This window comes from Anas platyrhynchos, chromosome 3 (genome assembly GCF_047663525.1).
Source record: "Anas platyrhynchos isolate ZD024472 breed Pekin duck chromosome 3, IASCAAS_PekinDuck_T2T, whole genome shotgun sequence".
NCBI lineage: Eukaryota > Metazoa > Chordata > Aves > Anseriformes > Anatidae > Anas > Anas platyrhynchos.
This window is the reverse complement of record NC_092589.1, coordinates 111,465,151-111,609,329: the sequence shown is the minus strand read 5'-3', so window position 1 is coordinate 111,609,329 and position 144,179 is coordinate 111,465,151. Positions and strand designations below refer to the sequence as shown.

Below are 144,179 nucleotides of genomic sequence, written 5' to 3'. Positions count from 1 at the left end.
CATCTGAATTGTCCTATATGAAAAATAGGTTTTCCTTTCCAATTGTTTATCCTCTGATTAATTAATAAATATTGGGAAAAATATCATTTCCCTCCTTATTTCAAATTAGGTTTATTCCAAGAGTCTTTTTTCTTATTTCATGAGAATTCCTTTTGAATGTCATAGTAGATCCTCTGTGGACTGGGTTCATTTCTGTAACAATGGAAATGTCATAGTGGATAAAACTAAGTACATCAGATTCAGCAAACAAGCTTCAGTATTGTGGAAGTCATCTTTTATTGTTGTTTAAGGAAGAAGCATAATAAATATTCCTCCTGTATATGAATAAAAATATAAAAATATTGTAGAGGATAATAATGGTCTTTTCTTCTAGCTAACTTTCCTAACTTTTTCAAAATCTAATTTATTCTTTGGGCACTACAAAAATCTGACAGTGAGTTCTTGAGCTGAAATGCATGAGAAAAGCACTTCCTTACATTTCCCTTAGACTAGTAGCATGACAATTTCATCAGATGGTCCCTGTTTCTTCAAACATGGTCAACAGTAAACAAAGCAGTTCATCTTCTCTGTGCTATTTATTATCTTATATAATTTTGTTCTTTGGTCATTTTTTTTTCTCCCCAAAGATCCATAATCCTAGCGTAACACATCTTCACAAAGGTGTCTTCATAATGCCTTTGATCTTTGTTGATCTTCTTTGTTTCAACAATTTTTTTCTGTTGGAAAAGGCTGGACAAAACTGCATAGAGTATTCAGGACACGAGGCGATCCTGGCTTTATACAGAGGAAAAATTATGTCTACCATTCTGTTTTTGATGCTTTCTTTGTTGTTCGTGCTGTCTTCACCTTTCACTGAGCACCTTGTAAAGAGATAACTACAGCTCTAAGATGTCTTTCCAAAATAGCAATACCTCATTTATGAATCTATGGCAATGTACAAATTGTTAGGACTGTGCTTCCTTGCATCTATTACTTTTCATTTATCAGCACTGAATTTTGTCTCTCATTTTACCTCATTTTTACTCAAAATCACATCTACTTACACTTTTGGTGTCAATTTTATTTTGTCACCTTGAAGAATTCTGTAGTATCACCAAAGTTAGTCACCTCATTAAACACCTCTTATTCCAAATAATTTATAAATGTGATGAACTTTACAAATCTTAACAAGAGCCTCTCTGTCTGTACTGACGATCTTTTTTGTGAAGTGAAAACTGCAAATCTTTCCCTATATTTTGCTTCCATCTTCTCACCTACCATTATGCTTTCCTTGATAACTTCTATCAGTCTTGGACACAGCTGGCAAAAACTACATTCAGGATTCCAGGTGCTGTTTTGGAATTTTAGCAATTCTAGCTTTATAGGATACTCACACTCATTTTCTGGTCTAAACTTCCTTTTTTTCTTTTTTCTTTTAATCTTAGCTTAATATGTCAAGTAAATTGTCTTGTAGTTGGATGAACCAATCCAAAGTTAAAAAGAATCATACAAAAATAAGCCCTATGTTTAGAAAATCAGCCTTTTCCTTCATCATATAATACCAATTTGAAATGAAAAGGAGTATTTTAACCAGTTGAATCACAGCCTATTGACTCCTGCCCTTCCTTACAGCTACCCCATTTCAGCAATTCACATTTTCACTAAGCATATTGAGGATATGGAGAGGCATTAAAACTTAGTGGTGTGACAATGTTGTGGAGGTGTATTAACTTAGCCAGCTTTCATGCTGACTTTGCAGTGATAAAAATGAGATGAACCAGTGGGTAAAAAAATACATAGAGATATAATAACCAGTCTGCTTCTTTCCTACTCATCTCTGGCTTCATGATGCTGAAAATCTCACTGCTTCAGCCTGGGGAAAGAAATCTTTCCATAATCCTACAAGAGTTTACAATCTACCATACAAATCAAAGTAATATGGTAATCAGCAGATAAGCACAATAACACATGTGGCGTTAAATGAAGTCTCTTGTTCTCTCATGGGGAGGAAGAGAGAGACTTATTTGTTCAATATACCATTATAAAATTATCTAGTTTTAGGAAGAAAAAAAAAAAAAAAAAAACACAACAGAGAGCACATTTTAAATTCTTATCTTTTTGCTTTTTTTTTTTTTGTGAAACTTATTGATGAATAATTTAAAACTGTGTCTTAGTTATTCTCCTCTCTCTATAAAAATGTAATCTGACTTAATTATGTGTCATCACAGTAATAATAGTAAAAGAAATCCACTCCAGGGATGAGTAGAGCATATAGTTTTATGGAAAGTCCAAAAGACATTATTTTAATTTATACAAAATGAGTTTTAGCACTTGAAATACTTTTATTCATAAAATTGTTTCCAAGCATTTCACAGGCCTCCTACCAACAAGGAAAGTTTCACAGCAGAGGAATACAAAGGATGGTGGCAGCCTTGGTTAAAGGATGGCTAGCTGGTCACGAGGATTTTATGCATATTCATGAACCTAAGGTTGGCAAGGAATATTTTAAGCACCAGAAATAGAGGATATGGAAAACTTCTATTAACCCAAGACAAATCTATTTAGTTGACCCCTATCCATGTCACGTCAACAAAGCTATGCTGCACAATTAATTATTAACAAAATTAGCAACAGTTTGTGCTGATGTTTCTTCAATAAGTAAGGACCATTTTACATGAGATCACACCAAGATGGTATTTAAAGCCACCTCCTGGCTAAAACTAGATATTATGTTACTGAGAGAGATGAACATCCACAGAAAATGAATCCAGAAGCAGTCTTGCTCTATGTGCACATTTTTTCCCAAGTAAAAATTCCAAAGCATCTCTGTAAAGGGGAATATTCATATTTGCATCCTAGTTATACTACCTTTATGTCCAGGTCACGTATGCCTAGGGAGGCTACTGTGTTTTTGAATGTAAAAGGGGCTCACAACCTGGTAACTAAGATGGCCATTCTGTGGAACAAATGAAGTTTAATAAATCAAATAACAGCCCAGCTCACTAACTGGAATTGTTTCTCTCCTTAGAAAGCTGAAACAAACAGTCTCATTTTCTAGCATGGGACATCCATCTATTCTAAGATAAAATGTCCAAAATATAGGTTAAAATTTCAGAAACTAATGTGGGAAAAGTGACATATATTATATATTATTTTTACAATAATATTTATTATTGCTCAGATTTCCCTAGAACTACCACCATTTGTTTCCACATATGGGGTAATTTAAAAGACAAGTTGGTGGAAAGCATCATTCAATGTTATTTTTTTTTCTTGTTAGTGCTTTTACAATATAAATTTTTATGAAACACCATTTACTCAATAGGACTAGAGTTATTGTAAAGGGGCCACAATTTTTCGCATCAAAATCACTCCAAGAAAATTCAAATGGACCAAGCAAAAAATTGAAGTTCAGTTTTCAAAAATGAACAATGATGTCGGGCAGTCAATTAAAAACCCTTTCAAATGCCTTTTTTTTTTTAAAAAAAAAAAAAAAAAAAAAAAAGAAAAAAAAAGATTTTGGGCAATCAATTAAAAAATCCGTCACATGTCTTGTGTCTAAAGAGAACAAATGATCAGAACCTTCTGAAGGCCAAACCAACAAGCCAGTGCAATGAGTGCTCAGCTGCATACACAGCACAGAAGGACCTAGCCTCTCTAATCACACTGGGACAGATGCTTTGCACCAGCCCTCTTTCCTCAAGTGTCTTTTGAAAACCTAAGCTGTGTCACTTACACTTGCCAGCCACGGCTTTCTTGTTTTCTTGTTCTCATTTCAGAGAAAAGATAGATTATTGCCATTCTTTTGTTATAATTAAATAATTTATGTACTAGGCTGTACTAGGCTCTCTGTTCATGTCACTGTCTCATTAATGGCCTTCATATTGTTTCTTCTTGTAATATATGCAACTTGGAAATATTATTGTAATACAGATTAAAAACTGTTTTCATCCAAGCATATAGTCTCACAATCAATGATCCTTTTGGAGCTGATTTCAGTTCAAATTATGGCTTTAGAGAAAAACTCATAGAGGTTTTCATGATGTTGAAGCTAGTGCTATCAGGTTTCAGCATATTCGGACAGAATGTAGGAACAAAGGAGATTGTATGTCACCAAGTATGGCACCAAATCACCAAGTTGTAGTGGTTGGGTAGTTGTTTTTCTTTCCTTTTTTTTTTTTTTTTCCATAAAGTTTATAAAAGTTTTTTTTTTTTTTTTTTTATGTTAATAAAAGCTGTCTTTTTAAAAAGTGAAAGGGCAGAATGAATGTAACTAACTTTGCTAAATACAACTTGGTTTTAATGCCTATCACAAGGGGAACAAAGCAGAAATAAAAATGGCATAAAACAATGGGTCTCAGAAAAGAGACTTAAAAAAAGAAAAAGCTCAACAAAAACAAAACCATGACAGTCTGAAAGAGCTGCTGTAGCAGAAGGAAATAATTCACTGAAGAATTGATGCTGAAAAGAAGCAGAAATGAGTGGGTTGAATCGATGGGCGTCATCTCTCCTTTTAGCAATGCAGAGGTCAGCAGAAGTAAATTGAGTGCAGATTGTAATGTCAGAGGCATGCACAGAAAAATGTCTAGAATCCACAGTTGTCTTCTGCAGGACCACAATCCTCATACTTTCTCTAGAAGAGACTGATCTACTTTCAGCTTTGACTCCCCATTTATTTTTTGACTGGTTTGATTTTTTGACATGAATGTGAAAGTGAGCCTAGTTGGAAGCCAAACTTTGTCTGAAGTGTTCACAAAATACAAGATTTCTGAGGGGAAAAAAATGATATTTTCTGTTAGGATTTAGTTTTTCTCCCTCAATCCCTATCCTACTGCTGTAAGTCGGCTGTCAGTAGGCTGCTAGATAAGTAGGATTTTGGACACCTAATTTAGATACTTAACCTTAAGCAACAAGAACCCTCTTTATAAACCTTCACAGGCATACATTTTTCTCTAGACTTCTAAAATGACACAGTGAACTCCCACATAATCCAAAGTGAAATCATATAGCCAAGACTAGCAATGCAAGCATTGGCTGTATGTTGCCTGGTATGCTGGTATGTTTTCTGAAAAAATAAATAAATAAATAAATAAATAAAAATTCATCACAATAAAGAACTAGCTGTCATTTCATGTGTTTAAAAGCATGCAGAAATCTATATAAACTTTGTATTTGATGACTTCTCTACAAAAATAATTCAGCTTAAGAAATTACCATGAAAAATCATGAATTTAGCAGCACAACTCCAGTTTACTACATATGACAGCATTCATAAAGAGTTTAGCAGCATCTTTCTAGAGCTTCAGGAATTTCGGGGCAAAATGAATGTAGGCCACCAAGTGTTAAGGCTAATTGCATGTACCAGACATTCCTAAACTCTCTGCTAATAGGATCACTATTGTTAAAGTTGTTTTAAGGAATTAATGTGGTTTCTCAGATCCTCACAAGGAATCTACCAAGGCTCATTACTAGTTAATGGGAGACTAATGTTGTGGAAAAAGGAGAGACTTAACAGAATTTATTAGCTTGCATGAGACATCTCTGAGATATAAGGAGAATACAAAGGGGTTAAAGACTGCTGCAAACTCTCCTACAGAGATAACTAGTTATACAAAAGGGTAAGTGCTAAAAAGCTTTCAAGCACTGCCTCACCTGACAAGGTTGGGAAAGTACGTATTATCTGAAAGGCAGAGCATACTTTTGAGAAGTAAGAAGGAGGATTCTTTTTTGGCTTGCAAATGCCTACCTATCAGACAGGAGGGGATTTACATGGGAGTGTTCATTTGTCTGCTGCTGAGACAGACTCACTGGGAACGATTTTAATAGACAGCAAAAGGATAGTTAGAGTTGCATGAGTTCATCCTTTTTGCATTACAGAAGCTGTCACATCCTTGTCTCTCCTCCTCCTCTTAAAATAATAAATATTAAAATAATTCTGAAGATAATTCATCATCATCTTCACTAGGAGCTGTTGGATGCATGCTAGTTTTAAAAGTCAGCATACTTTTCAAATGTGGCTGCCTACAGGATCATTAACTTCAGATCAGCAGCCCCCTGGGAACAAGGTTGTGGGCTCCGAGTCCTGTGTTTGGGATATTAAAATATACAAGAAGTTCTCTGTGATGAAATGAACCTTTTAGGTCACACACCATATACACCTGCTTTTCTGGTGCTCTGTTTCAGTGCCAGGTTATCACTATGGAAATTTGCTACTGTTTTAAAGGTTTGGGTTACCACAGAAAGGATGAATTAAAAAGTACAAAGTTTCAGAAGGCATAAGTACAGCATGAGTACATGGAACAAGTCTGGAAGTGACACACTGTGACCTTGGGTGCATGACTTGATTTGGATGCGTGTTTTAACTTTATCTTCTCTGTATATATAACAATATCAAATATAGGAACACTTCTTATGATAAAATGTCTGGATAGATGAATGGATGCATTCTTGGTAAGTTCACCTTATCAAATTTTGACTTTCTGTGTAAGCAGAAGAAGACATCACCTTACTGAGATTCCTATCTATAGAGGAATTTACCTTCCTATACTGGGAGCATTAAAAAATTCAACTTTATCATACAATCATTTAAGTTGGAAGGAATCTCTTGAAATCACCTAGTCCAACCCCTCTGGTCAAATAGGATCAGCAACAGCAAGTTGCCCAGTACTTTGTCCAACTGTTTTGACTCTACAGGGACAGAGACTCCACAACTTCTCTGAGTAACCTGCTGCATTGCTTGACCACACTCATAGTCAAAGGGTATTTTCTCATGTTCAGATTGAATTTCACCTGTTTTATTTTATCTCCATTTCCTCCTGTCACATCACTGGGTACTAACTGAAAAGAGTCTGTCTCTCCCTTCATTCCCTTCCATCAGGTGTTTCGACACATTGATAAGATCTCCCCTGAGCCTTCTCTTCGCCAGGATAAACAGTGCCATCTCTCTCAGCCTCTGGAAGGTATTCCAGTCTCTTAAAAATCTTCGTGACCCTGTGCTGGATGTGCCACAATACATCTACATCTCTCTTGTACTCGGAAGCCCAGAACTGGACACAGTACCTCAGGTGTGCCCTCACCAATGCTGAGTAGAGGGAAAGGATCACATCCCTTGACCTCCTAGAAATATTTTGCCTAATACAGCCCAGGAAACCCTTGGCCTTTTTTGCTGTGAGGGTGCATTGCTGGCTCATGTTCATCTTGCTATCCACCAGGTCTTTCTCAGCAAGCTGCTTTCCAGCCACTCAGCATGTACTGGTGCATGGGATTAATCCTCCACAAATGCAGAGCCTTGCATTACCCTTTGTTGAACTTCATAAGATTCCCCTCTGTCCATTTCTCCAGCCTGTCAAGGTGTCTTTGAATGGTGGCATGACCATCTGGTGTATCAACCAGTCCCCTCAGTTTGATTATCTGCAAACTTGCTGAAGGTATGCTCCATCTGTCTGCCATTTGCCCAGTAAGGATATGTGAGATGAATTCCATCCTATGTGTTTACAGGATCCATTACAGTGTGACTGTGAACTTAATGTGAATTTATAAAGTTTTAAGTTAACTTAATAAGATAATAAGAACAACTATGTTCTGTAAACCTTCTTTACCTCTCAGAAATTATTGAAGTTACCATCAGAGTAGAGGAGTGATAGTCAAACATCAAGAAAAGCAGAATAAAAATTTGGTTGTTAGTAAATGATAATTCCTATAGAAAAGAAAGCCCAGGTCTTGACCACAAGAAACTCAGGAAATGGAAAACAGGTTAATAAGAAGTATGAATCTAAGATAGATTAGTTAAGTCTCACAATTCTTGTATACATAACTGCTCAAAACTGAAGTGGTTAAATTTGTCTTAGCTTAATTCATTTTTAGTATGTACTAAATTAAACAAAATTAAGGTCTTCTTTACTTCTAACAGGGCTATCTACACAGGGATTTAACGTAGCCTAAGTGTGATCTTTAACATTTAATTTGGATTGACTTTACTAAATGTCCCAATGCAGAAGAGTCCTATTAGTGGCAAAAATTAAAACCAGACAACAGACAATGGATGCTAGCCAGGTAATGGTAAAAAGTAATTAAAAGAAGACAAAGACTCTTTCCAGAAGGAATTATGAGAATCCACAGATTCTGGCCAAGAGGTGATCAAAGCAGTTACCAACATACAGGAAAAGAGCCAGCAACAGATGAAGGGTAATCATAAAACAGATCAAATACTGTCAGTTAGAGACTGGCATTGCAGAAGATCTGGAGCACATGAAAAGACACAGAATTACTGTTTTTAAATGCCCAGATGGAACTGGGGAAAAAATAAAAATGGAGAGAGGAAAAACAGCTAGCCTATTACACAAAGAAATGGAAAAGTTTTAATAAAACAGAAGAATCTCTAAATTCTAAAAAATTCAAGATAGTAGACATAGTTAATGAGCCTTTAGAAATGCAGAGACTCCAAAATTATAAGTTGGAAGACCAATAACCTTTCAGAATTCCAGAAATAATTACTATGGAGTCTTTCACCTTTATTTCAGGACACAACAAAAAGACTGTGGGACTTGTATTGTGTCTGCTCAGGTAATATTATTATCTGTAAGGGAAACAGTGACTGATCCACATAGTGCTTGCCACCTATTCCTAGTAATACATTCTGCAGAAAACTGAGCAAGATTCCAAAGTAAAGGAAATTCTTATCTGAAGTAATCATATAGCAGCTCAGGTGGACACTGACTTTTTCTAGAATGCTTCTCTGCACCTATACAGAAAGACTCATTACCAAACAAAATCACATCTTTACCTGCTCTCCAAATGGGGCATGGTGACTGAAAAGTAAAGCTACAGCTTCACGGGTGAGCTTTGCTATGAACTCATGCTGTCCCTTACTGCATACAGCCTGGGAGGAGATGGATCGGCCAGCTAACACACTAAGTAGCCTCTTTCGATGATGCTCATCACATCATTCTGTGTACTAAGGACTTCTGAAAATATAATCTTTTCAACCCTTGCAGCCAAATGGAACAACCCTTTGGGGGAATTGTCCTTTACCCCACTTTTTTGCAAAATACTTTTTAATAAGACTCTGATACTTTTTCCCCACAAATTTCCGAAGCATAACAGAGCTGAATCAAGCACAGGTTTCCATAAAGCACCCCCATCTCTCTTATTTTACATGCTCAGGCCAAAAGCAGGAGATGAACAGAGGCAAGTTTCAGCCTGGAGACTCCATGGTAGTACAGCATAGAAAGCCCTAAGAAATTCAAGCTTTAGTATGGCAGTGGAGCCTACACTGGTAAGTCGAAGAGTACAGGAGATCAAACATGAAGAAAAATGAACATAAGTGAATTCTCAGTGTTTGCGTTAGAATTACCCCAGAGCAGTGCAGCACAGACGGAATCTGATAAAAGCCTCTCTCTCCATGAAGGTTATACATCAGTTTTGCCTACACTGTTGGCTTAGCTGAAAGCTTGTTTTGCCATTTATGAGACATAGATTATATGTAGTATAGCCACCACAAGAGTGCTAGAAGGAATAGAGTTTGTAACCACAGTTATGCCAATACCTGCTCTTACAGCCCTCATCTCTTACCCTGGTAAAATTTCACACTTTATAAAGTAGGAACTAAATCTAGCCATATGCGATTTATTCTTGCCTAAATTAATTTACAACCAAAAGACTTATTTATTTCCTGCCCTTGGTATAATCTGATTGGCTTTTGTGACAGCTGTAAAAGGAAAGCTGCTAAGAGAGACAATCACATCCGACAAAAAAAAAAAAAAAAAAAAAAAAAAAAAAAAAAAAAAGTTAATGAAATCAGGCTTTCTAAAGGGAAGTGATTTTGACAGATTAAAAATTATAGTTTTGTATGGATACTACCCAAGTTGTCAGCCCTTCTTCCCACAGTAACAGCAGGCTCTGTTAAATTTGAGGAACACTCTGTCTGTTCATCATGTTATGTAAAATCAACCTCTAGCCATATCCGGGTGATTTCCTATGGTGAAAGACTCAGAAACAGAAGGTAAAAATTCCCCATTTGGCATCTTAATCTTCTATTAATGATGCAACCTGTACTGTACCATCTGAAAAACATGAATCAACACTGAGCCCACCCTTCCACAAATAGAACTCTTTACCTCATAATGTGGTGATCTTTCTCTTCCTAATTGCTTCTTACAGATTTTTAAAAGGCACTTTAGTCCTTAAGTGTAAAATTTGCATTCAAACTACTGTACAAAGAAATACTAACAATGATTTTGAAGTAATTCCTTCTAACAAAGAGCACAGACTTCTGATCACACACCATCAGAGAAGATGGAAGTGTACATGAAGCATTTTTCTTATCTCATTAGCAGCCATTAGAAACCCACAGGGGGAACATAATGACCAGTGGAAAAAGGGCAGAGCAGACTTCAGTGAACAAAACGGATGTTTAGTGCATATAGATATTATCCAACACTAGCATCAAACTAGTGAGTTTGGCCATTTAGGGCATCTCCTAGGAAACCATCAGATAACATTAAAAGATATTGACTAACATAAAAAGAGCTGCAGGGGAAACGGTGTATATTTGATAGAAATGGGATGTGCATCTAAATGCAGCAATTCTAATTTCTGCCGAGGAAAAAAAAAAAAAAATGGATGATTTTGCTAGATGCATATTGTGGCTTTGGTTAAAAGGCTTAAAATTTGCTGTACATTTCTGTATCTTGACATTGCAGTCTTTAACTAAGCAGCACGTAAAATGCCCTGCAAAAGCACATCTCAAAGAGAAAGCATATAAAAAGATATCTCTTAAATACATTGCAACTTGTACAGCACATAACCTTGTTTTGTTATTCTTGTTAGTTATTATTTTCTTTTTCCTGCCAGTGTTTTCTGGCTGAGTTTTCCACATAGTCTGTAAAACTGGCAATGGTATTGGACACTTCATTTTCTTTAACATCCTTTGAGAAAACCTTCTTTTCCACATTACCCCAGAAAACATTTTAACTGACCAAGACCAACTGGTACTATGTCTGTCACTCCATGTAAAGTATTCTTACACATATTTACAACAATTAACCTCTGCATTTTGCCCAGGAAGACATTTGATTCAATAATATATTTTCATTTCCTTTATCCAGTGTTGTGGCTGATCAACAATGCTTATTGGCTGACAGTTTCTTTTTAGAGTGCTAAGGATAACTTTTCCACTGTGATTACTGATTTGCCCTCTCTACAATCAGCATGCGGAAAGGTTAGTTCAGAATTTGGCTAATGAGAACTTTGTTGATCTGTTCATGTTGGCTGCTACGCCTTTTGGGCATGACCAATCAGAGCATGAAGTGTCGGGAGATTTGCTGTCTCTCTCTAGCTTTGGCGAGTGACTTCCTGCGGTCTACCAGACCAGCATCAATATTCTATGCCCAGCTCTCTTTATCTGTGGCAAGGGATAGAGGCACATATTCACCTCTAGATAAATCCCCAACTGTTCATGCACATTGTGTTCTTTCTTCAGTTTGGTACATTTGCTTAATGTGTTCAGGTCAAGTTGTATCAACAGTTTAGCTGAATTCATAAAACTATGGGGAAGGCTATAATTTAAATTCAGGAATAGAACATGTAGAAGGGAAACACTTCATGAACACTAGCATTTATTTTTTTTTCTGAATTTAGACTAATCTAATATACACACAGGTCCCTACAGCACAGCTGTAGCACATTAATAATGGCAGTTTTAAAGGCAACTAGTCCAGCCCATACATGCCATGGAGTTAAAGCTTTCCAGAGAGTTGGGGGGAATTAAAGAGAAGATAATGGATCTATTTCTTAAAAGATCCACCCTTTTAATCCTATAAACTACATGGCTATCCCAGCTTTCCATAGCTTCTGTTTAATACTCTTGTATATACCCCATGTTTTTCTGGGAAACTATGCATGTTAGTGTGCAGAGTATCAGCATGGCACCAACACACTGCTTAAGTGGGATACACCAACTCTGCTTTGGGAAGTGATAGTCATCAGAGATTTTTGAAAGGACAAAGGTCTATCGTCTTCTAATTTGACCTAAGAGACTCTGTTTACATAACAGACAAGCTACCAGAAAGAAAAAGAAAAAAAAAAAAAAAAAAAAAAACAACTCTCTGAACTATAAACCTAGCTGAACTTCTTTTGATGTTTGCATTTTATTTTTCAGATGGAGCACTGCCAAATAACAGCTGCATAGACAGTTAAGCTTGATCATTTATAGAACTGCAAAGGGTTTGATTGATCAGCTTAGATGTCAGCAATTTTGTAATATGCTTGGGCACCAAAGGAGCAGAGCAGGTTGGGAAATGCAAAGGGGAAAAATATTGTGTATTCTGATTGTGTCCTTCACACAAAATTACAAACATTTTCAGCAACAAAGTAATTCACTTCATCCAATAGACTGCCTGCAAGTTCAGGACAATAAAACTGAAGAACATCTTTAACTGACAATTTAAGTTCAAATCATTTTTGACTGGCAAGGTGTGGTATCATCCAGAAGAATTGATGCTATGGTAGTAGCTTCAAATTACGGGGTTATAGTGTGTCTACTCAACATGCAGCTCTTATCAGGGGAGATAAGGGGAGTGATAGGAAAGAAATGGATAGCAATAAATGCTTTCTGTAAGCTCTACAGTTAATTAAGGATAAGAATTTGTATACATATTTATATTTGAGTAGAACTCAGAATAAAAATTAAAATGGAAGATCTTGACCGACACTAAGTACATATTGTAATTCTCCTTTCAGCACCATTTTCCTATTCAGTCCTCCCTATGTTGTCTTTTTTTTTCTTTTTTTTTTTTTTTAAGAGAGGTCTGTGGAAAAAAATGCATCTCCCTGTCAGCAAAGGAAATCCGAAACAATGTGGTTTTCTGAAAATGGTGGTTTACTGAAATTATATGTTTGTGTTAAGCCAACCCATTCCACCCCCTACCCCAAAATAATTCAAGGCAGGTTGTTGTGTCAGCAGTTGTCACTCTTTGTTAGTAAGCGTTAGGGCTGAGATAACCACTAATGTCCTTCTCTCAGCTGATGGGTATAAAGGGCATTAAAAGCATAGACAAAAACTGTGTGTTTTGAAACTAAAAAAGTAAAACCATCTCCTAGGCTTTCACTTAACAGTAGAACTGTTATCACATTTTGTAATGGGCTTCTCACCCCAACAGATCTAAACAATATTCCAATATCTGCAACCTAGAAATCCACCCAATTCTAAGAGTTCATTAAATATTACAATAAATAAAGTAAAACAAACTACATTGAAAAATCCCAAGTAGTTTAAGGGAGATTGGTCTACTAATACCAGAATGCACATCTAACAAGTTAGAAGCATTTGAGATTAAAAATCCCTGACTCAAAATGGATGGGTGAACAGTTAGACCTAAGTGGATCCTGGTTAGTCCTCCTAGAAACTATCTTTTAACATTTTCAAGAAGAGGCTTTGTGGACTAAAATCCTAAGAACTAAACATACAGCCCCTAGAATTACTGCTTCATATCACAAAACTGGCCTTAACAGATAATCTTGTCTCACTGGGATTTCATATCAACACAAATAGACCCAGCTATCCCCACTGGATCAGCAGGAATGCCAGACTGATACAAACAGGAATCCATTCTGTCTTGCAACCTGAGAGCACTGATATTGGCTCTTCCCCAATTACTATAAGAACGATTGTATTGCTTCTCCAAATGATGTGTCTGTTTTGTCAGAGAGAAGGAAAGTTTCACAATGACTGTCTCAAGATTCAATATTAGAACTATCTGTCACTTCTATTTAACTGAATATCCCTTAAAAAGGGACCCATATAGATGTTGATTAATTAGCTTAATGCTCTTATACTACCCAGTGTTTTGTTCTTAATCCTTCTTTTGTGCACTCTTTAATTACGCAGTTGCTATTTTAGAAAATGTACTTCTTTCCTTTAGTACACAGTTTCTTGTGTCTGTGCAAAATACTGTGGTTGAAGGACTGCTCTATAGAAATCCCTAATCACGTTTAACAGTTTAATGCTGCACAGTAACAAGGTTGTGTTAAAGCAATTGACCCTTTGGATCAGCTGATTCCATGAAAATTAGAACAGCACTTCTTCACTCCTCCCTCCCACACGTCTCACTGAAGTACAGCCACCTCAAATGCAGGCACCTATTCTGGATAGTTGGGTCCCTTCTACAGTGAATAACAAGAAATAGGCACAATTTATCTTACAATAGTTATCTCAGGATAGGGTCAATTGCCCTCTGCGTTGCCTGCATCTCTCCATTGACTTTACAAAAAGCTTAAAAGAATTCGCTTAGAGAAGACATCTAACTTTTAGATGGATAATGTTAATCGAGATGAATCCTTGCTAGATGTCAGTATATGATTGCTGCAATGCTGGCTGTCATATCAGAAATGCCACCTCCATGTCCATTGTTATAGATGACTCTGACTGTAAAGCACAGATCAAAAGATACAGTAGATTGGGATGAGTTTCTTTTGTAATGCGGATTCGCCTGAAATATATTGTGATTGCTTTATCTATACAAGTAGTCTTAGAAATGCACTTGTGCACTGTTAACAGGAACAGAATGTTCCTTAAAAATACATCTATTCAGTGTTCAGCATCTTCTTCACTCTGTTCCAGAACTTGGCATTTTTATTGTATTAATGTTTTAACCATGATATTTTAATGTTTTGTCCCGGATATTTCTTCTCATAAACAAACTACCAGCCAAATACTTCCTGGCTTATTGTACCAGTGTTTGACTATGTCTGGCTTTCAATCACAGCTTCACCATTTCTCTGAAACCACCCTTGGTCTTCTGGGTAGCATAAGCCCTGTGGCAGGCTAACCTATTCAGAGAAAAGGTAGACAAACTGTCGGAGCAACGCTCGAAGAAAGCAAAACCTGCCACACAGCTGAGAGCTGTGAAGTTGCCAGGAGGCTGGGGAGTGGATGCGAAGAAACTCCCCGCCTTCCACACCGCGCTGTGCTTAGGTCTCTGGATTTTTAAACCTTCAGACTTCCAGGCACTCTCCTCAGTTTAAATAGCAAATGGGAATCAATTTAACTGTCAGCTGGAGAAAGCATTCAATATGTGAGACAAATGGGAATCTGGATTAGGGCCTGGGGGTAGGAGGCAGTTGACTGAGACAACTTCAGAAGACAACTGCATAAATAATGCCAAGCTTTTTCCCTACCATATTTCTAGGCTTCCCAAAGAAGTTGTCAAGATGAGTTTGACAGTAATCACAAGGCTGGGCCTACACAGGTCTGCCAAGGAGTGAAAAACTGAGAGACGTAACACTTGAGAACACTGGAAGAGGACAACCCTGCCACATTTAAGTGGTCTAATAGGTCTGTCCCACAGCTGGCTCATGCCTAAGGAAAATCCTGCTCTGCAGTAATCTGGGCTCCATGTACCAGATTCTGATTGCTGTAAGTCCCTCCAGCTTCAGCGAGACCTCCACAATAGCCGAGCCCCAGCAGTACAGCAGGAATACAGAAACTGTCAGAAGGCCCAATTTGATGGCCAGCACTTCATCCTCTGACACAACCTAGTTGTAAGTTATACAGGAATTTCATAGTGTTTAATAGTAATGTGCACAAGGTAAAAACTTTAAAGTCATTAACAGTATAATTTATTAGTTAAGTTGTGCCAATGCCTATCAATCAGACTTTAAGGTTGGTTCCAGAGAGGTTTTTGATCTTCCTCATATTACTTTGCTTTTCTTCTTCCATGGCAGCATTAGCAGGCGACAGTTACATTATATATCTACTCAGTGCTCTGGTGAGAGACCATTATGTTCACAGATCATTACTGACATCCTGACATTTGTCATCTCCTTTCATAGCAGTTAAATCTTGCTTTATCTGTAAATGTCACCACGTCATTTATTCATGAAAAGGGGTCACATTCCCAAAATAGTACACTCAGCTTTTAAAAGCAAAGTTGGTTTTATTCACTGTGGTAATCCTTGGACAAACTTCACTGCTGCTAAGTACTTACTTTTTTTCCTGTGTAGTTGTTTACATCTCCACTTACAGATTTCAGGTTTACTTTTTTTGACAATAAAATCCTAACAGGAAGCAAAATGACCTAGATGAAAAAAAAATAATAATAAAAAAAAAGTGTTTATTCTTTCAGATTCCTATATTTAATCCACGTGGATTTATCAGCATGGAATGTACTGTTGCAAAGTATAATTTTAATTTGACATCATACTGGCTGAAAACCCACTGGTTGACTATTTTTACTAAGGCTTTGGTATGTAGTTCTCAGCTGGACTGTATTTCAACCTCACAGAAATGTAGTTTAAATAATCCTTGATAATAATACTTTTTCTTTCTCCTCTTCAAAGGTCTTAGACGTTTAATTAATAAAAGTCTAGGCCCACCCTGTGAGATGTATGGATATTATCATCTGAAAAGTAGGGAAAAGCAACAGAAGGTGAGGCAAGCAGGACACAGGAAGGACTCTTACCATGTTTTTTGGAAGAATTAGTCCTACATGCTGCTTTTGAATTTAGAAGGGAAGAGGCTCCTTCTTGCATAGTTTATGTTCCAACATTCTTGCTGGTAGTGTATGCCTTCCTTTATCAGATAAGCTTATATCTTGTTTCCCTTTTCCACTTTTTCAGACTCGAACATTTTAGGGGGTTGTTGAATCACTAAGGTTGGTAAAGACCTCCAAGATCACCTGGCCCAACCATCCCCCTACCACCAATATCACCCACTAAGCCATGTCCCTAAGCAAAAATGTTGCTCAATCATATCTTAAGGTTGTTGTGTTTTCTTGATATTTGTGGATTTCCCTTTTAAGTTCTTGTTCACTTTTCCATTGAACCCATCTTAACAACCAGGCATGTAATCTGGAACTCCACCTTGTTCATTGTAGCATTAATATTATTTCTTAAAAAAAAAAATAGGGGTGGGGGGTGGGGGAGGAAGGCTGTGGCCAGATTTTAAGGCCAGATTCTAAGGTAAGATAAATTATCACAGTTGGGATCCAGATCCTTGGATCAGAGTAGCACCAAGGCATATATATGCATATATCTATATATATAGATAGATATATGCATATACACATCTGCTCTTATATATGAGTATTTATATATGCATATATATATAGCTTATCTAGTGATCTGCCATCTTGAGCTTTTCTACACTGATAAAAAAGTAGCAGTTCACTTCTCTACAGTAATTTCCAAATCATTTTACAAGCTGTATGAAGTATATACAGCAATTACTTTTCACACCACTCACAGCAGCTGCTTTATGAGCTCAGCAATGCTACACAATAGCTGAAGGTAGAAAACAATAAAAACTGAGGCCTGAGTTTACCAGGGGGCTAAAAGGGCTGCAGCTTCTCCATTAATGTTGCCCCCTGAAGCATATAATCAACAGCTGGATCCATTTCTGAAACTGTCACTTCTCTTTGAAAACAAAGAGAATAAGTTAAGTAAACTGAATGGTATTATAGAATTGCAGAATCATTCAGGTTGGGAGGGACCTCTGGAGGTTATCCTGTCCAACTGGCCACTGAAGGACGAGCCACAGTAGAGCAGGTGCCTGGCCTTTGCCCAGCTGAGTTTTGAGTGCCTATAGAGAGCACCAACAACCTCTGTTCCAGTTTTTTACAGCACCCGTAGTCAGGAAATTATTCCCAGTATCTAAACTGGAAGTCCAGTGCTCCAGCTTTTGATTTTTGCTTATCATATTACCAGGCATCCCAGAGCATACCCCAGAGTCTTTTCTGGGGCCTGAGCAGGCCCGTCTCCCTCAGCCTCTCTTTGCTCTTCAGCCTACCTTGTGCTCCAGCTTCCTGACCAGCTTGGTGTTCTCTGCTGGAGTTTGTCAATGTCTTTCTTGTACTGGGGCAATCCAAAATGCAGGTGTGGATGCAGTCTGGATTGCAGTCTTACATGTGACAAATGATTCTCTCAGGGGGAGAATCATTTCTCTCAACCCTTGCCTGCACTGCTGAGGTGTAAGCCTGGTCCTCCAGGTGTCACTGGTGAAACTCCTGTGCATTTCCTCCAAGTGCTTCAGGTTGCCATAGTTTCTGCTTCAAGTTTTCAGTGTCTCTTTTTCTGCCAATTTTCCTGCCACTTTTTTTCCCCAGCATGTCTTTACAACTTCCAGTTATGTGATTTTTGAGACCAGCTGGAACATAAATGCTCAGAGCTGAAGAATAAATAAAATGGTTGCTTTCAAAAAGTTAGCAGACTAAATTCTATTCTCTGCCAGCTATCTGTTGAAGTCAGGGTCATTACATCTACTTAAACCAGCTGAGAATTTCATCAAGTATTTGACCACAGCTTCAGATCACACCAGGTGAGAGACCAGTGTTCCTGTGGAAATCTGTAGTATTCCAATTATGCTGAGTCTTAAATTTAGACACACACTTACTTTTTAACAGTATTGAGCAAATTGCATTTTCCAAAAAAAAATAAAATAAAATAACCTCTCTTCCCTACTGAAGCCTGACTCCTGACATTTGTCTCTAGAGTACTTTTCGCCAAGGAACCAACAAAGGAGGTCATATAATAAACCCTTTTTAATAAAAAAGGGTTTATTTGTATAAATAAATTTGTAACTATTATATTTGAAAAACTTCACTATCGATATATGGAAAAAAAAGGTGTTACTGTATATTTTTATGGGATTTATGAAGAATAAAATATGTCTATAAAACTTTCTGAATATAACCTTGCCGGATGTTCTAAGGAACCCCTATTTAATGCTGGGGTAGGCTTCAGGGGAAACCTCTTCCTTTTAGCATCTCCACTGAGAATATTCTGCATGAAAAGAGATTTAATCTCAAGAAGCACGTGCAATTTTTTCCTCTTGAGATTAAGGGTAACGTTATTTTAAGGTTTCACTTCAATAAGGCAGAGTAAGTAGTGATAATCAAAAGGAGAGGAATTAGAGCTCTGAAAGTTTATTTTGCTGTTGGTGTACTTCGTCGTGAGAAAAACATAATGGATGTAATTCTGGTTTCATGCAAGCCACTGGGAGTTTTGTCACAGGCTTGAGCAATGTCAGGAACTGACACCATTTCTCAGACTGACAGTAAATTTTTTACATACCATGTAATACTCTTGGTGTGAACTAAAAGATCCCACAATTAGCTTCATTTTAGTTTGCATGAAGCCATATTTTTTCCTCTCTTTTGCTGTCTTCTGCTAGATTTTTGTAGCTTTCTTAAATATACTGCAAAGTGACTATGTGCAGGAAATATTTTTGTTTGAAGCATATTACTAATATCTCTTTGTGTGTGTACGTGTGTGCAAATATGCATACACTCACATACACAGAATCTTTTATCAAACATTAAAATGATATTGTGGATATTAAAAGAATTCTGTTTTCTCTACTCACCATGAAGCCTATTTTCTCCTGATAACTACAGCAAACTCTATTGACCTCTGGAGACTCGCACTTATATTGCATATTGCCTGTTAAAACGATTGGAAAAACATCTCCCCACTTAAGCGGACGCTGCACTGGTTCATCTGAGATTTTGTTCCTGAATCCTTAAAATGAATTTTGAGATCAAATGCTGACAAGCCAAGTAATATATTTCTTACAGCCAGATTAAACTAGTAAAAATGATCCTCCCCCCCTTCCTCTACACAGTGCCTTTAAAAAAAAAAAAAAAAAAAAAAAAAAAAGCTTTTATTTTCTCTCAGCACCTTTAATCTCTATTACTTTCAGAAATATCCTTCTTTATGTACTCATGCAAATCAAAATCATTGGCTTCAAACCTTCATCTGCTTTCCCAGTGTTATGCCTAGCTTATAGAGTGTTTTTATTACTAGTTTCATCTACCCCACTGATCAATTGTTTGACCAAGCACCTCTCCAGCTTACAGTCTGAAAATGTTTGTTTAAATCAAATGCTGACCAGTGACAGGGCTGCTTGTTGAACAGTAGTGCCTATCATGTACGAAAATTGAATCACAATAAGGGATGCTGAAGCAGGGATAATCCACTTTTCTACTGGCATTTGGCTTACAGCTATGGCTCATATTTCATGCAAAAACATGGCTCACAATGAAACTGAGAGAGTGGTAAGTGACAAATGGTGGAAAGACCACCTTCTGAATTCAAGAATTGGTAGATTTTTATTTCTTTTTATATGGCCTGGTTCACAAAGACACTTGTACATGCTGCTGGCATTCTGGACCATGATTGCACACTGGAATAGTCAAGGAGACAGTGTAGGAAATTAGGGGAATATGTCACAACACATAACAAATGACAGGTGGTCTCCTGCTGCATTGCAGGCATTCAATAGTGGGTCTACATGGTGAGGCTCAGCACGGTTATAGCTTAAAGTGAGGTGTCTGTATGTGGGTAAGAATGTCCTGGGATCATCTGAAACATCCAGATGTCTCTGTAGACACCACAGAGCAGTTAGCCCCCCCAGATGTGGCTCACACCTGGGAGAGTTATCAAGCACTGGGATGCCAGAGCCAACCCCCTGGCTCTGCCAACAAGGAAGATATCTCAGGTCTGCCACTTGGCATCTCTGTGAGACTTGTATGCAGAACCTGAGCACACTCCTGAGCACAGGCCTGTAGCTCTTCCTCTGCCTTCTCAGTCATGAAAGGATTTGGCCTTCAATTACAAGGGCTAAGGAAACTGGGTTATCCCCAACCTTTGGGAGAACAAGCAGATAGTTCCTATGTTCCAAGAATATCTGGATATCTGGCAAGGAGTCTGCCTCTATGATCTAGTCATGTGCATGAAGCCAAAAGGGTAGAAGCCAAGACATACTTACAAATCAGCAGGAGGAAAATCTTATGATGTCTTCTCCTTAGACTATCCAGTTGTCTGTCATTGTGAAAATTTAATGGATTCACTTAAGTCTTACTGTCATGTCCTTAAATCACTGCAAAACAGTTTTAGTAGGACTCAATAAAATCAGATATCACTTAACAAACGAGGCTCTAAAGAGACCATAGCTGCATGAATGGCTATTTTCTGTATCACTCTGGAAACTGATTTCCCAAGCAGCAAGCAGAGTACATATGTGATCCTGCTGTGCACTGCCAGTGGTAGAACTTTGGTTCTGTATGGCAGGGTTTCCCCCAGTTTGTAACAACTGGGACAAATTAGATGACAAGCGGCCTTGGAGAGGCTTTCCTGAATTATTCTACAGAATTTACACTTATATTTTGTTCAAGTGACACACTTGTTTTGTAAGTGTTTTGCTGATTCCCCAACTGTACCATAGACAGAAATCATTTTGGTCCACTATTGCTGCCAGTGGAAGACACAGAAATAGTTCTATTGGTCTATAAAAGACATGAATTTCTGAAATGCTTCAGAAACAGCCCAGTTTTCCCCAGAAGAAATGTGCTCCAGGCATATCCCACCACTGAGTGAAACTCAATTTCCTTTTTCCCTCTATACAGAATATACAGTAGCATCAAAGGGACCCATTCCAGCTCAAAGAGGAAAAATTATATCTATATGTATATTAGAGAACTATACGGATAAAAGCCAGACTTTATACAAATGTAACACCTGTGGCTCACTCTCCCAGCTGAAGAGAGTGTGCATATGCTGAGGACTTTTGACCAGACACATACAGAGATAAAAGCATGAACAGCAAGCCTGTATGGTATTGTATTAGAAGTTTTCTGTCTTAGTGCAATATGTTCAAGTAAAGAGAAGGCATTCCAAAATATATTTTATCTATTAAATAGACTTATGTAGGTAGGCTCCCATGGGTAAGTTTTATTCCACCTTCTGAGATGTGCTATGGTCTTTATGCTAAATTTTGAATAGAAGGAATCTGATGTGGAATAAAAGATTTGAATAGTCCTAAGAATAGCAGAAGGGTGATGGGAACAGCCATAAAGGTGACAAAAGGATTACTGGGTAATTTGCTTCACCACACCTTTTACAAGAATATTTCTTAAACAATCCCCGTATACTCCTACTACCCCATGAAAAGGTAGCTGTCATTTTCCACAGTGCTTTACAAATGTGGCAGAATAAGAAAAGAACAGATATGCAATTATAACGTACTGTATTTCAAGATGCTTTAACACAGGTAAATGCATGCCATAACTTACTGAATCCTAAATAAATCCCTTTTCTGATCCTCTGAGGATTACTGAAAATCCAAATAAACCATCTGGCTATTACACATTCATTTGCCTAGCAAGTATTTTGGATGCCCTCCCATTAATATGTCATTTGAAAGAATATTTAGTTCAGTGGGAGATGAAGCGTCACCACACAGGTCATGCCTAAATCAACAGAACAGCTTGTCTCTCTCATAGCCAATCTACATATAATTGATTTTCAGCATCCACATTCAGTGAAGAAAACTGTTTCTTTGAGAGATTTGAGTGCCACATTTCACAGCTCCCTACACACAGCTTTGGGTATTGTCCCTCTTCCGCTGCTAAAGCATCAGTGAAAAATTTTATACTACAGCATTTCCAGATGATGTTCTTCTCCTTATTGCAGCTGGGCAAAAAGTCATAAAACAAAGTTAGGAAAGTGATAACTGAATTTATTAAAACCTGCTTTCAAGCTCTTCTTTTACATTGACTGTCACCCACACAGCATGATGTTCAGTGTTAGTGAAAGGTGTTAAGCAGACTCAGTTTACTCTTCTTCCTCTGCACTTTCTTGGTTCTGGGAACAAAGAAATTACCACATAAGTTGAACATATGAACAGACTTTTAACATTATCACCAGTCTGATGTAATTTCCATAATAGCAAATTGCCATATGATACCAGCCTAGGCCACAGAACTAGAGCTGAATTCCACAACATCAGTGTGTAATTTGGATTCCAGTCTGGTTATAAATCTTAGCACGTAGCTACTTCATTGCTAACAAGGAATCACACCACCTTGGTACAAACACCCACAAAACTGTGAAGTGTCTGAAACAGACTGGGTAGAAACTTGTGGGGTTTTTTTTTGGATTTTTGAAGCTCTCCCACAGATAACGATGCAGATACATGTGCAGATCCTTGGAAACCGCCCTTTTGTGAAATTGTCCTTCTGAGAAAGGAAGGTTGCATAGCTGTGATACTGCACCATGCTTGGGGAGAAGGGGCTCCTGCTTAATGTGAATTAGGGAGGCATCACTAGAGCGCTTTTCCTTTGCCATTTTGCTAAACCCACACTTGAATCTAATCCAACTGCTAATGATGGCAATGGAAATCCTTCCTGTTTTTTTCAGCAACAACGGGACTATGTGACAAGTACTTTTCTTCCAAAGACCAAATGTTCTTGAAGAGCTTTGTAGTTGTTAATTTATATTCTTATTATATTCGCTTTGGCATAGGAACTGCATGGTTGAGTCTGGGGGGTAACACAGGAGGCAGGCACAAATGTCAGAATTCTTGAGCCATAGGAGATGAAAATGACAAAAATGTAATCTTAGCTACAAATTAGCAAGCCAGAAAGAAACTAAAAATGTTCATTTGTTCTTATCCTGTTATCCAACATTTCAATGAAGCAGTGACAGTCAGTACAGATTATTTTTTTTAATTCTTGGGAGATAATTATTATTTTACCTGAAGAATCCATGAGTCATCTGAAAGAAGCATTGGCAGAAGGAAGCAAGCTTTATGCTGTAAAATGCATTGCTACCAATGAATATATAATTTGTGCTTCAAGCCCACAGATAGTAAAAATACAAGTAAAACTCCAGGAAGAAAAAAAAAAAAAAAAGAAAAAAAAAAACTGCTATGAAATGTAAGATGGTTCTTCTTGTGAGTACCATTAATGGACTATCAAATCAAATTATGAAATATATTTCTCAGTTTAATATTCATTTTTCTTCCCTTCTTTTCTTCTTTATTCTTCTAGACACATTCATCATTTGCCAGGTCCTGCACTAGGGGCACAACAACCCCATGCAATGCTACGGGCTGAGGGAAGAGTAGCTGGAAAGCTGCCTGGTGGAAAGGGCCCTGGGCTTGTTGGTCAATAGCTGGCTGAATATGAGCCAGCAGTGTGCTCAGGTGGCCAAGAAGGCCAAGGGCAACCTGGCCTGCATCAGAAATAGCATGGCCAGCAGGTCCAGGGAGGTGCTCACCCCCCTGTACTCTGCTCTGGTGAGGCTGCACCTCGAGTGCTGTGTTCAGTTTTGGGCCCCTCACTACAAGGACATAGAGGTGGTGGAGTGTGTCCAAAGAAGGTCAACGAAGCTGGTGAAGGGTCAGAAAACAAGACACATGAGCAGTGGCTGAGGTAATAAGGGTTGTTTAGTCTGGAGAAAATAAGGCTGATGGGAGACCTCATTGCTTGGTCCAGCAAGCAGGAAGGAGGTTGCAGAAAGGAGGGTGTGTTGGTCTCTTTTCTCAGGTAATAGGACAAGTGATAGGACATGAGGAAACAGCCTCAAGTTGTGTAAGGAGAGGTTTAGATTGGACATTAAGAATAATTTATTCACAGAAAGGGTGGTCAAGCTTTGGAATGGGCTGCCCAGGGAGGTGATAAAGTCCCTGTCCCTGGAGGTGTTTAAGAGATGTGTGGATGTGATACTAAGGGACATGGTTTGGTGATGGGACTTGGTAGATCAGGTTGATGGTTGGACTTGATGATCTTAAAGGTCTTTTCAAACTTAGAGGATTCTATGGTTTTATGATCTTGCCATTTTCTGGTAAAATGTATTTAAGAATTTGGTAGATCCTGGCTTTGCGGCCATTCTCACATAAAATGATTTCCAGATGCAGAAGGAGAGCATGTTTAATGGATTTTTCCATGGGACATTAAAGAGGGCTGACTCACACCACACGAGGCATACATCAGTACATTGCAACATTTGGATTAGCACATCCAGATCTGAATCCTGCATTATGTACCCTGGACAGGTGATGAGCATTTGCAAAATATGTGGGTTTTCCAGCCTGCTCAGTTCCCTAATACAATATCTGAAGTCATTACAGTATTTATGTATATGTTAAATAAAAGCAAAATACTGATTACAGTAAGACTCTGTAACTAAAACAAAACCATCACTGAAAATGACAGGTTATAAAAATCATAATATTGGGTTAAAATAATTTAAATTTAAATTGCATTATATTTCTATGTTGCCCTCTCTGTCTGTCTTTCCCTGTCTCCATCCCACCCTCCTAAACATGTATAACAAGTCTAGTTCTTAGTTTTACATTTATGTTTCTCAAAACTTTGACATTATATTTCCCCTCTCCTTTTTTTTTTTTTTATTTCCTTGAGAAAATAAACATCACCGGACTTAATGATATTGGCACCTTAATATTAAAATAATTCAATATATTTCATAATACACAGTAAAGAAAGCCCAAGAGATGGCAACTTTACAGAGAAGGAACTTAACAAACAGACAATTTCCTTCTATCTTTTCAAGATACTCATGCATTTTTCTCTTCCTTACTCTAGCTCCTTTTACCCTGCTCAAAAGTCTCTCTAAGCTCCTGGTTGACCCTACTATGTCAAGAGTACACACTGTACTGCACACTTTGTTGTTGCTTTCTCTTCCTTGCATCAAGGAAAGAGTTGTTCTTCTTTGATCCTTCTGTTAGCTGCATGACTTCTAGTTCCATCTGTACTGTCTGCTGTTTATAAAATAATGTGTTGTGTTTTTTTTTTCCTAGTTCCTGACAAATAACCTTATTTTGATATTTTGTTCTTTATGCTGAATGCTCATATGCCATATATCTTTCATAACCAGGGGATGGTTGGTTGTTTAGGTTGTAATTGAACGCCTAGCTTGAGACCAAAGGGTGAAATCTTATGTTGTTGAGGGCAATTTATCTGCATGAGTCCCATTACTGTGAATGGAAGGTAGGAGGCTAAATCCCAATACAGCTCACAAGAAATATATAGCTGACTCTCCATTCTTCAAAAATAATACACTGGATGGGTTATTAATTGCATAGTCCAGTTTACTGTGACTAAAAGACAGACCTGTTTAATTTGGAGGTTCCCATATGTGGGTTTAAAATTAAAATGGCAGTTTGCTGAAGATTATACAAAAGTTCAACAGTACATCAAAAATAAATATTCCTTGATAGTTTTATTGTTCATTTCTACTTAGAAGTAAGAACTTAAGTATTTGTACTGTTTGGATTGTTTGTCTGAATAGTGACAAATTCTTCATGCTGTGGTAGAAACTGGCACACTGAAGAATACCAAGGACAAAATATCCAAGAACTTTTTTGTTGATTTACAGTGACCAACGAGGCAAGCTTCAAAGAATGAAAAAATTAACCATGTATTTCTAAGGTGATTGCTTTTTATAGTCATTAATTATTGACTTGTCTATTTGCCATTTATGCATAGCCCTACCATAATGCTTACCTTTATTTGTATCTGTTTATTTTATCAACTCAGTTTTTCAGTAAATTACATTCGGTTTTTCTCCTCTATTTTGTATTCCAAGAGTCACATCCCTATGCCAGATCATTAAGCTGTATGATCCATTCTTAATCCAACTGCTACATGGAGACACAGTACCAGCAAGAGTGCTGTCACATCCAGAGGATGCAACAGGTTGAAAAACTGACCTTTCAGTCACACTATGTAGCACAATGAGGCCCAAAACACTTAAATTGGGAGGGAGAAGCTACAGAGAAGAGCAGAACCGATAAGTAATTCATGAGGATCCATATAAAACAGGAGTCTGTTCTACTAAGCAAGTGGCAAGTTTTCAAGAGCCATGACTAGCTACAGAGTATATTTCTGTGTATGCAAATACTTCATAATTACATCCTATTAAATAATGATAACGAATATGCTACATGATCTCTGCTTTTGGCTGAACCAAATAGCTTTTCCCGTTCTTGTGCAACATATGGTTTCTGATGCTTGGACTATCACCTGAACTCTTCATAACATATTTTCTGTTTTAATTTTTTGTGATGCTAAGCAAAACCACTGAGTTACTCATCACAAGTGATGACCGACACTCCATCTGCAATGCAAATGTATGGGGATACCTATGAAAAAAGAGCTTTTTCACAGCTTCATGAGCAAGCTAAGAAGCGACTGAACAACTGGAGACATACAATAACAGAAGGCATGGGCAGCAGCCAGGACAGCATCTCCAGGCACTCCATATGTGGACTCTCTGTTGCCTACAGCAAATAAACTTCTGAAGCCAGCAGTGGTAGGAAAGCTGACAGAACGAATTAAAAAGTGGCAGTGGGGAGCCAAATACTGCTGTAACACAGGTACCAGGGAACTCCCCGAACTCTGGGTAGGACAGGCAGTAAGAGGGTTGCCAGTGGCAGAGAAAAGCGGTAGAGGACAGGGATGCACACACAAAAGCTACTTTCAAGGTCAAACAAGGCAGGAGTAGAGGACAGCTGTAATTACTACAACTGCCATTTCCAGGAAGCCACAAAGGAACAGTGTCCTTTGAGGTATGATAGAAATCTGAATTCCTGCATGGAAGTAGATCTGGAACAGAGATTTGCCATGAATGTATGAGGCTGACTTACAGCAAACACTCAGGAGTTGTCAAAGAACTGCCAGAAAACACGTGAAAGGTGAAATCCCCAAAGAGTGAATGACAAATGGAAATGAGGCTCCAACCGGACAAAATGCAAATGTGTTAAATTTGCCCAAAGATTCCTGAAACTCAAGTTAGGTGACATTGCTCATTTTCCATTCAGGAAATGCAAATGTTCTGAGCATGCTCCAGTCTTGTACAAATATTAAAAACTGATAGAAGAGGTGCTAATGCGTGACAGTCATGAATCATTATCAAAAATTCCAGCAACGCAGAAGCAGCAAAATGCCTTGTTGTGCACCAGAAATGGCTTCCTGCATGTAGTTTTCCTATACGTCACTCTTAACACCATTGTCTATTTTCTCATGTTTTATTATTTACCCTGTGAAGTGCAAATTTCTTCTTCTGTTCTGAAAGTCTTGTCACACGTATACAGACAGTGTAAGATAAAGTGATAGCTTTCTACACAGTTCTATTATAAGAACTTGAACATCAGCCCAAATTACCTGTCATCAGCTGTTCAAGTCTTCTTTCCATTACTGACAAAACAAATGAACAGCTGCTTGCTCCACAAACCTGTGTACTGAAAAAAAAGGCACACTAATAAAAATGGCTGTAAACAGCAAGCAAAAAATATATATAAAAGTTCTAGGCATAATACCAAGTGGGTTAAGGCCGCCTGCATTTCCAGCTAGACAAACAGCAGAGAGGCTCCTATGTGATGCTGTGCTATAAAATGGTTGCACTTACAAAAGCACTTCAGCAGCAGCTGCTGTATAAAGATGTAAAGGAAAAACTTCAGTTTTTGTGGATATAAGCCTGTGGTGTTTTTTGTTTTTGTTTTTCTAAGTAGTGGAAAAAAGAAAAAACTACACAAGTATCATGAAAATCACATAATCATTAGGTCATGAGTTTCTATTTATTTAGGTTCATTTATACGTTCTTCAAAGTTCATTAAGTTTTGAAAAAAATATCGTTGTATAGTTTTATTTCTTTTCTGTGTGCAATGTCAAGAAGTAAATGGCAAATGTGCTTTTCTAGCCAAGGAAATTTGTTGGTTAAAAAACTTAATATGCCCTTTCTCTCCTTCCCTTTCTAGTTTTCTCTTTCCAAATCTATTTTGAGAAAGAAAAAGAGAGAAGAGAGAAAAATTAAGTGGAAGTGTGGAAGTGTCAGGCAAATTATATATATATATATATATACATACAGTTTATATATACATATACATATATATATATATATAATATATTTATTTTATATATATATAATATTATATTATATAGATATGTAATATATATATATTTCCCAAAGTCGAACAAACCAAATTGGAAATAAAGCATAATAGAACTTTTTGATCCAAAATCAAATTAAAATGATTTTAACCAAATGGATGTCAGTGGGAGAGGAAATTCTACATAATTATTCTTCTCTTTCCCTCTTTATCATCTTCCCCATTTTTCAACTTCCTTTTTGTCTTAGTTAATAATTTCTCCCAAGCCTCTTTGGAACTTGCAGGAACACTGATAAATGTACAGTGCTTCTTTTCTGCTTTAGAAAAGATTTTGAAATTCATAGTTTTTACAGCCAGAATGAATAATTCTAAGTATTCAGGCTGTTGCTTGGTGCTTCCCAAGCCACAGAATCTCACCGGGAATTTAACCAAGCTCATCTCTTCACTTTACGTGGTAGTGTATCATCTAGATACGCACTTACGGCAATGAGAAGACTCTATATCCTGAGATAAGCTTTTACAGTCACCAGCTGTAACAGTCACACAGCTACCTCCATTGTAAATAAAGTACACTTTAATTTCTGCACTGATGTTATGCTAGTTTAAGCTTTCAGCTGTTGGATGTTGTCTTTTTTCTTTTTTTCTTTTCTTTTTTTTTTTTTTTTTTTTTGGTAGATTAAAGAACCTCCAACTATCAAATACTTTTTTAAATTTTTTTCTTTTTTTTCCCCCCCCGGTTGTAATGACAGGTTACAACCTCTCAACCTTTCTGGACATACAAATTGATCGTGCTTCTTTAGTTCCACACTAGAAAGCACCTTTTCCAAAGCTTGAAATGCTTCTATAGATCTTTTCCAAACTCTTTTCAAATTGTCAATACTCTTTTTGTACAGCATTGGGTTGCTTTCATCAAATTTCAGTTTCACTAAGTTTCCCCACAGTTGATGGAGGGAAATTCAGCACCTTATGGCGATGTTTCACCTCACCCTAAGATAGGCATTTCAGCTAAGTCAGATGAAGTACATTGGAAGGTGCCTATTTTGTCTGATGACTAAAAAGAATGAAGTTCTAACACAGGCATCTTAATTTTTGGTTATCTTTAGTGAGACACATGAATCCCACTCAGTGTGGGCATCAGGGGACAATCTGACTGTCTAAACATAGATGTTCTGTGTGATTTGAGACACTTCGGGTATCCCACCTGGCTGCTCCGGACAGGCACCAAGCGACCATGGATGCTGTGTCACATCTGCCAGCCACACACGCTGTCAGTGAAACTGTAAAATGTCTAGATATGTTCCATCAGGACAATCAGTCTATGAAATTATTTTGTGATCTCACCAAGACACAGGATCATTTGGGAAAATCACACACACACAGACACAAACACATACACACAAAACAACTTACTTTCCATAATGTCACATTGACTGGCATCGATTATATTTAAAATCTAAGTGCAATTTGTCTAAGATTTTTTTTCCACGTAATGCTCCACAGACAAGTAATATTCTTGACTGAGAATTATCTGAAAATTCAAAAATATTTGGTGTTGCTGTTTAGCACTCTTCCTCAGAAGTGAGAGAAAATAAAATATTTAATTCTTCTTTTAGAAAACAGACATATTATTTAATCCTGCATTTTTTTTCTACCAGGGTGCACATATTTTTATAATACTCTAAGCATTTTACTCCTGCTTAAAGAATTTTTTGTTATCTTTCCCCTATTAAGCATAGATTTTCAACTGATCCCTTTAGTTTTCTTTATCAGTTCTCTGCATTATCTAACACTGATTTTATTCATTGCTATTAGGCACCATTTTTTTCCATTATTTTTTTATCACTGACTTCACCTCCCTCTTAGCCAGGATTGCTATTTAACTGAAGAAAATACCTTTTGTCAGTGCAAAATTCTGTTTCTTCAGATATCCAACACAATTTCAAAAATACTTTCACTTATCAACTATAGTTCTTTTCTTAAATAATTTTCCATTCAGGTTTAGCGCTAGTAGGCTTCCTTTTGGCTTGCCCATTTTATAATTGGGGAATGAGGAAACTTGAACTAAGTTGTGTGTGTCAATGTTGTATTTTTTTTTCTAAGCAGATCCTGAATCTTGTAATAAACCACAAATGTTTGACTTGTGGAGAATGGAAAAAATCTTTTTTAATTCTAAATTTTCTAATTAGAATTTTAATTCTAAATTAACATGAAAATCTTCTGGCTCCTTGAATAGTGTTTTTCAGGGCTGCTAAATAAGATAAAGTAAGGATACTCTAAGATTCTGTGCTCATTCATGGGACCCATCTAACTAATTCCAGCTTTCTTAGACATCTGTGTTTGGATAGGATGAGTGGCACCCTAGAGATATTTATCATTCCCTGTCAATTCCAGGAGTCTAGCCAATGACTTATACTAGGTGCCAAACTTGCAGATGATTAAAGTTACATAAGAATCCATCTTGTGTTGGGTGGGATCTCTCTAAATTATCTCCTTTTTAAAGAGCCACAAGTAATTCCTTATCTATTTATTTACTAGGTATCAGAGCACAGTCATGTTGAATGGATTGGTGATCAATGAGACTGACACTGTGAAGTGATCAGTGAACACAGCATGGGTGGCCATTAACATTAATTTAGACATCTAATGCATTTGTAGAAATCTGGGATTAGATGCCTGAATTACAGTCTGAATCCCTCTAGATGCCAGATGCCAGAAACTCTGAGAAATTATTAAATTAGGGATACATTTTAAAATATGTAAACAGACCCATGAGAATGTCTGCTGTTATTGGTTGAAACAGAGAAAATTACATGGAAATAAAAGAGATGTTCATCCAGTAAAAAGAGAAACCATGGGATCAAAACCTAAAACCAATCTGAAACCAAGCAGCAGAGCACTGTGCAAACGTGTTCACATTGTATCACATAGCTACTTCTACTTCATTGCATCACTACCCCAAAAGGAGGACAACAATGAAAAAACATTAAGATAAAAAATCACATTACTGTCTTTCAAACTACCTCAGATATTAAGCCTTCTAGCTTGCTTAGAATTACTGTGTCCCTGTTAATAACTTCTTAATCCTACAATGTCCAGAAATGTTTCAGGAGCCATCAAATAGGGTAGGTGAAAAGTAAAAGAGAACTAGTAATATTATATTCACATTTTGCAAAATCCTTTAAATCTTTGTTGTTGTTGTTGTTGTTGTTGTTTTTCCTTTTGGTTTTCTTCTCTTCTTCTACTAATTTTTTTTGCCTAGGACTATAGCTGGAAAAGTTTTCCAAAAAGGCACTCAGGTTGAATTTTTTTGTTGTTTTTAAATTTTCAAAAACTGAGCAATTCTCAGCTTATGCTGCAGCTTTACCCTCAAAGTGACAATGGAGCAATTCATGCTTGTTGTGTTAAAACAGTGGTTGTGATTAAGAAGACTTGTAAGTACAGTATATAGAACTGTCTTGGGAACAATACTCAGTTGAAGAATCTGTGATAAAGGATATGACCATGTCCCTGAAGCTCATCAATAAAACATTCCTGTCCTTGATTCAAGTTTTCCTTAAAAAACTTTTAAAAAGTTTTTTCAACCATGTTATTTAGTGGCATACATGTAAGCTGGCAAGAAGTAGAAGCTGTTATTTTTATTTTTATTTTTACAGCTCTGAGTAGAGCATTGAGAACATGCAAAGGAAATTACACACCTTGCACAAAAGCAGTTGAAGCAATAATTGGTAGATTTCGGTTCTTTGGATCTTCCACAGTGACAACACCTCCTCTTGGCTACAGGCAGGAGAAAGTCATTGTGGGTTAGAGCAATACGACTGTACAGTTGCTCAGTGGAGTAATTAATCATTATGGCAGGGACACTTTACATAGATAACAAATTTTGCAAGTTATAGTTACAAACCTGCCAACTGCCCTGTTTTTGACACCTCAAGTTAGAAATGGATCTTCAGAATAGAATGTAAAATTGAGCAATGTCTGAACATCCACTTTGTGATTAATTAAGAATTAGCAATATTTATTGTTCTCTCTGTTTATATGTATTTCCGTTACCATGGCATTATTAGCAGCTTTCTTGAGGATTATAGCCCCACTATGCTAATGAAATGACAGAACAAAAGACAGTCCCTAGGTATTAAGAAGAGCTCAACACTGCTATCCTTTGGGCCAGATAAATTGAAGGACTGCAGTAAAGGTAACGAAGCCTGGGGAACAACATCTATTGAGAACGTGTCCATAAATGTCACAGGGCAGGGATCTTTTAACAATAGTGCCACGACTGTACACAGCGAACCCTACAGTTGACTTGTTTTGAAAATGTGGTCCCTGTATTGATAATCAATATGTTCCATTGTGACAGAGCAGACATATAAATGAATGCTTTCAGTTTAGATTGGATTAAAGGAGGCTGCGGTAGCGAGTGGGCTGTGCAGCAAATGCTGCTGCTTTTCTAATTGAGCTACTTGCTTTTGAAAGAATCAAAGATCTCCCTGGTGGACATAACAAGGGGTGTGCTAGAAGGATAAGGTTAAAAGAAAGGAGGCTAGAGGAGTTCAAGGCACTGTTTATTACCCTGAACATTTCTGAATAAAGGGAGTGTTAGCTTTTCAGTGAAGAGAATGCAGCAGTCTCACTCTTGACTGTACTGATTTGTAAGAGTGTCTCTCCCCTTAATCTTATTCTTTTCTCTTTAATCTGTATGTTTCAGAAACCTTATCTCTTCTCTGACCCTACCTTTTGAGTTAATCCCTAGTGTCCCACGCCTCCATGCCTGTCTAGGTCTATTCAGTCCTAAAAAGACGCTCATCATTTCCAGTGGCTCCACAGGGAACAGGAATGTACAGCATTCATCCAAAGGTCTTTCCATTGCCACTTCAAAAACCCTGTGTTTTGTATCCACAACAAAATGGTTACCACTGACGTGTTGGGCCTCCTGTGCTTCCTAAAAAAATTTTTGAGGTGGGGAGAAAGAAAGAGAGAGGAAAACAGAAAGAAAGAAAGAAAGAAAGGAATTTTATTTTATTTTATTTTATTTTATTTTATTTTATTTTATTTTATTTTATTTTATTTTATTTTATTTTATATTTTATTTTATTTTATTTTACTTTATATTTTATTTTATTTTATTTTATTTTATTTTATTTTATTTTATTTTTTGCATTAGTGAACTGAGAAATTAAAATCAATTTAAGCTTCATTTATAGGAACATGTTTCCAACAAAACTGGAAAAAATGGATGCAAAATACAATAAAGTTCTGGAGATTAAGGTTTCTTGCACTGAGGGTACAAGAGACACTGTTAAATAACCAGGGGCTATGGTTACAGTCTCATTTCAAAAAAAAAAAAGTGTGGGAAGTAGGCAGAAGTATTGTGAAATGTCACAATAACCTAAGAGAAGAACGATGGGCAGGAAATAATCAAAGAAGTTCTCTTCGAAACTGAATCAGACAGGATTTTAGTTCAAGACTTGAACTAGACTCATGCTAGAATTTTATTTGGTTCACAGGAGAATTTGCTTATGTTCCTTAGCTAGTCTTTTTCAGACGCAAATTAACAAGGGGTTGGTTCTTCCCATTTTGTGCCTTTTTCTTCAGTTTTATAAGAAAGACTTTGCAGGACCAAACAGCAGAATGGATTACCAGGGCAGCAGACAGTCTGAATTTTTCTTAGAAGCTAGTATCTTCTCAAAATGTTCTTTCAAAGAACTAACCAGGGCTCTTTATTTCCCTAAAAAATGCATAACATTAACATAATCACATTTTTTTCTGTAGCAGATTCATACAGGAACTGGGGAGTTTCAGTTCTAGGCCCATCAGACACAACTGTATAGTTGTTTTTCTACTTGCATATGAAGGACATCTAATGTCTTTGATACCATTATAAAGGAATGACAGAGATTCTTCTTGTGCAATTTCAAGCAATAACTGCAGCTGTTCTTTTTCTGGCCAGTGCAATGTCACATTCCCATTAGCTGTGTGATTTCTGGCACGTTGCATTGCATTGAAAGGTGCTTTATTTTCACTTACAATCAAGTGGTCATCAGTTTTAGCATGCAACTTGAAAAACTGAACACAGAAACAACCCTTTTGCTAACATACTTGTCTTATTATGAGAGATGACAGACAGCACAATATGGAAGATTGAGATTTAGAAACGTGAATACAGAAGGGAAAAGGAATTTTTCATAGTTGATTGCAATCTTATTTGTATCATACCACTTTTTTTTTTTTTTCTTTTTTTTAAAAAAAGCTTTCTGTCTTGTCCTGATCTCTATTTCCTCCTTGTCTTCCCATTTATACATTGCTTTCCTGAAGACGTTCTGGAGAACAAAGATACAAGTGCAGTTCATCAGACTGAATACAGTGTAAAAAACAAAATAAAAAAAAAAAACAACAGCAAAAATATTTTGCTCTTTTGAACTTTCAAACTTCCTTTTCTTATGCAAATGAACAAACAAAAAATCCTTTGCCTGGCTTTGTTTCACAAATCTGTGGAACATATTAGTGGCAAAGAGCATAACCTTGCCTTATATTCTCTGAATAGGACTGTTGGACTGAAGTGGGCACAGTGGTTTACCATACTAATCGATTTTCAGGATGTATGAAGGCAGAGAGGGCATTTGTAAATATGCTGGCAGAACATAACCTTTCCACAAAGACACCCATCAGTGAAATACAGCACAGATCCAGAACATGTCAAGGAGATGAGCTGTGGAGCAAATAATGCCATCTGTACTACTCATGATGTTCTTGGACCAAAGTAACAAAAAGATGCAAATGAATCCTACATTTATGTTCACAGAACACAGCCATGATTGATAATAACCTACCAATATCAGTGCGATTTTTTAATACAGTGGAATATAAACAATTTTTAAAGAAAAACTTTCATGTGCATAATCAGAAAATTAATAGCAGAATAACTCGGTATCTAACCTTTCATTATGCAATGTATCACCAATGAAAGAGACAATAAATACTTATAGATGTGTTCAGCAAATTCTTCATTTAAAAGTTTGTTGTGTTCACCACTTGTAGATGAAGATTTTTCCAGGAAATACATCACAAAAGGCATTTTTTTATCTCATCAAAATTATTTGGGGTATCTGGCAATTATCTCTCAGGTACTAAAATTGCTGACAGAATCCAGTTCTACATTTTCAAAAGGAAAACCACTAAAAATTGAAGAATGTCCATGACACACTTTATTCTGAATAAAGGCATAAAAGATTAATGAGGGTGACTCTATACACACTCTTTGCACTGAAAATGAAAAGTTAAAACTCTAAGTCTGTGTGGGTCTCCATGCCAGGACCACAAAAAGCAAGAGATTCATTTTGAATTTCTACGGTGAAGTAATTTGAAGCATTAAAATAAAATAGCCAGTTACTAACTTCAGAAGATGACAACTTATAAAGCAGCTACTGAGTACTGTCAGTGTTTTCATTTCAAAATACATTGTCCATTTTTTGACCTCCATAAAGGCATTAAGATAAAATTAATGTAGTCCATGTTACTCATACATAGTCATAGCTACCTCCTACTTAAATTATTAGGAATCTTTCTATTGACCTGAAAGAAAAAAAGGTTAGCCCCGTACTCCAGGCAATTACTATCCTGAACAATTACCAAAATAAATTCTAGTAGTTATTGCTTCAAAATGAAATTAATCAAGTCTTTCTGATAATCTCAGAATTTGGACTCTCTCCAGTTTTGTTGTTGTTGTTGTTGTTGTTGTTTTGTTTTTTTCCATAGGTTCAGCAATATCATAAAATAAAAACTTCTCCTGCCTTGATTCTAGTGGGGATTAAGAAAGTTGTATGTAAATTAATATTTTCCATTCACTTTATGTCACTTTTTTTTTTTTCAGGTTGACCAGATTCTGATTATTGAGAAGAAATGAAAAAGAATGAAGTCAAAGACAGTTATGGGAGATAAATAAGACAAAAGACTAAATAATTACACTAGCGACTCCAAGGTTTTTCTAAAGTGGAAGTGCTCACCTATAAATGCATCCACCATCACCAGACAAACACTATACTAAGCATATTTATATCTTACAATGTTGTTTTTAGTTTGTTACAGTCACTGCTTTGATGTTCAAAATGTGCTTCTCCAAATCATCTTCTTCCTTCTACTTCTCCTTGTTCTCCTCTCCTTGTACTACTTCCTCTTAGAAATTGTGGAAATAAGTGTGCATGCCTAGGAAAGTAGCAATTAATAAATAGAGATATTTCTGGAAATTCATTTCCTTATATAAGTATCTCCATGATGTACCTTTTTAATAAGCAACAATACTAACAAAAATTGAAATAAATGGTTATAGATAAGCAAACAAAAGAGATGTTAATACAGCTGAATTTGAAAACAAAGGAACTCAGCAAAACGTTTGCATTAACATTTCCAGCTATAGTATGAGCTAAAGCTTTGGTCGAATATTTATATCCCTGTGAGGCACAAAAAGAATTTCCATGCTTTAAAGTCTAGACAGATAGCTTCTGAATGAAAAAAAAAGACTCATAGTAAAATTTACAACTGTCTTAGGAAACCTGTACTCCAACTTGCAGTATGAGGGAGTCACCATCAAGAAAAAGAACTCCTGTATTTAGTTAGTATATAAAAGCATGCAAAAGCAAGAGGTGTGTTTCAAAGAAATTTCAGCTTAGGCCTTTCTTTACAAAAGCATCAAAACATGGGAATCCCTCAAAAACCCTTTTGCCAAATTAGTTTAAGATTTTCTTTATTTAGTTTAATTTTCTTTAAAATGCTGTGTTTACAATCTTAAAAATGAAGGAAAAAAGCTTATTACTTAATGGAAGCAATCAGCATTTTTTCCTTTTAAGAGCAGCCAGACAAAACAAACAAACAAACAAAAACAACCAAGGCTAATTCTGTTTTTATAGATCACCCACAAGGACATTCTTTACAGCATTTGTCAAAAATTAGAAGCATTTGAAACAAACAAACAAAACAAAAAAAAATAGCCTCTGTGATGCAGAAGGCTCTCTCATATTCTCTTAAAATTACATCACAAAAACCTTTTGAGGTAGGAGGAATATTGGTTGAGGCAGAACCAAGGATGTCCATTCCCATGCCTGCACCTTTGTGAAGGCCACAAAAGAAAAGAAGAAAGACAGGCACTCTTTCAAACCAGTAAGCACTTTAACAACATAATGAAATGAGGCACTCGTGGCTGTATTTTATCCATTACTATATCCATTCTCTTCCCATTACCAAGGAAAAGCCCAGTAACCCAGTTACATCTTCTAGGATGTACAAGCCACCATGACATTGGGATGACTTGCTTATTTCTCATCCCTAACTGCAGTGACAACACAGCTGACTAGGCTATATAGATGCTAACTACTAGACAGCTGAAATCAGATGGTTTGAACCCCAGTTTGTGCATATACCTCACCAGCACAGCATTCTTCTCACTGGTATATCCTCCACAGTTTGACATGAGACCAAAATTCAATTCTGTTTTGGTATGCTCAGGGTATATATGGTATTATTTGCAAGCAAGAATTCTCATTCTGTTTGTTTTGCTGGATACTGTGAAACAAGTATACATTATCTCAATGAACAGTGTTTTCAAAGATGCAGAGTCATTAGCATTCAGCAGGGATGGTATGGAATTGCAAACGGAGATCACAGAAATAGAAAAATATGACAGCAGCTTGAAGATTGAGTATGGAAGGAAATTATTCTTTCTTTTTTTTTTGACTTAAAAAGATTGATAATTTGTCCTGACAATTCTGATTACAGTCTTCCACCAACCGGCACTAATTAATTATAGCATCTTTAAAAGGAATCACTCATTCCTTTTCAGATTCAGATGTGTAAATGATGACGCCAAGAGACACTTTTCTGGTCACCTAGAACAGTTTCCCACAGAAGAAGCCAGACTTTATTCCTGTGTGAATTCTTGATTCAGATCAAACGATGTATCTCAACAGGAAGATATCTTTTAGAAAACAAAACCCAATCCTGATTTTAAATTTCCCACTGATGGAGAAACCCTTGGTAAAACGTATTAAAGACAAACAAGGCTTTTTTTTCAAAGATGTGTTCACATTTCCAGTCTTAGTTTGCCTAACTTCAAGTCCTAGAAAAAGGCTCAAGTTATATTTTGCTGTTCAGATGGAAGAATATGCTACTATAGCTTTGCTAACCAAGCAGACATTGATTGGATGTTATCTACACATTCCCTAATCTTCTCTTTGATAAACTAAATACACAGAACTAATTTAGTCCTTCGGTATAACATGTTTTTCCGTTCATTAATCATTCTCATGGCTCTTCTCTAAATCTTCTCCCATTTTATAACATTCTTCATTGGATATCAAAAATGATCCCAATACAGAGGGGTCACTGCAGAACCCAACAATATAGTAATTTAATCTCTCTATAACTTCTCATATCCTCTTGTGAATTCATGTAGTGGTCTCATTAACCTTTTTGCCACAATGTTATCTTTAGCAGCTCATTTTCATCAGATTAACCCCCATGACCTATAAGTCCTTTTCATGCTTCCTGCTCCCAAGAACACATTTCCAATCCTGTATGTATAACTGACTTTTTTTTTTCTTCTTTTTTCTTCTTTTTTTTTTTTTCCTGCCACTGTGACTACATATCTGATGATACTGGAAAATAACATGTCTGTGCCACCATCCCAAGAATCAAGGTGCCTACATTTTAGTAGCCTATCTTCTTATTTACCTCTTAATGTATATTTTTCTCAGTCACCAGTACAATTCCATATTTTCCAGAACATAATAAATGAATACATTTCTGGTGAATAATGGATCCTACTAGGGCTTCTCAAAGAATATGGCTGCTTTCTAATAGCCCCAATTTACAACAATATTTCAAAGCCTGGAAATTACTTTTTTTTTTTTTCCTTTTAATCCATTGAATGATTTTGCACCATTCTTCCTACCTCTACAGATATATTTCTGTAACAAATCAAATGCCTTGGAAATGTCTAACTATACTAAATAAAAAGATGTCTCAATCATACTTGTAACCTCATAAAAAGTATCAAGCTAGATTAACAAATCCTATTAACATAAACCAGTGTTCATTGGCATCAATTAAAGTAACCTCCTTTAACTCTTTATTAATTGAGCTGCATTAACCATTTCAATATTTTTCCTAAGATCAATGTTGGGGAAATAGGCCCATAATTATTACTGTTATCCTCTGTACCTTTCAAAAATATTGATGCATTCATTTTCTTCCAAACCTCTTTTGTTTTTTCAAACTAAGCTTTCCAAGGCCAATGGAAAGCAAGCAAAAGCAGTCCAGAGAGGGATCCAGACAGCTCTTTCAAAAAATCTGCAGTAGCAATGGTTAAAAGGAGCTGAATAAAAAGTATGTAACTTATGTTTTGTATAAATGAGCTTCCTGTTGAAAAAAAAATAATTGTTGTTACAGAATGATATGATACTAATATAATATGATACAAATGAGCAATTCCATTTTTTTCCCAGATACAGTAGAAATATTTATATAAGTCATCATAACCAACGGCATGCATTCAGTCAGTATTATATGTGAAGGAAGAAAAAGGAGCATATTTTGGTCTTAATTTGTGCGGGAATCTAACAATAAGGGCTGTTTTTCACCTCTGCCTAACACAAATGGAAAGATGAGAAAAGTTTATGACCCCGCGTCTACCTCACATGTCCAGATAGCAGTATATTTCCCATTAATTTCAACAAGGATTACAAAAACACATGTGGGGGTGACTATATCAGTAAGTAGCAAAATTGTTGTCTGACTACTATGCATAAATTTCAGAACACAGGTGATTCAGCTTGCATTAGTTACCCAGCCTGCAACCCACAACACTCACACTCATTTAACCAAAAGAAATAGAAAACTATCAGCTGGCACAAATCCTTCTCCATTAGGGCTGGAGCTAGTCTATCTATTCTCGCTTACTGCTTCCGAGTCACTATCAGATTCTGTTACTGTGGAAGAATTTTAATGACTGTTTATTTGCTGCTGGGTTGCAGACACCACTAGTAGCATTACTTTCTGCAAGTTTTCTAATTGCTGAAAGTTGTAGGAACTTGTATGTTGATTAGTAGAACTGAATTGACAGCTAGATATATGTTGCAACTACCTCGCCTTCGCCTTCCTGATTCCCTTAACACAGTGCTTATAAGCATGGGGATGAGCACTGCCATGTTGTAGCTGTTCCTCCACTGTGTAGCTGTTCCTCTTAGACTGGGGCTACAACCATTCTTGGGAACGCTGTCTCAGCTGCCCAGTCTACCGAAGGGATACAAAACTATTTCTCTCTTGCCTACCGACACTTTCTTTTCAGCTCAAGATGCAGAGACTTCTGGTTTTAAGTTCCAAAATGTTCCTGGGCTAAATCTCAAACGACAACTAAAATGGCAGCTGTCACCCTGTTACCATGACAGCAGAGTCTGAGGCAGTGGTTCCTGTGCTAACGATGGGGGAGCAAAGCATGATTAAGCCACTTGGAGCTTTTGCTAACACCAAGCCACCCTTTGTAGAATTACGGACCACAGCTGTCTGCCACCAGCACTGCCTCCGAACACGGAGGCTGCCCAGCATCTCTCCCCATAATGGGTGATTTCTACCCTGAGGAAGGGCTCTGTTCTAAGCCTTCTGTTGTGCAGGATACCTCAATAAAGTAAGGGGTGATATCTGAGAACTAAGGAATTAAGACATGTGCACCTTGGCATAGAACATGCAGCGCGTTCCAGGGCTTTCCTGCATAACTATGCCTTTTCTAATAAATACAGAGAAACTGAGTTGTTCTGAAAAGAAAATATCTGACCCCATAGAACTGGGCCAAAAAGAAATTTGGGTTTAAAGGTAGCTTCTACTGCTATGAGCGGGCCCTGTAAATTCATTGCGGTTTTGTAAATGGACTCATACCATCCAGACCACATTGGAAACAACTCATCACCATGTTTTATAAGGCCTGAAACAGGACTTACAGTATCAGAACATGGGGAGAAAGCAGACTATTAATTTTTATTTTTTTTTGGCTATGCTCCCATAGCTGCAGAAACACTATATAGAAAACTGTCCTGCAAGTCTAACTTGCTCTTCAGACCTCCAAATATAAAGATATTGGACACGTTGTCCTAACATAATGCCATATGCAAATTCACAAATATGTCAAATTACAATCTGAAGTAGTAATTTTTTTCTGTGTTGATGAGATAAGGATTCCAGTTCAAATACAATCAGAAAAAATAAATATAATTCAATATAACCTTGAAAGCTGACACCAAGTAGTTACGTGGTAAATTGAAATAAATTATGTGAAAAATGAAAGAAGAAATTCAGCAGAAAAAGTCCATACAGATATCCTATATTTCAGTCACAGAAATCTAGACTTGTTTAAGTCATTTGCCAAGGACTAACTCTCAGCTATTGTCCCCATTTCAGAGATCAGAAAATTGCTGCAGAGCAGTTAAGCTATTTGCACTAAACTATAGAGGAAAGAAATTTCTAGCAATGTTTTTCGCGTTCCTATTCCTGCACTTCAGCAAAATCTTCCTAAGCTATTTGATCTTCATTATAAGTATAAAAAGCATTACATCATATTTATACACAGTATCTTATTACTAGCATGTAGAGTAAAAACTATATATTTATGGTTATTTTATATCTGTAATATAAATGATATTAATATGATGTCTTCAGTGATATACACAGTGAACAAAAATGATGATTATGTATGGCTGCTTAATATATAAGTTATAAATGAAAGCCACACTACAGGAACATCTTGAATATTTTTAAAATCACGTGAACTAAAAGAAGGAAACACTATGCGGTTCCTGTCTGCTTTGCATTTCTATTCATCTGTTCAGTCAATCCTATTTCCACTTCTTTTTTTTAGGGACAGAATGACATAGATTGAATTCATCAGAAATCACAAACACACACAAAAACAACACAGAACCGAACTCACGATCCCAAAAGGAAATCCATGCCTAACATCACTTCCTTACAGATACTGCAGAAACTAGTTTAGCTGATTCCTACAGTCATGTTAAAGTGGTCTCTTCTGAAACACAGATAGGGAACTACACAAAAGGTAACAGTTAAGAATCTTGCAATGATACAATGTCATGTTCAAAATAAACACCAACTATTTAAATTTGCAATCCTCCACAATGAGGCTGGACCAGTTGCATGTCAGATACATCAGTGGGTGAGATGAGATAGGCAGGAACATGTAAGCAGGTATTGTGCAAACTGAGAATGGGGCAAGATGGAGAGTGAGTACAATACAAGGAGACTTTTCAACACTATCAAGAACCTCACCCTAGACCCCTTTTCCTCACTGCAGTGGCATCAGGAGAGCAGATGACAAAGTGATAATGGAATAAGGAGACATATCACAAACCTCAGGAAGCTGGGGCAGGAATCTGCATTATAGTCAGGATGTTGTGATTGCTGGTATGAAACACCAAGATATGTGCCAGACTTTATCAAGTGAAGGGTAACATTCAAACTGGCATAAAAGGAAACTGTCCTTTATTTTCATTTTTCAGGGACCCACCACACATCCATTTTACTGATACACATAGAGACACCCACACATACACACACCAAGTCATATTATAATGAAGGAAATTCAAGCAATATAGCAATATCAAACATTTGAAGGTTACAAATATGTCACTGTATGCTTTGACCAACATATAGTATGATTAGTTTTCTTGGTATCAACAATAAATGAGATATAAAATAGTGATTCACAGTTCTTTATGAATTGGATGGATGGCAATAGAATGAGTTCTGGGAACAAACAAGTCTGCAAAGTGGGCAAACTGAGGCAGTAAGTCAGGAAAGTTTGACTATACTGGTGATACAAAATGGATTTAGCCCTGTAAAACAATCTTAGGCTTCTGTTGTGTCACCACATTGGTTACATGTCATTAGATCAAGCAGTCTTAAACTGACACCATGCCAAAATCCTATTTCAAAAGTCATCTTGTAGAAGTCATTTTAAAACTTGCTAGAGAAAAACCGTGTTCTAGCCTAGAAAGATATTTAGGAAGACAGGAGAAGTGGGCTGTAGCCAGTTTCTGGCTGCTAGTAACTTCCTATCTTGCACAGACAGATTATTTTTCATACACCCATGAATAATTCCTACATAATTCAGATTTCCAACAAAAAGCTAGTAAAAACAGTGGTGTGTCAAGCACAATGCTGTGCATAAAATGAAACATCTTGAGAATTAGAATGCAAATTGTGATTAATTTTTGTAAAAGATTGGGCTAATGTAATATAGTCTTAAACATAATGATGTAACTGGAACAAAACCTAGCCAATTCTTCATGGTGATGTCCTGGACATCAGTAAGAGGTTCTTCACCGAGAGGGTAGTTGCACACTGGAACAGGCTCCCAAGGGGTGTAGTGACTGCACCAAGCCTGTCTGAATTTAAGAAGTGATTGGACTGTGCACTTAGTGCACTTAGTCACATGGTCTAAAATTTTGGGTAGACCTGTGCGGTGCCAGGAGTTGGACGTCATGATCCTTATGCGTCCCTTCCACCTCAGGATATTCTATGATCCTATGATTCTCTTTGCCAATAAATGCATTTCCAAGCACCAAGTCCTCAATGCCTGCTTGCATTGGTATCATCATTACACATGGTTGCCACACTGGGTTTCATCTAGCATAGGTATCTAGTAAGAGAAAGGAAATGCTGTTCCTGGAAGTGTCTTTCTATATTCTGTTGAGGATAGAGGAACATTTGAAGAGCATACTTAGACTAGATAACGATTTTTATTTTTTTTTGATCACAATGAGTGTGATGGATCTTACATAGGGGTCTGGCCCAAGCTAGAATTTTTCTTCTTTCTGAGGTCAAAAACAAGTTTAAATATGAACAGTGCTTTCTTCCTCTTCCCTTATTCTACCACTATACAAAGAGGGGATTATCAAAACATTTCATTGGTTCCCGAGTACAAGAGGACTCTAGGTACACAGGCAACCAAAGAGTAGAATGCCGATTTTTTTTTTTTCTTTCAGTCTTCACTTGATACAGTGGCTGTGATTAGATGTCTAACACAATTAGCATCAACGACAAAAGGGTAAGAACCTGGAATAGAAAAGGAAAAGTACAGGTTTAATTCCACTTTGAGAACCTGGATGTTTTTAAACTGGCTGGTCCTGATGAAATTCACCTGAGAGTACTTAGAAAACTGGCTGAAGTGATCTCAGAGCCCTTAGCAATTACTTTGAGAACTGAATGAGGGCAGGTAAAGTTTCAGACAACAGAAAAAGGTGGTCATAGTCATTATCTTTAAAAAAATGAAAACAAGTGTAGATCAGTCAATCTAATTTCAATTACCAAAAAAATACTGTTTCAAATATTCAAACATCTGAATGGTAACAAGGGAATAAAAATCAGCCAACATGGATTTGTCAAGAACAAATCACATCAAAGCAACCCAGTTTCCTCCTAGGACATGGTGACAGGCCTGTGTAGTGTATTGAAAAGAAAAATACCTTTACTTTGGTAAAGTTTTTGACAATGTATTCTACGACATTTTTCTATGCAATCCAGGTTCTTCTGAAACTACCATAAGGTATGGACACAACTGATTGAGATGCTATGCATAAAAAGGATCTGTTAAGCTGGAAGGATGTACCTGTGAGGTCCACTGGGGACTAATTTGAAGTCTACGTCTATGGACAACTTTCAGTAATAAACTGCATGATGGAGTAGAGAATATATTTGCTACTATATTCAAAGTTGGGAGACACTGAAAAAGCTTCTGGATGACAAGGCTGGAATTCAAACCGATTATTACAAAATGGATAAATGGTCTGAAGAGACTGGGGCACAATTTAATAAGGGCAAAAAAATCAAAACTTCTCCACTTAGGTGACAGTAACCATATCCACAATTATAGGATGAGGAATAGCAGTTCTGCTGAAAAAGGGTTCATGGGCTATAGTGAATTATAAATTGAGTGTGAATGAGCAATGGAAACAAGAGAATCACGTAGAAGACATCGGAGCTAAACTTTCTATTTCACTCATCTCAAGTGCTTTGTCTAGGTTTCAAATATCATCAATAAAGATGCTGACCAACTAAAGAGAAAAGAATAATCAGAAGGTTTTAAACCATGACCTTTGAGGACAAATCAAAATAAGTTGGCTTGTTTAGTTAGATAAGTGGCATTTGAAGAGCATTTTGATGGTCTTCAAATATGTGAAAAGGTTACTGCATACAGGACAGGAGCAAATTCTGTTCCTTATCAAATAGAAAAGGAACAAATCACCCTTGCCTAAAATGCAGCAATGGAGAAAGAATGGTAAATATTGTTAAACATTTGAATAAATTGTTTAGGGAAAAGATGGACTTTTCTAAAGTGGAGATTTTTAAGACTCAGTAAGCTGAACATCTGTCACAGATGGTTTAGGCAGAGTTGACCATGCCTTGGGGCAAGAGAATGTACTGGATAACCTTTCAAGATCTTTTCCAGAGATGTGATTTTTCTGTGATTTGTTATGTTTGACTCCTATGATAACACAAACACATGGGAAATGAGAAGGGAATTTTTCCAGTAATTTATATGGAAGATCAGGTTTACTTATATGAATGTACTACCTCTGAAAAATAGTTCTCGATGCGACTGCCTCTACCACTTTGTCACACTATGTATTTTAAAATGTCTCAAAAACAGACTCTGTTGAAGTCAAGAAAGAGGGCACTAGAGTTCCTAGATGAAGTGACAAAACTTGCCATAGGCACATGTAAAAGAGAGAAAGCACCACAGAAGACCCAGAAGAGTACTCTAAATTGCCTTAATGGGTTGAGGAAGAAATGTATCTCAAATCAGATTTGTTGCATGTATGTATGTGCCAGTAGCTGTCAGTATCTCAAAAAGAGAGGGAGGAGGAAGTAACAGCTCCAGTTGCTCTTGACATGATTTCATGTAACTCGCTGGGTCTCTGACCTTTCAGCATTGGTGGAAATTGAAGTGAAAATGTAACACTAAGGGGGAAAAAATCATGCAAATAATAACCTTTAAAACCACGAGTCTTTTTTTTGTTTGTTTGTTTGTTTTGTTTTAGGGAGAGAAATCTGATGATCCAATTATGCAAGTCATTAGGAAAACAATGCTGAAATTTTGTGGCTAATGGGACTTTAAGTTATATTGACAATGAAAACCAATTATACTTTCAAAACTTTTTTTCTCTATCTGCAATTGCATTATTTTAATGAAATGGCATGTTAAACCTCAAGTAGCCAAATGAATGTTAATTATGGAAACAGTTGAGTTAACAAGAGAACCCCTCTTTCCATGACCCCGTAATTTCACAAGTCTGAACAGAAGCATGAAGTCATTCATTTTGCTTCTAAATTATTTGATGTTGTAAATATAGCAGTCTTCAAACTCTTCAGAAATGCTGCTGTATAATAAAATTTATATTAATTTTCTTAAGAAGTACTGAGGAACTAGAGCTGAGCCACAGGATGAAAGCAATTCCAAGACTTGGGAATATTTAGATAACGACCCAATTCTTCCAGGTCAGAAACAATTCTAGTTTAACACATTAAAACTTTTCTGCTTTAATTGATTTTCTACTATCTATTTATCTTTCTAATTGGATACTAAGGTGCCAGGTAAAAAATCTGTGAAATTCAACCTGTTCATGTAAGCAATTTCAATAAGTGAGAAGGCTGATGGGAAATTTTACAAGGTTACTGAATAATTAATAGAAGTCACAAAATAAAAACAAGTTTTTGACAGTTGCTAGTGTCATCAAGCTGACTGCAGAATAAACCTGTGATTCCCTAAAAGATTTTACCTGCTGCAATAATCCATTTGAAGCTTTGTGGAGCTGAATGTACAGAGAATTAAAAAATCATAGTATAGTAGAAGTGTGTGGGTTGAAGGAAACCTCCAGAGATGATCTGGTCTAGCCTTAGTCTGAATTATCCAGGTCTCTGTCAACCCAGCTCTTGAATATTTCCATCAAGAGGGATTTCACTACTTCTCTGGGCAACCCACCCCAGTATTAAATTGTTCTCATGATGAAGAATTCATCTCTTTATAGGATTTTTTCTAAAGCAACTTGTGCCTCTTCCTCCTTGTGCTTTTACCATACATCCTTGTGAAGTGAGTGCCTTCATCTTCTCTTCCATAGTTACATTTCAGGTATTGGCAGGCTGTGAGTAAATCCCCCTGGAGCTTTCTCTTCTCTTGGCTAAACAAACCCTATTCCTTCAGCCTTTCTTCATATGTCAAACTCATCAGCCCTCTATTCCCCTTGCTGATCTGTTTGTTGTTTTTTGTTTTTTCTTTTTCTTTTTTTTGTTGTCTCTTCTCTTTTGAACTGGGGAGACCCATGATGGCTAAGGCGTGGCCTAGCAAGTGCCAAGAGGAACAGCCACCTCCCTTGATCTTCAGGCTATGCTCTAGTTATACAGCTCAAAACAGAGTTTACCTTCATTGCTGCAAGTGAATGCGTTATAAAAGCATAACAACCTTGCTTTGATCAAGAGCTGACTGCCTGAATACAATGAGCTGCAGCTAGCAAAAAAGTTCTGCGTAAACAAGAGCTGAGTGTGGTGAGGCTTGATAGGCGCACGGATCAGCAAATGGCAGCACAGTACCTGAAACCGCTGGAAAGGTATTCCATGATATCATCCTGGACTGGTTTTATTGGTAGCCTGTGCCAACATCTGGATATAGACCCTGGCCCAGAACCTGGAGAAACATCAGCTGCCCTCAGCCTGTCCTGCTGCTTCTGCCCCAGGTGCAGGACTTCCACATATCTACAGAAAGCCTGTCAGGAGGGAGATGGGTTTAAGTGGTCTGACTGCTCTTTTCTTAACCTAACAATCTGCAAGAATCTAAAAACCTTGCCAATTTGCCTTCAGCAGTTGTATCACATATGAGTGAAAGAAGAGGTGTAGGCTTCCCTTCAGTGCAATTGAAATTCATTTCTCCTTGCCAAACAAAAACTTTCCTCTTAAAATGTGCATAGGACTGCAACAGTATCAGATAGCTTATAGTCTACTGTTTGGCATGTGATTTTGGCTGTGAAATCAGTCATTTGGCTTCACAAATATTTTTAGGGCTAAATTTATTTGGAGGGAAAATAGGAGTGAACATAAGATACAGAACATAAGAGTATCACAGAGTATCCATGCATTAGAAAAAATCGTTTCCATCTTGGTCACAAAGCTGTTCTATGAATGTGGACAAATTATTCACATTTTTGTGTGGCTTTTCTCCTCATCGCTCTTGAGCTGTTTATTCATACTAAAGTGCTTTGGAGCTGGCATTATCTTTGAACAAAAATAAGAGATAGTACAGATGCAATGAGCGTCACTTGGTTCTGAAGTACAAATGACAAAGCGTAAGTGGACCCAGACACCCCACAGAGGTCAGAAAATCTTCTTCCTTAATTTTTAAGAAAGCTATACAGAGAAACAAGTATTCTACCAACACATTAATACTGAAAAATATATAGGCTCATAGATAATTCATCTGGAAAGTGACCTCCAGAGGTCACCTAGTGCAACCCTCCTTCCCTCCCTCCTTATTGCTCCGTTTGTGGCTAACCGCTCTCCTGCATTAAAATACAGGTTTCTTACTGCACTAATTAATGTTTGCACTTGTTCTGAAAGTTTTAGCACATCAGAGACTTAGAAAATCTAAAAAGCGAATGAAAACTTATTAGATCCCTGTGCCCAAGCCTTCTTGCAATGTGCTTCTTTCAGTTGCTGTAAGAGGCTTGCTTGTGGTTCGCCTTCCACATGAGAAAAGGCACTTCTGAAAGTGGCTGGAGTGAATCCCATTTGCAGAGCCAGATTTTGAGACACTTGGTAGGTCACATGCATTTTAGATGTTCCTACTAATTAATCTAACTCCAAAATTTATCATAAACATCTTGCTTGGCATACTGGATATTGCTGTCCCCTTGTGCAGATGACACCTCATTTCTGATGTGAGAAAGCATCAGCCAAGACAACACATAAAAAGTGAGGCTTGCTGAAAGTGGAGGGATTTACTGAAATGATAAGGATTTGCCACCTGCAACAACCCAAGGGAAGACCAAGAAGCAAAACAAACCAAACTATACGTGACAGATATTAGTCATGTCTTGTAACGCCCAGCTGGAGGAAGGTGGTCAGATGTTACGGTGATCAGGACAGGATCTGAAGCAGTATTGAGGGGAATGGGAACAAAGCCTGAACACACTCAGAGAACCCACTAAACACCTCACTTGAAATAATAAGAATAAAAGCCAGAGACTGACCGAACAGCCCAGATTAAAAGGGCCACCTCTCTGGTGTCCGTGCTTAGGAAGGCTTTATTGTACAGATGTATTAAGTCTAGATTTTCTAATCAGATTTTTCTGAAGGTGGGGTTTCCTGATGTACCAGGAAAGGAGATGTGTGTCTCCAACAACGTTTGCAATTCATCACAAAGAAATGTCTTGCTATTAATATGTTTTTTTTGCACATATATTTCTCACTGAATGCAGCACATCAGGGATCCTCATTTCTGCCATACTCTACTAACCTGCCATTTCTTATTCGCGGCCAAATAAAATACATATTAAAGTAGTTTGTTTTTCTTATTGAAATACACCCCTAAATCATCCTTAACCTTTATTTTACATATACAAAGACTCCACTTCACTCCAGCTTAGAATATTGACCTAGCTTTCATAGCAAGACCTATTTAAAATTCATCCATTTTGATGGGGAAAAAAAAATAGTGACAGCTGCTTTTAATATTCTTTTTAAGAACACCTATAACAACAGCCAGAGAATCAGGGTAATTTTGTTAGCCAAGAGCAGCAGATAGGGTTGCTTGTTTCAGTCTCATCAGTTTCATCTTTGATTTTAATAAGATATTTTGAAATGGTTGATTTCCCCTGGAGAGTTTGCAGTAATTCAACCTGGTCTAATGAAGTCCTAGCTGTCCTCAATTTCTATTGAAAACAAAAGAATTCAGAGATCTCCTGAAAACTTCCAGTGCCCAGGACTCTAAATTAATATTTTTGTGTCATGTATTTACTGAGATCCAAACCCTAGACTCCTTGCACAAGAAGATAGCCCAGGAGAAGAGTAACATAGGCATTGTATGCAAGAAATGAGATGAAAACAATATTGCCTTCCTCCAAGAGTAAAGTCAACTTAAATTTCCATTGTATGCGCAAAAGCCAAATTAATTAACTACTGCCTTAAAATAATTTGATTGTTTTTCTGGGCTCTTAAAAACCTCACTAAGAAAATTTAAAAGAACTAACGAAACAGGAAAAAAGCCCAGAACTTCTAAATTTGCCAGCAGTTTTACATCAAGCAGTGTGACAGGATATGTAAGTTCAGTGCTACTGACACCAGCTCAAGCGCTACAATTTGTGATAATTTAACTGTACAGTAAATTTAAGCCCCACGGCCCAGCCAGTGGCAGAATGAGCCCTTAAAAGAACTGCTTATGACTGGGTGGGAGAGAAAGGAAAGTATCTCCTGGCAATAAACACTGATCATGTTGAATCCTCAACGATTCATGGGGCCAAAATGGGACTATGGGGCCAAACTTTCTACAACCTGGTTTCTGTGGTTTGTGCCTGCCCTTACCTGCTGTAAACATGAAAGATAGAAGCAGCTTTGCCCCAAAAGAGCAAAATTTAACAGAGAGTAAACGTATTTATTCTTTCATTAATAACAGTATCCTGCCTACAGACTCAAGAGGGCTGTAGCTGCTTTTTTCAGCACATCTGTCGACCAGCAATAGCTGTGCTTCTACATTTAGCAACACTGCTAATAATGGTGTTTTAGTCAAATAATGTTTTTTATTAACAAGTAACAGTTCCCTGCATTGCAGAGGGCACAGTGCAGAGACAGGCATGAGCCAGAAAAAAAAGGGTTAGGAGTGGCTACCCTGGCATTGTCAATTGAGAAATATGGGATGCCAGGTAAGAGATGGCAAGGGTGCCAGAACAGCCCCAGTCTGCATTCCACCTTCCAGCTACTCCTTTTGAGGTGTTTCTGTGCTACAGAGCAGTAACACAAATGCCATCTGGAGCACAATAAAGGGATGCATAGGCAATGTTGTGAAATAAGTAATGACTGATTGCACTATTATTTTTTCTTCTGCAATTTGTTTTAACTCCTTTCTGAAGATAAAGATCTGAGCTGTATTCATAAAATGTTTTTAAACTCAGACCATGCATGTAGAAACTCATTGGCAGCTACCAGTTAAGTCCAGTAAACTTTCAAAGGAAGTGGCTTACAGTCTGAAACTAATTTCTATTCCCAAACCACAACAGCACATACAGCATTCAGAATAATACTATTAGCAGACAAATTTAAAGATGCTGCTCAAGCAATATTCCAGCTTTATTGCTACTGCATAGCTACCTTCAAATGAAGGACTTCAATGCAATCATTGCAGTTTAGTGCACTTCTTCCCTCACCTCTGCCTTTTCTCATCTGAGCAGCACCTCAGTTCAGTGCTGAAAGCTTGGCAGTTAATTTACAGAAAGCTTTCTGTGACCTGCATGGGCACTACAGCCTCCACGTAAGACAACAGGCAGCATGCCCATCTGTCTGTGCTGCAGGAAGAAATCTGCCACTTAAGGCTACAGGACCATCCTCCTCTAACTGCTATATTCGATCCTCTCTATAAAGCCTGGTCAATAACCAATCTTTCACGGTATTGACAGCACAGAAAGGTACTATAGCAGTAGGCACAGTTACATATCTCAGCCTCGGGGTTGGTGGGTGTTCAGGTAAGATGGGTAGAGACGACTATCTCCTTCTCAAGAGATCCTTCTTCCTCTAATCTAACGGAGGCAGAGCTTGGTCTTGTCAGGGGAACTATTTCCTGCCCTTGGAGAAGTGCACTGGGCTGTGTAGATTTACCACAAGGTGACATGAAGATCCCATTTCTTCTTCCACCACTGGGGCAGAGGCTGCTGTTGGGGACTCAGCTCACCTGCAGTCACTTCTGCCAGGGCTGCAGCAAAGAGACTGTGTCAGTAGCTTGAATTCCCCAGGGAGATGTAGAAAGCAGAACGTAGAGGAGGCACAGAGGATTTGCACAGCAGAAAGTAGGTCCTTCTTCTATAGGATGGGAAATATCAGTGTATAGCATCAGAACGAGTAGTGTTTGACACTAGCCCTGGCAGAGTTCAGCATGGCTTTTATATGGTACTATGTCTCATGTTGCTTATGCTTAAGAGTAATGATGTTGTGATGACCTGGGTGTACAACTGTGCAAAACCACAGCAGGACTGTGTGGGCTACAGTGGGTCACAGTGAAACCAAGTAGGACTTTATGACCAGCAGACATCACCTCCATTTCCCAATACATTCAGATCTTTAGACTTAAAAGTGCTCATCTGCTATGCTAGAAACACAGACTATCCCAGGGAATAACCACTATTTCTTCCTCTCTGCTTTTTCCTGCTCCAGGCTAAAAATTAAAATAAAATAAAATAAATAAAATAAAATAAAATAAAATAAAATAAAATAAAATAAAATAAAATAAAATAAAATAAAATAAAATGAAAAGTCAAATTTGCAGAAAAAATGTATGTGAGTTTCAGGCACATATTCAATTTGTGGCATATAGATTGCATGTATAAAATGCAACTTTATTACACTTCTGTACATGGGAATACACGCAAAGGAAAAGAGGAACTTAAAATAACCTTATAGGTAAAAGAAGAGTTTTCATTCTGTTTGTCTATACAGAAACACAGAACTAAATGTCTGCGTGTAGGAAAGGCTTGTTTCTTTCCCAACCAGGAGAGAAGTCTGCCTGCAAGTCCACAGGGTTAAAGCAGAACCCTTGTGCCAGGTGGAGAGGATACAAATTTTATATACTGCAGCGCCATCTAGCCCAAAGAAATAAAATACCACGCTGGCCAACAGTTGCTGAAGGACACTTTCTAGTGCTAAATGTTAAGCTCATAAATAATTTCTGGCCCTGGATGAAACTTAGCTTGTGGCTTATTGTATGACATTTTAATCATTTTTATTCTACAGCATAAATGTAGCTGAGCAATATATAAGCTCCTCTGGGAGTTATCTGCTATATAAAATAACTGACATACGCTATTTTCATTATTTCTCATCCAAACTGAACCTTGAGATAAATTGAAATAATTAAATAAATGAAAACCGAGGGCATGTGCATTTTTGTGGATGTTTTGGCAGAAAACTGAGAACTTTAATAACACAAGAGAGGAAAATAAAAATAATTCTAATAATGAAAGACAGATCTTGCCAGTTTAGCCAGCATGGAATTTTATTAGAAGGGCAAAAAAATCTATAGTGTATTACATTATTTCTTTTTATTTCTAGAAATGTCAAACGAATTCCTTAGCTATTCCATACAAAGTTCAATTCACTCCCACCAGTTTGAACTTATATAAATTAAATATCTGGTTTTGGATACAAGAGAGTTTAAATCCATCAAGGGGAAAAAGAAAAAAAAAAAAAAAAAAGAGAGAGAGAGAGAGAGAGAGAGAGAGAGAGAAAGACTTTCAAAATCTAGCTTGTTTCTTCATGCTGATGTTCAGTGTAGTCAACTCAAAATGTGATCACAGGTCCCCTAAAATGTAAGTTTCAAAGACAGCATTGCTCATACCGTTCCACTGTTTTTCCTTCCGAGTACACATTCTGAAATTTTTAAAGGATTTCTAGGTATGTTTATAGCAAGGAAGAATTAATTTTAATATGAAGTAAGGGCACGTCTGCCTTTGAAATTTATTACAGAATAAGTCATTTTCTCTACTCATTATGTAGGGAACCTACATAAGTACTTTAGATTCCCCTGTATACACATCAGTTTTACTAGGACAGATCTGTTTCTTTATAGAATATACGTGAGTCCCAAGATTAGCTGAGGTATTTAATTTTTTCATTTATATGAGAACAAAATTTTCATAATTACAATATTTTAGCTTCAGGCATGACTTCCCACACAAAGGATAACCTAAATCCGAAATCTAGGTGAGTATCTCTCTATAGCAGTGTTACTCAGCTGGCCCTGAGAAAGCCAGCTCAGGAGTCACAGAATCACAGAATTTCTAGGTTGGAAGAGACCTCAAGATCATCGAGTCCAACCTCTGACCTAGCACTAACAGTCCCCACTAAACCATATCCCTAAGCTTTACATCTAAACGTCTTTTAAAGACCTCCAGGGATGGTGACTCCACCACTTCCCTGGGCAGCCTGTTCCAGTGTCTAACAACCCTTTCGGTAAAGAAGTTCTTCCTAACATCCAACCTAAAACTCCCCTGGCGCAACTTAAGCCCATTCCCCCTTGTCCTGTCACCAGTCACGTGGGAGAACAGGCCAACCCCCACCTCTCTACAACCTCCTTTAAGTTAACTGTAGAGAGCGATAAGGTCGCCCCTGAGCCTCCTCTTCTCCAGGCTGAACAAGCCCAGCTCCCTCAGCCGCTCCTCGTAGGACTTGTTCTCCAGGCCCCTCACCAGCTTCGTCGCCCTTCTCTGGACCCGCTCAAGCACCTCGATGTCCTTCTTGTAGCGAGGGGCCCAAAACTGAACACAGTACTCGAGGTGCGGCCTCACCAGAGCCGAGTACAGGGGGACGATCACCTCCCTAGCCCTGCTGGTCACACTGTTTCTGATACAAGCCAGGATGCCATTATAGATCCAGTAAGAGCATTCTTTGAGAGTCTAATACAGCCCATTATTCAACTAATTACACAGAAAAATCAGAGCTTGTATATCACCACAAAACACTGCACTGTGACATAAAGACACACTCAAACTCTTAAGTTACTGGATAAAACCTTCTCCTCCAAGAAAAAATACCCGTGTTTATTGCTGAATGAGAAGCTGTCTGTAACCACACCCATGTGGATTTTAAATATTGTGTATATTTATTTATTTATTTATTTATTTATTTATAATAATATGAAAAAAATGCTGGCACACAAGTAGCCAGTACATTTAAAAAGATCAGTCAGAAGGGGAAGAAATGCTGTGAAGACTTGCAGCCACAAAGAAAACCAAATATGTATCAGCAGAAGAGTTGAGATTTCCTTGATAGTCAAAATACTGATAAGCACATACGGTAAGTAAGTACATGCACAGAATCCCACACTGACTGGAGGCTATGCTCACCCACAAGAGCTGGTGCTCACCCACAAGTGGAGCTTCTCTTAGCACGAGTTCTGAACCAGGAACAGTGATGTGATGTTTCACAACTATCCAAAAACATTTGTAAGCTTTTCTTTTTCAGCCAGTGTATGTACTCTCATATTTAAGGTTTTTCATTACATATATCTGGCAATCAACAGGTTACTTCTCCCATTTTGTGATACTGTCCTCACTAAATAATTTCAGCTAATTAAAAAATGACTACATTTACTAACAAGCAATCAATCTTTCCTGATGGTTAGCTTCTCTCTCTTTTGAAGTAGAAGCTGCTAAGATTCATGTCTGTGTACACACATATATGTGCATGTGTATATTTATATCGACTTGCAAAGAAAATCCATAGTCAAAACAAGTCATATAAATCTTCTCATATAATGTGCTGTATTACTGTTCCTTTGATTCCCTCCAGCAAAAGTATGATTTTCTTGTAAATTGTAGTATGTGCACCAGTTAAGAGGTGCAAGTTGATCTTTTTTTTGTTGTTGTTGTTATTGTTAATTACAATAATATATTAAAAAACACATTGAAAAGGGTCGTATGCTTCCATCAAAAGGTATGAAGTTTACATACTGTGGATTACAAAGTCTTTATATTAACACTTCTTAATTAATAGTTCTGCATTTTTACATAATACCACTGTATCATTAAATGTGTATATAACATTATGTTGGAAAGGAAAGGAAGGAGGAGTTCTATTTTGCATATATTCAATGTCTAATTAGGTTTCATGTTTGGGCTTTTGACCCTGCTTTCAGCTGGGAGCCTGAATTAGTGATTGAATTTCTGTTCGGCTGGTGACCCTACTTGCAGTGTCACAGCCTGCGCTAGGAGAATCGGTTCTTTGGGAACCCTTGGCTCACGGTACTGTGTTCTCCTTGTACTGACTACGACTCCCTGGGAGACTCAATTAGGGTAGGATCAAGTTAATCTTTCTTGCACCAAACTCACTCTTAAATTTCAGAGGCCTAATGAGGCAGGCCTTCAAAAACAAGTTTCATATCAATGAGATGAAGTAGATGATCTTAAAGGCTTTCCGGGCATGGAAGTCATGTATGTAATTTGGTACATAAAACAAAACTGGCAGATTCTCCCTCTGGAGTCCTTCAGAAGCATCTGCTTTGCCTGCTGACCACACAGGGAATTTTGATGTTCACCTTGGGAAGCCTTACTGGTGAGACACACAACATGAATTAGCAAGTCAGATGCTTGTGGGTGGTGGGCTTGAGCCTAGGTTTGTTCCGTCCTATTTTAATTCATATCTCTTATAGGCTACCAGCGTACACATTTCACAAATTTTGACATTATTTACTCATTGAAAAAACAGGAATAAATAGGTGGAAAAGAGAGAAGAGATATGAGGCCTGAATTTAAATGACTGTCATGTATAAAAAATCAAACTTACATTCCCAATGGCATCACCTCTGAATTTTGCCCTTAGAATTTACATTTTATCATCCTCATCAAGATCCCCAAAATGCTTCCCTTTCCTTCCCTTCCAAAACAACTCTAAGCCTTGCAGCATAAAATATAGTATAGCCACCCAGGCACCAAGCATAATAAAATCTAGTAACAATAACTCAAATATGTGTCTCCTTGTCTGAGTCACTTTAGAGACATCCAGAAACATAAATATATGTTTTCCCTGAAAGGTAACAGCTTTCTTCCTTTTAATCTGAAATAAAATTCTGTCCCCATCTCCCAGGGAACTAAAGGTGACAATAAGAGCTTGACAATGTTCAGGAGATGTGCTTTTCACATTAACATTGCCAACAGCTGCACCATAAATACTGGGTATACGGAAAGTGCATTCAATCATTATAGGAGGTGCAATTTAAAATGTGAAATTCACTCAAATAAATCAGAAGGAAAGAGTAAAGGGATCAAAGTCTCCAAAACCTGAAATGTACCACTTCTGTGTTCCAGCTTTATTTGCAAGGAATTCTAAAATCTACTGGAACAAAATATTCCCCTTAATGTTCTGTAAACTGCTTATGAAATACCAAGCTTTGTTCCGTTCATCTTCCCTTTTCCTGTGCTACCCCCTTGCCAGACGTCAAAGAGCTCATGCCAGATGTCTGCGAATTCATGGCTTATGAAGGGCAGGACTGGATGAGTGAAGAAAAATCATGCACAAAAGACAAATATACTACCATCCCCCAACCTCCTCTCCTTTACCGTCCCCACCACATAGTTAAACATGTTCCACACAGAGCTGGGAGCCAATATGAGCATCTTGTAATTATTTGAGATATTGCACATGCTGCTAGACCTCCTGCTTTCAGCCCTGGAGGTCCCCAGTTCTGTTTCTGAGGATACTTGATATAATGGCATCGATTGCATGCTCTCTGCTAGGTTTGCTCTGCGTGTTGGAGACACTAAGGAAGGGGCTACAAAGATGCTGACAGTAGTCCTTGCCGAAGAAACCCTGCCAGTGAAATAATGCTCGTGCCCTGCTGTCATATGCAGAGTGCCCCAAAATCTGGGAGGGGGGCAGGAACTGCAGCAGTGAGTCAGGTTAATGTTCTTTCTATCCTTACAACCCCAGATACCTGGTGAAAGAATATAAAGAGAAGAGCAAGCATAGGATGGAAAAACCTTCCAAAAAAGAAGTCAGTGAAAATAGACTCCTTAACCAGTCTCTATCCAGGACACATGTTTAACAGACCACCATGAGCACAGCTGACATTTCTGAGGTAGACCTAGTGACTATTTCAGGAGCAGATGGGAAATGCCATATTCCTCAGTGGACTGTTAACAAGAAAACAGCCTGAGATAATATAAAAATTATTATTCACTCTCTAAATTTCATAAAAGGAATCTGATTTGTACCACAGATACTAAAAAATCTTCTATCAATTTATCAGTTCTCCATATAAGACTTTTTGCTTCAGTATCCACATTCTTGAACGTTTCATACAAGATAATTGAGGTAATTTCCTAATATCTCCTTTTAACAAAATTAGTTCCATTAAAAAGTGAAGATAAAGATGGGGGGGAGAGAGGAAGATACAGAAACTGCTATAAAACGTAACTGATTGATTGATAGTCTCTTTAATAGACTGATCTAATGTGTCTAATGTGTCTGTGTCTAATCCTAGACTCATTTGAAATAAAAAAAAAAATGTATTGCCAAAGGATAGACCATTTTTATAAGCCAGAAACTTCAAGACTAACAACAGTTTTCATAGACACATCTTAAAGGCTGTCCTTATCAATTACTAGCATGGCCAGTTCAAACAAAGAGGATGAGAAACACATAAAGTACAGAATAAAAACTCCCAACCTCCAGTAGTCACCTAATATCAGGAAAATCTATTCTGGAGTCATTGCTCCATTCTCTCTGTACTTGTGAAAGATAACTTCAAGCTACATATTTACAAATCTAGTACCAGTCCTCTTTCCTCAAACCACAGTACCAGACTTGGTTAGAAAAGTCACCCTGACATTTTTCTGGGATCACTGTAAAACAAGGCTAAGAATTAAGGCTGGACAAAAACACACTACAGATGGCCCCAGAAAGGAGTCCATGGGGATGTGCATTTGTAAATAAAAGCGGAGTATGAGGAATTTTTAATTCTGAATCACCCATTCAGTTTTTCCTTTTATTGCAAATAGTGTACTTTTGAATCAAAATACACAAACTGCCTCTGTGTCCTGACATTCTCTTTCAGTCTCTCAGGGCTGCTGGAAAGGAATGGTCTTTTGATTTATTTTGCCCTTCAGAGCCTATTACTCTTATCCATCTAAAGTACATATGTTCCTTCTACACTGTATACAGAAATGTCTCTCGTTTCCAAACAATATGCATTTTTTTAATGACACCCTAGTCTTTACAACATTTTCTATTTCTGAAGCAATTCTAAATGAATGAAATGAAAAATGGGCATATATAGAAAATTTAGGGTGCTTTCAACATAGCATACAAACCACTGTATCGTAAATGACTATTTTATAAAATGATGCAGTCCTGGTTGATTTCAATTGCAGTTAAAAGTAAAATAAAGCCATTTCCTGGTTGATTTCAGTTGGAATTGGAGATAGTTTTTCAATATGACCCTTGGCAGTTCTTAAAAAAGTGGGGGAAAGAGGCAGATAAGGTACTGAATGAAATAAATGTATCCAATCTGAACCCAGTTACTTCAGAAGTTGATAGCATATTGGAAAGGCAATGCACAACCGGCAAGCTCAGCCATAAGAAACTTAATGATGGATGAAAATGAAAAACGTCAGGATGCCTATTTATCTGTGAGAATTAGAATCCTTTAAACAAGTTATGAGTGAAAGAGCTGTAGCTAAACCGGATTTTAAGCCAATTAGAAATGAATGAAAAATCTAATTTAAATGGACATCATCTTTTACTAATATTAGAAAAACAATACTTTCTACATTTTATTGGAGGTGATAAATTTATTGTGACACCTGAACAGGACAGCTATTTCATACTACAAGACAGTTTCTTCTGCTTAACAAATAGCCAAAACTATCCTTCAGTTTTGAATTTTATTTCCTGGCAGTGAATCACTCATAACGGTGAATTATTTTTATTACTTTTACCTATAATAGATGGGTTAAAAACAAGCTTTTATTGGCATAATCAGCAATAACAACAAAAGTTTGCACTGTACTGCATCATTATATCATTATGTGTAGAGAAATTTTGTCTAACAATTCAAAATTTAAGCTGTTCATCTGCAAGATGTAAAGTTATAGGGAAGCTGGATTCTGGTCCCATCTGTATGTATACAGATGTATAAAATGTATACACCTTTACATACATAGCATTATAATTGGTCTGGTCTACTACATCTAGCTTCCCAACATGTTTGTCTACATTAGTTGGTCAATATATTGTGCATGACAATTTTATGCATTACATCAGCAAATATTATCCTTTAAAAAAACATAGGTGAGAAAAACTTCGGGCTGTGAACTCCCTTTTCTCCCTTCCTACACACACAGAGACTGAAGCAGAGAGAAGCAGAAGAACCTGCAAGGTCGAAGATATTATCACAGCCAGCCTCCTGGTCTGCCCACAGGGGTGGCTGCCCCCTTCCCAGGCTGGCAAGAAGATGCGTGGTGAGCAAACAGGAAAGTTTCGGAACCAGCAGGGCTTTACTCTGCAGCCACTATGGGCAACAGTGGAGAAATGAGTCCTTAAATCTTTTCTTATCTGAAGACTGGAGCTCCCTACAGAACACCAAATAGGGTGGTAGCAGGCAATTTTTGCTCATATTCCTCCTGTGGAGGGATAGATAGAAGATGCTCATAAGGACCAGGAATGGGACATGCTGTCCTACCATCTAATGCAGTTCAAACCTACTGATTTCAAGTGGGGGTTCTGTGACACAAATGACATCAGGGATATGCCCTTCTGTAACCTCATTAATATGCTACTTCCCTGGGAAGTTGTAGATCACAAGCAAAAATGACACCAGACTATGAGGAATGATAATACTAATCCACAAATAAATAAGGTACTTAGTACTGCTGTGGTCTGTGGTACGTCATTACACTGAATTGTTTTAAGGTCAAACAGATACTGTAAGAGTATTTAAAAAATGGATACATATGAATTGGATATGACCATATTTTTTGCAGAGAGCTATTATAACAAGCATCATTTTTCTTTCCTCCATTAACTCTGATCTGCTGCAGTTTTAATGTACACAGAAAGACTTAGATTATGCTGTGTTCAGTATCTGCAGTATCGCCTAACAGAAAAACAGGTGAATCTGGTTGACAGTAGATAAGAAAATCATTATTTTTCTTAAATATGTATACCGAAGCACAAAGTCATGAAACTGAGAAAATTAAAAATTTTAGCATGAACAATTTATGCTGTCACCCAAAGCAAATTTTTGTATTTCCAACTCTGAATAATTACTAAACTTTTCCTCGGAAATTTAAGAGATACGTGTTTTTATTCTGAAAAGAAATACAAAAGCAAAAGCTTACAACAATACTGCCACTTGAGTGACTGCTTTTCCCGTCCACAGTATAAGCTTATTTTAACACTGAATGGAAATCTTCAATTGGAATGCCACAATGTGTTACTTTAATTCCACATATGTAGCTCTTCACCATCCTTACTTTTCTAGTATTGCATTATTTATTTATTTATTTTTATTTTGCTGAGGACATCTAATCCAATGCTAGGAGCACTTGCCTGGTATAATTGCAAATACTACTAGTCCTTGAAGAAGCTCTACAGAGTAGACAAATAGAGTAAAAGAAAAAAAATAAACAAATTGAAAATCTCCCAGCAAGTCCTTTTTCCCTGACAGCAACTGTTTCCCTAATCCAGATTTTGGGAATGAGATGTTGTAGCAACAGATGTTCCCATATACAGAGTCTTAATATGCTGAACATTTATAACTTTGAAAAAAAGGCCTTGGAAAGATTGCTGCTTATACAGCTTTCATTATCAGTGTCCAAGTCAGGTAGTTTTCAGTAGATTCCTTCCCACAACAATAGGGAAGCAGGGCTGGTCTGAGGGATGTGGACAACCACTGGAGGCCCAGGTCACGGAGCACAACAGGGCTTGGAGGCACAGTTGGGCGTAAAAGAGGGGGAAAGTGAGAGAAAAGGCAGGCCAAAATCTTGCCTTTATTGATGGTTTTCAAGGTCATAATGGTGGCTCTGCCAAAAAATAGGGAAAAATGCATCAAAAACTTTCTTCTGTGGAGCTCTGTGAAAGAGCAGAAGGAAGGAAACTGCTCAGAGTTAGAGATCAAGATCCTCACTGCAGAGAAAGGTGATGTTTTTCAACCCATCTAAACGATTCAGGCTCCTATGAACATTTCAAAATGGAACAAAAAATATCAAGAGATGAAGAGAAAAAGTGAAAACTCTGGGAGATATAAAGAAGGTCCCTGGATGTGTTACCCTGATTCATGTGTCGTGCCTTACCACGTGCCATAGGCTGCCTTGCCAGCTTCTGAGAGAATTCCTTCTAGTGACTATTACATGCAGAGCCACAATCCAGGTGTTTTTAGAAGAGCCTGGGGCATTTAGCTGATGCAAAACTTCCTTACAGGTAATTTCACTCTCTGCTAGTTGGCACCTCACAGAAAGGGGCACACAGAAGTTCTTGCAATGCCTTATAAGTGGTAGAGTAAGCTATGGTTGGGTGAAAAGCCACTTGTCTTCATTGCGAACTACAGACCACCACATAAACATCCACACCTCTTCACCTCATTATGAATTTGAAACTCTTCTAGGATCAAAGCTGGAGACAGGACCCTGCACAACCAGGAGAAGGACCATTGGAGAATGGCTTTGCAATTTCCCTTCCTGAGCACCACTGACAGCACATATGTTGCTATTGAGCTGTATTTCTAACAACATCAAGAGTTTTAAACCATCCTCCTCATCACCAGTTCTGTTACACTGAGCACTGCAGAATACACTTAGCATATGCAAAGCTAATTAAAAGAAAATTCTAATTATTACCTTTCTCCTTCTGAATCCATACAGCATCATAGATTGAGAATTAATTGAAAAATAAAATTAATTATGCATTAGTATTTGTCTGAGGTTATCAGCAGACAATCTATGTAAAATATGGTATCTGGTTAAATATAGGTCACCTATTAATTAATAACATTATGACCAAACTAATGGATGGAGGTCTTAGTAATCCATAATAATGGCATTAAGGAGAGCCATGACTTGCATCTAAAATATATTAATGTGCAATTTGAAGAAATAATTGTATCAGAGTAGCATCCGTTTACTCTCATCAAGCCCAAGCCTTGTCAAAAACACAGGTTATTCTCTCTTAAAGACAACATATCACTGGTTACATTCTCTTATTGATGCATAAATATCTACACTCCCAGTCTGGCACCTTTTGAGGAGAGACCATGCCCAGTTTTATTGCTCAAGTTCTATTAATTATGTTTATTTATAGAAGACAGGACAAAAATATTTAAAAAGCAGTGAGTGCACTCCTGTTCACATTCTTTGGTGTTGAGAATGATGTCAATGTAATCAGCATTTTTAATTATGTCCTTGAAATACAAGAAGTTTGCAAATCTCTTAGATGTTAAAAACAGAAGAAGAAAAAGAAAAAGAGGCAAGGGGTCATTTGAAATAAGAATCCATTCCTTAGAAGGAAGCCCTAATTTACAGACAGTCCTGATTACTGTTGGTTTACCAAGACCTTGCTGAAACAGAAATGATTTATTTGTGGCATGACCTTGACAAAAATACTCCCTTCTGCAAGGAGAAAATTGAAAAGTAATAGCTGCCAATGACACATTAGTATTGAAACTCAAATCTGTGTATGCAGATTCCTGTCGTTGCTTTTTTTTTTTTCTTCTCTGAAGTGGTAAGAGAATGTCTCTTGAATTTCATTCATTTAAGATTCAAACCTCTCAGGTACCGAGCAGTGCTGGAAGATGCTGAGTACTATGAATTTTTCCCACCATCACCACAATCATCCCCTTTGGGAGATAACGAAGCTTTGGCCCAGCTTCCTGCAAAATCACATCTTTAGTAATTAGTTACTTGATCCAGCTCACTATGAAGTCGATGCAAACCTTACTCTTGATTTCATTAGAATTGTACTGAGCTCTCAATAAGCTATGTGAGTTTCACCTGCATAAAGACTGTGGGGTTTGAGTTTAGATTAATTCGCATCTTTTGAGGGGCCAGATTTTGCAAATTAAAAAAAATCTCTCAGTTTTGCTGAAATCAATGCAGTTCAAAGGAGGTGCTAAGCTGTAAGTTCAACACCCCATCTGTACCCTGCCTTTTGCAGTAGCCATAAAATTATTCTAGGAGAATGGATTATGGCAGTCTTGTGCAAGCAGATATGCTTAATGACTCTTTTAGCTAATCTGCACAATTGCCTCAGTACGTAGGACATGGTTCTTAAAAATACTTGCCAGTGTGCACAGCAAATGCTTTAAAAGTTAAAAATCTCTAATTAAATACATGAAATAGGGCTTTGGGGGAAACAAAAAGCCCAGCATACAATTAGCATCCTGTAAAGTCTGAGGTAGAGCAAGATCATCATATTGTGCCCCCAGGTAGCTCACATATCTCTACCATTTTACACATCTCATATTAATAGGCCAACTGAGTGAGAAATGGAGTAACAGTAGCCAAATCACAGATAAAACTCCAGGAGAATTTCTGACAGATTGCAACATAATTCCACTCTTTTTGTTTATTTGTTTGTTTGTATTTTAGTTGCCAGACTCTTTCACAGATCCATTTTTTAATGCAGCAATTTATTATTTGTTCCTTTAATGGTTTCATAAAATATTTACAATGGTCTGTTTAAATAAAGGAATGACATCATGCATAAAAAATGAAAAATAATGCATCTGTAATAAGCCAGAGGTTACATTTAATGAAACAATGCCCATAAATGAAATTTCATTGTGAGTGCTGATGATGCTCATTTCAGATGAATACACTTTGTATTTATTAGTTTTAAGCGTGTTCATCCTCAGCTTCTGTAATCAGAATTACAATATCCACTCAGATGAGAAAAGTAATTAAATCATTAAGACATTCTTTCTTAGGGCTGGGTGATTCTATGGATACGCAACAGTTGGTTGGCTCCAGCCCTAAGCCCCTAGTGCAATAGATTAATTGTTTTCTCATTATTTTCCAGGGGGTAACTATCCTCATAACAATATGCAAGTACAGTCTAAGTAAAGGCTATGAGCCTTGTGTGCACAGCAGCAACATGTGTATATATCCTTGGGCTATTGGCACAAAAGGCAGCAGATGTCATGTATGAAAAGCAATGGAAAATTACTTGCCACATCATGACTCACGAATGGCTAAGAGATGGCTATAGGACACCGTTAAGGTTTGGCAGATATTTGACCTTCACTCCATTTGTTTAACCTATATTCAGTAGATTAGATGCAATGTTGTACATATAGAATTCACTTGCATATATAAACTTTAATAGAACCCCTTCCACAGAAGAATAAAGTATGAAATCTCTTTTCAAATATTCAATTGTTGTGTCCTTATGTGCTGAAAGTTTCCCAGCAATGGTCATGGAAAAGCTAAGACTTACAGTCCATTTTGGTTAGTACAAATATTATAAATGCATCTAAGGTCACAATGGGCCTCCTGCAGAATGACCATGACTATTGAGAATATTCTGATGTGGCCCCCCCATGGCATCAGCCCAGTGCCACAATATAGGAAAGTTTCAAACTCCCCATTCTTCCCTGTCTCCTACATCTCAGTCCCATGTATTTTGCATTCCCAGTGTAGAAACTATAAAAATCACATTGCCAAGGTAGGAAGCGGATGATACTACCAGCATGGTGAGGTTATGGGAGCTGATGGAGGAGTTAAAAACTTTCTAGCATTATTTATAAGTCTACTCTTATTTTGGTGCTTCAATAAGTCTGTAGAGAAGGAATTTCCAGAAAACACACTCCCATAGTTAAGATCGTAAGTATTATTTCCAGATGTCCCTGATTCACTTATGGACTTGTAAAGCCCCTACCACTGGTGCCTATAGTCATGTCATTTTACACGTATACAGTGAAGATATCTACATCTCAACCCCATGTTCTCTTTAGAGTTAATGAAAAGAAGTAACTCTTAGAGGGATTGATTCATCTGATCCTGAAGCACACTCCTAAAATAGGTCAATGCTTTACAGATGCCCATCTTGACAGATTAATCCTATTCTCAAGTATTATCATTTTCTCCTAAATGTATACTTACTCTCTATCGCAAAATAATAAATTTTCCAGTTGTGACTTCCACTGAAAATTAATTAGATTTATAACTCTAAGGTGCTTTAAACACTACTGTTATACACAACCACAGAGACTAAAAAAAAAAAAAAAAAAAAAGATAGTGTTAATATAATGGTAAGGTGCCAAAAATAACATTAATTCAGACATCATGAATATTCTGCAATTTTTCTTGTAAGGGCTCTGGTGGAAATCATTGTTTCCCACGGAATACTTTCATATTTTAAAATATTCCACCTACATGAGAAAGAGAGAAGAGAGAACAGGACTGGCATTCAAGCAAGACCAAGGATTAGGCCTTTACCTTAGATGAACACATTCCTATCCAAGCCAGTAGCCTGAATCACGCACAGCGAAGACTTGAAAGTGCATCTTCTACAGGTGTCTGGGCTATCGACTATTCTGTGCACTCAGTCTCTCTTTTTGATGAGAGATTCCATTTTGAGCCCAAGAAACCATTTCCTAGTAAAAGATTAATCAAAGCCAACGTATTTCTGCCAAAACTTTCTGTTTCAACAAATTGACATATTTTACCAAGAAGCATTTTATCAGAAGATTCCCAAACAGCTTTACTTCTTACTTTTTGCAACTTAAAACAGTAATAATCTTCGTATTTCACTAGGAAAAAAAAAAAAAGAAAAAAAAATAAGTTGGAACAGCTATTAGAAACTTCCTTTTGTGTCATATTTTGACATTTAAGTGGTAAGGAACTTAAAAGTTAATAGTAGCAGATTACTGAGTTTCTTGTTCCTCTGCTCAGAAAAAGAAAGGGGAAAGAGCCCTTGCATAATAAGTTGATTTTTAAATGTTCCATTTAGACTTTGAAGTTCCTCATTCACTGAGTTGAATATTAGTGAGTACATTTACATTTTCTGTGAGCTTTGTGTTAAACTGGGTAAGTAAGAAAATGTTTTTTCAATCATGTATGATTCTTTATTTTTATTTTCCCTCAAACCAAGAAAAGCACTGAAAGAATCTATGTGTGAAGATATGAGTTTCAAGCTTCAAACATTTTGCTGCAGTTCTGTTCAAAATAATAATAAAAAAGTAGTTATATATATTTTTAAACAATAGAAAAAAGTGTTCTTTTGACATAAACCTATAACTCAGAAATAGCTAAAGGAATTGTATCTCCAATTGTATCAGCTCTTCAAATATACTATTTTCCCAGATACAGAGAAACATGAAAAATGTCAAGTTCCTAAATGAGTGTTTCAGAAAGATATCCAATTTTTAGGCCCTTAATTACTACATATATGACCGGTTGCTGCTATTAAAGAGCAAGTGTAAGCCACTGGTCAAAATAATTGCATTATAGGATACACCATATTTTTAGTCATCATTTTGACACCTGACAAAGCATTGAATTGACAGTGAAACTATAAATTCAGACTATTAGAACTTCATTTCTGACATTAAAACAGGAAAATCACATTGTTACAAGGACAGAACAAGTCCTCTGATCAATATGCACCCAGAAGATGTTATTCCACACATGAAAAATAATTTAAAAGCCATTTTGCTCAGATGTCTGTATGCTCCTTTGTCTTTATTAACTCACAAGTTTAGAGGATACTAAAATACTTGGAAGCATCCAGAGGAGGTCAACCAAGCTGATAAAAGGTCTGGAAGGCACATCTTGTGAAGAGAGACGAAGGACACTTGGGTTGTCTGGTTTGGAGAAAAGAAGATTGAGAGGTGACCTCAGAGCTCCCTGCAGCTTCCTGAGGAGGGGAAGTGGAGAGTGAGGTGCTGGTCTCTGCTCCCTGGTCACTGATGGCAGGGTCACACAGGAACGGCACAAAGTTGCACCAGCGGAGGTTCAGGCTGGACATTAGGAAAAAACTCTTCACCATGAGGGCAGTCAAACACTGGAACAGGTTCCCTAGGGAGGGGAGTCAGTGTTCAAGAGGCATTTGGATAATGCCCTCGATAACATGTTTTAACTTTTGTTTAGCCCTGATGTTATGAGGCAGTTGGGCTCGATGATCTTTGTAGGTCCCTTCCAACTGAACTATTCCCTTCCCTTCCCTTCCCTTCCCTTCCCTTCCCTTCCCTTCCCTTCCCTTCCCTTCCCTTCCCTTCCCTTCCCTTCCCTTCCCTTCCCTTCCCTTCCCTTCCCTTCCCTTCCCTTCCCTTCCCTTCCCTTCCCTTCCCTTCCCTTCCCTTCCCTTCCCTTCCCTTCCCTTCCATCTTAATACGGAGATAATGTTAAGCTTTCTGTAACCTGCAAGCAGTTTGTCTCCCTGAGTTTTTAAAATCTACTAACCAAACAATACTATCTTCCATCAGGCATAGATCTAATTGACTCTTTCAATAATATATAAATTCTGATAAGGATATTTTTACATTCTTGGGGAGAGCTAATAACTTACAGTGCACAGACAAACAGTTTAAGATTGATCACTACTTTAAATGTTAGGTTATAGTGAAAATCCGTAATGATTTTTTGCAGTATATTTGAGCTGCTGTGGTGAAGCTGTTACCTTTGCAGGTAAGAAAAGCTGTAACAGGAACAAAAAAAAAAATCTAGAGGGGATTAACTACAGAAATGTGCTGATCAAAAGCAATAACATAATCATGGATGGGTAAAGGGTTCAAAAGGAGAAACAATGGAGAAAAAAAAAAAAAAAACAAACAAGGAGAAAAAAAAAAAAAAGCATGTTGTTGAAGGCTTGCACAACAAAGAGGTTAACACAGCTAGAAAATCAAATAGGTATTAGGAAAATGGACCTGCATTCATCCTTCAGCCTGACTAAGGAGTTTTTATAGTGGACAGCTGTGACTGCAACAATAACAAAACAAGCAGGTTTGGAACTTGCCATTGGAAAAATTTTTGAACACTTTTCCTTTAGGAAAACCAAACTGATGGCTTCCCAGATGCTGTACTGGAAGGCTCTTGTCCGTTTCCCTTTCTCCCAGTTGACAAAATGCTTCTATGGCCATAGCTGGAAAGCTGAAAAATTCCACTGCAGTTTTCTCAAATGGAATTTTCCACCAAATCTTTGCCACAAAAATGCTGGGGGCTTGCCTTCTCATCTTGCTTATTTTTTTAAACATTTTTTTCAAGGGCTATAATTTCCATTTTCTCATCAGTCATCAGTTAATAATAAACATTCTGTCATTTAAAAATGGTTTCTGTTTCTTACAAATCTCTACAACATGAAAGTGAGCATTTTCAACAATGTTCGTATCTTTCTACTATGTAAGTACAAACAGAAACAGGGTAAAACTGAAAACACTCTCAGACCTTAACTGACAATGTTAAAGGCAACTACTCTGTTTGGTGTGAAAAAAAAATATGTTTTATATAATAGAGCTAGAACTTTCTCCTGTGTTTATGGGAACTATTCAGAGTTTCCTTTATAAGGCAATACTTATATACGGTGTCAAGACTCCCCTTAAGTGCCATCTGAACTGCATCCAGATATACATGACAAGGTAACACAGTACTTTTATATTTTTCTTTAAATTTTAAAGAGAAACATTAAATTCATGTTTAAGTAGCAATAACTGAAATATTTGCTCTACAAAGTCAAGGCTGAATTTATTAATTCAATAAATTTTGTCCTTTCTTCTACCTACGAAGTCACCAGAAAAATCAGATTACTTTATACGTACTTACTCAGCATACTGCTGAATGAGACCAAGCCCTAATGATTCTATATTAAGTATATATGTTTTTTTATAATTTTATAAAATATTGGTATTTGAAAAACAAACAAACAAAAAAGCAACACATTCTCCAGAATTGGGAAAATAATTTATTTGAAAATTTAAAGAAATTACTTCTAAAAGGTGTTCAAGCTATATATATTTGCAAATGTTGGCTATATCAGCCTTACAGCTACAAATTCCCTACTGCAGCTTCATGAACAGCTATCCAAATCATGCAATAAATAGCATTAGTTTCTTGACCATGCGACCTAACTGTGCTAAACCACTTTCCACATTGGCACAAATACAGCTTTGATTAAATAAACTTTCTGTATGAGTTTATAATTCACCAGCTCTAAACAAAGTTTTACTTGTACAAATGTTCACAGACAATAATGGGAGAACATGCTGAACTGAAATCTATTTGGACAACTTTTCAGCAGCAGATTTCCATACTACCCAGTCATCTCTGTTAGTTTGTGGCGCACAGTGTCTGACAACTGAAAAATATGTAAATTGCTCTATACTTGTTATGAACACTCCTCCAGATTTTGTTCAAAAGCTGTAACAGACTGGGCTGCTCAGCATAATTTTTTGAAGCATTTGCAAAGCTTGTACCAGATCCTGCCCTCTTTCCATATGTATACCCCTCATTTGATTTCCATGGCAGAAACGCCCATTTAGCTACATAAGGAAAGTCATTTAACCTCAACTCCATTTCCCTCAACTCTATTTTCCTCCCATTATACACACACACTACACAGAAATTTTCAGTCCTGGTTATTATTTATGGAGAGCTTTCAGGATTACCTTTTACAGCTGATTTATAAAAGTAATCACCTGCCTCAGACCAAAATGTAGCACTTGAACTTAAAATGCTTCTTCTGGTTTGAAAGATGTCATCTGCTTCAATAAAGTCCCTTGTAGGAAGTACGGATAACTTTTTCAGATAGAAAAAAATCCAAAATTAATTTAAAAATCGAAATAATCCTTTTACTGAAACTACTTAAATATGTATGCAGCTTGCTTTGAACAAATATCTTATTTGCAATTAATTGTATAATGAGATATGTGTATTGTGAAAATATATACACATATTTCATTGACAGCCATTGAACCTGTAATAGTTAGAGTTCGAAGTGAATTCTCTTCTTTACATATGTCTTTAAAAAAAGGCTTGATTCCACCTTAAAAGGACACATTATGCTAAATAAGACTGATTTGTGCAGTATCAAAACCACATTCAAAATCAGTCTCCCAGATAACAGACCATTTTTTGGATCCTGCACAGAGTCCTGCTCTAATGGTCTCCACTCCACAAAGGACCCTCTACAGCGTCTGTCAGCAAAAGGGACTGGCTGGTAGAAGGCAGAGGAAATTCCTGGGGGAATGAAAAAAACTTAGAAATGGGCAACTTTTAATACTCATTCCCAGCTTTTTACTTGGTACCTTGACCTGCTAAACCTCTGCGAACACTGTAGCAACCACACTGTAACTTCTACTTGACTTTGGCATCTGACAAACAGTATGTTTTGGCATCCAAACAGTAGAACAGACCCTTTTATCTTAAATAGCCGGTTCAATGGTACGGATATTACATTTGGTTTATTTTTCTTCTATATAATAAAGGAGGCTGCGTTTATTATATAACAGAAGGTGGCATTCCAGATTGTTTGCATGATGTAGACACAAGGGTTTCATTTTTAGCACACTTCGTAAGTATTTTGCATAGACAGATGAAGATGCACAACACACTGTAAGCAAAAGCAACATTTCATGCCTTCATTTCATAATTAGGCTTAGCTCTTAACAAGTCACATTCTAATTCCCACCAAGCAAGTATGAAGAGGGCATCTGATCTCAAATACCTTATTCATGCAAAGAATAGGTTCAGCTAAAGTGCAACAATGAATAAAATATGGGAAACGTATTTCTGAAAGGTTATTTTACTGTGTCACCAAGTTAATTCTGGCACAAGATGACTCAAACCATCTGCAGCTTGAACAAGAAGAATTAAACATTTTGACAGGTCTGAAACCTCATACTTTGATTTTCCATTTTTTAAAATCCCAGTTTAATTCCACCTCACTCCTCCCTTTTTTCTAATGCGCTCTTTGCCATTATCTCTCCATTAAATCCAAGTACTGAAAGCCCCCCACTGTTTGACACTCCTAACCATAGGTTGCAAAGGTTGAAATGAAGTGCATGTTAGTTCGAGAACAGTCACCTTGCTCAGAATGCAGACTCCAGAACTTTTTGCAAGGCTGACTTGAGCAACCTAAACATATTACCCACAGTTTGTGTGGGTTTGAAATGCAAATGTTTACTTTCTACTGTAACATAAACATGATTTGTTATGCAGGGCACTGACACTTCTTATCATACCTCTAAGAAATGGTATAACTGCCACCCTTAAACACATTTCTTAACTCCAGGATGCTTGAAATTTATACTTTGGATAACAACAATGTGTAACAGTGAATGCATAAACCAATATATACTGACCCTCATTTGAAAACTTAGGATCTAATTCAGGAAAAAATCTGTGGCATATTCTTCTGTTTAAGTAAGCATTTAAATATTGCTATGAGGATGGAATTCCTAATGTACTTATGATGTTATAGAGTTTCACTGTATCCCAGTCTTAAATATTTTTTCTTCCCTTGTCCCTTTTCCTTGCCATCTGCCTTTCAGTGTTAATTACATCTATCTGTCTAAAATTTTGCCACATGCTGCATTTTTTATTGAGCCAAATGATACAGTGCACATGCACTTTACTGGCGAATTTATGGCTAGAGGGCCCTCTTTTTTCTATCCTTTATGGGGAAGAACAGTTCTAGTTTTAATGCTTTGGCACATAAGCTTTAATAGCATCCATGCATCTGCTTCTGAGCTCCTCACTTAAGCTCCCTGTGCATCATCCAAGATGGAAGCTATAATGCAGAGAGAACATTTCCCATCACTTCATTTTTACACTTTTTTTTCAGTACTTTTTCATTACTGCTGAGTACATAATCTTAAAACCTGGAAGATAAGTGAAGAACATAAACCAAAGAAGGTGCCTCCCTCAAAAGGAAGCCTCCAGCTTTCCCGGAATGAAATTCAAGAATTTCAAGCTAGGAACACAGAGACCCAAACTTCATGTCTGTTCTAGGAGTCTGGGTCTTCCCTACTTCTGAGTTTCTGGACTCTGAATGGGTGACAGGATTTCTTTCTGCTACTGTATTTCCCATCTTTAAGTGCTGTAAAAACAAATATTAAAACAAAACAAAACAAACAAACAAACAAACAAAAATAATCTTAGCCAAGCAATTACGGGCAAATAATTTTGCTTTTCCATTAAAATCTGAATTACATATGTCTAGATTTTTTTTGTTGTTTTTAATGATTGTTGCTTAATTTGTAGCTGATAGCCCCAAAAAGTTTTTTTTCTTTTTTTAAATCCAAATTAGATGCAATTTCTACATGAAAGAAAAAGGCAGTACACAGTTTTAAGAACATTCCTTAAATGTATGGGCCAATCCAATAATCAGTTTTAAGGAATAAAGCTATTAACATTTTGTAATGTCAACCAATTCCTTTTTTGTAAACACATTATATACTTCTGTTTGAATTTAATCACTTCCTAAGCAGCTAAATAATTATTTCAAGCTAATGAGAATTAGTTTTGAAGTTGTTAGTAGAAATGAGAAATCACCATATCCATATTAGTGCTTCATAGTCCTAAATAATTGATACCTCAGTTCACATTACCGCTTGGAGGATACTAGCAGCAAACAAAATTATTAGTTTCATTTTGTCAGATAACTTGCAAAGCACAATTTCTTATGGTTTTTAAGAGCATGTATTTTGAAATGAAAATAAAACTACACTTCATTATGGAAAAAAAAAAAAAAAAAACAGCCTCCAGATTTAGAAGCACAATGTTCTACATTTTGTTGTGAAGATGTAATAAAGAAGCAAGAACAGAATCATAAGAATTCAGTGGCAACATGGAGTACTGAGTACTCCAGACGTTTTTAGTCCCTTTTAGGAATAAGCCCTAGAGAACTTTTTTCTTTCTTGCATTCAAAATCTGCCTTATTTGCTTCCAAAGAGAGCTATGGCTGGTTTGCACCTCTCAAGACTGGGCTCATTGTTCCCAGTTTGCCGACACTTCAAGTGAGTTTCTCTTTTGTTGTCGTTGTGGAGTATGCTTTGTGGTCAAACAGCTTTCCCATTATGCTAACGGCAGTGATAGATGGCACTTCTTAGGCTGCCAAATATTTCACAATCCATAGTATCTTAAAATTCAGGAAAACATGAGCATGAATGTTTCCAGTCCAAAGTGTTACAAGGACAGCATGGGAACACAAGCAGCCAGCCAAGTTCTCCTCTGTTTATAAACCAACAGAATTCCCACTTCAAAAGAAATCTGTTGATTTACAACAGGTGAGAACTTCTGTAGAAGCAATATAATCAGCTTTTGATAACATACTATTTTTCTTTAATATTCCATGACTCAATGATGAATACACTCTTCTCTCTTCGTCTTCCTATGAAATCTGCAGTAGTTTATCCTTCATACTAATTGTCTCTCTCCGTACATACTAATATTAATAATCTTCTTGTGATCCAGATACCATGCTTGGGAGTAATAATCCTCTAGGTTTTATAACTTTCTGAGGTTCCGCTTATTCACCACTCTTCCTTTCTCACTTCTTCTTCAGAATGTACCATACTGACTGGCAGTTCCAGACAAGTTTCTCAGGGCAGCCTTTCCCAGGCAGTAAGTCTTTAGTCCTTATTCAGTTTAGTTATACAAGTTGCCGGTGGCATGGCTTTCTCTGCTTTCCCTGAGAAATTATTCTGTGGTCTATTCAAACTCAATGTAAGATAGCTTTTTTTCTTTATTTTTTTTTCCATAAGGTCGATGTTTTTCTCAACTAACTCTATTGCCTTTGAAAAAAAAAATCTATTCTTTAAAATTCTTGATGCCTTTCCATGCATCATTCTACAACCCCCACTCCCACATAATCACAACTTCATGTAATTAGCACTTTCATCCACAATCGCACTTCCTGTAGCCCCACAGCTATTATGCGCTTGTGATAAAAACACCTTCTACTGTGACATTCTTTGCCAGCATAAGTTCACTGTTCTACCTGAGCTGGTCTTGTTTCCCACATCACCGTCTGCTACCCAGCCATCTTACACCTACTTCTTTCTCTGGGTAGGCTCATAAAGAAAGATTTGTCTGAAACAGACAAAATCCCTACTTTTTAGCTTTCTAGTGCAGGATGCCATGGCCCTTTCTCCACTCATAAACTAACACATGACAATCCTCTTCATGCCCACGCTTGAACTCTTCAGCACATCGGCCACATCTACACTGCCAATAGGGAATGCTCCCTGGCACAAGCTTGTTTCTGGAGCATGCACAGGAACAGCTTGGGAGACTATGTTACCTCAGGCCAGAGGGATACCAAGAATCCTCAGGACCATACAACAGTCAAGTTACAATATATGTGCCACTGACCTTGCAAGTATTTGGATAGACTTACTAGAAACCAAATAGTCCAAAATTATTTCGTCAGAGTGAAAAGGTCTATCTTCTCTTCTGTTTGCAGGGGTCTCAAGAATTATAGACTTTCATTAAGAGAAATGTATAATAGGAAATGTCTATTCACATAAAATGTATAATAGGAAATGTCTATTCACATAAAATGTACCTGAACAAGGAATATAGATTACGGGAATTAGAGTCAGTGGGTAGTGGTTTACTTCACGCAAAGTCAGGGAGGGCCACATTCAGCATGATATCCTTGATCTGGAGCCCATAAACAAAGGTTGTTTTAGAAATTTTTTGAAACACAGCATGACTCTAAATTCCAAAAATCTAAACAAATTCTAAAAAGAAATAATTTAAATCACCTGCATTCCTCAGATCATGGTGAACTTACTGTTTCTATGCTTTAAAATCTCTTTTAAAAACACTCTGTTATGATCATGAGACATGCTGAATTAGATGAAGGGAATGATGTCTGTGGCTCAAATAGATGCCAAAACAGAATAAGAAAAAATGGAAGGAAGCTATTTTGATAGACTTTGTCCTTTTATATACTGTAACCTTGAGCTATGCTTCAAAATGCATCTTTCAGATCACTTTTATCAGTGGTGTACTGAGTGCTCTCATTGCCTATTTCTATGTCCAGTCTGTGTCTGAATCAAACACAATTCTGGTTTTGTTAATACTAAATAAAGATAATTATGGGTTGTCAAAAACACTCCCAATGAAAAGTATGTTTCCTTAGAAACATTTTTCAATAGAAAATTTTCCGTTCTTTCAAAATATTGGTTTTCAAGCAAAACTAAATGTTTCCTTTTATTTTGAGCAGTAATATTTAATTATTTCTGTGATTCTGTGATTTCTATTTTTTTTCTTTCTCATTTAATCTTTTTGAGGCAAAACACATATTAACAAAATAAATTTTGGTGGAGATCTTGAACAAAAGAAATTATTTATCAATTTATTTTGATAATTTCATTTTTTTTTTCAATTCCTATCTCTTAATGTCTTCCTTTATCATTATAGTCCTTTACCATTATTTTAGATGACTCTTGCTGGGAAAATTCTTAGAGACTGTAGAGTCTTTGCACACTGTGATGTTTTTATTGGAAATGGATTATTATTTAGGAAAAAAAATATGATTGAGAGGGCAGAGAACCTACATAGAAGAAATATTACAAGGAACTTCTATTCAAGTAGTTCTAAGAAAAGTTTTGCCTGATTATTGACTTCACATTTCAGCCAATTTTTAACAGGAATGTGGGACTAGAAGGGATCACCTGTGCTACTGAATGTTGCTTCTGCAATGGGACACCAGATGAAAGATCCATTGCACATTGATTTCACTTGTCCTTCCTTTGTGTGGTGCTTCACATAAAGCATCAGCAGTTCCTCTCGTACAACCTCAAAGAACCTTATGACCTACAGTAGAAAACTCAAAGCCTACAGTGAGCCTCTGAAGGGAATGTGAAGGGACTGAGCATGTTCCCAATGTCCTGCACCGTTTTTGTTTTTTGGTATTCAATAAACAAAGATTTACTGTGACGCAAGCTCAGTCTCTGCTATTTACCTACTCTCATCTAATTCATCATGCATAAGAAGCAGATCATACCCTACAGTGTAGAAAGAGTGGATGAAAACTAGTACCTGTCAATCTAAGCTGAAGACTCATACCATTGTGTCTTGAACATGCAATGGCTCCAGGGAAACCAGGACAGCCTATTTCTCCTCTTGCACAAAGGTCAAAGGAAAGCAACTCTCCTTGCACAGTCCTCAGAAGTTATCTGTGGATCATCAGGGAAAAATCCACCCTCCTTTAAGCAACCTCAACCCAAAAAGATATTAATATACAGTGTGGCCATGTGACTTGGTCTTGTTTTCAAAGACATCAAATCTCCAAGGACTTGTATCAAAAACTTCATTTCCAGGCTCCTTAAATTTTACTATTTTGATCTACAATTCCTTTCATTAGTTTACCAAGCATCATCTTAAAACAACGCTGATTCCTTCTCCAGTCTTCAATGTGGAAAACCATTCCAGCAACTCAATTTCTTTTTCATAGACTTACTGAAGATCGATTTTGATCTTGTATACATCTTATCTTTTAACTTCAAAACTTTTGTCCTATGTGATATTTGTTCTCTGAAAGTATTTGCAGAAAGTTACCTTATTCCTTTTGATACTTTTGTTTAGGTTAAAAAGGCTTTTTTTTTTCAATCTGCCAAATAAGGTTTAACCAATGAATGCTATCTTAAAATGGAAAACACGTGAAACCGAGTAAAGTCCTTCACAGTTCATAGCCATCTTCCAGCTAAGGAATGATCTTTTCTGTCTTCCAATTTAGAAATCCTCTATTTATAGCAGAAGTTTTTATTACTGGTTTCTGAGTGCCCAGTCATTTGAACCTCTAGAGTTTTATACTTCTTATTTCAGTTGCTTAAGTCATCTGATACTCCACTCACCTTTTTTTTTTTTTTTTTTTTTTTTTTTTTTAATGGATGATTCCCACCCCACTCCCTGTTTCAGCATTACCTCCCAGCTTTATACCCATTTATGAATTTCAGAAGCGCATATTTAGTTCCCTACATTTAGGTCATTAATGAATACATTAAACAGGATCTGTCATAGACTGATCCCTTGAGGATACTAGCAGTAGCCTTTCTCCATTCCAGTATCCCCTTTCTGCATATCCTCTCCTTTTAACAGCTCTTTAATCCACCCTACTTTCTCTACTAATTGTCGTCATCCCACCTACTGTACAAATTTCCTATGCAAGGTTGTAGCAAGTGCTTTTCTGAAATCTAAATAGATAAAGCCTTTGCATTACCCTGCACAGGAAGAAAAGAAATAGAAAAAATAAAGATAATAGGCTAATCTGACAAAAATTACCTTTGATAAAACTCTGCAGTAATTTATCTAGTTTTCCATTTGCCTTTATTCCTTAATTATCTTTTCTTTCAAACACTTTTCTAATTCTCTGCCTGGTAATAGGGCTGATTTTAGGTATAGACTGGGGTGGCAGCTGCCAAGGGGAGCCACTGTTTTGATGTCTGTTTACCTTGCCCCCCACGTCCTCTGTGTCTTGTCTCTGCTTCCCTGACAGCACTGGGAGCAGGAGGCAAGAATGGGTCATGTCTAGCTCCTGCTCTCAGTGATAGTGGAGAGATGGAGGTAGAGGAAGAAAGCAGAACGGGACCAGACTGAGCAAAGAATTAGAAAAAAATAATAAATGAAAAGAGCTCCCGGTCATAAGGGAAAGAATACGAGGGTGGTTTCAGAGGAAGTGGGAGACTGTGTCCTGTGCTGTTATAGACTGGAGAAGCAGAAACTCAGCCAGAAGAAGGACACCCTAAAAAAATAAATCTTATCCTGGAGAAAGTGAAGGGAGAGGAAGGAATATATAAAGGGATGGTGACACAGGAGTAAATTTTGTATGAATGGGATAAATGAAAAAAAGAGATGAGTCTCTGGGGAGGTGAAAAGCCTAGTTCTGACTATTCATAGACTTGGTAAAGGAGGCAATGTCCTCAGCACATAGTCCATGCTGAGCCTGCACCAGTATCTTTTCTGTGGGGTGAAGGGAAAAAAGAGATTTGATTGGAAGGGTAGTGAAAGAGGAAAACCACCTCAGTCAGACCTATGGCACTCAAAATCTCCCTTATCTCTTTCAGTTGTCTCTATTTCAAATGAAAATTGAAAAAACTCTTCCACCCGATTATTGTCTACTCTGACCTCCCAAAACCCTCCTTCGCATGATCACAAAACTGAAATATCCCTACAAGCAAAGAGGACAAAATAAATTCCCCTGATCCTCACCCATTGCAGTGGCAAACCTCAGTTTTGCTCACAATTAAGAAGCCCTGAGATGGCTCTGGACAGAAGTACGAAAACAGTATATGGTGGGGGATGATAGAGACTAATTTTGAAAAGACTGGTATTCTCTAATCATAGGATCATACTGCACCCAAAACATTAATTAAAATCCTTGCTGCTGGACTTGTTATTTCCTGCACCAATTCCTTCAGTAATCTAGAATGGAGATTATCTGGTTTTTGTCACACTGAGCAACCTAAGCTTTGCTTTTTAGAGCTAAGTTTTGTTTCTTCTGCTTCGCTTAGAGCTACTGCATGTAGTGCAGTTACAATGACTGACTTATAATTGTGTGTCAGAGATAGTATACAATATACAAAACAAAGGGTTAACACACTAATCTTCTTGCATTCAAACAGAAACACCCCAGTGGAGCCAGTCACTGAGATAATGAAATTATAGCTCAACAGGAAGATCCTGAGAAAGCAGTGTAATGGTTTTAATAAACAACGATTGCTGATGTAGGGGAGGGAGCCTTTCTAGAGGCTTAATTAATCAAAACAGCTAGGGAACACCTAAGCAACTGCTATAAATATTCCAAGTAATTGTTCTTTATGCAAGTACTTTACCGAGCCAGGATATAACTTCCTAATTTAGCTGAGGCACGAGACAGTATACACTGTCCATACATTCATAAAGCCATAGATATGTTTTAAATTGTTTAATAAAATTATTACTCTGTTGATTGGCTAGGAAATATGGTTAGGAAAGTAAAGTCTATCATCTAAAATGAGATGTTATTTGTATTATTTCCCTGCAAGAGAATTTACAATAAGAAATTGTATCTGGAGGTTGCATGCCAAGGCACTTGTAATAGCTCGGACAATGTTTTCAATGGCGTCTTTTCTTTAATAACAAGTGATTATTCTATGCTATAGGAGGAAGGAGTCATTCAGGCAAATACCTGGTTCACAGCAGTATTTCTTCCATGTACCCATGCACTCTCCATGAGAAATGTATCACTCTAACAACACTTTTTATGACATCCAGGCGTCAGCGGAACCAGCTGTCGAGGCTAATGGAAGTACACAATCTTCCTGATGAATTCTGGAATAATCCAAAGGAGAAGATGATGACAATTACCTTTGAGACACCTGCCTCTAAAATGGCACATGCTCATTTTAAACAGCCTGTAATCTCACCTTGAGTGACTGCCAGGCTTCATTTGGATCCTTCATGTTTAATATATTATTTAGATTGCATGGTTTTAGGCCTGAAAGGAAGCAATTTAGATTGAAATTAGCAATAGAGTGTGGAATTATACTGACAGGCGGTGGAAGTTTATATAGTTATTTCAGAAATATCACTCTCTGCTCTATACGTGCCTCTATGGTACTAAAAATGTTTAGAGTGTTAAGACATCACAATTAAATGCTCAGAAGTAACAATTCTTAAGTTAAGATGTCAGGCACTGTTTTAGTTCCTTTAGTTCCCTTCCTTGTTTTTAGGTGCACTGGAATATCTCAAGCACCTCTGGCCCATGATCAAGCAGAGAAATGCAGGGAGGGCCTGTAAGGCTGGCCAACAGAGAGGAGGAGATAGATCATGAGAGGTTAAGCAATTGCCCACCTCCAGGTACACCTCTAGAAGGTGGCTCAGTTAGTCTAGGAAGTGAAACTTAAGTGGAAAGATAAACCTAATTAGAAATTAGAAATTAAAGGGGAAAATGGTGAAAGCCAAAGATTAATGTTGGTAAGAGAAAAAAAAGTGCAAATCCGCCATGAATACCTTGATGCTAGAGACTGGACTGAAATTCCTCTGAGTGAGGAATGTCCTCACTCAGAACAGCCTCTTGATGACAGTCACAACAGCAGAAACCTGCCAAAATTTTAACTCTCTTATTGCAGCAATCATAACTGTAACACTGCAACAGTGGCACGTTTCTCACTTTAGGTAACGTGGAATGCCGCCCTAAGTCCTTTAAGTTTTGATTTTGGAAGAGTTTTGATAATTATTGTCTAACTTTTCCAGCAGACAAATGGGTCTGGACACTTTTAGCCAAACTGGTGAAAGTTTCTCAGTAGAAGGTAGTATCAGGAGCACTTTGACATCCAGAAACATACCTGTTAATGGTGTTCACTATGTGTCATGATATATGGAATTGCCATTCATCTTAAATAGCAGGCAGTTATTCAAGGAAACTACAATTTGCAGACATTGACAAGCTCTCATGCATGAGTTCCAGCTTCATTCCTTTTGCTTGCTGGAGACCACATAGCAAAAGCAGACCCCGATAAATCAGTTACATTAGTATAATCTGGAGGTGACACAGGCATGGGCACGCGTGATGAGGTATCTACAGAAAAGAAGCAGGCAGACTTTCTAGTCAACATCAGTTTTAATTACTTCTCTTAGTCTAGCCACACTAAGTCTGTTTTATTAAAATGCAGCTAGATGGCATTTATCGTTTAACCATCCATCCATTCTTTTTTAAATGGTGCTCACATTACTATCTATGCACTAATCTTAGTTATATCTCCCATCTGCGACTTTATACTATATATTTAAGTTCTACAGAGAGTAGAGATTTTTTTCACTTAAAAAGTCTTCTAATTTACTATTTTTTAACATGCAGCAGCTTCTACAGTTTTTTTTATTTGAGACATTTCTTTTCAATCCAGCCAACCTTCAGTGGCAGTGTATATTTTAGGAAGCTGTACAGCCATCTGGAAAAGCTTCTTTTTTTTTTTTTTGGTTATGTTTATCCTTTGCACTTTTCAGATTTCTGTCAACGTCCATGGTAACAGCTGCTATAATACTCTCCACCCTTGTGTGGTTTGAGAGCTGCACAATCCAATGTGGTTTGCAGTCTAGACTTCAAGCAACCACCAATTTGTAAAACCAGTAGTTATTTTTTTGCCTTTGGAGACTATTATATAGGTGTCATTTCTGTCTCTTTTGCTTGTGGTTTATTTCAAGGTTGGTTGATCAGAAGACTTTATGCATTGTTTTTTCATGCACATATGCATATATATATATATATTACATATATATAAAAAATCCTCAAGATGTTTTGCATTACTTTTTTTTTCTTTCTAGCTGCTATCACCTAGCTCATAAATGAAATTATTTTCCTTGTTTGGAGAGCAGAAACTCTAAAGGGTGTTGCAATTCATGTATACCTGTATTTTATTTTTCATGAATTGTTATAATGTGCATAGGAATAGCATGATTCACCCCCCACAGAATTTAGAATAAAATGAAAAATTGTATCACCTCCAGGTAGAAGCATAAAAACTTTTTCAACAGATAAGATCAGTAAATGAAGCGATTTTTTTTAAAAAAGCAGCTGAATATGAGACATTTGTGATGGTGAATTGTATTAATCAAAGCTGAAATTTGGGAATGCACTGTCTATTGAAAGTGCAAAAAAATTACCTAATGGCTACAAAATATTTTGAATCAAGCTTCATAAAGAGTTCACGTAATTACTGGAAGGAAAAAGGTTCCAATAATTTGCTAACCTGGGAGTCTAGCATGTGATCTATATTCACAGATGAACTTGCCTGACTTTTAAGGACCTTTGCTCCAGAAAACATCAATAGCTTGGAGAAGGGTGTCAGAGTATTCATAGCTGAGCAAAGAGCTACCTGCATAACCAACAGCAAATACCAAGGTGGGATTTGTGCCTGAAATCATGTCTCTTGGAGGCTTAGTTGTTTTATACCTGGGTTTACCTCATGGATCTTTTGAGGCATGCAAGGCAGGTGCCTAGTCTAATCTGAAAGCTGACGTTCCCTTCATAGTCACTGGAGAACATGCAGAGTGATTCATCCCACCCTAAGGCCTAAGCAAGCATTTAAGGAAACTTCACTGGCAAAACTCTGTACAGCTGGAGGATTATACAGAGATTTTAATGACTGTATACTTGGAATTCAATGTTTAATTTCAATCTGCTAAAAAACAACTTCTGCAACTACGTCTGTGAGCTAGGACACAGAGTCTCAGAACCCTATCTGTCCAACAAGGATACCATTGTCCCTTTCTACAGCAAAGTTTATGTGGATAAATATATTTCTGTGAGTTATTCAGATTTTGCAGAAATGTACATGTACCACAGAGAGATTTTACATCAAAGGAAAAATTGAGATTCTTACTTGGAATTTGCCTTCCAGCTAGCTAGGCATTTTAATTCACCAGTGAGGACCTGACTCTTCCTTTCCACTTGCTAAACAGAAAAGCCAAATTGTGGCCAGTAAATATTTATGACCTTATTCTACCTCTGTATCAAACTATCATGTCAGCGGCTCTAAAAAATATTAGCATGGATGTATTAGGCAAAAGCCTCCTCAAAATATTTCATTTCTCCAAAATTTGACCAGCTGTAAGAAATATCACAGGAAGAAAAAAAAAAACAAAACTTCACGAATTGCTACCCAGTATAGCACGTTGAACTGTAGGCCCAAAAACGTCAGCATATCAAGGAAAATAGCTCTAGGGAACTCCAAACATCATCCAACAGACAGAAATTTTGTATACAATGTAAATATTGGACTGCCTGTCTTTTTATATTGTTATTGCTAAGCTCTTTACTGTTTAACCTATGTGGTACTGTACCTGTCAGTCTCTGTTGTACCTGAAAGTTTCTGTAAACAAACAGCATTATGATAAATCTCTTGAGTCTCCCTGAGGCATTTTTTCTGCTGCTGGAAGCCTGAGGTCACTGTGCAGTCAGTCCTGCAAATGTCCCCCTTGACTATCAACTAAGAGGGCACGAGTCTGGATGCTGTGACGCTGGAATGCTTTAATAAAAAACTCACAATACAGAGCTTTGGGAATCAGCATCTTTAGCAAGTTTGTAAAATCCTTTCATTTCTTCTAAGTATCAAGGAAAAAAAAATCATGTGTCAAGCTGTCAGTGTGTAAAAGAAATTGTCCCTGAGCACACACTGCTGAAGAACGGGTATGTAGCAGGAGTCACACTGCTTTATCTGCTGACAATTCATGTGAAGGTGCATGCCTCCTCCAAGACTGAAGCTAGAGGGAAACAAATTACCAGTTTGAAACAGATAAATAAAATCGGGCATTGTTTTTTCACTGATAGACCGGAGGTCAGATCCAAACAACCAAATGAGCAGTAGAACCTAAACATAAGATGTTGAGATCTTTCATAGTGATTCAGAGAGTATGAGTTAGTCATCTTAGTCTCTTAATGTACTACTAGCACTACACCTAAAGAACAACCCTTATAGAGCTATGCTACACACTGATGTGGAGCCCTCCAGAGCCAGACAGTAACTCCTTGTGCTAGAGGTAGGATACATCTCCCTAACTTCTGGCATCTTAAAGTCAGTTGTCTGTCTACAGGTTACCTTTACAATCCACATAGAAAAGCAGGATGTTTTTTTACCTTTTGTTACCTGAAGTGTTTTCCTAGATGTGCCTATTTGTATTTGTCTCCACTGACTTAGGCTTGCATGGATAACTTTCAGATGTGCACATTTCAGGGAGATGAAAGGGAGCTTAACCCATTTTCCATCAAGTTACATAGCTGCATATATACATATAGTACTAAGATGTCACTTTTTTGTGTGTGTGTGTGTGTGTATGTGTCTGGTATTTATTTTTAACATGGGCCAAAAGAGGCAACTTCTGCTTTTCTCATTTGTCAATGAAGTTCTTCTGTATTCCTCAATGTATGTCACTCTAAGAGAATTCCTGGTATTCCTGACATTGTAACTCATGACAACTATCTGATTTGAGCAGGCAATAATAAGTTTTGCATATTTCGAGCAGATGACTTTATCGCAGAGGAAAGTTTAAGTCAACAACTGCAGTGGTTTCACCTGATGGGCAGCTAACCACCATGCCGCTCTCACTCCCCCTCAAAAGAAGAGAATATGATGGAAAAAGAGTCTCACAGGTTGTGATAAGGACAGTTTAATTAAAAGCAAAGAGACTAAACCAAGCAAAAGACACATGGAAGCAAAGGGAGAAAACATTTATTCTCTACTTCCCCTCAGCAAGCAATGTCTGGCCACGTCTTGGGAAGCAGGCCTCAGTATGTGTAGCTGTTGCTCATGAAGACCGTTTTCCTAATGAGAGCCCCCCCTCTCCTTCCCATCAGCTTTTATTGCCAAACATGCTGTATGGAAGATCCCTTTGGCTGTTTTAGGTTGGTGGTCCTGGTGATGTGACTGCTGGCCTTTCAGTGAAGGCACACAGAGGGGCAGCCTCCATGCATGGCCCAGCAACAGCCAAAGCACCGGTGTGATACTGACACTGTTCTAGCTACAAGCGCAGAACACAGCACTATAGGGGCAGATGAGGGAACACTAGTGTCATCCGAAACAAACCAGCACAACATTTGAATGGCTACGCCACAGATCTGCCCCCTTCCTCCCCTCCGTCCCCACCCAGACTGAGATGTTAATGGGAGGTCAGAACCCCGTCTTGCAGCTTAGTTTTCAGAACTACCTCATGTCACAAAATGACTTGCCCTTCCTATTTTACAATTTGTGTGCAGGACAAGTTATATTATAGCCTACATCATGACATGTACAGGAACATGAATAAGTTCTACTTAAAAATCTTAACCATGAGACACGAAAATGCCAGTATCCCAGGTTTTGTTTTGAGACAAAGAATAGAAAAACAATTACCCCATGTAACCTATTTAGACAGGTGTGCAAAGGAAATAATATTGTTAGACTTGCAGAAAATCCCTGAAAAGTTTCCACGGACCTAAAAAAAGGTCTTGCTGTGTAACTGAAGTTACATCAGAGCTTATGAGAACTAGAAGAGAAGACATTGGTTGTAACACTAGGAGGACATCAGCAAGATCAGTATAAAAACATTGCCATTTCTTCGGATGACTTGAAACAGCCAAAAGACAAATTTGATATCAAGGAAGGCTCATTCAGCCCATGTTTCCAAGCTAGCCAGGCATACACTGAAATATGGGATCCGTTCTGACACTCTGAAATCTCCCCAAGTCAATCTGGGAAGATTTGCAACATTCCATCACCCATCTATCTCTGTGTCCTTGCCCCACTCACAAGGCCTCCACAGGCAACTACCTGAGAAGCAATGTAGAGACCTATATAAAAAACAGGTATATAGCCAACATTTTTATTACCTCTCCTAACAAAAATTGACATAGTGCAATCTCTTCTCCTATCCTTGTATTTTCCATGACTGCTCACTGCAGACCCCGTAGGATACATTTACTCTGAACAAGCTAGTACATTATCACAAGCTGTATGAAATCTGAAACCCCCTAAGATCTGTTCCAAAATGGCCATAGTGTCCTTATAAACAGTACATATTCACAGTCACTCAGGAAGCCCAAACAGGCAACAGAAGATCTGAGTGCTTGCAGGAACCCCTGTACATCTTTGCTGCTACAAGATGGAGCAATCAAAAACATTTTTAATATGCTCTAAGTATCCCTGACACAGATATGTGCACAATGCAAGCACCTACCATTCTTACCATTCTCCTTCTCCCTGCTACTGCTTTACCCTAAGGCACTTCCACCCAATGTAGATGCACAACTCTTACAAACCAAATGCTTCCCTCTCAGCCAAGTGGGCTGCAATCCTCTCCAGCCAAACCCAAGAAATGCCTTGCACCCATTCAGGAAGAACAAACTCATTTACAAAACACCCTTTGTCTGCATAGATGGTGCTGCTTGCAACATCTCATGCCTAATAACAAGGTTTATCCTGCTCTTTACAATCCAAGGAGACAAAAAAAGTATATATATTCATGCAGATAAATGAAGCATATACATGTGTCTTTATAGATCTGAATATCCCTCTTGTGCAAGTCATTTTGTCCTTTAATATAGGAAATAAGAGCCTTCACAGAAAATGGTGTCATGCAGATTTCTGATATTTATTATTCCAAGTGAGATGATGAAGTTACTTTTCTTTTCCATACAAAAGTGGGTGCAGTGAAAATTGTGTGCGAGTTGCCAGCACATTTGTGTTTTGAAGGGTTATTGATGTGAATAGCAGGTGAAGTGTAAAGAAAAGGCTCCAGCTGTTTCTTGTTTTGAATTCTTCCTTGGTGCAAGCACCGAGAGTAAATACTGGAATAGGAAAAGTTAAACTCGTAAGTGTCCCAGTTACGCTCAGAAAGAAAAGAATTAAAACCCTTTTTTGCTGGTGTGCTATGCAGTTCTGCAACATTGATTTTATTCACACATAGTGCACAGCTGTTTATTGAGTCTGACCCTTGAGGGGACGCCAAAGAAACACTGGAAATGAAACCACTCAGAAAAGACAGTTTTCCTTTCCTGTTTACTTGATAGATGTTTCATATTAAAAAACAACAACAAAATCAGAAAATGAAGGAAACATTTCTTATATAACAGTGACTTGCAAATCATTGTTTCAAGCAGTAGCATAATTATTTCAACACTTCTGATGTTCTTCCCATCTTATTCTCCAGTTGCTTTGACTAAAAATGAAAATAGTGGAGAAGCTACTGTTGTTACTGTTCAGGAGACTGTAAAATAGAACTAAGCAACGCTGTCCTTTATTAGAATGATTTAGTAACCAGACCATCTCACTTTTTTCTACTGCCTTAAACATTACTATAACCAGCCTTAAATATGTCATTGCCATTCTGTTTGATTGTTTTGTCAGAATAAGAAATATAAAATACATAATGGATTCAAATAAAGACAGACTGAAATGCGGTGAGCACATTCAAATCCCTGCAGATCCAATTTTGTGGGTAGGGAAGATGACTGTGAAGTGTTGCCTGAGTATTTTTAACTACAGACTCCTGTGGACCCACCTTACTTAATACAGTCCTTCTTGAAACAAATAGTCCCATTATTGGGATATAAAAATTTAAATAAAAATGGGACCCATCATTTTGCAATTGAAATTTTTAATTAATAATAGTGAAGATAATAAATGTCCTGAAAATTATGCCTTTGACACCTCACCCCTTTCTGCTTTGGTGGCCTCTAGCCACCAATGACAATATCTGCACAGGTGAAAGCAATTTCCACAGCCACCAATTCTTCATTTGGTATCAGACAATTCATTAAAACAAGAGAGATGTTATCTATTTTAAGTGGTAGGTTGCTATACTTCAAGACTTTTGAGGTAATTCAGATTTAAGATTTCCTTTTCCTATAGCTTATATTACTATTGACTAAGATCTAGTATATGTGTCAAAAAATCAAATTTTAAGTCTTTGAATAAAGAGAGAGGAGTGGTCAAGTGAATGGAGGAAAGAGAAATGTTCTTCTCCTAAAGGACAGCAGGATAAAATCATCAACTACTGTGAGGAAGCTGCAGCAGAAACAGTGTTTGAACCTCCAAAAGGTTTAAAGAGCCAGGTCAAGGGGACTTGCTGGAACACAAAATCCAAGTTACAACCAGAGACAGAGCTGTCAAGAGCTGTGATGACAGTTCAAACTCAAAGTTGCTTAAAGAGCAAGCTAGTGCAAGGACTGAATGATGAAACAACTTGGAAAAGCAATTTGTAGATCTTTGAATTAAGAAAGATGAATACATGCAAAATATTATTATTTTCCAATAGGATGGTCAGTTGGCCATTACAGCACTGGTATGAGAAATGCGGATTTTAATTAAAAAATAATTGGCATATCCAGTTCAGAGTTAGTGAGAAATGTTTCTCAATGTGTTAACTTTCAGATTACTGCAAGAAGACAAATGGGTACAGGTTTTTCTTCTTCCTTTTTAAGCCATCTAAGCTGGAGGTCAAATGTTTGGATAAAAGTAAGTCTATGCAAATTTGTCTTTTGTTGTACATTGACTATCTTTTCCTATTATAATATTTCTGAATTTTATGTTAAAGTTATAATGCTCTTAATCTTCTCCTCTGTGCAATCTACAGCAACAAGGACAATGGTGGAAACCTTCAGCCTGAATAGTTCAGCAGCTTAGGCCAGCACATGCATTCATCAAATGCAAATAATGTCAATGACAGTCTGTGTTATTCTGATTTATTTCAACAAATCTCAAAAGCTATATTTAAAAAAAAAATAATCTCAATAAGTAGTTTAATATTTTGCTGCAATTAATGCTCTTCTTTGGCTTAAGCACACTGTCCAATCATTAAATAAGCTCTTCCAATCTCACTGCCCTTTACGGAATCCGTTGAAAGTCTTTTCCTCTGAAATACAGAGAAGCAAATAGTGAGAATTTAAAAAGAGGGGGAAACAGTAAGACAGCCAATTCAACCTGCAGATTATGTAACTGTCTCCTTTTATAAATGAAATCTCAGTTTTTAAGAGAATCTTTGAATCATAGAATATCCTGAGTTGCAAGGGGCCCACAAGGATCATGGTGCCCAACTCCTGTTTCTGCACAGGACCACCCAAAATCAGACCACATGTCTGAGAGCATTATCCAAACACTTGAACTCCAGCAGGCTCGGTGCTATGTCCACTGCCCTGGGGAGCCAGTCCCAGTACCCGACCACCCTCTTGCTAAAGAACATTTTTGTAACATCCAAACCTGAATTTACCTAAGAGTAAAAATCTCACCTTGACGAACTGTGAATTGCACCACCACTGAAAGTTTCTTAAAGCTAAAATTGGTTAAGAGAATGAACCCTATAGTCGTGAGCACTGGCTTTCCCTCACTTAAAATTTCACACCAACACTGGCACCAAAGGAATTGCTTTTCAGATACAACATTATGAGGGAAACCAGGCCATTTTCAGACCTTTATTTTTAAGGACTAGATTCTCCTCCTGCTAACCATGTTGAATTGTCTTACTGCACAAGTGACCCACTCTAAGATACTGATAAAGAATAATAAAACCAGGAGAACCTCCCCTTAGAGTGTTATGTATCATTCATGTACAAACAGTACATTGTTTTATCATTAACTACACAGCTCTGCATTTATTTTAAGTCTTTGGTTATTTTTCTAAGCATTCACAATTCACAATTAAGTGCTTAGAAAGCCAAACTGCAAAGCACCAAGTGGTTGGAAGCTTAAAAAAAATAAAAAATAATTCATAATAAAAATAAAAGCATACCTTTCTAATGGCAGATGGCCAACTAACTACACTGAATGATGTCATCTGACAACTGCATGGAATACCTTTCAAAAGTTGTTCTGAATTTTCTCAAGAGAAGATTATGAGATTGATGTGGATAACAAGAAAAAAAAAGTCCTTAGTGTTGTACAGCACAAAATGCTGAAAACTGGAAGCCCATCCAGACCCACCTGCCTTAAGGCACTCCAATTCTTGTCAACAGCACACAAGGGACAACTGCGACGTAGCATCACATTTAAATCTAGTAGCAACCCTACAGCAGAACCTACCAGGTACATGTTCACAATTTTAAAATAATTGCAGTTTTCATACCCCATTAAGAGATGCTTAAAATCTGCAGCAAATTCCTTAACTTCCCAGCAACCACATACCAGAAATCAAACCAGTTGATCATAAAAGTCCTTTGGGATCTTCAAAACCGGATTTCTAATATTTGTGGACTTCACTTTCATTTTTCCTTCTTTTGAAACAGTGAGGTAAATCCATGCTTGTTGTCTTTATATGTAGCTGCAAATAATACTTTAACCAAGGACGGAGTTAGATGTTTTGTAGCAGCGTTCCTGAGAAGATGGTTAGGGAAGAATGGAAGACATTTTCCCTACAACCAACAACAGGCAGCAAGAACCTCCTTTGCATCATCTTTTTATTTCCAGAGCGCATCCTTCCATTCCACGACTCCCTCCCTCTGCTAAAGCCAAACATCTGTCTTATCCCCAGGCCCAAAGCAGATGTCACTGGCCCAGTCTTGAGCCTTAACTCCACTTACTCTTTCTTTTGAATGAACAGTTTTTAAAAGTATCTTCTACTGAGATGTGCCACGAGAACTAGTGGGAGTAAGAAGTGATGCCAAGCCTAAATTCCTTCAGGATGAAAAGCTGGGAATAAAAAAAAACACACATTGACATCTAATAGCCACGCAGAGCTGTAACCCCAAAGAGATCCCTCTGCTTTCCATTCTCACTAGAGCCTCACTCCTCACCCGCCTGTAGTTTTCACTGCTTTTTCACATCACTCTTTCCTATGCACCCATTTATACCAGGTCTATACAGTTTTGTGGTTTTTTTTTTTAAATCCAAGATCACCTCATCTTCATTTTTCCGACTAATCTTCAGCACAAACTAAGTCATCTGATTCAGTTTTATCCTTCGTTCCCTTCATTCATTTCCACTCAGCATCCACATTTACTCACTTCCCATCCCTTTGCAACTTACCAGTCTGTAGCTGAAAAATGGTATTATTTGCCGGGAGGGCCAACCATACCCTGGGATGCATCAAGCACAGCATCGCTGGTCAGTCGAGGGAGGTGATTGTCCCACTCTGCTCTGCGCTGGTGCTGCCTCACCTCGAGTACTGCGTGCAGTTCTGGGCACCACAGTACAAGAAGGACATGAAACTGTTGGAGAGTGTCCAGAGGAGGGCAATGAAGATGGTGAAGGGCCTAGAGGGGAAGACTATGAGGAGCGGCTGAGGGCACTGGGCCTGTTCAGCCTGGAGAAGAGGAGGCTGAGGGGGGACCTCATTGTGGTCTACAACTTCCTCGCGAGTGGAGTGGGGAGGCAGATGACCTGTTCACTGTAAACACCAGTGACAGGACCCGCGGGAATGGTGTTAAGCTGAGGCAGGGGAAGTTTAGGCTGGACATCAGGAAGAGGTTCTTCAGCGAGACGGTGGTTGCACACTGGAACAGGCTCCCCAGGGGTGTAGTCACTGCACCAAGCCTGTCTGTATTTACAAAGCGATTGCACCGTGCACTTAGTCACATGGTCTAAACCTTTGGGCAGACCTGTGCGGTGCCAGGAGTTGGACTTGATGATCCTTATGGGTCCCTTCCAACTCGGGATATTCTGTGATTCTATTACTGCTGATTGGACAGGAACAGAGCAGTTTTATCTTCCTGCCCCATTGCTGAAAGTCCACAGACAGATTAGTTACAGGGCAACAAGTCCTATTCATTGCATAAAAATAGAAAGAAAAATGGTGGAATTCCAATTTAGTATTATTCTCCTCCATATTAATACATAAATAGCTTGGAAAACCAATTTCTTCCATAAATTTGCAGATTGTTATAGATGATACTGCCTATTAGTATGTGCATTTAAGGACTTCCACTTACAGAAAAGCATGCAATTATGTCTTTGCTATTAACTATGTTACACGAAGATAAATGTTATTTAAACCTGCTGCAAATTCCAAAGGCCAAAGAGTTTTCATAACTAGGTCATTTTAAATGAAAATAATTCAAGATTGGTCAATTCCCTGCCACTTAAAGAGCAAAATCAGGCAGATGGAACATATTTAATTTTAGCAAATTCCATCACTTCATAAAACAATTCAGCATTATGTTGCTACATCTGACACTATATGCTTCTTTTTTTCCCCACAGAATTAAGACTTCGCCTCCTCAGATCAGCTTGGGAAACTTTTCACTGCAAGAATTATCTATAAGAACTGAAAAATAAATGGGATTATTTTATTTTTGTGCAAATGGCTTCTTATGCTGATAACTTCTTTTGTCTTTTGTATCTTCAGTTCAGGAATAGTTAATGAAAAGTCTCCACCTGGTGGCCAACCGTATTTTGGTGAAATAGGAACACTGTGCTACCTGTCCAGCATACTTTTTTAGTATCTTACCAACTTGAGTCATTCTTTCAACTTTTTTTCCGATAAAATAAGGCCAATAATGGCTTGTGGATACAATATCATCTGTAGCCTACAGTGGTATTCACAGGTGCCTCCTGCGCTTATAATTTTGCATTCTGATCAGTACGCTATTATATCTGTCTTGTTACTCGGTTTTATATGCACAGTCCTCAAGGAACCCAAGCAGGCAGAGAAAAAAGGATGGTACATAATACAAACTGAAAAACTCTAGAGATATCTCCTGAGAGAAACTGAAAATTTCACAGCACATTTGGAGGTAAGAAATGGAATCCCCTCTAAAATAAAGGAGAACAATAAAACAGTATTTAGAGGGAGAAGATAGTTGGTCAAAGAAAGCTCTCAAAGTTCATCTATTAGCATCAATGAAAGTGATAAAATCTAATTGTGATTGTAAAGAAATTTGTTTGTGGACTGCAATTTGCCATGTGGGAATGGTCACTTCAGAGTGCCACAGCAGATGACAATATACCATCTGGTGAGGAAGATAACTTTGTATTACAGGACTGAACTTTAGTAATTATTGGCAAAAAATAAAAAAAAATCCATGTAAGAATTTAAAAAACATTGTCATCATCTAAACATACTAAAAACCACAGTTTACTCTTGTTGAAAGCATTACAACTATTTTGTAAACTTGATGAAAACACTAGAAAACTTTATTTTCAACAACTTAATTTCCCCCGTCTTTAAATCTTCTTTGAAACACTCTTGTGCCTGATCCAGCTCTTCATTAACCTCGTATTTTCAGCATCTCTGCTCAGCTAAGTCCATTACTTGTACAACTGCTCATTGATTTTGACAGGAACAAAAATAATAGCATGCCATAATCACCAGGACAGCTTTGGACTTGATGATCCAAAATTAAACAAATGTCTACACTCCCTTTGGCATCAGCTATCAAATCATAACTTGGAGCAGATACTGTGGATTCACATTGGACTACCACAAATTTATAGCCTATGGGTCTTTTAGTAAGTTTGAGTTTATACTCCAACTTGGAAAAAAAGATAGAATGCTGTAAAAAGCATTAAACATTTTTATTTAATACAAAATCTTTTCTAAAGCCACTCTAGAAGAAACTGTTTCTTTTCTAATGTTTATTTCCATAAACATTACAGATAAAGAAAGTGCAGATCACACATGCCTTATAAGCTTTCTATGGAAACTAATGTAGGGATCAATTAAAAAAAAAAAAAAAAAGGTACTGTAGAGCTTTCATGTGAATGGGACAGAGAAATTCTGTGTAACTGTAGAATGCTGCTCTTCCCAGAACAGCAGGTGAAGACCAAAGTGCCATCTCAGGCAGTCACTGATGCATGTGAAACCGCTTCCTGCACATTGCTGGGTGGTTCTTGGCCTGCAGGAATGTCGCTTGCTTTGCCAGGGCTTGCAAAAGTGGAAGAACATACTGTCTAATTGATTTTTAAATTAATTTGTTGTCAAATCTAGCAGCACAGTTTAGATTTGGACTGCTGCTAGTAGGACAAGAAGGATAAGGGGTCTCATCAAGATTAGATCATTAATGTTGCAGTCATCGCAAACACCATAAGCTCCCCTGACAGACAACGGAGAGAAATGTGTGCTTTTGGGGAGCAATTCACCCAACCTACTTCAGACATCTACTTCGGAGTGAGATGCATCGCATAACACAAAAGTCTGTTTCTTTCCATTTTATTAAAAAAGCCTGTGGTGATTTCAAATTCAGATGTTTGCATTCCAGCTTAAGTCTTTCACATCCATTTCATAAAGTATGAAACTCCATTTCATGGGAGTAGCCAAACACAGAGATGACTGTCAAGCCAGGCTCGGTTTATAGAAGGGAAATTTGGAAGAGCTGCGGTTTCTGCTCTAGGAAACACCTCAAATATTTATTTAGACTAAGGCTTATTACTGCTGAGATGAGCTTTCTGAACACTGTTACATATGTCTTCTGAGGTGGGTCTCCTATATCCTTTTGTTTTGGGGCTGTTCCACTTCCTATGAAGTACATATATAGCCATTGAGGCAGAGAACAACCAACTCAACAAATATATCTGGATTTTTACAGCACAGCTTCAAAATTAACCTTCAGGCTCCCCTGTGTACCCATCCAAACCATGAACCAAGTATTATAAAAAAGGGGAGCACCTACAAAATATTCACATATAAGAATGAACAGGACTTTCCCAGATGGACCACATCACAGAGTAAAGTATTTCAGAAGCAAAATATGCCTCTGAGGTCACCTCCTTCAGCCTCACAGGAAACAAACTAAGCTTGTTCCTTTCAGGCAATTCATCTAATCTAGTTTTAAATAAGCCATATAATGAGGCTTCTACAGCTTCCCCTGGGAACTTATTCTACAGTCTAATAGAACTCATTTTCAGGAAGTTTAAATTATTTTTAATTTCCTCCCATTACTTCTAGTTATATGTATTATATTATACTTTATAGAGTAAACTTTTGAAATACAGTAAATAGCCTTTTTTAAAAAACAAAAACACAGCTAACCCTCACCATCATTTATCTGATGGATTTCAAAGTTTTCTTTTACAAATGAATTTCATTCTGATGAAATGTTCCAAACTAAAAACCGAGCAAAATGTTTTCTATTTATATCTATATAACAGATAATATTGTAATGTTCTACAAATGTAACCCACTCCAAAATTAGAGTTATTAGCACTAAAGAAATATATCAGGTATGTCTATTCCCTTAAATTGAAAACCCTGCTTGTTGAAAAAGATTCAGAGTACAGAACATCTTGAAAAGCGGAAAGGGATGGAAATTTGCAATAAGATTCTTACTGCCTGGATGGAATAAACAGTCATTGACAAAAACTCCTGGTTTATTAATAAACCCTACTTAGCTCAGCCAAATGTACCTTCCTAAGCACATATACCTGTATAAAGCACCTGCTGGGAAAAAAAGCCATGATAGAAAAAGACAAAATTTAAGGAAATAAAGCTGGAAAAGTGGTTTTGGGTATTGTAGTATATTGTCTGTCATCATTAAATCACATTATGATGGTACCCTAGAGCTGATAGCCCTTGTAAATTGAATTGTTCCTACAGAACAGCATGGAGATAAGTTAGGTGTGCCTATACTCCATCTCCACTATGTCATCAAGCAGGTATGTGCATTGCTATACATTACCCAAACTGAATGCAGTACAAAGTCTGGTATGGAGCACTAACACCACTGCCCAGGCTGGAGCAAGCTCTCCACAATGAAACCATCCCTCCCCAAACTTATCACCTGAACTAGTTCAGGTATGTCTATTATACACTGTGCATGATCCAAGAAAATAATTGTTATGAGTAGCTAAGGTTGGAACAGATTTGTCTGACCCCCCACTTAGTGAAGGACTAGCTTCAGAGTGAGGGCAGGTTGTCCAGGGCCTCGTTCAGTCAAGGCTTGAGATCTCTAAGGAACAGAAAATACAGAGCCTCTCCAGGCAAACTGCCAGTCTTGTTGGAAATCCTTTGTTTTTTTCTTGTATCTGACTGGCATTTCCCTTGCCGCAATTTGCGTACATCATTCCTCAACCTTCTTCTGTAAAATGCTGTGGCCTATGAAGAGCTTGTTTTCTTTCTAAGTTCAGTTTAGGTCTTTGAAGAGTGATCTAGCCCTATAGCGAGGCAGACTTCACCTCACCGCGCAGCCACACTGCTCACTCATATTGAGCCTGTTGTCCATCAGAAACCCAAACACCTGATACTGGATACACCCCACTTGCTTTTTTGTTTTGTTTTGTTTTTTGTTTTTTGCAGAGCTGCATTCTAGCCAGTTGGTCCCCAGCTTGTACTGTTATACAAGGTAGTTCCACCAGAAAGCATCAACTTTTGGTGGAAACAAACAAAAAAGTGAGCAATAGGTTTAACTTTTACAATACACCAGAATATTTCTGACAAAAACTAACAGCATGAATTAGGGTGCATGGACTAATTTTAATAAATTCTGACAGCGGGCATTAGGCAGAATGGTAGTGTCCAGGTTCAGACTTGTTATTTAAAAAACCCTTGTTCAGCAGCTGCTGTACCTGCAGGCCCCTGCAGTCACAAGCTGCCTTCCTGTCTGATATCCCAACTCCCCAGGCACCTGGAGCTATGCTACTAAGCCTGTCCTGAACTATTTCAATCTCAGCACCTCAGTGCTTATCTCCCATATACACCCAGCTGGAATCCAACTCAGGGCCTTTTCCAGCTTACATCCCTTAGAAGCCATGCACTCAAAACAGGTGTTCTTTCTTACCTTCTAGCTCTTAGGGGTCCACACTTAGAATAAAGGTACTCTGAGAGAACACCCCATATAAACAGCATGGGACAGTGCTTTTTAACCTTTTTTTTTTTTTCCTCCAAAAGTTGCTAGAGAACACAGTAGCAAATGCAAAGAACAGCTTAATTGTTAAATCATCCAACCAGGAAACGTGAGACACTTTCAATTTGAGGGCGTCCAAAACCATACCTTCCATCACCAAGCTATAACAATAAGGTTATTTTTCATTCCTTCCTCTCAAAACTGTTTCATTGTGGATAAATTAGTGAACGCATCACAGAAGCAATGCTTTAGAGTACCTATCTTAACCCCTGTATTTCTGTGCCCTAGCAGCTAAGCTGTAAGACCATGCCTTCTCCCTTCTGTCTGTCCCAAGTACCTTGCCACACTGCTACGCAGCTTCAGTAAGAAAGGAAAATGCTTTTTTTCAAAATGCCATACAATGTGCAGGAACTTTTACTTGTGGCTGTGATTTATGAGGAATTTGTTCTTGGAACTCCTAACATCAAAGCAAGTGATGTAAACAGTGCACATTAGAGGAAAAAATGAGCATTATCTTATCTGTTTTATGAATGACTGCTCACTATGTTGAATAAGATATCTGTAGACGTAGCTCAGGAAAATACACTGCATCGAGAGAAGTGCCCACTTAGATGTCACACCAAGACAACTTCAGACAGCCGGCTGTCAGAGCAGACTCCACAGCCCGCACCATGACAAGACGCAGATGTTCCAGGACACGCTCCAAATGACTCGTGAGTCTGAAGGGAGAACTGCCTAAAGCAGCCAACCTGAAACACCGAGCACACAGGCACCCGAGATGCCACCCCTTCCTCAGCCACCTTATGCTGCAGGTAGGTGGCTCTTCCATCCTCTAGCTCCTCATGAAATTAGAAGCCTAATTTGTCTCATACTGAAGTTTCACCTTTTAAAGCATATAAGGAGAATAAACTGAGTAGGCTGGTACATTCAATCCAACTGGAGAAAATACAAAGTTTATTCTCTGTATCAGACCAAAGTTGATTTTTTTTCCCTCAATTCTTTTGGGTGTGTGCTTTAGTCCCAGAGCTATCAGACATTCAAGTTCTCTTGCTGGAGGTACTCTGCTTTGCAGAAAGAATGCAAAATTAATTAGGGAAAATAAAGGGTGGAAAACACAGGGAACATGACCGGATTATGGAAGTCGTAGTGTCTGCTCCCCTAGCTGCTTCATCAAGGAGTGTTTTACATACAAATGCCTAAGAATTCATTCGAGCAGAAATTGGAGCACAGGTTTCCCCCTGCCCGAAGGATTGTCTAGCTCCTAGACTTGACTCCTGTGGCTGGAGAAAAAGAGACGTATCACAGCTCTTTAATACTTTTTGTACAGTAAAACAGCTTCAAGGGGGGGAATAGCATGCTTATCGCCTGAAGGTGGGAAATGAGGGTCTGAACCCCTGGAAGTGAAAGGGGGAATACTGGCTTAATGCAAAAGTAAGTGAAATTCCATATAACATGGAATGTCAGATTAGAGGAGATCAGTGGTTCCATGGCTTTAAACAAAACGAACATAATTAAAAAGCTTGATCATATATTTAGTGTTAAGTTCAAACTTCTATGAAATCAGGGTGATTAAACACTAAAGAATTAATCAGAATCAAAGTCTGTCAAATAGTGTTTTTGCTCTCACCACCTTGGTATCCCTTTAAAGTAGAAAAAAATATTAAACTCATTTAAACCCCACTTTTACTCCATTTCCTTTTATTTGCAGCATAATAATTTCACAGAACTAGGTCTGGTTATACTCGAGGGTCACCCAGTTGGATTCCTGATGTTTACTGCTCACTAAAAATTACACTGCAGTCACAATTTTAATTCCTTCATTATGCAGATCTAGACATGGTAGTCCTAAAAACCTTCTTATTAAATCTGCAGGAATCAAGATGGCTCTCCCTAAAGTCACTGTAGAGCTGGATAAGTTTTTTCATGATTTTGGTTTCACAATGTTTATTATTCTAAAAAAAATAAATCTTCCTTAGAGACAAATCAATGAGGTTTTCAAATGTGTCTAAACAATTAAGAAATGGAAATGTACTGGGCATTAATGGGAACAAGCATTTCTAAGTTCTTTTTCATACCCAGTCTGCAAATAAAGTATCTATATATCTAGAGAAGCCATTTGGCAAACATTCTTATATCAGACCTCCCTTAAAATAACTTTTTTTTCCTTCTCTGCTTCATCTAACCTTTTACTTTTTCTCTGAACACATAACAGTAAGATCATCGCTTGAAAGAAACGTATGTAATAAACACCTTGAAAATGCCTACCAGGAACCATGCACAGAGCCACAAGATGTCAGTGCAGCTCAAACATGGTTAATCAGGATCAAGCAGCCTCCTCAGCCTCTGAAACATGCTTAGCAGAATTTGTCTTTGAGAGACACCGTCACCATACAAACATCTCCTAAATAAATCTGAAGAGGAATTAAGCTAAAAATCACAAACTCTTTTCACGTCAAGTGAAAATGACTATTTCTGTCATTACTGGGTTTGTCAAAGAAAATGTCACAATACAAAACAGATTTTTATATTCACAAAGTTGCTCAGCAAAGTAGTATGGTTGTTAGCATATTTGGCAGTTTAAACATCTTCCCCAGCTCCACACCCGTGAGTCTGACTGCACCCTCAGTTTTCTGTCATGTTTGAATTAAAGGAAGCATCGGCTGACTCCATACTACATGGTGCATGGTGCTTTCCCTGAGGTAAAGAAGCAAAACTTGTTCCTCCTCTCACTAGCATTAACAAGATGCAATGTCATTAAGTCCTCCTTTCTAACCAAGACAGCTGAAATTGGTCAGTAGAATCGCAACTTGTGAATGCTGGAGTAAGAGCAGTGAGCATCAGAGAAAACTAACAGCCTGCAAAACTAAGATTTTGTTCATTAGAAGATCAGTCTATAAAAGAACAACTGTGCGTTGAAATGTTAGAAAACATTAAGGTAACTAGAGAACAGACTATTTCTTAAATACCTTAAAACAACATTGAATGTGACACTAAAAATTGGAATGCACAAATGGTCTACAAGAAATTAAATAACCCAAATATAGCGTACACAATTAATAAAAACACTGTCTTTTTAAGTTTATGATGTCTTACCTTTTCAGCATAATTTTGGGCAACAGCTGAAATCAGCTATCAAGCTGATTTCCAGTTTGACTCAACTTTAAATACAATACATAAAAAGATAACTGTATATAAGAAACAAGATGATCCCATTTCAAAATCAGCAAGAGGTAGTCTTACTCTAGGGAGTAGTGCTGCATAGTAAGTTCTTCAAACTCAGATGTATCTCACTGTATGGTTATAACATCTTACAGCTACATTAAGACATAAATAAATAAAAACAAGAAAAAGATACCCACTCTCAGAAATCCCAGGTAGGCTTTACGGGACACTGAAAAATGTCAGAGCATTTGAAAAACATCACAATCTTTTTAACAGAGTTCAGATGTTCATCAATACACAATGTACATCTTTAAAAATAATGCAAAATGTTTCCCAAAGTAATTGCAAGTTACTTTGCAAGTAATAGGATATAAATCATGCCTACCTATCTGCCACAAGAGGTCTGGCTAACTTTAAGGTGTGAGTTAAAAGTACAAGAGCAGCACAGAGCAGATGCAGGGTGAGCAGGGCATGCATCTCATGCTAGCAAGCTTACAAGTGAGCCCACAGAAAGTCTGTGCCATTTGTACAGCATTCAGAAGCAAACCTTTATTCAGCAAACTACAGATACAATCTGCTCCACAGCTGCTGGATTAAATGGCAAGGACTGCTCCGTGGCACCATCCCACAAAGGAAGTAGAGATGTAGCTTCGAATTCTAATTCGAATGCATTCACCAACCACAGAGGTCACAGAAAGTTTGAAAACATTCAGAATGATTTAGGCAAGGCATGTTACACACAGAAGATAAGCATTTTATTGTTCATGACAAAGAGGCAAAATAGTGAATACATCATTTTTAATTCCAAATGCAACTGGCTCTTTATCACTGTTACATATTTAAAAAAAATCAAAGTAATCAATGACATGTATAAACAAATGCATAATTTACAGAAAAATATTTAGGAAATACAACCAAATGATAAGCAATAGCTTCCAATTAAATTTTACCAAATCAAAGCATTATTATTATATACTCATATATATATATTGCCTGCCCAAAGACAAATAGCGTAAGTTATCTAAACTCTCAAATCCTCTGACAATTTCTCTCAATAGGTCACATGCACAGCCTCTTCTACTGCTTGGAAGGAGGATGCTGTTATGGCTGAGGCTGGGGATAGGGGAAGTACACACCAAAGAAAGAAGACTGGGAATAAAATCTTAGCAAGACATCCCAGCAACTTCATTTAACAATTGTAACATAACCCTAAAATGCCTTTCTGAAAATTCATACAAGCAATGACTGAAGCTGTTATCTTTATTTTCATTTACAGTATAATCCTGAAAATACTTTCCCATTATCTAGTTTCTACCTTAAGGAGTTTGGTCATCAGACCTTCGGAAAAGAAACGATCATTTCAAGCTAGATTCATTACGTGTTGAAAATAAGAAGTCTTTCAAAAAGCTAATGTGCGATTAGCAGAACATCAAAATCATACTCTTAACAGCTCTTTTTTTCTTTTTAAACCACCTGTAATTATTAGGATCCATTTTGTAACATTAAGTATTGTACAACCGCCTAAGTTAAGACAGTCTATTTTACATTAGCAAAAATCAAATTTAAAAATGTTAGTTGCACATTAATATTACACAAATAGAACTGCCATTTAAGGTATTCAGACGATCTTTTTAAAAAAAAAACAAAACAAAAAAACAGACACTCAAGATGTGCTGTTAGAACCAAATGATAGCCAGAAGTTAGAATCACAGTTAATTAAACCTTAAAACTTTTATGCAGAGGCACTTAAAACTAAGTATTACTTGGCACTACAAAGAACATAACCCCATGAAGTAAATATAGAGTTATCAATGTGAGTTGAGTGAGCTTTTTCATACAGTTAAGTACTTTTTCTTAATCTGGAGCCTAATCATTATTCAAATAAATGTTTTGATGGTATCTTCACACTGTCTTTAGAGACTGGGGTTCATCAGAATGACAAGTTTCAACCAGTACTTCTGATAGTAGATTTACTCTGTGTGAAATCAATTTTTATTTTTTGTATCATCACAGTGCTGAAAGACTTCATAGTTTTCTCTCCCTCCCCTCCCCCCCCCCAATGTTATAAGAACTAAGATACTTTATTAGCGATGTAGCACTCTCTTTCCAGACACCTTTTTTGGAACTTTTATCACAAGCAGTCCTATCCTATTTCTTTGCTTCACGTCTATCAAAAAAAAAAAAGGTTTATTTTTGTTTAGTTATGATCTGGTTCACAAAGAAAACCACCACAATTAGAATTTGGATAATTAGGCTGCAAGCATGTTGATTCAACTTCATCAACTGGAATGGGACAGCACCTACCTGCAGAGTAGACTGCATGGCCAGCAGCAACTAAGGCACAACCTAGATTATTCTCCTCATACAAAATATCAACCTCTAACCTCATTCCAGAGCCATAGTGTTTAAAATGGAATATGAGATTTGGTTTACTAAGAAGCTTTTGAAACAGAAATTTGGCTTCATCACTCCAGTATTCCCCTGTGGCAGGAACTATACCATGTAAAGAGCAAGAGTAAGCCAAGTGTGGTAAGACAGACAGACTTTCTGGAATAACTTTAAGTCTATGGATTTCCGAGCAGGGGATGCTTTTCAGAAAGCCATAATCAATAAATGTAATAAGAACAGACTGACTTGTCACTTCACTAATTTGTACTCTGTTCCACTGTGCTTCCAGTCCAAACTGGATCAAGCAGCTGTTACCAGGAAACACAAGTTCTTCTGGCAAAGCTGGCAAGTCATCAGGAACATCAGAGAGCAGCAAAGATAAGGTTTTCATGGAATCAAATAAGTCTTCAAACTGGACGCTGAAGTTTGAAGGATCAGTAACTGCAGTTGCAAACCCAGAATACTTTCTGCCACTCTGCAGCAGTGTCCATGTGATTGAATTCATCCCGAATGACTTCTGAAACTCCTCCATACAGTCTGTATTAATGGATTTTTCCGGTTCAACAACAGTTGTTAAGAGCTGATTCAAGTATTTCTGAAGCAGAACTTTCCCTACTAAGATATCTACTTCCCAGATATGAGAAGATTCCAAGTATCTCAGAAACAAGATCCTTATTCCACCATTTAGGAGTGTATTTACTACATGGACAAATGGAACTTTACTCATTTTTTTTAACCAAACCCATTCACAAAGCACAGCTTGTTTAGGAATGCTTTTAATCTCATCACTGAGAATCTTTGCATTATTTAAGGACACCATCTCATAGATGCCATAATCTATAAAAAAAACTAGCATTAACCTCTCCCTGATAAACATCTTTATCACTTTCGATCGATACCACTTTAAGTTCCTTTCAGATTTTACCATGCACTCCAACCCTTCTTCAATGTTATCTGCCACAAGTAAACCACTTCTTTGTGCTTCTTTGACAAGCATGACATTTAAATCATTTAATATCTGCAGATTTTTAAGTAACTGTACATGAAATTCTCCACCCGCTGAAGCATTAATTATTTCTGCTCTTTCTATTTGTTCAGTATTTAGATCCTGAGGAGGGACATTTAAGCACATTTTAGAATTATTTTCCATCCTAGCAGTCTGATTTTTCCTTTGACCACCTAAGTCACTCACAGAATTTCCATCTTGAGGATTACCATTTGTAAGCAGAATTTGTTTTGACACCTGTTCCCAACTCTGCATTTGTTTGTTTTGCAAACTTGTCCTGCCACTTTTCTGCTGAAAGCCATCAGAGATAGAATTTCCATCACAAATTATATCTACTTTCCATTGCTCTCCATCTTGCTCTAAGAATTTGCAAGTGACTAATTTATTATTTGTTTTGTTTACAAAATAGGAAGTACTTTCGTTAGTCCAGCTTTCATCAGGAGCACTGTTCACTGTGCTAAGGAAACAATGAATACTGAGCCTCGGCAAAGTTAACAACTTTTTCTGAATCCTGCAGATTTTGGAAAGGCTTACAACTGCTGTATTGCCATAGTCAATAAACTCTACCTCAAAGGAGTTTCCTGATTTCAGAGTTTTAATAACTGCCCTATAGTAAAAACAGTCAATGGCAAACTCTGCTAAAATGAGATCCCCTACCATGAGCTCACCTAAGCCATTTTCATGACCTATATTCACCATGCTTTCATTTAATTCTTCTGCTAGTTGAATTACTAAGTTTTCATCCTCTGCAAACTGAATATAGAAACTCGATGGACTATTTATATGAGAAATATACCCTGCTACTTCAGAATTCACCTGAATATCACGTTGAGGAAGACTGATTAATTTTGGAATATTTTCATTATCCCTTTCCTGCTGACCTGTATAATTTAGTTGTTCAGTACGAGATTCAGAGAGAACATTTACAGTTATTTCCTTTAAACTTAAAGAAGGATGACACAGTGATTGAGAAGCAGACTTTCCATCCAGAGATTTCTCTCTGTGTTCTGTAGCAGCACTGTAAGGTTTTAGAAAACCTGGTTCTTCACTGCCCTCTGAAGTTACCGGCTTTGAAGACCCACAACACTGGTTTTGTGTTCTACGTGTAATTTGCTCTTCATCTCCAAAATTCTCTCCATTATCTGCCTGGTAATACTCATTGTCTACTTGAAATTCCAGTTTATTTTTCAATTGAATCCTTTCAGGACTTTCAAAACTTACTTCACCGTTATTTTCTACATACTGTATCACTTCATAACTTCCAACAAATTGTTCTGTATAATTTGTCACGTAAGCCAATTCTTCCAATAGTTTTTCTTCAACTTTCTGACCTACATGGAGCTGTCCATCATACAACTCGACAACAATCTGGCCATCTGATTCTCTGGATACAATTACAGCTTTCAGCAACTTACCAAGGAAAGTTTCCTCAAACCATCTAATAACTCTTGCTGGAAATTTTGTGTCCTTAAGATCAGACAGACAGCATTTAATGGCTTGCATGGGTGTGAGTATTAGGTCAGTGGCAGAGTCTGGAATAGGCATCAATTGGTCTGTCTCTACCATATGCTTATTTCCAAAATCCACAAAGTCAGCACATAGATAGGATGTTGATCCCACAGGAGAAACCAAAGCTCTATAAAACTGACCATCTTCAAAATATCTGGCTATACATAATCGCGTACTGATGGTATCATATTTTGCATGATTTGCCATCTTACTGATTTCAGTTACATTTCGCGACAATGCCTCTATAGTTGCACTGTTTCGATTAAGCTGGCAATAGAATTTTGAAGGGCTATGTATGTGAGTTATATAAACCTCCTCCTCACTCCCAATTTCTACATTAAAAGATGAGTAATAAAAACTGTACATGGAACCCAAAGGTGCAAGTCTTTGCAATCCAATACATTCAGACTGGTTGAGTCCACATTCCCTGAGAAAGCCCTCCGGACTAATAAACGGAGTCTGTAAGTCAACTATATTGCATAAACAGTTTGGACGTAAAAGAACTAGAGCATAGACAGTGCAAGTCAGTGGTCCTCCAGCAGCAGAAATGAAGTCGTTAAAAAGTCTACACTTTTCTTCAGACCAATTAAGTGCATCAGTTTGTAAGGGTACATTTTTAAGTGCGCACTGAAAGGCTTGACTTTCAAGAGTTAGGAAATCTGGAAGGACAGCTTGAAGATCATTAAGTAGAACTCTTTCCCGATAGCCATAGTCTACAAAAACCACATCAACTTCATTTGTGGACACTTGCTGCAAAACACTTGCTCTGTACCACTTCCCATCTTTGGGACATTTAACAACACAGGCAACCTGTCCGTTTTTGTAAGGAATAGTATGCTCTTTATAGTAAGTCTGGATTTGCTTCATTAAGGTATTTAGCTCTGGCAGTTTACTCTGCAACTGGCATGAAAACTCTGTTGGGGAAACACTGTAAGAACACACCACTTCAAAAACAGCTCCTGGTTTAAACACAAGCTCTTTATAAAGTATTTTTTTTTCAGGTACTGTGACCTGGGAAAATGACTGAGACCTGACCTGATGACTTTCAGAGAGAGCATCTTTTCCAAAAGAGGACGGCATCACTGATTTTCTCAGCCTAGAAGATGCGCTTACTGTTTTTTCCTGTTGAAATACCTGTCTATTTTGTGATACATTATTTTTATAAATATCAGAGGTGCACCGTGCATTTACATAATTTTGCTTTAACTGGAGGGAATTCTGGGCTTGGTGTTTTTTTGACAGATTTTGAGCAGAAACTGGTCTTCTTTCCCAGTATTCTGCATATCCAGCCTGAGCCATAAATGTGGCAACATTAATTTCCTGCAAAGCATTCCTACACCGTGCATTAACAATATATTTGTTGTTTTGCTCTCCAATGACCTGAAACAGCAGCAGTTTGTTAAATACAATTTGTTTGAAGAAATCAGTTTCCTTTTTAACCCACACATCTTCAACAGGAGAAGTGCAAGCAAGTTCACAACACACAGCTAAAGCCGGCAAAGCAGCAAACTCCGGAAGCAATGTTTTCACATCGTAACCAGGTACTGTATCTGTATTCCCAAAATCTAAAAAGTAGACAGTAATGCTTACATGAAGCACTTCAGTGACAACACCCCGATAATAATGCTTATCTTTGCTATACCTGGCACAGCACAGTAATCCAGGTTCCGGGTTTTCAAGGACCCAGTCGTCAGCTCCACAGTGGTTATATGCATCTGCAATACTATTCATCAGGGCTTGAAATTCTTTCTGATATGCACATGTCTGAATCCAGAAGTTGGACGGATTTATGACATATACCACAGAAGCAATATAGTAAGTATTCATCTGCATTTTTACTCTTTTGCAATGCCTTGATAAAGACCTATCCCATTCAGGTAAGCAGTTCTTTGTCTGTTTATTTCCAGTGCGATTTTTAGACGAACTCCAGACACTTGCTTTGTAGCTTACACCGATGCTAGAGATTTTTGTTTCCAAAGGTGGGACAAGTGATGCAGCCGCCTCATTCAAGTTCTCTGGATGCTTAGCATTAATTCCAAAATCTTGATTTTTCAGCGTAATATAATATAAGTGTTTACTGGCATTGAATAAATCAACACAGACACACACAGAAGTCTGTCCTGTCAAGGCCTGTATAAATGTTTTCAGCTGAAGATTTATTACTGCTTCATCCTGACTCCCAAAACAAGACAGTGCACATGGAAATGAAATCATAGGCAGTGACATGAACTCTACTGTAAGTTTCTGAACACAACTAGATGGCACAGTTTCGATATTACCTAAATCCATAAACCAGACTTCCACACATTTGGGCAGAAGCTGTTTTATCACTCCTCTATGCCATTGTCCGTTCTGCCTTTTAGCAGCACAAAGTAGCCCTAAACTATCAAAAGATGTATTATTCTCTGTACTGATAGCTTCATAGTACAAAGACATAGCTTCTGTCAAATTTTCCAGCTCTTTCTGTCGTTCCTGTATCTGACAGTAAAATTTACTCAGGCTTATTGCAACAGTTATTTTTACATTTACTTTACTACCAGCTGGTAGATGTGGAAAGAGATCTGGAACTGGCCAAAAGTCTGATGGTTTCTCTGAATTAGTAAAAGTAAGCAATTCCTGGACTGGACGTTTCTGTTGCAACAACTGTGGCACTCTCCTAAGTGTTTCTGGTGGTAACACTTTCAACATTTCTACAATAAGACAAAAGGAATCTCCATCAATAAATTTTCCTAACTGCAGTTCAAGAATATCACTAATGACCTTTGGTACTTCCAGAATAAACAGCTGGTATGATGTAACAGATTTCACGTGACCTGTAATCTGCAGTCCTACCAGTGATGAAAAATAGTTTATGGCTTTTGGACTCCATTTTTCTCCAAGAGGAAGTATGTTAGCAAAAATCCCACAAACTACTTTTGGAGGCAGCTGAAAAAAATCATCACCGGCAGAAGCAATATGTATTTCCTCAACCACTAGCACCTGTCCAGTGTCTATAAGAAAGGCTTTACAGATGTTCTCTTTCTTTTCCAAAACTTTTCCTCTATGCCATTTTCCATCCGCATCTTCCACCAAACAAGATCCACCAATGTCAACATTATCTTTCACTTTGAATACACGTTGCATTTCATTTTGCAGTATGTAGTAGTCAAGTTCACACCCCACCTTGCATTGACCCTTGAATACTATGACCACGCATTCTGGATGGCACTCTATGTGACTGATCTTCAGATTCATATCAACTACATTTGGTGAAGGAGTCAGAGATTTCATTCTGTCTGCAAAAAGAAGGAGCAAGATCAGCCTGACAATTTTTCCTATTTCCTTATTAACTAATTCCTTATATGAAAGTTGTTTTTAAAATGTTTTAACAGTATATTTTTACAGTTCTGGCTAGAACATATACCGAACATGTAACTGTCACGTTTTACGCTATTGTGATTGTACTTGGCACAATTCTCTTTTTACAAAGATATTCAAGTAATAACTGAAAAAAGTACCTCTAGAGCTGCTCTCATTGCTGCAGTCTGCATTTCTCACTTGAGCATAATTTATCATCAGAAAGTGGTTCCCAAAATGATAAAGAGAACTAAAGATACCAGATACCTTGATAAGGGGAATCACAAACGTAGGAAGGGAAGGGGGCAGATAAGACCAGGAAAGTACCTATTTCTTTTTGGAAAAGTATTTCTGCTCAAAAGAAGTGGAAGGCAATTCATGTCCTTTATAAGTATCTGGTGATCTGATCTATATCTAATAAATTCAACCACAGTGCTCTCCAAAGGAGATTCAGAGTATCACTGTACTAGACCTGCAGTTTATTAAATTTACCTGCAAAAGTGTTTCTAGTGTATTTCTTTCTTTTTAATATAGGAATTACCAAGGATGACTTCTCATACTGTGCTCTTTTTATGCAGCTTTTCATGTGAATTATTTCTTCAAACCAATGACATCTAATGCTCTGATTTACCTTTTACTTCATCTTTTGAATTATATTCATTACACTATCACATATAGCTTTAGCTTATTTTATGTTTTCTTAATTGCAAGGACATACAGAACACATTATCTATGTCTAACATTTCTGCCATGCCCATCAACAATCAGGTCAAATATGTTTTGTACTGTCTTAACTTGTACTGCTCTGTAACATCTGGTTCTGACAGTTTAAATACCCTCAAACCATTCAAACTATGCCCTAACCTTCATCTATAATTTGGTCTTCAAGATCAGTTTCCATTTTCATCCAAATTTGGACATTTCAATGGATCTGCAATTCCACATTGTTTAAAAAGGCAATACATGCCTATAATTTAACCAAGAAACTCTATGAACTAAGCCACTGTTCTAACCAAGTTAATTATGGCAGTCAACATCTGTCAAATGCAAAGACAGCTCATAAACACACAAACTGGGCAAAACATGCTTGATTACTTTTTACATAATGTTAAAAGTGAAGCTTTCCATTTGAACTACAAATTATTAGCACAAGACCTTCCTCATCTTGCAAAAGATTTTTCAACAGAATTGGAATAGAAGCTCTTATCGCAAGCATATATTAAGTAACTAATGATCATACATCTTCAGAAGAAATACTGCTCCCTGTCATTCTTTGCTCCACTGTAAAGCTTACCATCATAGAATGGTTTGTATTGGAAGGGACCTTAAAGAGCATCTAATTCCAATCCCCCTGCCATAAGCAAGGACATCTTCAGCTGAAGGAGGATGAGATGACACTGTAAATACTTGACTTTTCAGAAAATAACAAATAAGCAAACACAACCAAAAGACAAAACTAACCAAAAAAACCAACGCTCTCAGTAAAAGCAGTACCAAATCCAGATCCGACTACACCTTCTTTAAGCAACACCCACGCTTTGCACTTTTCCCAGTAAAAAAAAATAAAATAAAATAAAATGGTCTTTTCTACCTGCCAGAAACACCTGATCATAACAGAGAGAATCAAATCATAGAAGGTGCCATATCTGCTACTTTGCGAACCTCATTACTTCCACTGTTTTCATTTGTTATGTGTTACAATTTAGGCATTTATGTTTTTTTTGCCAGTTATCATAACCCAAACAGCAGCATCACACTGAAACAATCAGATTCTTAAAGTTCACAAAGTAACTTCTTGCTCTTTACTCACCTTCTATACCAGGTATGGCTTATGCTTTCAGAACATACTTCTTAGAAGCCTCAGGCCTTATAATAGCAGCTCTGCACCTCTCTAGAAGATAATAATAAATTCATCAGAAAGTAGAACTCTTGTTCTCCTCTGAACACTCCTCCTCCCCGAAAAAACCTTAAGAAATTCCTTATGCCCAGTTTAATTAAAACGTTAACGTTTCAAAAAACAGAATTACAAGACTGAACCCACCTTCCTAAAACCATAAAAGACCTTTCTTCATTGGAAGTTGGAAAGAAAAAAAGGGGAAAAACAAACCAAAAAAAAAAAGAAAACAACAAAAAACAGAGCCAGAACACTACAAATACTTGCTAAGCAAGGCTGGTCACACAGCTACTCATTTGCTGAGCTTCAGCCAGCCAAAAATCTATTATCTATTACACATCGCTACAATGCGGATTTAAAAAATGTTAAAATAACTTCTAAAGCACAACCGAAGGTAGGACAGGAGTGAAAATCTAAGGGAACTGCACATTCACAACAGCAGCAGCTCTGCACAGGGCTAGTTGACACCCTGACATAAGCAGAACGTGAAGCAGGGCTCAAACCCACAACACACACAACACTCAGACGACTGCCACCCCCGATCAGCAGCATCTTTAACGCTCACAAGCACGAAAGGGACGTGGGAGAGCCGTAACCACCACAGCACGACCATTTCCCACCACCTTAACACCGGAGCGACGAGCGATACCCCGCTGCCACCGCTCGTCCCACACCGACAAAATGGCGGCGCACCCCCGGCCTCACACACATATACACGCTCTTCGGGGCCGGGGCGGGACTCAGAGTTGATTGACAGGAGCGCTTTAAAGGCTCCCAGCCAATCAGCACAGCGCATCGCTGAGGTGCAGCCTCCATCTTGTGCTGAGTGGGGAGGGGGGAAGGAGGTGGTTGAGGTTTGGTTTGTTGTTCAGGGGCACGTCGTTGGTTTTTCTTACGCTTGCTTTTTGCATCTGTCTATCATAACAGTCTTTAACCTTTTTTAAAGATGTCTGTGAATTGTGGGTCATCAAATCTTCAGGAAATACCTTAAGAGGCTTTGAGAGCTTTCAGTCTTTCCCATCATCAAGAATTTCTCCAGAATAGAACTGAGTGCATCTTAATAGGAAGTTTAAATGTCCCGCATCAGCAGGATCTGGTGCATGGAACCTGGGTAGGGCCTCTACAAGAAAGCTGAGCTTTTATTTATTTGTTCATTTGCTTATTTATTTAAAGTTTCTTATTCAGAAAACAAGTTTACTGAGGTGGTCACAACAAGAAACTTGGTATGAAGAACAGTCTTGCAAGTATCAACAGATGTACAGTACTTCTCCCTCACAGTTTGAATGAATTTGTACATGTATAATAGTTTCTAAGGGCTTACCTTCACTTTTTACAGCTTTTTGCCACAGGTCAGGGTTCTTGCGTTGTAGTTTATATTTTCTAAAATGGCAGGAGAGAAAAGATGCTTTTACAGTAATCTAGATACAGTAATCTCCAAGTACAGTTTACAGTGAAGTCTGGATTATATATATTTAATGTGTTATACCTACTTGAATTAGCCCTAAAACTGAGAGTAGTTCTCAATTCAATTTTGCAGGTAAGTGCTCGTGGCCGTGAAATTCTATCTTTTTTTGTAAGGTTTACTCAGAATAAAGAACGTACAGGTCTATCATTGCTACACCTTTATCTTTATAATCCTGGAGAGAATGCCTAGTGTATTCTTGAATTATTATGTTCCCCCCACAGTATGTCATTAATGGCAGACTGCTTTGGAAGAAGCAGTCATTGCTTCGGTCACTGCACATGAATTTTGTGCAGTTTGTTTTGTTCCTTGATAGAAAATAAGGGTATATGTGTTCATTCTAAAATGTAAGGTTGTGTACTGTCTTAAGTAATGCAGTGCAGAAATGCCCTATGCACTCTCTCTGTACTCCAGTCTTCCCATTTCGGCTTTTTTCAGCTACAGGACCTGTATGCTGTTAAGCTGGCCTTGGGAATCTGAGGTAGCAGCAGGGTTTCACATCCATACTTGTCTTCAGGTAGTTTCTCATGAAGGCTTTCCTGCAGGAGGCATCTCACCCTCCCTGAACACCTCTAACAGGAGGTGCAAACTTAAGGAAACTTCTCAAATCTTGCAAATAAATGAGTCTGTAGCTCAAGAAATCTGGAACAGTAATTTTAACCGCTAAGTACATACTGCACTTTTTTCATATAAATCTGTTAATTTGAAAATACTGTTTTATCTGCTGATGTGCAGGTACTGTATTTTGCATTGATGTACTGACAAGGGTTTTGGGGTGTTCTTTTAAGAGTAGTCTGTTTCTTGAATATACATCTTATACTAAAGATTATCATATGTTTAGCTGTTGTAGAGATGGATGTCCAGTGTATTTCTAAAGGTAGAATACTACTATATTTAGCATAGTAATAGATGAATTAAAGACTCGCAGTACTGAAATTTTCCCTTTTCTAAGGTGTTTGGAAGCAGTTTAACTAGATAAATGTAAGTATTTTACTTGGTGTTAGATTATCAGATTTCACATCCATCACATTGGTCTAATTAGGCTGAGTTAGGTAAGAATGGAGTTCATTAGTATCATGTTTATCGGGAGCAAAGGTAAGACTGAAACTTATAAATAAGTTATATTATTGCAAGACTATAGACCTCAGACTGAAATTTACAATCCAAGGTAGCATCTAGTCATCCTCTTCAGTGCAAAGGGAGAGTGCTGCCTCCATATGGCAATAGGAAAGGAGCAATCTTGAGTTTATGAATACTAAATGTTACAAAGAGATGTGAGGTGGTGCTACGCTTTTATCTGTAATTTAAACTGAAGTCAGTGTTGTTCTCATATTACAATCCAAAATTCACTCCTAAAGGCATAGCACTATCACAATTTTTTATTTTGTAAAGGCAGCAATATCTACACCCTTTCTTACTTAAATTACAGTGGCGATGGCAGCTGTAATATAATAATCTTAGGGCTAGAACAGTCAGAAATGGATTCTTTCAGCATGACTGAGCTTAAAAACTGTGTGCCACTTCCCTGCAGAGTGCCTTAACCATGTGCAGTTATGCATGGTGGAATGCAGTTTGTCCCTCCTTTTTGAAGTTGTGCCACTGTGGCTGGGAGGAAAGGAAAAGAGAAGATGACTGGACAATCTGTCAGGGCAGATTAGATGATGTAGCTTTCTCACCTTTATTCTGGGAAGGAAGAACAGCTATTTATGCCTTTGTTACAGAACTTCTTTGGAATTTTACATTACTTCAACCAGTGAAGGAATTGTCTTTTCTGATATAGGGTGGCATTTTTTGATAGCTCTTTGGTTTGCTTTGGTATAATTTTTTTTTTCCTATACTTGGTATCTACATTGAAAAGTGTCAGGTGTACATAAAACATTTCAAAATCTCAAAAATTAGCTCCTCCAATAACATTTCTGAGATGTGAAGTGTCACTGGAGGCCTTTGTAAGCATTCAGAAAGCATATAATGGCCAAAAGCAGAAATAACAGTATTGATACAACCCGTAACATCCCTACAGTGAACTTTGAAAAACTTGCAAAATCTACTGAATTTTTACATTTGAGTAGTGAATGTTTTAAAATACTGCTGAAACTGCATGTCAGTTGGTAGTAAATCTGAAGCTCTAAGTTTTCAGTTCTTCCTCTGTTGATCTTTACAAATGCTGTATTGCTGTTATTCCCACAAAAAGCTATGCTTTCCTTCCTCATTGTTATTGTGAGGTAACCATATTTTTGCTGTTTTATCCAGTATGGAAAGTTAACAAATTCTGGTGAGCTTATTTATATCATATTGACAGAAATAAAAGTAAAATGATACAATGTCAAATAATATGAAAGAAGAATTAACGTTATCTTTTATTTGTGAGGCTTTTCTTTCTTAACAAGTCTTGAATAAAAAATGTCTGTAAGATGAAACCCCTGATGTGAGCCTCACGTATTTTGTATATATCAAAGTAATTAACAAGGAAGCACTTCATGTAAGGCCAGAGTATTTGTCTTCTCTTCAGGAAATTTTTGCTGTTACTGTTACATAGGCCCTAAAAACAGTTAAAAAAAAAAATAGAACTTTTCACTAGAAAAGCTTTTTGTGCTCATGGTATGAGATGGCTGTATGTACTCTTTTTTTAATTCTGTAAGAGATGACAATCTGACTGTTTTACTGTGTTCCGTATGCTTTCATGTTGGGTTTCTTGTGAAGAACTGGATATTAGTTTTCCTTGTGGATGGATGGAAGTGTGCTATAAAGAAAGCAAACCTGTTCTTCCTGCTACATGTTAGCACAATATCATAAATGAAGTTCTACTGCCAGCTGTCTGCCAAGAGAGAGAACAATGTTGGGGCGTGAGCAACAGCTGAAAATATTCTACTGTTCAGAACTCTCTCTCCCTGGAGGGGACAGAACATAAAACAATGTTATCCTTTATTAAAAAAATAACACGGATGCTGAAACATTACCCAAAGGATGCCTTGTGGATGGCATAGACGTTCATCTCCCAGTCTGAACACCAACAGTAGTCTCAGTAGTCTGCAGCCTTCCTAAAACACCCTTGGTGGGTAGTAAATGTGGATTTGATTTGATTTGATTTGATTTGATCTGAGCAGTTGGAAAAATCCTGGAGATACATTGCCATCAAGAGGATACCACATAAGAAGAGGTGAGGAATTGTCAGCTTCTCTTCTGTAAGAGTTTTAAAATAAGAGTGAACCTCACTGAATTCCTTGGAGGAAGGGGGGGTAGGAGGGGGAGAGCTGGTTAACCACCTACCTCTGTGGAAGGCAGGAGTTAGTATGGTTTACAAGAAGAGGGGAATATGTCCACAGCTGAACGGAAAAAAATGTTTTAAGACTTCATCCTATACTTAACATTTCCTTCTGGATGATGATTCTGTAAATGACATGCTGACTGGACTGAATCTCATTCTGAAGCACCTGATATTCAGCAAGAATTACGTAAAAATCATAACTGCTTTGATTCCACTGGGGGAGAGGAGGAGAATTAGACAATACACATCCTAGTTTTAATCTGTTTTCTGGGACCTGTCCTTTATTGTTATGATTATTTCTGAATAATAATATCATAGAACTTACTAGAATATATGACTGTTACACTTTTTCATTTTTAGGGACAGTTTGCTGTAACAAAGCACTTTGAAATTGTCTTCTATAGAATTTGTTTACTGAGTTTACATACTAAAGTTTATGGGTGGAGGAACTTGTTCTGCATGGTTTGATTCCAGCCCTCTGATTTCAGAGACTCATGAAGACTTGAAAATAAAACAGCGTTTATAATAAAATAAATGCAATAGCCATTGATGTCTGTTTATTGTATGTAAAAAAAAATAAAAATAAAAATAAAAATAAAAGCTTTTCAAAAGGCAAAATAACATTCCTGTTAATAGCATTTGTGATTGTCTTTTATGAAAGTGTCTTTGAAAGGGAATATGTAGGTGACAGACAGGTAGTGGCAACAGCAGAAATACAAGATACTACAAAATTCTGAAAATGAAGAAAGCCCCTTTATTTTTTTATTTAAGATAAATCGCACAGTAGATGGAGCACTGTTTCCAGCTTAGGTACACCCAGGATTATTGTTTTAAATTATGAAATTTACATTAGAAACAGGTAATCACATCATTCTGTTAGCTTTTCCAGAAAAGGTGAGGTTGTTGTTGATAACCTTCAATATTGCAAGATCAGTATACAACTGTTTGCTCTTTCTTTGTCTCTGAAATCAATCCAGAAGTTTTTATGGTTTTGTTTTGTTTTTGCAGTAGTGAGCAGACTTTTTAAGCAGGACTGTAAATGGTCATCTAAAAACAAAAGTTTGTGCACTTTTTTTCTATTTTCTTCTTAAAGTGTATCCTCAATGGGTCCTTTTTATGTTTTTGTTAACTCGAGTGATATCCACTAGGTGGCAGGAACAACCACAAGTTTAGCAGAATGCTTGAAAATATGCTTGTGTTAGTTCAGTAGAGGAAGCAGCACAAGAGTGATTAATTCAGCCTGATCTATAATGAACTATGAGAGTGCATGTTCTTCAGAGTTTCACTCGAAGGGTCATCACATTAATTGCACGATTTGAAACCACTTGAAATATTTTCAGGCAACCTGGACTAACTCTGAAATATATTTAATTTGCTATACCTATTTACCTAGTACACAGTCAGACTTTCATTTCAATTATTTTAGTAAATGACATGTCAATCACACATCATACTTTTTCTTTATTGTTATTAATGTATTTTTAATATTTACTGCTACAAAGATAGTCATTAACTTAGTTTACATATCAAAAAGCAGAGCATGGAGACAGCTTTCATGAAATACAGCAGTAGGTAGTAGTTATTGCTTCTTAAAATACACATTCTACTTTCAGTGGCAATGACTCTTAGAGAAAGGAGGAAATATGCCCATTGTATCAGACCATACAACCATTTTACAGTTGAAAGAGCAAATTAAGACTTGTTCTTGAACAATGGAACAAAGCATAAAGTAGAATTTCTGTTAATTGGGGCCACCCAAAGCAGATGAGTTTTGTTGTACTAACTACACCATACCAGTACAGCTATGTAGATAAAGTCCCAGTAGTAGCGGTTAGGATGAGTTTCTCTCCTGTGCAATTTCTATGGTGCTGTGTAGTAAGGCCATGCCACTATATCGTCTTCCATGTCAGTTAGACATAATGTAGAGCTGTGTATAAGTATCAGAATAGTTTGGGTTGGAAGGGACCTTTACAGATCAAGGTCAACCCCCCTGCCACAAGTGGGGACTTCTTTCACTAGACCAAGTTGCTCTAAGCCTCTTCCAACCTGGCCTTGAACTCTTCCAGGGATGAGGCATCCACAGCTTCTCTGGGCAACCTGTGCCAGTGCCTCACTACCCTCAGAGTGAAGAATTTCTTCCTTATATTTAATGCAAATCTATATCAGTTTAAAACCATTACCCCTTGTCCTATCACTACACGCTCTTGTAAAAAGTCCCTCTCCATCTTTCTTACAAGCCCCCTTTAAATATTGAAAGACATCAATGAGGTCTCACTGGAGCGTTCTCTTCTCCAGGCTGAATTCCCCAGCTATATCAGCCTGTCTTCACAGGAGAAGTGCTCCAGCCCTCTGATCCCCTCTGATCATCCTTGTGGCCCTCCTCTGGACCTGCTCTAGCAGGTCCTCATCTTTCTTGGGCTGGGGGGCCCAGACCTGGATGCAGTACTGCAGGTGGGATCTCACAGGAGAATCACATAACCTCATTAACTTAATCTGCTGTGCAAGTTGAGAGAATCTCAGTCTCCATCTACATTAGTAATTCCTGTGGCATGCTCAGAGTAGATCTATGAAGAGAGGTGATTGGTGCTGATGACCCAGTATCCACATCAAGTAGCTTTAAAAGCCAGGGGAATTACTTAAGGTAAGCACTAGTGTGGTCACATAGACTGGATGCCCACTAGAATTTTGAAAAGAATTTTTTGAGTTAGTTTCATTCCAAAGCATTCAAGTTTGCACACACTGAGACAGGTCTGCAGTGCTGATAAAACTGAGGTAAGTGGGGATGGAGATTCACCTCCTGTTCTAAACTAAATTTAATGTAGAAGCACCCACAGGGAATCTACATTTAGCTTCCAGTGGGTAAATTCCCAGTTCTTCATCATGGCAGTGGAAGAGAAAGGCTAATGGAGAGGCTGAATATCACTACAGGAAGAGGAGTAATCACCTTCAAAATAGAACTTTAATGATTTTAGTTCTTCAGATTCAAAAGTTCTATTTCTCACAGTAACTTCTGTATTTCTAAAACATGTAGATCTGGGATTTTTTATATACTGAGATCAGTTTTCTCTGAGGGAAAAATAACTTTGCATGTGTGATGGCAATTCTCTTATTATTGAATAATATTTTAATATTGAAATGCATCAGAAATATTGAGTAATAATAATAACTCTGATGCAATCAGAACGATCTATTGCATGCAGTGATGGTGAGTGAATTGTGAGTCGTGGGATCACAAGAACTATAAGGTAGAAAAGAACCCTCTCAATTGTCTAGTTTTCTCTAAAAAGACAAACTGAATGATCTAACAGGTTTTTAACATTATTCATTTTTATGGTCCATATCGATTAACTAATTCTGGCTCTAGCCCTACAAGCTGGATACAAAGAAGGAAGTTGAGCCTCTTGCAGAATTTAATGAACACCGTGGGGTGTCTGAAGAGGTACATGTTTTGGGTTATGCAGGTCTGACGACACTTGTATGGTCTTAATTCATGCTCACTTAAAATTTGAGCAGACCTGTGTGTGAATTTTACACATTCAAGTTAAAATCAAACTTTCCACAGTATTAACCAAATAATTGTTTTGGCTCATACCCTGTCTATGAAAGTATCCACTGGATGCATGAAGTTTAAGGATGGCAGTTTTACCTGTAATCTCTGCACACACTTTTCATTAAAACATGAAAAAAATAAAATAAATATTAAAGGAAAAGACTTTGAGTATTTAAATTTCCTCATCTCATTGGTTCAGGTCTATAATCTGTAAAAGGCCTTTTTATTCAGGAATGTTGATCATCTCTAATTCCTGCTGTAGCAGTGCTCAGCATCTTTTTGAAGCTGAGATCTATGGTTTTAAGCTAGTTCCATGTTTGTTCTTTTTTCTTAAAGGCCTTGCAGTGTTAGACTTCAATGTTAATCATTATATCCATCTTGTTAAATATTTTCTATCTTGTCTCTGTTTACAAACAGAATGAATTCCCTAAAGGTGTTTTCTGGCATTTGTCATCAGTCATTTACATGAAATTTGCAGTCAAAGTGCAAACAATGGCAGTGGTCATTACAACATGTGCTTCCTTTTTGTATTTTCTGCACAACCTGTTCTCTCACACTAGAACCAGGATGTTCACATGTATGTGTGTGGCCTTTAATACCAGTTCTGTTTTTAGTGAGTGGCCAAATCTTACCTCTGGATAGGTGCAGGAAGCGTACTGTTCCCTGAAATGTCTGCATACATCATTTTACCCACTGAGATTAGTTTAGACATAGATTTTAAAACATTTTTTGTTCTTTAATTATTCTCTGGTAAATTTTAGTTATAAAGCATAAAGCAAAATATATCTCTGCATGATGATGGGTCTTTCAGACAATACTGGAAAAGGATGATATACTACAGCAGTTTTAATTGCTGCAGAGTGCTGATCCATCCTTGGAATTCAACTACAGGATTTTGTCATCACAAGTATTAAAGGGGCAAAGACAGGCTGAAAATCACAACAGCACCGGGGGAAAATTTTGTCCTTATTGAAGCCAATGGCAAAAGTCCCATTGACTTCACTGGGGCCAGGATTTCACTCCATATATTTAAGGAACAACAAAAAAGTATTACATGTGTTACTAATACTGTGTGGAAAGTGAAATATATTCTTTTTTTTTTTTTTTTGGTATCTGATTGGCTTTTCATTGTTTTTGTTACAGATTAATTTTGAATTTCTTGTCCCCTAAAGCACAAAAAATATATATGAAGTTAACACTTCAATGTCTGATTACACAGTCAGACTTGCACAGATGGATGAATCTCATGGAATTTTTCATCTGCAAATTTGAATATAGGATCAAGACTCGAAAGATGACAGTAACATTATTGAAAGATAGAATGTACTCAGTAGCATGATTTTTTTATGTGAAATTCGCTCACTCTTGACCCAGAGTTTGACCACTTTCAGGAAATTATGTAAGTCGCACCTCCCAGTCCAGACTTTGTGCTAAGCTCTTTTCCCAGCATCCAGTCTACTCTTAAGTTTTCCCATCTCTGTCATGTAAAGTGGTATTTCTGGGCAGGTGGAGATTTCTGCTTCATATACTTTACTTTTACATGCAATCTAAGCCATGTAAAACACATTCAGGCCATGTACATGCTAGGTTTTTAGTACCAGCTCAATGGCCTCAGTGCAAAACCTGGTCCCATTATGCTCTCCACAGATGTGCTGTGAGGTTTACCAGTGCATTGTACCTTGGTTTCAAAACAGCAACAACTAAAACAGTGGCTAAAAAGGCTGAATAAACATGGTTTCAGTACTACCCCGTGGATTTTCATATAAATTCTTACAATAGTACTTTTTTTTCTATATTGATTTCTTAGTTTAGAACATTCCCTGTTACCTTATTAAGAAATCATAAGGCACTACTGGATATCATTAACAAAGTGTTTCACTTCTATGTTAAGAATGGGTTCCAAATACAGAGAGAGCCAGTCATCTTCAAAATGACCACATTTCCAAGGGAAAGTTGTGCATAGTTCATGTACAGGCCATATGTGCACAAAATTATTTTTTCTTTAATTCCCACATACTGCTAAACATCAATATCACTAAAGTGCTTTTACTTGCATTTGATGTAATCCACGATCATACCTTGACATACTTAATGTAGCAAGGCCACTACATGGTTCTATCCATTCCGTGGATGGAACTTTGACAATTAAAAGCAAGAATCACAGAATCATCTAGGTTGGAAGAGACCTCCAAGATCATGGAGTCCAACCTCTGACCTAACACTAACAAGTCCTCCACTAAACCATATCACTAAGCTCTATATCTAAATGTCTTTTGGGATGCTTCATTACCTGTGTTATGTTTGAAATATTAAGATGTTATCTCAAGGTTAAATTTAGAGAATATTTTCTGAAATGTGTACATGTTATTTTCAGTAGGCAGAGAAAAAAATACCCTAATGGAAATCAGTGACAGATTCATCTGTCATTAAATGATTAAATTCATTAAATGATTAAATTCATTATATTCAGAAAGGTCCAAATTTTATATCACAGGTCTGACTATTTTTTGATGTTTCTTACGTGTGGAGTAGTCCTTTGTCATGGGTCAACAAACACTCTTTCAAAAAAGTCCTGGGCACGATCATAGACTCGTCTTGGGACTATTTTGCAACAGATTTGGATGGACATTAGCCTGGTTTAGAGACTGAGGAAGTTTCAGTAATGAGGGTACAACTGAATTACAGCAACTGGGTTTAGGGACAGAGAATAATCTCAGGTCCTGCTTGACATGCTTGGTGCACAGTAGACTCTCTGTGCAGATATCTAAGGACATAATTTCATTCCCACACGAAAAGGTACACAGTGACTTTTCTAGGTATTTCATTGTCAAACTGCACTGTCACCACCCTGACTAACGTAAAAGAAGGGCAGCCAAGTGGGCAAACTGCATTTTGGGTTGTATTAAACCACAGCATGGCCACCTGGTCAAACGAGGTGTTTCTCCCAGTGTATTTAGTGCTGGTGGGACCTCACTTTGAATATTGGTTGCAGTTCTGTTCTCTTCAGTTTAAAAGGGCTGTTAAGGTACTTGGAAGTGGCCAGAGGAGGGCAACAAAGCTGGTATTGAGAGCTGGAATGCATGTCCTAAGAGGAGAGGCCAAGGACACTTGAGTTGTGTGGTTTGGAGAAAAGGAGGCCGAGAGGTTACCTCAGTGCTCTCTGCAGCTTACCAAGGAGGGGAAGCAGAGATTGAGGTGCTGGTCTCTGTTCCTCCGTAGCTGATGACTGCAGATGAGGGAACAGCACAAAGCTCTGCCAGAAGTTCAGTCTGGACATTAGGAAAAATATCTTTACTGTGAGGGTGGTCAAACACTGGAACAAGCTTCCTGGGGAGGTGGTTGGTACCCCATGGCTGTCAATGTTCAAGAAGCATTTGGATAATCCCCTCAGTAATATGCTTTTTTTTTCTTTTAGCCCTGAAGTGGTTGGGCAGTTGGACTCAATATTTGTAGGTCCCCAATTTCCCTTGTGTCTGAAGAAAATTGCTTTGAAGCTTAACTGACAGGTTGTTTACTGCAGTTTTCTGTGTTACATGGGATAATGCAAGGGACTGGGAAAGGTAGGGGGAGCTTGAGGTCACATTCATACAAATGGTCATAGTGGTCCATGGAAAATATTTTCTTTCATGTGTTCTGTGTCAGGATGATCTTTCAGTTGAACGGGTCAGTGTGGTCTGCAGTTGAGCATTATCAGTTGATCTGAGCCCTAAAGTGTTTGCTTTGAATAATTCTTATCATTTTTCCCCCCCAAAGAATTACACAACATGCAATACCTCTAAAAAGTCTTATCAGGAATCTTTTGAAGTAAATAAAATATATTTTTGCCATTTAAGGCTTGACTAAGCAATTGATAAAATATGAAATTATTTGAGAACTGTATGCCAATGGAAGCACATATCCAGCAAGATAAAAATCAGAATGTAAATGTGTATTGAATAGAAGCACATCTGTAAACATAGTAGCTTTAAACGTGATAACATGGGTAAACAGTAGGAAGGATAGAATTGCACAGACTTCATTATGGATTGTGCAATCATGTTGGGGACCTTAGGCATGTACTTCAGTTGCTAGCCTGCTCTGACACCCACAGTCTCCAAATAGTGTATTTGGTGCTTGCTTAAACCATTCTCCACTGCAGTCATACCTTCAGTTGCAGTGTCAGCATACATGAGAGAAAAGCTGCTGTAACTTCCCACAAAATAGCTAGACTGAAAATCAGATTATGTACTGGGTTCTTTGAGTTATAGATTCATAAATGGGTAAAAAATAATAATTGGACCAAAAGATTTTCTGTGAAAAAAACAATTGAAGGTTCATATTTTTCTCAAATTAATATTTTTGCTGTTTTCTGTAGAAAACACAAATACATATTTGGGAGCAATTAAAATATTAAAAATTGAAAATCAGACAAAAGTATGAAAAAGCAATTACTTTCTTTACAATCCAGAAGAATGCTAAGAGTTTTGAGAGACTGGGGAGATTTTGAGCTAAGTGAAGGAAAAAGAGCCTTAGTAGGATTTTTGTTCCAGTTTTATATTTCTATGAAGACTAATTGATATGTTTCTGTCCCCTTAGCTGTGAGACTGATTCAGAACTCTGACCTGATCTGCCTTTGTCCTTAGCTTTGATAGAGGTGAGTGCAACCAGGAAATTTCAGCACTGAAAATGTACATAATGCACTGATACAGATTTTGAAGCTACATCAAACTTCACAGCTTAATTTTTTTTTTGAGGCTGTGTAGAATTCCTAGATTTCTCTTAGACAAAGCCTTTCTAGTTTGCATTTTAAATGCCGAACTGTCTTCCTGGTATCATGTCCCCATCTTGAACCTTCACAGCTCTTTTCAAGCAGACTAACATTTTTTTTCTTTAGTGCTGCCACATCAAACTTATTTACCACATTATGTGCCTTAGATTAACAGTGGTCCCATAAATACCTTTCAAAGCACAAGTGTGTAGACACCCAGTTATGATAAAGTTATTTTTACTTATAGCTTTCAATATATATTAAATACCTCTAGTTATAGTTTGGAGTTTAATCAGAAAGTTTGACACCCAAATCAAGTGCTAAGGGCTCGGACACAGTGGTGGAATACCAGTGGTTCTCAAAGATCAATTCAACACACATCCACCTGGACGAACTGAGTTAAAGTTTTGTCTTGAAAACTTTTTTTTTTTTCAGCCTGGACAGGAAAAATTCTTATAGAATTAGCCACTAGTGATACTTAGTAACATGTAAAGTGACTGTCATTTTCTTCAAACTAAGAGCAACTTGCAACAAGAAAATCCTACTCTACATTTTTATTTCCAGCTGTTTCAAAATTTAGAAACTTGATAATTAGCATATCTTAAGTATGCCTGCTGTAGGAAAGATTCAATATTAAAGAAATTCCTATGTGCTTTTGAAATGTATATTTACCTAATTATTTTATTTTCCCTCTTACGAAATGATGAAACATAAATATGTGCTAATTAAGTCTGTTTGTCCAGATGGATTGAGGCCAAATTTCAAGACTGGTTTAACACCTGATAAAACAGTGACTTGAGAAAAGGATCCTTGCAAACAAGCCTAAAAGGTATGGATGATTTGATAATTTTCAAGACAAAAAAACAAGCGTCATATACATTTTGCAAACAAACTTCACAAACAGGTCTGCAGAAATATAGGCTAAGGTGTAATTATGCTAGTCTATGTGACTGTTCTCACATGAACCTTTCCTTGGAATCAATAAAGTCAGTCATGCTTATTTCAGGGAGTGAATCATTGAAGATAAGATGTATAACTAATCAAATGATATAACAATGTTACATTGAAAAATTTTAGATTAATATAAAAACCTTTTCTTTACATCTGTGGGTACTCCTCATCCCTCTAGTTTATCTATGAATCAATCTCAGGATCAGACATACCACGAACACGAAAAACATCTAGCAAGTTTTGGAGTGCTTCTCAGAAACAGCAGATTTTTGCAATGAAGTGCACTGCATGTTGACTGTATGCATGTTGACTGTATGCATGTTGACAGGCATATATTCATTGCCTATAGGCCTATATCAGAAAAGTAACGTAGATAGTGACTGGAAGTAGAAGGCTTCCATGAGGTCAAATTAAAATTTGAGTAAAAACAGGGATCAGTCTGCATGAATTGATGACAGCATTTTGTTCCTTTCCTTCAGTTTCTAGTTTCTCACTAATCATTATCTCACTAATCATTAGACTACCTACATGCCTGTCACATGACTGGAAAGAGGACTTCATCCACCTCCAATAAACAGCACATAAAAGCTAGCAGCACATCCAGCCTGCTACTTCTGTGAGGCCTGACAGAAATGGAGGCACTAAAAGTAGGCCAGATAGTCACATAAGACTGTTAGAGCCCATTCTCCTCACACTAAGCTCTTTTCATCTAAGCATGGCAGTGACTGTAGCTGTCTTAAACAAAACTTCTACTGTCAGTGGAGTTTAAAAGAATAACACTATTTTATATTAAGAGGAGAGCAAGTTGCACCTTTATGGAGATTTCAATATGAGCAAAACAACGGAGACATAATTTTTCCAGTAACATCTTAAAATTAGAGAACAATCATGAGCCAATTACTTTTAAATGTACATAGGAGAGCATTAGTAGTATATTTTCATAGCATACTAGGTTCTGGAAAACCACAATGCAGACAGTCACACAGGATTGAAAATACAACAGGAACAAATACAGTGGGAGCTAATAATCAAAAAATGAATGACAGCAATGGCTGAGACAGAGAAATTAGAAAGTAAAGAAAAGTCATAGGGAAAGAAAAAAGATAAAGAGAAAAACGTGTTTGGGAGACTTACAATTTTAGAAGTTTTAAACAACAAACATGGTCAGTGAAGATATGCTGTAAATAACAATGGAGAATACGCAGAAGTTTTAAAGAAATATTTTATTTTCACATTGGGAAAGTATGCTAGGTGACTATAATAAGGTCATGCTCGAGTATTTTCCACTCTAACAGTCACTAATGAAGATATTAAATGTCAGCTATTACAATGCATACTTTCAAATAAGCATATAGGGATGTGCTTGCATCCAAACATTATTTTTTTTTAAAGCTGCTTGAGGAGGTCTCTGTGTTTTTAACGCTGATTTTTATAAGTCTTCAGTCACTTCTTAAGGATTGGAAGAAAGTTAGCATAGTGTCAAGAAGTGGCTATTTTTTTATTTAGACTGTAGCAAGGTTTCAAAATAATGTTCCATAGCAACTTGAGACACAACTGGGGAGGTGTGTTCTTGGTGTGTTCATTGTAACCTTGGCTAGACTGTAAGGCTTCAGAGAGTAGTTAGTATACAATATAGTCCACTATTGGTGGTTGGTTACTAGTGGTTTTCCCTGGGGCTCAGTACCAGTCCTGAAACTATTCAGCACTGCCAGAGTCCAATACTCACTGAAACTCATTTGGATATTCTATTCATGGGGGTTGTAACATTTAATATCAGATTTACTTCTTGAAAGATACTTGATTGTTCACAAGATTTTGATTTAGAAATGCAATAAATGTACTGAAATCTCTGTACAAGTAATTGCAGTGTGCAGTTGGATCACAGTACATTACATTACAAATATAATTCCCATTATCAGTCTCTATGCTCACCTGTCACAATGCTGGAAATCCCCAGTCACTGGGAACAAACTGGGTTGAAGTCTGCTCAAGCCTGTTGCTGTCTTCAAAGTTATTTTGCTAGTTTTTTAGATTTTATACTCTTCTGTTGAGCCAGCTATTCACTCCCCACATGCTAGTCTGGTTAACACAGAGATGCATTCACACATTCTTAATGAACTCAGGGAGAAACATTTACACCTTTAGTTTATCCATTCAACTGTCAATAGCTGTTTATCTAAAACAAAGGCCACCCTCTGGTCCGTTGGTGTTGAGGTACTCAGCTTCTTTGCAACAGCTGTGGTTAGCCCCATCCAATATTACTCTCTAAGCTTAATAGGCTGTGCCCATCTCTACTTTCATTTTAGGAGTTTTTTCAGTGAGTCAATTCTACATCTAGGGTTTTAGTCAGTCACGAGCATCTCCATTAACAACCTAGAGGATGGAACAGAATTCACTCTTAGCAGTGTGGGTGACAGCAAATGGAGGGGGGGATTGACAGGCTGCAGGGCAGGGTTGCTACTGAGAAGGCCTTGGACAAAGTAGAGATGTGGGCTGACAGGACCGTTGTGAAGTTCAGCAAAGGTAATTACAGAGCCTTGTGTTTGAGTGGAATGAGACTAACAGAACATTCTGGGATCTCACTTGACAGAAACCAGCACTGCAGGAGAGGAACTGGTAGAAAAGTTGAACATAAGCCAGCACTGTGCCTCTCCAGCTATGACGGCCTGCCTTATAAGAGGCTGTTTTAGAAAGAGAGCAGCCATCTGTGGTGCTGTGTCCTCTTTGATGAACTCATCCTTGAGATAAATCATAGAATCATAGAATATCCCGAGTTGGAAGGGACCCATAAGGACCATCAAGTCCAACTCCTGGCACCGCACAGGTCTGCTCAAAGGTTTAGACCATGTGACTAAGTGCACGGTGCAATCGCTTTGTAAATACAGACAGGCTTGGTGCAGTGACTACTTCACTGGGGAGCCTGGTCCAGTGTGCAACAACCATCTCGCTGAAGAACCTCTTCCTAATGTCCAGCCTAAACTTGCCCTGCCTCAATTTAACACCATTCCCGCGGGTCCTATCACTGGTGTTTACAGTGAACAGGTCATCTGCCTCCCCACTCCCCCTCACGAGGAAGTTGTAGACCGCAATGAGGTCCCCCCTCAGCCTCCTCTCCTCCAGGCTGAACAGGCCCAGTGCCCTCAGCCACTCCTCATATGTCTTCCCCTCTAGGCCCTTCACCATCTTCATTGCCCTCCTCTGGACACTCTCCAACAGTTTGATGCCCTTTTTGTACTGTTGTGCCCAGAACTGCACACAGTTCTTGAGGTGAGGCCGCACCAGCGCAGAGTAGAGCGGGACAATCACCTCCCTCGACTGACCAGCGATGCTGTGCTTGATGCATCCCAGGATATGGTTGGCCTTCATGGCTGCCAGGGCACACTGCTGGCTCATATTCAACTTGCTGTCAAACACAACCCCCAGATCCCTCTCTGCAGGGCTGCTCTCCAGCGTCTCATTGTCCAGTCTGTACGTATAGCCAGGGTTGCCCTGTCCCAGGTGCAGGACCCAGCACTTGCTTTTGTTAAACTTCATGTGGTTGGTGATCACCCAGCTCTCCATATAACATATATGTTATAACATATAAATGGAGCTATGCTCTTCTCAGGAATGACCAGTGGAGAGCTGAGGGAAACAAAACACAACAAGGGATATTCCAGAGATATAAAGAACAATACAGAATTTGAACAAAAAATAGGACAGATCTCCCAGGGAGATTGCAGAATCGCCATTCTTGAAGATTATTCAAGTTAGCTTGCCCTAAGCAACGTGCTCTAACTTTGAAGTCACCTCTGCTTTGAGAAGTGATTGGACCAGGTGACCTTCTGAGATCCCTGTCAACCTAATTTACACTGTAATTCTGTGATATGACCAGAAAAGGGGATCAACCATTCAGTGCTCCACTTCCTGTCATAGTTGATGGACTTTCTTATACACAGTTTGACTGCTAGGATTCTGTTACTGCCAGAAATCAAGATGGAATAAGGCAGATAAGATATCTACCTAAAATTGTCAAAATCGTTAAACTTTTCTGCAAGAGAACTTGTATGAAAAAAACAACAACTAAGAACTCAACTACACAAACACTACAGAAACCCTCAAAATTATGAAGGAAATGTAGAGTTAATGGCACAAATTTACATAATATTTGACCTAAGATCGTATAGAATATAAGATCTAAGAAAAAACTTGTCTTTGGATACTCCAAATGTGAAAGATGCAGCTTTTGAAAACACTTTTCATCTGTCTCAGTCAATGTTTTTAAATGCCCATAATGTCATAGAAATGCCTCTGTGTTCTGAACTCATCTTCAAAATGTTTCATTTTCAGAACAAAAGAACTAATATAGTCTTGAAAATACCTTCTCACCTTAAGTTTTAGTTACTATCGTGTTACTAAGAACATTGTCATTCATGTTTATTTTTAATTAAAATATTCAATGTAACATTCAAAGAGTGTCTTCACTAAAATCCTAAATGATTCATACGTCATTTTTTGTTAACTATTGGTATAAATGGTAAATAACTGATTTTACTATTATTTGGAAGAAGGAGGACTTCGTTACCACTTACCTATAGAGTATAGCGGTTCTAGGATCAATTAGCTAGCATCACAGTGACAGTTCTGAAAACTGAAAATGGACACAATAATGATGAGATTTTGAATAAATCGCTACTGTTTCCTGTAACACTCAGACTTTATCTGGGAGTGGAACAGAAGTCAGTTGTTTTCTTTACAGTCTTAGTCAGACGCATGAGTATTAAAACAACTGTCGATGACTGTATACTTGTTCACTTACTGTCTCGCTTTCCTGATTAAATTAGTAATTCCTCCTCTGTATTTTTCCTTTACATAGTCTAATCAACCAGTGAAGAATGAAGTAATAGGAATACTTATGGTCTCTAGTTAGTGGTAGAACAATTAAACTGTCCTAGATATGATGCTCCAGATTCGTTTTTATTAAAGAGACTACAACTCTATCTCCTTGTATTTCCTGTAGACTTTATGGACTTGGAGGAGCTAAGATAGGACAGGCTCTGTAGATGAAGTACACTGTAGTTGGTTCTTAGCCAAAAACAACTTTTGACAAGCACTCTTGTGAATTTTTTCAACTGCAAAACCTGTGCAGTATTTGTACAGGGAGCAAGTAGTCTTATCAATAGTGCTGACTCTACCAGTGTTTATCAGTATTGTGCATGTAGGTTAAAACTAGTGTCAGTAAGTGAATGAACTCAGGCCTGAAACCAGCGTCTGCCTGTACCTCCTGTTTATCCCAGTCCTTATCAGAGAAGTTATAAAGAAGCTGTTTTTTCTGAGCCCATTTGGATTATAAAGAAGCAGCAAGAAACACCATGCTTTTATTACTAGGATCCTAGATACCTGGACTTTGTACGTAACAAATCTCTGTTGGCTGCAACCTTTGCACAGCATAATAAATACGTTTGCTGCGTGGCAATGAGCTCATAGAATTAGTAGCAGAAAAACAAAGAAATGTTTTGAAGTTAGTCATGTAAAACTACTCTTAAATACAGAAGGAACTGCTGCTTTATAGCCAGTGTATGCTCTAATTGATTTGAATAACAAAACTATCTTAATAGATGAAAAAAATCTTTGTCTTTCAGTACTGTTAATTAATTGTGGTTTTATAGGAGTGTTTCAATTTCAAACTCAAACACAGAAGTTGTATATAAGCAAAAAAACGTACCTTTTAACTAGAAAAACAACTTAATACATGGCAACTGTAATGTCAGGTGTACTTTGAAATACTTTTTGGAAAACCAAAATCTGATAAAATAATTCAAATTGTATTGCATTTGTTTTTACCTAAACGTTTTTGTTTGTTTGTTTGTTTGTTTGTTTGTTTTCCCTAAGAAAAACAGAAAATATACACAAGATTTTCATAAATTTCCCCTTGGAAATTGTTGGTCAAATAAACATTTCCTGTTCCTATGGTATTAGCAGTCAGAATTTTTAAGGGAACGGGCCTGGAAAAGAATTTCTTAAAGCATCCAGGAAGCTAAGTAGAAGTGGCATACATGTAATCACATAAACTAGTGACATAAATGGAAGACATTGGGTGCGTTTTTTCATCACAAGATAATTAAATGCTTTTGAAAAGCTGTCTCTAGGCTTTAATCTATTTTCATAAAATCATAGAATAAGAGAACAGCTTGGATTGGAAGAGACCTCAAAGATCATCCAGTTCCAACCCCCTTGCCGTGGGCAGGGATGCCACCCACTGGATCAGGTTTCCCACAGAATCACAGAATTTCTAGGTTGGAAGAGACCTCAAGATCATCGAGTCCAACCTCTAACCTAACACTAACAGTCCCCACTAAACCATATCCCTAAGCTCTACGAGCTGCTGATTGTGGGCAGCCCCCACAGGATCAGTTCAGGAAGGACAGCATCCTGTGGGAGGGACCCCACGCTGGAGAGGAGGCAGATAGTGACCATGGAGTGGCAAGAGACAAAGCATCAGGCAATGACCACAGCTCCCATTCCTCATTCTCCTGCACCACTCGCATGGGGGGAGGGTGGAAAGGAGGGAAAGGGTGGAAGAAGGTGGATGGAAAGTGTTTTTAGTTTCTGTCATTTGTTTCTCACTTCTTTAGCTTGTTAGTAATTGGCAATAAATGTTATTAATCTCCCTATGCTGAGTCTGTTTTGCCTGTCATGATAATTGTTGAATGATCTCCCTGTCCTTATCTCAACCCTTGAGCCCTCTTCACCATATTTTCTCCCTCTTTCCCTTCAAGGATTGGGAGTGAGAGAGTGGTTGTAGTGGAGTTTGGCTGCCCACCTGAGTAAAGCCAGCACAAATATTACAGAATCACAGAATTGCCTAGGTTGGAAGAGACCTCAAGATCATCGAGTCCAACCTCTGACCTAACACTAACAACTCCTCCACAAAGCCATATCACTATGTTCAACATCTAAACGTCTTTTAAAGACCTCCAGGGATGGTGACTCCACCACTTCCCTGGGCAGCCCGTTCCAATGCCTCATAACCCTCTCAGTAAATAAGTTCTTCCTAATATCCAACCTAAAACTCCCCTTTCAACCTAAAACTCCCCTCAACCTAAAACTCCCAGGGCCTCATCCAACCTGGCCTTGAACACCTCCAGGGATGGGGCATCCACAGCTTCTCTGGGCAACCTGTGTCAGTGCCTCACCACCCTCTGTGTGAAGAATTTCCTCCTAACTCTAAATCTCTTCTAGTTTAAAACCATTCCTCCTCGTCCTGTCAATATCTGATTTTGGAAAGAGTTGCTCTCCATCTATTATATAAGTCCTTTTTAAGTACTGAAAAGCTGAAATTAGGTCACCCCAGAATCTTTTGTTTAGGCTGAACATCCCCAGCTCTCTCAGCCTTTCTTTGCAGGAGAGGTGCTCCAACCCTGTGATCATGGCCCTCCCCTGGACCCTCTCTAACAGCCCCACATCCTTCCTGTGCTGGAGGCCCCAGACCTGGGTGCATTGCTCCAAGTGGGGCCTCACAAGGGTAGAGCAGAGGGGGACAGTCACCTCCCTCCACCTGCTGGCCACTCCTCTGCTGATGCAGCCCAGGATGACGTTGGCCTTCTGGGCTGCAAGCACGCACTGCTGGTTCATGTCAAGCTTTTCATCCACCAGAACCCCCAAGTCCTTCTTCCTGGGGCTGCTCTCAATGAGTTCTTCACCGAGTCTGTCCTCAAGTCTGGAATTGCCCTGACCCAGGTGTAGTACCTTGTACTTCGTCTTGTTGAACCTCATTAGGTTTCTGTGGGCCCTCTTCTCAAGCTTGTCCAGGTCCCTTTGGATGGCATCCCTTCCTTCTTTTGTATCAACTGCACCACTCATCTTGGTGTCATCTGCAAAGTTGCTGAGGGTGCACTTGATCCCATTGTCTATGTTGCTGATAAACATATAAAGCAGCACTGGTCCCAGGACAGGCCCCTGTGGGACACTGCTCATCACCGGCCTCCACCTGGACATAGAGCCATTGACCACCACTCTCTAGGTGCGACCTTCAAGACAACTCCTTGTCTATTGAATGATCTGCCCATCAAATCCATACCTCTCTAATATGGAGATCTGGATGTTATGTGGGCCTTACAGAAGTCCAGGTAGATGACATTGGTTGCTCATCCATTGTCAGCTGATGGAGTCACTCCATCACAGAATGCCACCAGATTGGTCAGGCATGATTTTCACTGTTTTTCATCTGTTTTAGAATAGAAACAAATGCAAGATATTAGAAAATTACTCTTTTTTTTTTTTTTTTCTTTACAAAAGCAGTCCAGGTGTGGATTTCAGAAATATATTTTATTGCCAGAATTCAAACTAGCCTAGTTATTTTTAATACATATTATATAGGGAGGTAGAGGTAGTGCAAAACACTGCACATAGAAGTGGGTTGGACTAAAACAAAGCCTGAATTTCATCCATTTGCACTCAAAAGGCAAGGTAGAAGAAAAAAAAAAAAAAAAAAAAAAAAGACCTTCAGGCATATGAAGCACAATGCAGTTGGGATTTTAGGTAACTAAGTTCATCAGAGTGTTTCATATAAATCTTATTTGGGCACCTGAGATTTTGTGGGTGCTTATTGTTTTAGTGAAAACTTACTGTGGTGCTGAAAATGTTACACGTTCCCTGAAGCATCACCACCTTGGCTTTCCAGTGCCTGTCTCTCCTGTAAGACTGTTTATGATTTACAAACAAGGCATGTCTATTTCAGCTCCTCTGGGAGGCCAATTCATTCAGTGCTCTTTCAGCACCCCTAACACACATGGACAGCATTTATTTCATCACACAGTACAGCAGTCACAGATAGTTTCACCTGAAACAGCTGGACAGCTGGAGTAAGCATCAGACTTTTGTATAGCAGTCTAGAGAGTTAAAGCAATTGTCCAGGAAATGGAAGTCAGGGTTTCCAGACTACTTTGTTCAGGCATGTTTCATCTAATTTGCTTAGCTTTCAGGTGACTGCTCTAACCATTAGCTGATAGATAAAAATGCAATGGGAACCAGTCACCACCCCTTGTACTAGATAATTACCTAAGTTAATTTGAAGAACCTCCTATTTTTACTTCTGCTCAGCTGTTCTGTGGGCATAGCCCTACATTTCATGCTCAGTTAAAATTCCTTCCTAGATAAGAAGTCCTGAGCAAGCAAAGAATACCAGGCTAAGATCTGTCCTTAAAATGGTAATTAACAGGCTAATACTGTCTTTTAACAATAGCGATAATTATAATAATAGTGATAACACACTGATTCCTTGAATTAAAATCAGCTTTAAATGCATTTCAGAGAAATTACCTTGAATCTCATGTGTTCTTTGATGGAGGACACATTGTAAATTTTGTTCTTTCCAAAATTCACAAAATAAAAGCAAAGAAAGAAATGGAAAATAAATAAATAAATAAATAAATAAATAAATAAATAAATAAATAAATAACAGCAACCAAATCACTCAACAGAGTCAAGGAAGCAGAGAAGAAGCTAAACTTACCCAATGTTACCCAGCTGACCCAGCTGACAGTGTTGCAAGGGTAAGAAGAGATACAAGACACACCTTTAAGTTATTATTCTAGCTATTTCTATTATGAGGAAGAGACACAGGAATAAGAATACAGTAGAGATGCAGGTAGTTACTCATACTACCCAACCTCAGGAGCCTTATCTAGCTATTTTGTCTCCATTTTCAGATGTTCAGCAGTGAAAGATGAGAGCCTCAAAAACATTGTATGTTTTCAGATGACCGGAAGATTTAGCCTCAATCCAACATGTGCTTCTGAAGCAAACCCTTACTCTGCTTTGATTCATATTTTCATACTGTCTTAAAGAATACAAACTGGACTAATTTCAAATGAAATTAAAGCAGGGATGCACCGTAAGCTATTCAGTCCTAGTTTATATTCAGTCTCTGGGGGCAAATTGAAATTAATCTGAAGTCCACAAAAATGTGTGTGCTCTGGCTATTAGGTCCTCAACATAAATAATTTTGTTCTGTGTGTCCACTCCTTTTGATCTGCAGTACATGCTAATGAAAGAATATCTTGATTCACCCCCATCTTTCTACTGACTATAGGTGAAGCTAGAAAGATTTTTCATGTCTGAGAATAAGTGGCTGAATAATCCCAGTCTCATTTTTTCTTGTTTACTCATTAGCCACCAAAGAAGTCTTCAGCTGCTTATTGTCAATGTGTGACAAAGTTTAGTTCCACAAAAGTTCTACGTTTGAAAATCAGACATATTTCTGCAATCAAAGTACCCTGTAGCTTAGAAAAAGAAAGCTAAAATAATCTCAAATAGACAGAGTTTTGGACTATACTGGTGGCCAGAAATGGCTAAAACATTACAGCTTTGAGAAGCAGTAGATATGAAGTACAGATGGATCATAAGGATTGTAACCATGTTGGTCCATTTTGGAAATCTCTGACTAGCTGGGAACCCCAAATACTATATTTAACTAAAATTAAATAGAAAATAAATATTGGTGTTCAACCTTCAACTCAAATATACGCTCAATTTATTCTGGCTTAATTTATTTTGAAATAATTTATTTCATATCAGATAATCTGATCTAGCTGTCAGCATACATATGCTTAACCCTAAGGAAACATGGACTTAACCCGACATTAGGTTTCATTTGCTGCAAGCTAGGAGTGAGCACATGGAGAACTACTCTGGTAGTTGTCTGTTGACTAAACTTGTCTGTTTGACTAAGCCTTTAGTCTGTTCCTAGTGGATAAGCATTCAACCATGAGAAGAAGAAAAAAAAAAAAAAAAGGTCATTCAACCATGAGAAAAAAAATATAGCCACTTACCTTACATATTATTACTTCTTTTCTTTAGGGTAACGGGGATTGATATGTTTTATAATTCACTATAGAGTAGCAGGAAGAATGGTTCATGGCTTAAATTATACTGAGCTGCAAAACCCAAGATTTTGAACCATCAAAAATAGTTCTGCAATTTATCTTTAAGAAACAAGACTACCATACACCTCTTTGTAAATGAATATTGTGACTCGTGCTTGCATTCAGAGAAACAAAGGGTTACTGGTGAGGATAGCAAAATAATCATTGTAGAAACAGTGGTCACCAAATAAATGTTTAACTAAAATAAATTTGCCCTAGATTTCTTTGGCAGAATAACCAGGACACTGAAAAGTACACAGTGGTCTTCCCAGCACTTTTTAGTCCCCCTTTTTTTTAGAAATTGGAGGTTTAAAGAGCTCAATTTTCTAAATATTTTCACTTTTTTTTTTAGAACTTGTTCATGAGAAATTCTTCTTAGATCTGTGGAGGGTTTTCTAGTAAAATTTTTCTGCTTTTGTGAAAGACTTTTAGAAACTTACAAAATATGTGATGAATCTCAGTCTGAAAGATCCAGCTTTGGAGTGGATTTTTGTTTGTTTGTTTGTTTTATGCTGCATCTTCTCTATAAATCTTAGTGGCTTCAACATACTGCTGGAGGGAGCAGAAATGCAAACACACCACTGGAAGGGTTCATGGCAACATGGTACATGACTGCTTTTAGCAAAAGAGATCTGGCAGATCTGTGAACCCAATAGACCCTGAATGTAACTTTGGGCCAAAATCTTTATATTTCAGTAGCCTTTACATGCTGTCATGTGTTCTGTGAGTAATTTGTGAGTCTTAGTCCTAGCATGTTCTGTGCTAGAGCCAGTCCAACTTGGAGATCTATGAGATTGTTGACAATATAAAGCCAGACCCACCTTTATTATTATTATTATTATTATTATTATTATTATTATTACCTAAACCTCTTCCCCTAGATTTTATTTTATTTATTTTTTTAATGGATGAGTAATGAAGGCTTACAGGACTGAAAGATTTTTGAAGAGCTTCTCTTTGTGAACAAAAACTCAAAAGGGTGAAATCCTAACGCTCTTGTAGTTGATGGCAATTCTCCCATTGACTTCAATGCGGATAGGATTTCTTCCAAAGTGCACAGAGTTTTCTCAAGTCAAAATGTAAGCACACGGGCTTATTAATAAACGCACAATAATACAGCAAGCCAAAGGCAGTATAAATACTTAAACAGAGTGTGATTCTGTTTAAATGCCAATAGTGGACTTACTTTTGGAATCTGTAAAGGATCCAGATGCCACAGCTAGGATTTCTCACTTTCAGACATCTGGGTTCACCGATTGCTATTCAAAAGGAAATAATTAATAAAGAAAAAGTGGCAGAGTGGTGCTATATATGCTATGGCACAGGACTCTATAGTGATTATGAGCTATTTTCTAATGTTTTAAGCAAGTGAGAGATGAATTCTTTTTATATAATCCTTATTCCACTTTTTTTCCAAGAGAAAGTGAAAAATAACAACTGAAGTTAACAGAATGCAGATGAAAGTATCAGGAATTTTTGAAACTACAATTTCAAAACATGAGGAAACATGAAGATTTTAATGAATTTTCTTTCCATTTTATAGCTGTCTCTGCAAGTCAGTTGGAATTTACATATGTTTGTTAGATACGTGTCACATTACTGACTGTTTCCTTCATTGAAATGAGTAATATGTGTTTTGTAGGTTTGAGTTAGTATTTAGATATCTTTTCTGTAGGCACTGTAACTGGCTGAGTGCAGCTGTCTGTTCATTTTGTCTGTACTGCAAAGGAACACCTCCACTAATTAACTTGATAGAAATGACAAAATTCTCTTATATAATACTTGAGTTTGCATGTTACTTTTAAGTGTCTTACCGAAGAGGAGTCTGGAAATCATTCTTCCTGCCTGTAAGGGAAACAGAAAAGATTCTTTATGTCTTGAAAGAGACAGAGATGGAAAAGAGAAAAGGTCTTTTATATAAGTTGTTTCTTTCTGTGGTTTTTGGTTTTTTTGTTTGTTTGTTTTGTTTTTGTGTTTGTTTGTTTTAATCCTATCTTTGAAGGACTGGTGACCCTAACCAGGGGTTGCAGCAACAACCTTATAAGGGAGGTCTGATAAGCCTGTGAAGCAATCACCTTTTGTCTAATCATTTCCAATGACTTGTCTTCTACTGAAAGCATTTGCAAGTCTAGGAGGGAAGTACTCAGTAAAAACATTTATTTGAATTCATGAATACTTGAATTTTAGTTTAAGGAAACTATTTTTTCCAGTTCGTACAATCCTAAGACATATCATACATGTAAGACTACCTCTACAGAAGACTACAACTTTAAATTCACGTCTACTCATGACACTAAGCTTGGAGCAGCACTCATTTCTATAGTGTATGTATAAAATACATGCAAGTGCTGACATCCTATGTGTTATAACTTATGTTAAGAGCTGGAAACTTTACATGTGAACAGAATAGTTGTTTACAGTGAATTCATTATTGTTGTTACAAGCAGTGCAATTTCCTTTACATTGCTTTCCTTAATGTACGGATAAAGGATCCTATTTCAGACTGTAAAAGACAAGTTATATATATATATATATTTATTTTTTTTTAATTTTTTTTTTTTTCTGGCTCCCAAGTAGTAAATGCTTTATTATTGGTTTAGAAAGAATTGTGAATTGTGATATAAACATAGAAAGCATATACAAAAACAACTTAGATATCTATAGAACTGTAGTTTGATCTCATCTTCCATAGCATTTCTCATAAAGATGAGGAATAATAAAAGTTTAGAACATTCAACATCCAGAGGGTGAAATTGAGCTGAGTTTTTGTAAACATAATCACATAATCGTTATGCATCATTTTTAAGTAATTCATCAAAGTTAGACTACTACAGATGCACAAAGGTAGGTGAAGTGACTTGTAGGTAATCAAGGCATTTAAAGTCTTGTTTAATTTCAGCAAGATCTAAGTCTCCTAAAGGATATACTGTAAACATTCTTAGACACCAAAATGAGAAAATAAGCACCTTCTGATATTATCTAAAATATCTTTATTCTTTGGGATTTGGAAGAGCTCATCTAATATATATTTAGTGTTTAGCATTAAAATCTGAATGAGCTGTCTAAGCTATCTTTATATTCAGTGAAAAGAACTAGGCATGTTTAGCACAACTCACTTCCACTGGTTTGGATTTAACTTTAGGAGATGATTTGTGCCTGGATGTACCTTTTTTCTCCCATTATTTATGGGAGAAACCTAGGTTCTGACTAAAATACAAGTATTGGTGTTCGTTGTGTTTGGTCAAGTGAATCTGCAAAGCCAGTTTAAGATTATAGATGTTCAAAGTTAGGTGAAATTAATCCCACTTTGAATCCATAACAGTAGATGACTAAATATCATTAAAATGTTGCCTGAGGAGGTAAATCAAGAGAAGAAACTCTTCATTTACACATTTCTTTTGTACCTGTTCTATTTTGCATTTTCATCATGGGGAAGAGAGACATTTGTTTTCTTTATATGAAGTTCTGAAAATTCAACATTTTCTTAGGCCATAAAGTGCATAATGGGACTCTTCTGTCAGTAAGTAGTTGCCAGTGGATGAACTCTGAATGTATTTGGAGCTCCCGGGAGATGTATTTTTATGCTAACCAGAAGACTGCAAGGACATATGGCACTGAGGTAACTTAAAACATATACTTTAAGATTGAGAGAATAATTTAAAAACAATAATAATATTTTTTAAAACTGGAATTTTGATACAACATAGATTTTAAGTCTTATCCCAAGAGAAGAGGCTTGGAAAGAAAATCTTCCATAGGATTTACTGAATTTAATAAATAAGACTTTGTTTCCATGTCAGGTTATTTCACTGTATGCCTAGTGCAGTCCTCCTTCTCCTTTTAAAAAATAGTCTATAATCTTGACTGATTTCATTTATTTTATTTTTTACCTACCCTGTTTTTTAAAAATACTGAATATCCTTTTCCTCAAACTACTGTTTACTTACTTCTCAGCTCCAGAAACAAATAATCTGCTGTCTTCAGCTGGGCTACCATCAAAGAATCACCAAGGAAGCAGTGGCCACATTTGTTGGCTTTGATTTGTTCATGTCCTCAAGTTATGCTTCTGTGCTTTTGTCAAATTACAGCCCTGTAGTTCAGAAAGACAATGGTGTCCAGAGACTTCAATAATGCTTGAAATGCATTTGCACAGTGACAGAAATGTGTAGAGAAAGAACCATAATAAGACATTTAATTATCCAGTGTTTCTAGAACACAAAACATCCTTGTCTGCTTTCATGGAACATGTTGGTCCTGCCATAAACTGCAGCCAGTGATTAAGACCATGGTACTTGTAAGTCTGTTGAGTCTGTTGTGATAACCCTTGAAGTTCTTTCCATCAGGTCTGTCTCTTTTTTTATCTAGGAAAATAGATTCTGTCAATCACCACATCCTGGCAAACTGCCTCATATAAAAGTATTACATATTTAGTTCCTTCTTTTTTAATGCCTTTGTTATCTGTTAGGTTAACAGGTTTATGCTAAGTTTATTTACTTTGATCTTTCTTCTTTTTATCCCATGCACTTTGCTCCTTGACCCCTTCCTCAGCTGCCCTGAGCTCAGCTTGGCATATGCCTAGAAAGGACTGCAATGCAACCTGAATTTGGTAACAGGCAGGCATTCTGCTCTCAAACAGAAACAGAGCAGGGCAGAGCTTTATGAAGCCTCACTGCTCAAGAATTCACCCAGCTTTTCAGGTGGCTTTTGCTGCTTTCTGTCAGCTTTGTTGTTTTCACAACTGCAGACATGAACAAGTTAGCCAGTTTCACTTTGTATTTATTGCAATATATTCAGTCTATGGGTACAACTTTGAATGTGAATTGTCTGTCTCATAACAAAGCTAAAATTGCCTTTCCCTTTATTTACCATTAAAAAACAAAATTGGTACTGCAATTGTAACAAGACACTACAAAAAATATTATTTTAGGAGCTTTACCAATGCAGAAATAATTGATGCTGTACATTTTCTTAATGTGTACTGAAATATCCATATTCGAAGACAAAGCATTTGTGATGGCACTGTGTATTTTCTTGGAGATATTCCCGTGAAACAGCTACTACTCTGTCCCAAAAGCAATTGTTCTGAGCCTGTGCTCTGTCCAGGGTTTCACACAAATTCCCAGTTAAACACAGGTCATGCTGAAGTCTGCAGTGTAATGGTATGTCAAGAATTATTACCTTTAAGCAATCTAGTATACTTGTGGAAGTGTCAGCATTGTGGCCAAGAACTCTGAGAACTAATTTACACTGCAGTTTTCCAAATACAATAGTGAACACAAAGCACTTCTCTAATGCCTTTAAAAATCCACCACAAAAAAGAATGAAAGGTAGCACTGCATTTGTAATTCCTCAATAATTTGTTAATCTAACGAGGCCAAATGTTTTAAAAACATTAAGCTTCCAGGTTTGTATTTAGCCTTTGAAACAAGTAGCTTGATGTTATAGCAGCTAACTTTTTAATCAACTTTTTAACATTTAATGGAGGCTACTAGATTCTGAAAAAAAAAATACCCTGGTGTTCATTTTAATTGGTTAAATATGCAGTTGTATTTAGCATAGTTAGCAGCTTCATTGTAATTATTACCATATTTCTAAAGCTTGGCTCAGATCTTTTCCATCATTAACTTTTATTACTCTATCTGTATCAAACAACAATAAATATGTAACCAAGAACCGCCCTCTTTTGACTATGTTCATGACATCATGAGTTTTTCACTGTTGAATTTATGACTGTAGTAAGGAAACATAATGTATATGGTGTCCCTCTCCCATCACTTGGAAATCATTCCTCGACTGGCATAAGTAGGTAACTGTAAGCCAATGAAAAGAAATCTTTAAATTATTCATAAGAATTGTCATGGCTAATGACACCGTAAGTGCAGTTTGATAGATTATCCCCCCAGATAACGGTTGCTACATTCTACTAATGAAGTGTCAATATTAGTTTATAACATTAACTGTTTTATGAAATGCTTTGTATGGCCATCACATTGCCTGAATTACAACAGAAAGTAAATTAAAGTTTAGAGAATGCTTGATCAGTTTTTCTGTCAGTCAGCAGTTTATTGAAATGCCTCCTATTCCTAATAATTGTTTTCTTGCCACAGAATGGTATATATTCTAATAAACTGTGATCTAAATTTTTTCAATAAATATCCCCATTGTAGGAAAAAAAAAAATAAGCAAGCATTTTGTGAGAAAAGCCAACAAAGGGTGAAATGGTACCTGTCAGGAGGATGTGACCATCAAAAGATGTGGTTATCCTTTCTGCTAAAGAACATTGAGATGATCCACAGTTGGCTTTGTAGGGTTTTGAAATCTATATCTGTGGAAAGGCTGTCCTTAAGGCCTATCCATCTTACTTCAGGACTTATTGCATAGTTTAGAGGAAATTATTTTAAACTTCGTTCCTTTGTATCAATTTATACTACGTGTTTTTTAATAAAATTGGTCTTTTATGTAGACAAATTTCTTGGAAGCAGGCTGAGTAGCTTGAGTTTATCAGATAGATTAGAAGAATAACTGTCACAGTGAACTAAATGCCTCATTGAAAGCCAATGCCTCCTATCAGTTCCAGTTATTGTGGAAAAATTGGTCTGATTTAATGTTTTTTGCATTATGTGGATTTTTTTGTATATGAATTTTATCTGATGTGCAATGAGGCAAATTTCTTTAGTAAAGCCAAAATTTGACCTATTATAGATTATAAAGGAATATTTGACCTATTAAGAATATAAGGGAAAGAATCGATCAGGGGAGGAGGGCATGAATCAGCAATGTGCCCTTGTCACTAAAAAGGCTAACAGTATTCTTGGCTGCAGTAAGCAAAGTATCACCAGCAGGTTAAGAAACGTGATCTTTACACTCTATTCAGCACTGGTGAGACCACACCTGGAGTGCCGTGTCCAGTTCTGGGCTCCCCAGTACTAGAGAGACATGGACAGGGTCCAACACAGGGCTGTGAAGATGATGAAGGGACTGGAGCATCTCTCTTAGGAGGAAAGGCTGAGAAAGCTGGGATCCTTAAGCCTAGAGAAGAGTATATCAGTGTATATTAATATCTGAAAGAAGATGGAGCCAGGCTTTTTTCAGTGGTGCCCTGTGCCAGGGCAAGAGGCACAAACTGGGAACACAGGAGGTCCTGTGCATGCACGTTCACATATAGTGGTGGACTTTTGTACATCATTAATTACAGAGATGATGAAATCTATATGCATAACAACCCTTAGGCACCTAATTTCCATTGATAAACTGTTCTTGGAGCCTTTGAAAATCCTGCTTTTTGTCTTCCATCCTCTGACATAATTGCATTCAATAAGAAAAAAAGAAAAAAAAAAAAAAAAAAAAAGCGGTAATGGACATTTTAGGGTATGTTTTCAGAGGGATTTCTTGTCTTTGTGCTTTTTAGAAACCTGTTTGAGGAAAAATACTCTCTGATGTTGCAATGAGGGGCTTCACCTTTCAGGGTAATGTTTAACTTTAGGTGCAAATGTCCACAAACAGAAAGGTCTTTCTGTAAGAACACTGCAGATTTAAGCTACTGATCTCATCAAAGAAGTAACCACTGTACATTTCCATCATTCTTTTAATTCATTTCTGCACAGCTGCCCACATTTCAGGAGCATAAAGCTGGAAAGGACTATCTAAATCCTTAGGATCACAGTCCTATGTGCTATCACAAGCAACTGTGTTTTGTTATGCTAGTCATAAATGTATTAAACTAGGCTCTAAATCTGTTTGGTTTTGTCCCCTAGGATATCACCATTCCTCTGCAAAGGCTTATATTCTAATGCATAATTTCCAGTCTTCAGCCTAGATTTTTGACAGCTTTATTTTGGGCCCATGACAACATCATCCTTAAGCTTACATGGCTTTTCTCTCTTCCAGTGGATTTACAGGGATCATTCACAGTCCTTTCAAATTTCTCTAGGATAGAAGTGTCAGGCTGCTTTGTCCCCTCTTGAAACAACACCTTTTGTTTCTGTATTGATTCAGAAAGTTCTTCTTGCCTGTCTAGTTTGAATTAATGTCTGCTGAATATGGGCAACAAATGCTTGTAGTATTCTATATGAAATTCCAGCAGTGCTAGGGAAAATAATCAGGAATTACTGTTATATTCTAGCAGGTAATAAGTAATATATCCCTATCACGATACAAATGTTTTCACTGATAGAGCCTAAGATTACAGCTGCTCTCCACTCATGCCACAGCTCACCACTCGTGGTTTTCCTGCACATAAATATATGTAAATCCTTCCCTTTCTCTCTTTTTTTTTTTTTTTTTTTTTTTTTTTTTCCTGGTATACAAGTTTCTAGCTTAAAGCAGCAGTTCAACCTTTCTGTTCTTAAATGTACTTACCTTTCATTTCATTTAGTTCCTTTCCT

The 144,179-nt window shown here is 37.5% G+C and overlaps 1 protein-coding gene and 3 long non-coding RNA genes across 14 annotated transcripts; 2 read left to right on the top strand and 2 right to left on the bottom strand.

Annotated features, from left to right (window-relative positions):
- Positions 1 to 70,365: 70,365 nt before the first annotated feature.
- Positions 70,366 to 115,418, bottom strand: TDRD15 (tudor domain containing 15). Of its 9 annotated transcripts, XR_011808594.1 has the most exons (5): positions 111,482 to 111,638; positions 110,833 to 110,913; positions 80,808 to 80,878; positions 80,570 to 80,712; positions 70,366 to 71,628 (listed from the first exon to the last, which is right to left on the bottom strand). XR_011808594.1 is itself a non-coding variant. In XM_072036492.1 (4 exons), exon 4 carries the CDS (start codon positions 108,954 to 108,956, stop codon positions 102,981 to 102,983), a length of 5,976 nt encoding a protein of 1,991 aa, XP_071892593.1. In that variant the 5' UTR covers positions 108,957 to 108,961; positions 110,833 to 110,913; positions 112,238 to 112,296; positions 115,336 to 115,418; the 3' UTR covers positions 101,517 to 102,980. The 9 variants fall into 9 exon arrangements, 8 of the variants coding, with proteins under 8 accessions (XP_071892593.1, XP_071892589.1, XP_071892595.1 ...); XM_072036492.1 differs by lacking the exons at positions 70,366 to 71,628; positions 80,570 to 80,712; positions 80,808 to 80,878; positions 111,482 to 111,638 and adding exons at positions 101,517 to 108,961; positions 112,238 to 112,296; positions 115,336 to 115,418; XM_072036488.1 differs by lacking the exons at positions 70,366 to 71,628; positions 80,570 to 80,712; positions 80,808 to 80,878 and adding an exon at positions 101,517 to 108,961 and having other exon boundaries at positions 111,540 to 111,671.
- On the top strand, positions 112,313 to 114,945 carry LOC140002261 (uncharacterized). Its single transcript, XR_011808595.1, has 2 exons — positions 112,313 to 112,453; positions 113,910 to 114,945. It is a non-coding gene; the product is annotated as an uncharacterized lncRNA (long non-coding RNA).
- A 1,391-nt stretch (positions 115,419 to 116,809) lies between the features above and the next one.
- Positions 116,810 to 127,593, top strand: LOC110351550 (uncharacterized). Its single transcript, XR_002399152.4, has 4 exons — positions 116,810 to 118,415; positions 123,769 to 123,826; positions 124,684 to 124,769; positions 127,482 to 127,593. It is a non-coding gene; the product is annotated as an uncharacterized lncRNA (long non-coding RNA).
- Positions 127,594 to 128,228: 635 nt separating this feature from the next.
- LOC113843339 (uncharacterized) lies at positions 128,229 to 135,921 on the bottom strand. Of its 3 annotated transcripts, none has more exons than XR_005264969.2 (4): positions 135,703 to 135,921; positions 132,620 to 133,097; positions 129,463 to 129,521; positions 128,229 to 128,515 (listed from the first exon to the last, which is right to left on the bottom strand). It is a non-coding gene; the product is annotated as an uncharacterized lncRNA (long non-coding RNA). The 3 variants fall into 3 exon arrangements; XR_005264970.2 differs by having other exon boundaries at positions 132,951 to 133,097; XR_011808593.1 differs by having other exon boundaries at positions 128,229 to 129,521.
- Between the last annotated feature and the right edge of the window lie 8,258 nt (positions 135,922 to 144,179).

Coding starts and splice junctions, on each gene's coding strand:
- TDRD15 (XM_072036492.1), bottom strand. CDS start 108,956: ATGAAATCTCTGACTCCTTCACCAAATGTAGTTGATATGAATCTGAAG.